General features: G+C 44.3%; 1 long non-coding RNA gene, 1 other non-coding gene and 1 pseudogene across 3 annotated transcripts; 2 read left to right on the forward strand and 1 right to left on the reverse strand.

The window, feature by feature from the left end:
* Nucleotides 1–29450: 29450 nt before the first annotated feature.
* On the forward strand, nucleotides 29451–88912 carry LOC115933102 (zinc finger protein 839-like; annotated as a pseudogene).
* On the forward strand, nucleotides 68413–68486 carry TRNAI-GAU (transfer RNA isoleucine (anticodon GAU)). The gene has a single exon. It is a non-coding gene; the product is annotated as a tRNA-Ile (tRNA).
* On the reverse strand, nucleotides 83885–99502 carry LOC134757902 (uncharacterized). 2 transcript variants are annotated; one of them, XR_010132501.1, is made up of 2 exons: nucleotides 99439–99502; nucleotides 83885–84356 (listed from the first exon to the last, which is right to left on the reverse strand). It is a non-coding gene; the product is annotated as an uncharacterized lncRNA (long non-coding RNA). The 2 variants fall into 2 exon arrangements; XR_010132500.1 differs by lacking the exon at nucleotides 99439–99502 and adding an exon at nucleotides 91131–91430.
* Nucleotides 99503–144179: the final 44677 nt, after the last annotated feature.

Genomic DNA, 144179 nt, shown 5'->3' on the forward strand with positions numbered 1-144179 from the left:
AGAGGAGTTTCACTACACTAAAAATCCTCTATACTCCGCCTATTCATTCCCACATCCTGGCAACCACTGATCTTTTTACTGTCTCATAGTTTTGCCTTTTCCAGAAAGTCCTATACTTAGAATCGCATGTAGCCCTTTTGGATTGTCTTCTTTCAATTAGTAATATGTCCGGCTTATAGCTCATTTCTTTTCTCTTTTCTTCTTTTTCCTTTCATTTTTTTCTTTTTACTTTTTTTTTTTTTTTTCAGACAGGGTCTCGCTCCATTACCCAGGCTGGAGTGCAGTGGTGCAATCATAGCTCACTGCAGCCTTGACCTCCTACGCTTAAGCAATCCTCTCACCTCAGCCTCCTGAGTAGCTGGGACTACAGGTGCACACCACCACATTTTAAAATGTTTTATAAAAACAGGTTCTCACTACGTTGCCCAGGCTGGTCTCGAGCGCCTGGGCTCAAGGGATTCTCCCTTGGCCTCCCAAAGTGCTGGGACTACAGGCACAAGCCACCACATCTGACCCTTATTTCTTTATATATATTATTATTATTATTATTATTATTATTATTATTATTATTTTTTGACATGGAATCTCGTTCTGTCACCCAGGCTAGAGTGCAGTGGCATGATCTTGGCTCACTGCAACCTCCGCCTCCTGGGTTCAAGCGATTCTCCTGCCTCAGCCTCCTGAGTAGCTGGGACCACAGGTGCCCACCACCATGGCTGGCTAATTTTTGTATTTTTAGCAGAGACGGGGTTTCACCACATTGGCCAGGCTGGTCTCAAACTCCTGACCTTGTGATCCGCCCACCTCAGCCTCCCAAAGTGTTGGGATTACAGGCGTGAGCCACCATGCCTGGCCTGTTTTTTGTTTGTTTTTGTTTTTGTTTTTTGAGACAGAGTCTCACTCTGTCAGCCAGGCTGGGGTGCAGTGGTGCGATCTAGGCTCACTGCAACCTCCGCCTCCCTGGTTCCAGCGATTCTCCTGCCTCAGCCTCCTGAATAGCTGGGATTACAGGCACACGCCACCATGCTGGCTAATTTTTGTATTTTTAGTAGAGATGGGGTTTTGCCATGTTGTCCAGGCTGGTCTCGAATTCCTGACATCAGGTGATCTGCCTGCCTCGGCCTCCCAAAGTGCTGGGATTACAGGCGTGAGCCACTGCGCCCAGCCTCTTCTTTCTTTTTAACGCTGAATGATATCCCATTATCTGGATGCAACATGGTCTATTTGTCTATTCACCTACTGAAAGACGTCTTCCTTGCCTCCAAGTTTTGACAATTATAAATAAGGCTGTTGTAAACATCCATGTGCAGGTTTTCGCGTGGACACAAGTTTTCAACTCTTTTGGGTAACCATTGAGAGTGATTGCTGGATCATATGCCAGGACATATTTAGTTTTGTAAGAAACAGCCAAACTGTCTTCCAAAGTGACTGCACCATTTTGCATTCCCACCAGCCATGAATGGTCATTCCTGTTGCTCCACGACCTCATCAGCTTTTGGTGATGTCAGTGTTCTGGCTTTTGGCCGTTCTCACAGACGTGTATTGGTATCTCATTGTTGTTTTAATTTGCATTTCCCCACTTTGCTTGTTTTCAATCTCTATATAATCATAATGACATTGCATGGAGTTTTTTTCAAGCTATCTATTTCCTTCAGCATTGTTTCGAGAATTACACCACTGAAGTAGGTAGCTGTATTTCTGTTATTCTTTGCTGCATATTGTTCCATGATCTGAATATCCCACATTTTTTTAAACATCATGAACATTTGGATTGTTTCTCATTGATATGGTTTGGCTGTGTGTCCACTCAAATCTCATCTTGAATTGTAGCTCCCATAATTCCCATGTGTTGTGGGAGGGACCCGATGGCAGATAATTGAATCATGGAGGCAGTTTCCCCCATACCGCTCTCATCGTAATGAATAAGTCTCAAGAGATCTCATGGTTTTATAAGGAAAAAGCCTTTCACTTGGCTCTCATTTTCTCTTGCTTGCCACCATATATGATGTGGCTTTTGCCTTCTGCCAAGATTGTGAGGCCTCCCCAACCATGTGGAACTGTGAGTCCATTAAACCTCTTTTTCTTTATAAATTACCCAGTCTTAGGTACGTCTTTATCTGCAATGTGGAAATGGACTAATACACCCATCTTGTAATACTATAAGCAATGACATCATACGCAATTTAATTTCATGTATATTTCCTATTACACACTTGTACAAGATTTTCTATGGTAAGAAACCAGAGTGGAACTGCTGTGTCATTGGCACATCCTCATCTTTACTAAGTAATTCTACATGGTTTTTCAAAGCAGCAGTAATATTTTCCACATCTACCAGCAGAGTATACATATTCCAGTGCATCTCTGTCTGCTCAGCTTTGGTACTGGGAGATAGCAACTGTGGTTTTAACTTTCCTTCCCTGACTACTACTGAAGCTGAGCAGCTTTCATTTGTTTATTTGTAATTTAGATTTCCTCTTCTGAATGTTCTTCCTTGACTTGTTCTTGATTTTTTTTTTTTTTTTTTTTTTGAGACAGGTCTCACTCTCTCACCCAGGCTAGAGTGCAGTGGTGTGATCATAGCTCACTGTAGCCTCGACCTCCCAAGTTCAAGCAATCCTCCCACCTCAGCCTTTCAAGTAGCTGGGACTTCAGGTACACGCCACCACACCCAGCTAATTTTTGTATTTTTTGTAGAGATGGGGCCTCACTATGTTGCCCAGGTTGGTCTCAAACCCCTAGGCTCAAGCAACCCACCCACCTCAGCCTCCCAAAGTGCTGGGATTACAAGTGTGAGCCACCACACCCAACTTGTTCTTGACTTTAAGGAGACCACTTTTAATATACCACTCTTTAGTATGACATACATTTTTCCATAGAAAGCTTTTATCAGATTAAAGAAGTTTGTATTTATTCCTAGTTTGTTAATTCCTGAATGGGTGTTCAATTTTATCACAGCTACTTTCTGTATCAATTGATACAAGAAATATTTTGTTTCCATTTTGTTTTCTTTTCTCCTTTAATCTGTAAATATTTAAAGTACAATCATAGGTTGTCTATTGTTGAAACTTGCCCAACATTTGTACCTCACAAAGAGTGAGATTGGTCTATCATTTCTTTTCCCATGCTTTCTTCGTTGAGTTTGCTGAGTTTGAATATCAAAATATTCTTGGCCTCAAAATAGTTTGCATATGTTGCTTCTTTTTGTTTTGTCTGCTGGAGCTTAAATAATACTTGAATTTACTGCTGCCTGATAATACCAGCTAGATCTAGCATTTTCTTAGTGAGAAGCTTTTTAACCACTCATTCAATGTATTAAATTTCTACAATACCATTTGGATATTCTGTATCTACTTGAGTCAGTTTGGTTAAATATATTATTCTATGAATGTGTCCATTGTGTACGAAGTTTTTAAACACATTGCGATAGTTATTCCTAATATCATCTTATTTTTTTATAAACTCTGCTACATCTGGAGTTATATTTCTTTTTTCTTCATAATGTTATTCATTGGCATATTCTGTTTTTTTTTTTTTTTTGATGGAGTTTTGCTCTTGTTGCCCAGGCTAGAGTGCAATGGCGCGACCTCTGCTCACTGCAACCTCCACCTCCTGGGTTCAAGCGATTCTCCTGCCTCAGCCTCCTGAGAAGCTGGGATTAGGTGCCTGCCACCACGCCTGGCTAATTTTTTTCTATTTTTATTAGAGACAGGGTTTCACCATTTTGGCCAGACTGGTCTTTTTATCTGCAATCTTACCAGATTTTATTCATTCTACTCTTTTTATTGTAGTTTATTTTTAACTTGATTATAAATTAAAATTTGATTTAAAGTAAAATGAAGTTTATTAAAATTAAATGTTAATAAAAAATAAAAAGCTAATTGTATTTAAAATACATAAAATAAAAAAACTAGTTAATGTACTACAAATAAGTAATTAAATATAATTCAACTAATTTTATTTAAATGAACATTTAAAAGAAGCAATTAAATGCTTAAATGCTTTTTAACACTTAAAAGAGGCGATTCTACTAAAATTAATTTCACTAAAATTAAAAAGATTTCTAACTTCAGCTACTTCCATCTTCTCTCATTTTCTTCTCTAATTTGTGAATTCTACTGGTTTTCACTTATTTCCTTCTACTGTTCTGTGTAATTCTGCTGTTCCTTTTCTAACTTCTTGAGTGGGACGCTTAGCATACTTTTCTGTGCCATTTCTTCTCCTTTAGGATAAGCGTGTTACTGAAGTTTTCAAGTACCTCTAGTGACGCACCCGCTGCATCCCGCGGCTTCTGAGCTGCGCATTTGAGTTTCAAGGAGTCACGAAGGCAGCTTGAAAACGTTTTCTTGGGAAACCGAAACTGTCTGTGTCAATGCAATGGGCGCTGGGCGTAAAAAAGAAAACTCCATGTGGGAAAGCTACTCTATTCTCCTCCATTCTCTGTAGTGAATTTGGAAAGAACTGACATTTTGTCTACTTTCAGGAAAGTATCCATGCACTGGAGAGCTGGAAGCAAGAGCGAGATGCTCCCAGATCCTAAACAGGGAATCCAACCATTTGCTGAAGACAAAAACAGGCACGTGGAAGTGAGTGCCTTTGACCTTGTACTCAAAGTATCTCCAACCACATGGGTAAAAGACCAAACATGGCACAAACAGTCCCATGTGGGAAGACCGCCCCAAGGGGCAGAAGTCACCAGGCCTGAATTTTTGAATGTGGTTTATTCTCTGACTGTTCCCCCTGCATCCCAGGCTCTTCTGCGCAGAGGACGGAGTGCATGGCCTGTGCTGGCTTGGAGGAGGAGGGGGCTGGGGCAGAGAGCCCTGGGGAAGGGCTATAGGCAGAGAACATCAACTCAAAGGTGGTAGGTACCCAGGTCTGCTCTCCCCGAGGGAGAAGAGTGGGAGGGTCTTGCCAGCCTGAGAACACACCGGCTTTGTCTTTTTGGCAGAACAAAGACTTCTTTCGGAGAAGACTGACTGACTGGCCTAATTCCTTCTCATCTGTGTGTGCAGCTGGCCCTCAATATCCTCAGGGAGTTGGTTCTCAGACTTCCACTGATATCAAAATCCAAGGATGCTCAAGCCCCTTGTAGCAAACGATGCAGTATCTGCATATCACCCAGGCATATCCTCCCATACACTTTAAGCCATCTCTACTTATAATACCTAATACAGTGTAACTGTTTTGTCAATTGTTGAGACACAGTATCATTTTTCTGTTTGTTTATTTAGAGGCAGGGTCTCACTGTCACCCAGGCTGGAGTGCAGTGACACCATCATAGCTCACTGCAGCCTCCAACTCGTGGACTTAAATGATCCTCCCCACTCAGCCTCCTGAGTAGCTGGGACTACAGCCACACATCACTACTTGTAGCTAATTTTTTTAAATTTAATTTTCGTACAGACAGGGTCTCACTATGTTCTCATGCCTCAGCTTCCCAAGCACCTGGGATTGCAGGTGTGTGCCACCATGCCTGGCTAATTTTTTTTGTGCGTGTATATTTTTAGTAGAGATGGGGTTTTGCTATGTTGGCCAGGCTGGCCTCGAACTCATAACCTCAAGTGATCTGCCCACCCCGGCCTCCCAAAGAGCTGGGATTACAGGCATGAGCCACCCCGCCTGGCCAACTTCAGGATTTTAAAGAATAGCATCATGGATTTCTACTTCCCCTTGACACAGCCCTACATTCACTTCTCATCCTCAACTCTCCAGCCCTCCGCTCCGTGAAGGCCAATCCTGGTGGTCTGCTGGGACTGAAGCCTTTTCCCATCACATGGCTGAGATGACCTAGAATGTAAAATTGCCAAACGTGCCCTCAGCCATCTCCATGGGATCTGCAGCTTGCCCGATAGCTGGCCTCCAGCAACTCCATGGAGGACCTGGGACTCCAGTTCCCACTATATTCTGAATCTCTGCTGTATGCAGTGGTGCACACCTGTAATCCCAGCACTTTGGGAGGCTGAGGCAGGGGGATTGCTTGAGCACAGGTATTCGAGGCTGCAGTGAGCTGTGATCGCATCACTGCACTCCAGCCTGGGAGACAGAGGGAGACCCTATTTCAAAAAAAAAAAATCTGAGTCTGACTCTTTTGTGGAAAATGAACTCTTATCATCCTTTGCCTTTTTAACTTCCTCATGTCTTGTGAGTAGTTTGTCTCTGCAACTGTCTTCCTTAGTATCTGTCCTTAGCATCACTCACAAAGACACCCGCAAATGCCCTCTCTCCTTTCTACACCTCTAACTTTCACAAGCAGTTCCACCTGGAGGAAGCCCCATCTCCAGTTCTACAAATGATTCAAACTCTCTGCCTTTTGTGCAAATGAGCTGTATGCATTTCTCACGGCTGCCTTCACCAAGTACCACAGGCTGGGTGAACTCCACCTCAGAAACTTACTGTTCTTACAGTTCTGGAGGCCAGAAGAAGTCTGAGATCAAAGTGTCGGTGGGGTTGGTTCCTTCTGAAGGTTTGGCCCAGCACAGTAAGGCCAAACATCTACACCAAGGTTTGCAGCGTGAGAAAGGAGGGCATGTATTTGTAGGGTGCCAAGCAAGGAGAATCATGCAGCTCATGCTTAAGACCTGACCTCCTAGCTGGGCAAGGCAGCTCATGCCTGTAATTCCAGCACTTTGGGAGGCCAAGGTGGGTGGATCACTTGAGCCGAGGAGTTTAAGACTAGCCTGGGCAAAATACTAAGACCCTGTCTCTACAAATCATTAAAGAATTAGCTGAGCGTGGTGGTACACTCCTGTAGTCCCAGGTCCTCAGTAGGGTGAAGCAAGAGGACCACTTGAGCCTGGGAGGTTGGGGCTGTGGTGAGCTGTGATGGCACCACTGCACTCCAGCCTGGGCAACACAGCAAGACTCTGTCTCAAAAAACAAAAAACAAAAAGGCCGGGCACGGTGACTCACGCCTGTAATCCCAGCACTTTGGGAGGCTGAGGCGGGTGGATCACGAGGTCAGGAGATCGAGACCATCCTGGCTAACAAGGTGAAACCCTGTCTCTACTAATCTACTAAAAATACAAAAACAAAGTAGCCGGGCGTGGTGACGGGCGCCTGTAGTCCCAGCTACTCGGGAGGCCGAGGCAGGAGAATGGCGTGAACCCGGGAGACGGAGCTTGCAGTGAGCCAAGACCGCGCCACTGCACTCCAGCCTGGGGGAGAGAGTGAGACTCCATCTCAAAAAAAAAACAAAAAAAAAAACAGCCCCACCCTCCCCCAGTGGATTACAGGTGAGGGTTTTTCAAGGTGGGAGGCAGAGGTTACAGGCAAAGTTATAAAGCAATATAGGGAGGTTATATAGTGGTTTGACCTAAAAAGGCAGAACATCTCGAAGCAAGGGGGACCCGCAGGACATAGGTAGATTCAAAGATTCTCTGATTTGTGATGGGTTAAGGAAGGGGAGCTTTGTTTAAAAGTCTAGAGACAAAAGAAAAAAACTGTTAGCTCTGGTCTGTGGGCATGACCTCCTCCAGGCCCCTCAGGAAGGAATTTAGAACAAAGTACATTGGTCAGAGTTCAGTCCTCAGTTCCCCTTACCTGAGGTCCGTGCCAGCAGATCCGATTGGTGGGGTCTGGGTTCCTGAAAAACAGCTCGGGGACGTATGCTAAGATGCTATCTTTCGTTCCCATAGAAAGCCAAGCATCTCATGACTCTAGCTTCCTTGGCTGTTGTTTTAAGCTACTATTACCTTTTTACTTACCGAGTTGCTCATTGACTTCTTGTGGCCATCCAGGTGCCTGGAATTTTCTTTGAAGGAACTCAAGATTTGTCTTTACTTCCATGCTTCATGGGCCCTCAGGCCCTTACAAAGGGAGAACCTGCTCCATCCCACTGTCAGAGGCATTTGAACCAGAGCAACTCCATCTTGAGTAGCCGCTGGGTAAAATAAGGCTGAGACCTACTGGGTGGCATTCCCAGGAGGCTAGGCATTCTTAGTCACAGGATGAGACAGGAGGTCGGCACAAGATACAGGTTATAAAGACCTTGCGGATAAAATGGCATGCAGTAAAGAAGCCGGCCAAATCCCACCGAAACCAAGATGGTGACAAGAGTGACCTCTGGTCATCCTCATGGCTCATTATACACTAATAATAATACATTAGCACACTAAAAGACACTCCCACCAGCAGCACGACAGTTGACAAATGCCATGGCAATGAGACAGTCAAGTATAAAGCGGTCCCCGGAGAAACTCCAACCACTGTGCGGGCACTGGGAAAATGGGCTGGAGCCACGGAGTTCACGCCCTTTGCAGCGGGGAGGAGACTGGCCTCTTCTGTTTCAGGTGGAATCCGGGATTCAATCTGTGAGGGGGAGACCAGCTAGCAGGGACTCTCGCTTTGCTGAGAGTCCCTGTTTCTCTTTTTTTCCTTTTTGCCCAATAAATTCCATTTTTCTCACTCTTCAAAATGTCTGCCAGCCTAATCATGGCCATGTGGCAAGAACCTGGCTTTTATCTGAACTAAGGAGAAAGTCCTGTAACAGCAATACCTGGAAGTTACCTTATATGGTCTAAAAAGGGGAGGAACCCTCAGTTCTGGGAATTGCCCATCCCTTTCCTGGAAAACTCATGAATAATCCACCCCTTGTTTAGCATATAATCAAGAAATAACTGTAAGGACCTAGCTACTCAGGAGGCTGAGGTGGGAGAATCTCTTGAGCCTGGGAGGCAGAGGTTGTAGCGAGCCAAGATCGTGCCACTGCACCCCAGCCAGAGCAAGAAAGACCCTGTTTCAAAAAAAAAAAATCAAAAAAAACAAATACACAGGTGCTTACGCCGGGCATGGTAGCCCATGCCTGCAATCCCAGTACTTTGGGAGGCCGAGGCGGGCGGATCAGCTGAGGTCAGGAGTTCAAGACCAGCCTGGCCAATATGAAGAAATCCCGTCTCTACTAAAAATACAAAAATTAGCTGGGCATGCTGGCGAGCACCTGCAGTCCCAGCTACTAGGGAGGCTGAGGCAGGAGAATCGCTTGAATCCAGGAGGCGGAGGTTGCAGTGAGCTGAGAGCTCACCATTGCACTCCAGCCTGGGTGACAGAGTGAGACTCCGTCTCAAAATAATAATAATAAGAAGAAGAAATAAGAAATAACTATAAGTATACTCAGTCGGGTAGCCCACACTGCTGGTCTGCCTATGGAGTAGCCATTCTTTATTCCTTTACTTTCTTTATAAACTTGCTTTCACTTTACCCTATGGACTTTCCCAGAATTCTTTCTTGTGCAAGATACAAGAACCCTCTCTTGGGTTCTGGATCAGGACCCCTTTCTGGTAACAACAGATGACAGACTCTAGGACAGAATGTATTCTATGCCTCTCTCTGAGCCTCTGATGGTTGCTGGAGATCCTTGGAGTTCCTTGTAGCTGCGCCACTGCAATTTCTGCCTCCATCTTCACATGGTATTCTGCCCATGTGTGTGTCTCTGGGTCCAATTTTCCTCTTTTTATAAAGACATCAGTCATGTTGAATTAGAGCCCACCATCATGACCTCACCTTAATGGATTACAACTTCAATGACTGCTGCCAAATAAGGTCACAATCTGAGGTCCTAGCATCAGAGGTGTTTGAACCAGAGCAACTCCATCTTGAATAGGGGCTGGGTAAAATAAGGCTGAAACCTACTGGGCTGCATTCCCAGGAGGTTAGGCATTCTGAGACACAGGATGAGATAGGAGGTCAGCACAAGACACAGGTCACAAAGACCTTGCTGATAAAACAGGTAGCAGTAAGGAAGACAGCCAAATCCCACCAAAATCAAGATGGCAATGAGAGTGACCTCTAGTAGTCCCCCAGCTATACTCCCATCAGTGCCGTGACAGTTTACAAATGCCATGGCAATGGCCCTAACCCTAACCCTAACCCTAACCTAAAAAAGGGAGGAACCCTCAGTTCTCAGGATTGCCCACCCCTTTCCCAGAAAACTCATGAATAATCTCATCCCTCGTCTATCACATAAAAAAGAAAGAACCATAAAAATGCGCACCCAGCAGCCCATGCTGCTGCTCTGTCTGTGGAGTAGCCATTCTTTTATTTCTTTGTTAATAAACTTGCTTTCACTTTATTGACTCACCCTGAATTTTTTCTTGTGCAAGATCCAAGAACACTCTCTTGGCGTCTAGATCTGGACCCCTTTCTGGTAACATTAGGAATTACAACTTTAACATATGCATTTGCGGGAGCAGGACAGGATTCAGCCTGTAACACAGGCTTAATATATACAGCCTTGATACCCAAACAAAGCCGGTTTTGGGGACTCATAACAAAGCATGTTTCAGGAGCCCTTTCCATGGTAAAAGTATTCCAAACTGAAACCCAAAGCGACTGAATGGATAGCCCTAATTTGGCAGGCTTTACACTTGGTGCACAATACAATCACCCAGGGAGCTTGTTAAACTGGTAGACCTAGGCCCCACCCCAAATGTATGGAATTGGAATCTCCTAGGTTATGGCTATCTTTAACAAGCCCCCAGGTGATTGCCTTCAGCGGGGATGACTGGAAACACCGAGTACTCACAGTTGTGTTGAGTTCGCTGTTCTAAGCATCCATGGTCTGCCTTGATGCAAACATGTTATCAACCTGGTGAATGCTTTGGAGCTTGGATATACCTGGGCCATGGTATCCGGCACAAGACACATGGGACACATTTACTTCTTACTTAGGCTAATTGGTTTTTTCTTTTCTTTTCTTTTCTTTTTATTGAGACACGGGGTCACTCTGTTGCCCAGGCTGGAGTGCAGTGGCACAATCTTGGCTCACTGCAACCTCCGCCTCCTGGGTTCAAGTGATTCTCCTGCTTCAGCTTCCTGCGTAGCTGGGATTACAGGTGCACACCACAATGCCCGGCTAATTTTTGTATTTTTAGTAGAGATGAGGTTTCGCCATATTGGCCAGGCAGTTCTTGAACTCCTGACCTCAAGTTATCTGCCCGCCTCGGCCTCCCAAAAGGCTGGGATTACAGGTGTAAGCCACCATACCTGGCCACTAATTGGGTTTTAATTACCAGCTGCTCTGTAGACCAGAAACCAATATCAGATCAGCATGAGTGCATCCAAAATAAGTAAAAAAGAGTTAAATATTTGAATTAAGCATTGCATGGGTTGCTGGGCATGATGGCTTACTCCTACAATCCCAGCACTTTGGGAGGCCGTGGTGGGAGGATCCCTTGAAACCAGGAGTTTGAGACCAGCCTGGGTAACATAATGAGACCCTGTCTTTATAAAAAAAAATTAAAAATAATCCAAGTGTGGTTGCAGGCACCGGTAGTCCCAGCTGCTCAGGAGGCTGAGGTGAAAGGATCACTTGAGCCCAGGAGTTGGAGGCTGCAGTGAGCTATAATCATCCCACCGCACTCCAGCCTAGGCAATAGAGCAAAACCCTGACTGTAAAAAAAATAAGTAAATAAAGGAAAAATTGCACAGGCTTAAAACCTCCCTGTTTGCATGATGTGGTGTTATAATCTGCTTTTGAGCCCAGGCGTGGTGGCTCATACCTGTAATCGCAGCACTTTGGGAGGCCGATGTGGGAGGATGGCTTGAGGCCAAGAGTTTGAGGCCGGCCTGGGCAACATATCAAGAACTTGTCTCTATTAGAATAATAATAATGATAATAACCTGCTTCTGATTGTTTGTTGTTTTGGAGTTGAAAAGATTGATCTCTGGCTGGGCACGATGGCTCATGCCTATAATGTCAGCACTTTGAAAGGCCAAGGCAGGAGGATCGCTTGAGCCCAGGAATTCGAAACCAGCCTGGGCAACATAGTGAAGCCCCATTTCTACAAAAAAAAAAAAAAAAAAAAAAAAATTACAAAAATTAGCTGGGCATAGTGGTACTCCTATAGTCTCAGCTACTTGGGAGGCTGAGGTAGGAGGATTAGCTGAGCCCAGGAGATTAAGGCTGCATGAGCTGAGGTTGTGCCACTGCACTCTAGCCTGGGTGACAAAAGGAGACCCTGTCTCAAAAAATAAAAATAAAAAATAAAGAAAGAAAACATTGGTCTCCGTGTGACCTACACCTTTCTCTGGGTGTGAGATCGACAAGTTGTGTGAGTGTTATTTTCCCACGTTATCAATAACATGATAATAATGGTCCCTGATTTGAGGGAGGTTGAATCCTCAAAAGCACAACCTTCCTTTAAAGCACTGAAGGCTTTGTGAACAGCGGATTGCTTCCTAATCTTTGGTTCTTTCCCCACGCATCCTGCAGCCCTTCTCCATCTGAGAAAATCACTGAGATTACCGCTTCTGAGGAGAGGGACAAATCTTGAGTCTCTGTAATGCAATGCAGGATGCACCCCAGGTCACGTCCCACTGCCAGCTCTTACTAAGACCCAACTCTCTCTTTCAGAGTCTGAGAAAAGGCAAACGGACAATCGTTGATGTACAGACACAGCAATGGAAACACAGACATGCTGAAGGTTTTGCCCACATGGATAGCTCTGGCTCTCCAAGTTGTATTTTGCCTTAGCATCAGCCAATGCCTCCTGCTCCAGCAGCACTGCACATGACAAAAGCCACCTTGAGGCAGAGAGCAGGTAGGAACGCCCTCCTGCCCGTCACAGAATCAAGCTCGCTGCTTGAGGCTGGTGCCCAGGTCTTTTTCGCTATTCTGTGCTTGACCCAAATTCCCTTGCATCTTTCTGCTCTATCTCTCATTACTGACTGAGTCTGACCCCTGAAATTGGTGCCTGCTGTTCATCTAATCTTTTTGTAAAAATAGGTCAGGTGCGGTGGCTCATGTCTGTAATTCCACTTTGGGAAGCCAAGGCAGGTGTGTCTCTTGAGCTTAGGAGTTCGAAACCAGCCTGAGCAACATGGCGAAACCCCATCCCTACCCAAAATACAAAAATTAGCCAGGCATGGTGGTGTGTGTCTGTGGTCCCAGCTACTCAGGAGGCTGAGGTTTGAGGATCGTTTGAGCCAGGGGGGCAGAGATTGCAATGAGCTGTACTGCACTACGGCACTCCAGCCTGGGTGACAGAGTGAGACCCTGTGTCAAAAAAAATTTATTTTTATGAATTTAGGGGGCGTAGAAGTACAGTTTCGTTATATGGATATATTGCATATATATGCAATGTGATGAAGCCTGGGCTACTAAAAACCCAGATGGATACACTAAATCATCCATCACCCAAACAGCAATCATTGTACCCATTAGGTAATTTCTCATCCCTCACTCTTCTCCCACACTTCCAAGTCTCCAGTGTATGTTATTTGTGTGTGTGTGTGTGTGTGTATGTGTGTGTGTGTTTGAAGCAGGGTCTTGCTATGTTGCCCAGGCTGGAGTACAGTGCCGTGATCATAGTTCACTATAGCTTTGACCTCCTGGGCTCAAGGCATACTCCCACCTCAGCCTCCTGAGTAGCTGGGACTACAGGCACACACCACCATGCCCAGATAATTGTTTAATTGTTATAGAGATGGGGTCTCAGTGTGTTGCCCAGGCTGTTCTCAAACTCCTGGCCTCAAGCTATCATCCACCTTAGCCTCTCAAAGTGCTGGGATTATAGGCCTGAGCCACAGTACCCAGTTCTATTTTTAGTTATTTGAGAAATCTCCATAGAGGCTGCACTCATCTACACTCCCACAAATAGTGTAGAAGCATTTCCTTTCCTCCACATCCACACCAACCAACATCTACTATTTAAAAACTCTTTAATAATAGCCATTCGGACTAGTGTGAGATGGTATCTTATTGGGGCTTTTTCATTTCTCTAATGATTAGTGATGTTGAATGATGTTGAGCATTTTTTTTTTCACATGACTGTTAGACATTTCTATGTCTCCATTTGAAAAATGTTCACCTGGGCTGGACGCCGTGGCTCATGCCTGTAATTCCAGCACTTTGGGAGGCTGAAGGGGGTGGATCACCTGAGGTTAGGAGTTTGAGACCAGCCTGACTAATATGGTGAAACCCCGCTTCTACTAAAAATACAAAAATTAGCCAGGCATGGTGACGTGCGCCTGTACTCCCAGCTACTCGGGAGGCTGAGACAGGAGAATCGCTTGAACTCGGGAGGTGGAGGTTGCGGTGAGTCAAGATCGCACCACTGCACTCCAGCCTGGGCGACAAAGTGAGACTTCGTCTAAAAAAAAAAATGTTCACCTAATCTTTTACAGACCATGCCCCTCTTTGTGAACTGTACCTGCCCTTGGGCCTTCTGCATCTCTTAGGCTTGTTAAACACCGGACATGCTGTTTATATCCCCCGTGACGTAAGGCTTAGCACAAAATGAAAGGAACCATTTTTGTGGGCACCATTTCTTAGGTGCCTCATGTGAATAGAATCCTGCAGTATTTGTCTCTCTGTGCCTGGCTTCCTTCTCTCAGCACAAGGTTCTCATGGTTCAGTCGTGTGGTTGCATTTCTTAGGATTTCCTCTTATTTATTTATTTTTGAGCCAGAGTTTCACTTTTGCCCAGGCTGGAGTGAAGTGGCGTGATCTTGGCTCACTGCACCCTCCGCCCCCCAGGTTCAAGTAATTCTCCTGCCTCAGCCTCCTGAGTACCTGGGATTAAAGGCGCACGCCACCTCGCCCAGCTAATTTTTTTGTATTTTTAGTAGAGATGGGGTTTCACCATGTTGGCCAGGCTGGTCTCAAACTCCTGACCTCAGGTGATCCACCCACCTCGGCCTCCCAAAGTGCTGGGATTACAGGTGTGAGCCACAGTGCCTGGCCAATTTCCTTTCATTTTAAATGCTGAATAAGATGCTATTACATGTATACATCATATTTCCATTGTCTTAATTAATAGCTGTTTGTCAGAATTTACGATTTTCAGATAGATTGAACATTATTCTCATTTATTTGGATTAGAGCAATTATTCACAACTGGGGGTGATTTTGCCCCAGGGGGCCTCTGTCGGTGTCTGGAGACATTTGGTTGTCACAACTATGGAAGGGGGGGCGCGGCTACCTGAATCTGGTGGGTAGATCTCAGGGATGTTGGTCAAGAGAATAACAAGGGGGCTACTGTGCCCAGGATCGCCGCGCCACAGAGACCCCCCAACAACCCCAAATGTCCACAGTGCTGAGGTTGTGAGATCCTGGATTACGAGATAGTGATTTCACAGGCGGGGAAGTTAGTGCCACAGGTAAGGAGGCGAGCTGTCCGAAATTCCTCTGTTTTCACTTCTCTTGGCTAAATGTTGTATTTTAGATCTTCTTGTCCAAAGATAAAAATGTTTGTGTAATTTTCTCTATCACTTGCCAGAGAATGTAGACAACAGTTGAATCAGAAAATGCCTTTTTAAAGATTTTGTTTTCGAGAAACAATCTCGCTCTGTCACCCAGGCTGGAATGCAGTGGCGTGGTCTCGGCTCTCTGCAACCTTCGCCTCCCGGGTTCAAGTGATTCTCCTGCCTCAGCCTCCCGAGTAGCTGGGATTACAGCCTCGCCACCATGCCTGGCTAATTTTTTGTATTTTTAGTAGAGACAGGGTTTTGCCATGTTGGCCAGGCTGGTCTCCAACTCCTGGACTCAAGTGATCCACTCACCTAGGCCTCCCAGTGCTGAGATTACAGGCATGAGCCACCGCGCCCAGCCAGAAAATGCCTTTTAAATGGAAAATACAAAACACTTAAAGCTTTAATTTTTTTGTGTGTGTGTGTGTGTGTCGGGGAGACTTAAGAATTTGAATTCTTAAGCTCATACAATTTATATATGTGTGTATGCATATATATATATACATACATATATTTTGCTTGATTTTGAAGAATTTTATGTGACTCAGCTATCCAGGATATACTTTAGGGAACACATTCGGGTTTTCAAATATGTCTTGTAATATTGATAAGTGTGTCTGGAGTAAATCTCATGAATGTATTTCCGTATGTAAAAATAAATGACCATGCTCCCTTAAAGAAATCACAGAATGACTAGGTGCGGTGGCTCATGCCTGTAATCCTAGCACTTTGGGAGGCTGAGGCAGGCGGATCCACCTGAGGTCAGGAGTTTGAGACCATCCTGGCCAACATGCTGAAACCCCGTCTCCACTAAAATACAAAACTTAGCCGGGCGTGGTGGCGGGCGCCTGTAGTCCCAGCTACTCGGGAGGCTGAGGCAGGAGAATCACTTGAACCCAGGAGGCAGAGGTTGCAGTGAGCTAAGATCACGCTGCTGCACTCCAGCCTGGGCGACAGAGTGAGACTCTGTCTCAAAAAAAAAAAAAAAAGCAATCACAGAATATCTGGGAAATGATTGAGTGACTGCTGGAGGACCAGCCATTTCAGGAAAATGAGGAGGATAACGACGAACCCCTGGGTTAAATTGATAATAAATTTCAATTCCACCTTTCTTTTTGAGAGAGAGTCCCCCTCTGTTGCCCAGGCTGGAGTGCAGTCGCACAATCTCAGCTCACTGCAACCTCTGCCTCCCGGATTCAAGCGATTCTCCTGCCTCAGCCTCCCGGGTAGCTGGGATTACAGGCGTGCACCATTACGCCTGGCTAATTTTTGTAGTTTTAGTAGAGACAGGATTTCACCATGTTGGCCAGACTGGTCTTGAACTCCTGACCTCAAGTAATCTGCCCGCCACGGCCTCCCAAAGTGCTGGGATTACAGGCATGAGCCACCGCGCCCGGCCTCAATTCCATCTTATGAAATCAAAGAGGGAGTATTCACTGTGGCTGTTAATTCCATATTTATGATACCACTTGCCTCATTTACTCCTGTCTTAGGGCCAGGTGCAGTGGCTCATGCCTGTGATCTTAACACTCTGGGAGGCCGAGGCGGGAGGGTTGCTTGAGCCCAAGAATTCAAATCCATCCAGGACAACACAGCGAGATTCCAATTCTATGAAGTTTTTGTTTGTTTGTTTTGTTGTTGTTGTTGTTGTTTTTATTAGCCAGGCATGGTGGCAAGTGCCCATAGTCCTATCTACTTGGGAGGCTGAGCCTGGGAGGTCAAGGCTTCAGTGAGCCATGATTGCACCACTGCACTCCAGCCTGGGCAACACAGTGAGACCTTATCTCTTAAAAAAAAAAATTAAATTACTCTTGCTTTAATAAAAGTTGGCTTATGAAGTACAGATGATAATTATACATTGTTTCAACATTTGAATTACTTTATTAACATTATCCACATAATGACCACAATTCATTTCTGAACTTGTAAGCCTTCTTTTTTTTCTTTTCAAGACTATGCTTAAATCGGGTATTAATTTAATGCAGAGAGCAATGTTGTTTTATTCACAGCATTTGTGGATGCTTCTCAATTGGCTTTACGTCAGTATGTTGAAAGAATTTTCAGGTCAATGAAAATCAGACGAGTCAGAGGAGAGATCCTAAATTGTTCCAACGGCATCTCTCCAAGATAAGAAATGGCATGAGTAATAGTAAGAGCCAGTGACGTTCACTGAACCTCAGCACCCAGCTGGGTGGAACCGGACAAATTACTCACAATCAGGTCTGGTTGTTCTGACAAGATCAGAGGTCCGTGCAACGAATATTGTTTCTCCCCTCACTGCAATCTTCATTGCTCAGTTAAAGCACATGCAAGCACACACTTATGAAAGAGAATATTGACGTGACTAAATGCTAAGGGGTGAATCAGCTCAAATATCTTTAAACATTAAGCAAAACAATTCAGCAGCATGGTCTACGTATTTTGAGAAACAATCTTATCTTGCTTTGCCTAATGTTAAACTGTTTATTTATACAAAGTAATTTTCTCATTGAGGCAAGATTACTTTGGAGAGAACTGTTATATTAGAGAGAGGATTTTGGGAGTTTAGAAGCTGCTGCTCCTGGAGAAAAGCTGTGTTTGCTGATTCCTTCCCCAAGAAACTAAGATCTTCTTAGTTATTCTGGTAACATTTTAAAGATGTATTGAAATGAGCTTAAGAAGGCTTTAGAAGAATCAAGCCTACTGTTTGTCTTCCTGGATTTGTCTAAGAACGCCTTGCAAAAGCCAGCAACCCCAACATTTGTAAAATTGTTGTAACGTTACCTAAACATGCGCAAACAAAAATAGGTGAAAACTCCTTAGATTTATACAGCCTTTACAACTTAAAAAACCCCACAAACACAGCATTCTTTTTTCTCCACTGTGGTTTCAACAATGGATTTCTTGCTATACTATTTTCCATGCAAATATCATTTCAGTTTCCCTCAGTGGAGTCTCTTTCCTGGGGTAAAAAGAAAACTAGAGACAAGTTTTATAAAACATGCTGGTTTGTGGTCTCTAGCATTATAGATTATAGATTGTTACAGAATCCACATTTTATTACAAAACTTACCGCTCTAAAAATAATATTGGGTCCTTTCTCGGGAACAAGAATTACTGTATCTCTCACCCTCATAAAAATTTATATATGGCTCTATTTGCATTTTAATTGATCTCTTTTATTTATCTATTTATTTTTATTTTTTAGAGATGAAGTCTTGTTCTGTTGCCCAACCTGGAGTGCAGTGGTGCCATCATAGCTTACTGCAGCCTGGAACTCTTGGGCTCAAGCAATCCTCCCACCTTCACCTCCCCAGTAGCTGTGACTACAGGTGCACCATCATGCCAGCCAATTTTTCTATTTTTTGTAGAGATGGGGTCTTGTTATGTTGCCTGGGCTGGTCTTGAACTGCTGACTTCAGGCAATTCTCCGTCTAGAAGCGCTGGGACTATAGGTTCATGCCACCATGCCTGGCTAATTTGATCTTTTCAGACTTGTTTTTCTTCCAAAGATCTGTGCCAAGCTCATCAGTAAGGATGTAGCTCATTTATAGCAGGCGTGAGTCTCTCAGAAGGAAAAGCTTGCAATTTGTCGACTCTCTTATTTTTCTTTCAAAATAGAAGGCGATCCAGCTCTCATCACAGTTAATGAAAAATGTTGGGCCTGGCGCGGTGGCTCAAGCCTGTTATCCCAGCACTTTGGGAGGCTGAGGTGGGTGGATCACCTGAGGTCAGGAGTTTGAGACCAGCCTGGCCAACATGGTGAAACCCCGTCTCTACTAAAAATACAAAAATTAGCTGGGCATGGTGGTGCGTGCCTGTAATCCCAGCTACTCAGGAGGCTGAGGCAGGAGAATCACTTGAATCTGGGAGGTGGAAGTTGCAGTGAGACAAGATGGTGCCACTGCACTCCAGCCTAGGTGACAGACTAAGACACTTTTTTTTTTTTTTTTTGAGACGGAGTTTCGTTCTTGTTGCCCAGGCGACAGAGCAAGACTCCATCTCAAATAAAATAAAATAAAATAAAACTATCTTCAAAACTCTGGCTTTGTCAGGAAAAAGGCTAGTTCCCATCTGATGACAAGTATTTTTTTTTTTTTCAAAATTTTACGATTCTGTGTCTCATATTGATTCTCCCAGATAAACTTTAACTTCACTTGGCCAAGTTCCCACATTCACTTTGACGGGGAGGATGCCACATGGAATCAGCCGGAAAGAATGAGCTGAAGTACATGTTTTCCTCCAAGGTCAGGGTATTTGTTTTTCCTATGCCCTTCAGCAGTTTTCAGGTTTCCTTCGTATTAGTCTCGTACCGATAAGTATTGATGACTAGCTGGACAGGACCTGTGAAACACTGTGATTCATGGATGAGACACAGTACACATCCTCTTATCGCTCCCCTAGAAAATGAGATAAATTACAGAATCACAGCAATTTAGCAAGTCCTAAGATAACTCTAATCCCATCCATCACTTTACACACACTGGTTTCCAAATCTCTCAATTGGTATCTTTTATGAAATCATCTATCTTGTGTTCTGAAGTCTGTTTCATCATTACAAGAAAATTATTCATGCTTGTAGAAGAAGGAGAATCACATTAAAAATGAAGATTCTAGTAACTCCGTCTGCCACACTTTTTACATTTTCTCATCATTTTACGTTATATTTTTATATCTGTAAGATCGGAGTGTATTATAAAATTTGGATTGCTGCCTATATGTCTTAAAATGTAACCATAGTTTTCTCACTCTGTTCACTGTTTATGAAGAGTTTGAAGATTTCCTCACATAAACAAACCAGCGTAAATGCACGCCTTCTCGTATTTTAAGGTGCTGAAGGTATCGCGTTGTCCCACTGCTAAATTCGACTGGCTTTAAAAAACAAACAAACAAACAAATACACTGTGTTGAATAATGGGTAACTAGGCTGGGCACGGTGGCTCATACCTGTCATCTGAACACTTCGTGAGGTATAGGTGGGAGGATCACTTGAGTCCAGGAGTTCTAGAGCAGCCTGGGCAACATGGCAAGATCTCATCTCTACTAAAAATTTTTCAAAGTTAGCCAGGCATGGTGGTGCATGTTTGTAGTCCCACTTACTCAGGAGGCTGAGGTGGAAGGATTGCTTGAGCCCAGGAGTCAGAGGCTGTAGTGAGCTATAACTGCGGCACTGCACTCAAGCCTGGGCAATAGAGTGAGACCCTGTCTCTAAATAAATAAACAGGGAATTATAACCATGAAGCTTTTGCTGCACTGTGGAATTTAGTTTTGAAAAACAAATTCCTAGCTATAGAACGAGTGGAGCAACACACATAATCATTTCTAACACCCTAAGGCTTTGCCCTAATTAACATTACAACCAAAAGTATATAAGAATTCTGTCATCAGTATGGAACACTTTATCTTCCTAGTATTCGGTAGATTAAAAATAAACAAACAGCTGCCACATTTGTTCTTAGTTGCATTTCTTTGACGGTTCTCTCTCTGCCTCTTTCCCTCCCTCCCTCCCTCCCTTCCTTCCTTTTTTTCTTTCACAGGGTCTTGCTCTGTCTCCCAGGCTGGAGTGCAGTGGTGCAATCATGGCTCACCACAGTCTTGACCTCCTGGGCCCAAGTGATCCTCCTACCTCAACCTCCCGAGTAGGTGATACTATAGGCACACACCACCACACCCAGCTAATTCTTTTCATTTTTATTTTTTGTAGAAATGGGATCTTGCTATGTCACTGAGGCTGGTCTCAAATTCCAAGGCTCAGGCGATCCTCCCACTTTGACCTCCTAAAATGTTGAGATCATAAGCGTGAGCCGCTATGCCTGGCCCAGTCTGGCCTTTCATCTCATGCACTATGTAAGCTTGCTGTAAACGTATTTTCATTTTGTTTTATATTTCAACAACTGTCTTGACATTTTTAGGTAGTCATATCTATTAATCTTTACCCCTGTAGTTCGATCTCTATGAAGCTTAGAAAGTTCTTTGGAGCCCACCAGGGACTGGGCTTGTTTCAAGTTTGATTTATGTCCCCAATTTCAATTTAATACTTCTGGTATTTATTTCAGTTTCTTTTCTTGTGATGTCTTTGTGGTATTTTTAATTATGGTCCAAGGTGAGAATCAAAATCAGCTTTTTTTCCCAAAAATAGTGAGTGATTGAAACTCCTTTGTTACTTATTATGCTTAGAGACATAATGTGACTTGATGTGTTATAATTTTTCTCACGTTACTGTGTTGCACTTTGTGTTACCTGCAAGCTTCAGGGAATAGCCCAAAGCCCATCAGCAGAAAGAGAAGTAAAAGGATCTAATTCAGGCCGGGCATGGTGGCTTATGCCTATAATCCCAGCACTTTGGGAGGCCAAGGCAGGAGAATCGCTTGAGTTCACAAGTTTGAGACCAGCCTGGGAAACATAGCGAGAGCCCATCTCTGTAAAAAACTAGCCAGGCATGGTGGCGTGCACCTGTAATCCCAACCTACTTGGGAGGTCGAGATGGGAGAGTCGCTTGAGCCTAGGAGTTTGAGGCTGCAGTGGGCCATGATCACACCACTGCCCTTTAGCCTGGGTGACAGAACAAGACTCCGTCTCTTCCAAATAATAAATAAATAAAAAAGGATCCGACCCAAGTGAATTCCAAATAACAAGGCCAGTGTCGTATATTATAGGATACAGGAGAGTTGGTTAAGAGTTTTCACACACGTTTTTGCTTTCCCACATTGACATTATAGGGATCTAAATATTTAAAGGAAACCTCATTAACATATTACAGAACACAGCGATGGGTGTCCATGGTTATCTTACTCTCTTTTTCTTTTTAAATGGAGATGGGTCTCACTATGTTGCCCAGGCTGGTCTCAAACTCTTGGCCTCAAGTGATCCTCCCATCTCAGTTTCCCAAATCGCTGGGATTATAGGCAAGCGCAACCACATCCAGCTAATTAAAAAAAAATTTTTTTGTAGAGATGGGGTCTTGGTATGTTGCCAAGGCTAGTCTCAAACTCCTAGGCTCAAGCAATCCTCTCGCCTCGGCCTCCCAAAGTGCTGGGATTACAGGTGTGAGCCACTGCAACAACCTCTGATGAATTCACTCTGAAGTCATCTTGCTTACTGACTTGCTTCCATACACATCATTTCTATTATTCTTCGAGTGAAATGTTACCTGTGACGTTCAAATCTGGAAATCCAGTTAAACAATAACATGAACACATACCATTAGCTTCCCTTTTGAAGGAAGGATTTTTCTTTCTGGTGCTTTTGTTTACCGCTTTGGAAACATTATTGACCTGCATTCCTTCAATACCATAGTTTGCATTTTCCATAAACTTTACCAGTATCCCAGAAATAAAAACTGTCATGTGTCTCTTGGATGAGGAGTAAACGCAGCCCATTCTAATTACAGGCTCATCTAGGCGTTTCCTAATGAATGGTTACCAGCGAAGACAACGATGACATCCTCAATGCTTTCTATTGGATTTTCTTTGGAATCGCTCAAGAAAAGCCTCCAAATAAACAGGCATGTTTAGAAACATTATTTTTAGAAGTCGGCGCTTGATACACGAACAAAATCGCTTTGATTGCATTCTACGTTTGCAGATTTTTAAAACTTAGTTTGTAGAAAGAGTGGCTTAGGGTTTTATGTTATGAATTTTAACTAAATGACGTTGTGTCTAACTATAATATTTGGCCACCAGGGATGAATTAATCCCTATAAACCCATTGAGAATTCAAGACCCTCTAACTTGGGAACTGAGTATAATACACATGTGGAAAATTTCATTTCACTCAGAAGTCCTATAATTTTTCATTTTTTCAAAAGTTGGTTTTGGTTTGTTTTGTCTTGTTTTCTTTTAGCTTTTAAGTTCAGAGGTACATGTGCAGGTTTGTCACATAAGTACACTTGTGTCACGGAGGTTTGTTGTACAGATAATTTCACCATCCAGGTATTAAACCTAGCGACCCTTAGTTATCATTCCTGATCCTCTCCCTCCTCCCACCCTTCACTCTCCAAAATGCCCCAGTATGTGTTGTTCCCCTCTGTGTGTCCACGTGTTCTCATCATTTAGCTCCCACTGATAAGTGAGAACATGCTGTATTTGTTTTTCTCTTCCTGTGTTAGTTTGCTAAGGATAACGGCCTCTAGCTCCACCCATGTCCCTGCAAAGGACATGATCTTGTTTGTTTGTTTGTTTTTGCGACAGAGTCTCACTCTGTTGCCCAGGCTAGTAGCACAATCATAGCTCACGCAACCTCTACCTCCTGGGCCCAAGTGATCCTCCCATCTCAGCCTCCCAAGTAGCTGGGACTACAGGCATGCACCACCAGGCTGGGCTAATGTTTAATTTTTTTTTGTAGAGACAGAGTCTCATCATGTCTGCCAGGCTAGTCTCAAACTCTCAGCCTCAAGAAATCCAAGAGGACATTTCTTTTTTTTTTTTTTGAGACGGAGTCTTGCACTGTGGCCCAGGCTAGAGTGCAGTGATGCAATCTCAGCTCACTGCAACCTCCGCCTCCCGGGTTCAAGCGAATCTCCTGCCTCAGCCCCCTGAGTAGCTGGAATTATAGGCACCCGCCACCATGCCTGGCTAATTTCTTTGTATTTTTAGTACAGACGGGGTTTCACCGTGTTAGCTAGGATGGTCTCGATCTCCTGACCGTGTGATCCGCCTGCCTTGATCTCCCAAAGTGCTGGGATTACAGGCATGAGCCACCGCGCCCGGCCAAGTTTCAGCTATTTTTAAAAGGTGTCCCTTTGGACATTATTATTATTGTTATTATTATTATTGTTTTTTAGACAGAGTTTTGCTCTTGTTGCCCAGGCTGGAGTGCAATGGCGTCATCTCAGCTCACTGCAACATGATCTCATTCACTCGCCTGCCTCCCAGGTTCAAGCAATTCTCCTGCCTCAGCCTCCCAAGTACCTGGGATTGCAGGCATGCACTACCACGCCTGGCTAATTTTGTCTTTTTAATACAGATGAGGTTTCATCATGTTGATCAGGCTGGGTCTCGAACTCCTGACCTCAAGTGATCCACCCACCTCGGCCTCCCAAAGTGCTGGGATTACAGGCATAAGCCACCGTGCCCAACCCCATTGGACATTATGTCTCTAGAGAATCAGGCCCTGAAAAATGGCAAAAAGGTGACTTCTAAGACTGGGAATGATGGTGATTCAGCTGGGCTAAGACCACAGCAGATCTCTGATAACCGTGGTTATACATACATTTATAAAATCAATTTCATCATCCTCGATTAGTCACAATGGGCCCGGCCCATCAGCAGAGGCAGAAGTACTGAGGATTGTACTGGGATGTAGCCAACTCCTAGGCTATAGTGAAGTCCTAACATGTAAAGCCAAAACTAACCCATGATGGTACCGTCCTGTGACAAGGAAAAAATGAGAAGAGAAGATTGCAAAGCTACCAACAGTGAATCAGTCCTTGTAAGGAACATGCTAGGCATTGGGGATGACTCAATAATGCATGAAAATACTCAAGCCCCAATAAATGGTTCATCTGAGAAAACGAGAATGAACTATGTTGAGCATGAGAAAAGACGGATTCTATTCCTGGGACACAGTAGGCACGCAACCAAGGGCATTACCGTAATTATGGTGATATCTGAGTACTAAAATTTGAAACTGTCTTGCTGTAACTAAACGTTTATCAGAATTCCCTTCTTGCCTTCTAAGACCAAATCATAGGTGGATATATCCTCAGGAAATGATAGAGTTTCCACTCCTGGCGCGGTCTAAATAGGAACTGATCACTGTATTGCTTGGAGGAGCCCTTTCCAGATGCCCTGGGAAGATCTCTTACAGTTGGTCAAATAACAAAGTATGGAGGCACTGTGTGTTTCTGAAGCTATGGTTTTTGTTGTTGTTGTTGTTTGTTTGTTTTTAGTTCATGTCTTTTATTAACTCACACACAGTTAGTTGTCTTCTGGTTTGTTGAAGCAGTAAGTCAGACAACATTTGCCACAATAATGCCTGTCAAAGTGGCTTGCCAGAAACACTCCAGCTCCACATTCGTCGGAAGGGCACTAATTTTGTCATTCTCATCCACCTTATAACATTTCAGGACATCCAGCTTCACCTTCTTTCTCTTGTGCTTATTCTTCTTGGGAGTGGGGTAAGACTCCTTCCTTTTCTTAGCAACACCACAAAGTCTCAACACAAGATGAAGAGTAGGCTCCTTTTGAATGTTGCAGTCAGACAAAGTACGTCCATCTTCCAGTTGCTTGCCAGCAAAGATCAGTCTTTGCTGATCAGGAGGAATTCCTTCCTTATCCTGGATCTTGGCCTTTACATTTTCTTTTTTTTTTTTTTTTTTTTGGAGACGGAGTCTCGCTCTGTTGCCCAGGCTGGAGTGCAGTGGCACGATCTCAGCTCACTGCAAGCTCCACCTCCCGGGTTCACGCCATTCTCCTGCCTCAGCCTCCCATGTGGCTGGGACTACAGGCGCCTGCCACAACGCCCGGCTAATTTTTTTTGTGTGTGTTTTTTAGTAGACACGGGGTTTCACCGTGTTAGCCAGGATGGTCTCGATCTCCTGACCTCGTGATCCACCCACCTCGGCCTCCCAAAGTGCTGGGATTACAGGCGTGAGCCACCACGCCCGGCCGGCCTTTACATTTTCTATCGCATCTGAGGGTTCAACCTCAAGGGTGATGGTCTTCCCCCTTAGGGTTTTCACGAAAATCTGCAGTTTGGTGGCAGCTTCACCGCAGACGGCAGATCAAAAGGGAAGCTGAAGCATATGTTTAGGTCAATAAGTTGCAACATAAATATATATATACACACACACATATATACACACAAACACATATACACATACATATACACACACACATATACATACGTATATTTTATATATTATATATGTTTAACTCAGAATATATATATGTGTGTGTGTATATGTCTGCGAAGGTGGCTAAACACTTCACGTATATACACACACACTAGAATACATATTATATAAAATATACTAGAATATATATTTATATAAGTTATATATATACAAATTATATATATAAATTGTAAAGTTGGCCGGGTGCGGTGGCTCAAGCCCATAATCCCAGCACTTTGGGAGGCCGAGGCGGACAGATCACGAGGTCAGGAGTTTGAGACCAGCCTGACCAACATAGTGAAACCCCGTCTCTACAAAAAATACAAAAATTAGCCAGGCGTGGTGGCGGGCACCTGTAATCCCACACACATACACAAACATATATATACACACACCATGGAATACTATGATTCCATAAAAAAGAATGAAATAATATCTTTTGCAGCAACGTGGAAGGAAATGGAGGCCATTATCTTAAGCAAAATTACTGAAAAACAGAAAATCTGCATTTGTACCTACTCAATATATAAAAATGAAAAAATAAAAAATAAAATTAGAAAAAAGATTTTATATCACCATATATAGAAATATATATTTTATATATCATTTATGCAAAATATATTATATATCATACATTATATATGCATACTTATGTACACATACATATACACAAATATATAACATATTTAATTCAGTATATATAATATACGGAATGGCTATATATACATTATATATACACACATACATACACACACACACACACATACAGTATACATGCTTAAAGAGTGTTCAGCTCCCTTCAGAGATTGTATGATTTTTTTTTTTTTAGTCAGGATCTCACTCTGTTGCCCAGGCTGGAGGGCAGTGGTGCAGTCATAGCTCACTGCAGCCTTGACCTCCTGGGCTCAAGGCATCCTCGTGCCTTTGCCTCTGTGCTGGGATTATAAGTGTGCACCACCACACCTGGCTAGTTTAAAAAATTATTTTTGGTAGAGATGGGGGGGTGGGTTCCAATGTTGCCCAGGCTGGTCTGGAACCCCCGTGCCTCCCAAAGTGCTGAGATCACAGGTGTGAGCCTCTGTGCTAAGCCAGATGGTACAATTTTGATTCTGCTCATATTTAACAACACCTGCACCTATCATTGTATTGAATGTATAGCTCATTCTGGTTTAGGGTCGGGGACTTATTCCTTCGGAATGGCAGAGTTCAGCATTTCCTGACTCCACCGCAAATTAATGCCACTTCATTAAGGCGGTAATGACCCTTCCATGCCTAACTCCCAGGGATTTTCCTTTTTTGTCTCTCAAGTAATAGGCTGTGGTTTCTCAAGGATTTTTATGATCCTTCCAGATGAAAGCTGTTTTGTCAAGCAAGGTGTTGTGAAACGTGCAGGGTCTATTTATAAGAGGTAGCTATGCGGTCAAGTTCAGGGTGGGTTCGGTGGAAGCAGACCAACCAGCAGCTCAAGCAGAGTTTAACGCTGCAAATCTGTGCCACGTTCTTCTTCCTGCGTGCAATTTGCAGGCAAGGACATCTGCTTAATTGGGTGTGAAACCCGGGCCTTGATTAAAAGGACTTTATGAGGCCGCAGCCTTGCATTTCCAAGGTCAGGCCCTAGTGGAGAGGGCGCGCGTTCCGCGGGGAGACACGAACTTATTCCTGAGTGCGCGTTCCTTGCTGGCCCTGAACCCCTCGGCCAGGCAGGGCTTGGCAGGGCCGTTTCCTGTCCTAACCAGGATCAAGGGATTGCGCGGCTTGCTGGTGAAGCTTGGCAGGGCCGCGACCTGTCCTAACCAGGCTCAGGGGATGGCGGGGGCCTGCTGGTGTCGCATATGTTTTGCATTCCAGCTCAGGATTTTGCAGAGCATAGGGAGCGGGTGTCACCCCCGGGGGGAAATGCCACCCACAAAATGCAGGTGGAGGCTGGGCGAGGCTGGCAGCCAGGGGCCAGAAATCCAAAGCCTGAGCCAGGTTCAGACTTCCTGACTCCCCCTCCCCGTTAGCTGTGGAAGGATGGCTCGGCCTGGTCCCCCTAAAAATGTGTCCGTTCTGACTTAGAGGCCGCTTTGGCTCTCGGAAAGCCCCCCTGACCTGCGGACTGAGGGACTGGAGACCCCCTCCAGTCGCAGAATCGCTGAGATCCCTCAAAACAAAGGCGTTTGCAGTTTGACCCCTTGCTGCTCAAACTGTGGTCGGCGAACCGGCAGCCTGGGCCGCCCTGGTCGCGGGTCAGGGGCGCAGCGTCCAGGCCGTGCCAGGCCCGCAAGTTAAGCACTGTCTGCATTTCCCTGGGGAAAGGGGTGACCAAATATCTAGCTATATTTGCATTTCAAATCCACACGGATATGGGTTTTAAATATAAGTATGTCCAACTATTGCCTGAGCCACACTTAAGCCAGGAAAAAAAAATCTTTGCGTTTCTGAAATTGAAATGCGTCTGCACAATTCTTTATCGGGTTGTCGCCGGGGTGTTTGAAACAGTGACCAATCAAGTTTCACGCACTACATTTGGTCGGGCGATCTCTCAAATCTGTCTTTCCCTAGTTTTTTAAAGAAATGTTTATTTGGAAAGAATTCTAGATCCACAGGAAGCTGCAAAGAAACGCACAGGGTCGAGCCCGCCCTTCCCCGCCCCTTCCAAGTAGAAATCTAGAATCACCAGAGTCCTACAGCAAAACCAGGACGCTGAAGTCATCCCGAAGACCCGGCAGCCCCTCTTGGGGATCCGCCCTCATTCCAAATTCTCTCAGGTCCCAAACAAGCACCCGCAGGAGTACTGAACTTTTTGGGGGGTGGGCAGAGGGGATCTGTATGCAGATTGCCAGCTGAGCAATCCTATTTTCTATGACTTAAAGCCAATCACAGGCTGGGCGTGGTGGCTTATACCTGTAGTCCCAGCACTTTGGGAGAACGAGGCAGGCGGATCACTTGTGCTCAGGAGTTCCAGACCAGCCTGGCCAACGTGGTGAAACCCTGTCTCTACCGAGAAAATACAAAAATTAGCCGGGCTAATCCGAGCCCCTCTCTTCCCCAAACGCCAATTTCACTTTTTAGTTTTGAACTTCACTTCTGCTGAGCTACGCGCTCCCTGTCCCCGGGCCCCCTCGCCTCCCCATCTTCCGGGCTTGGGTGCAGCGACGCGGGTGGCCCGCCAGTGCGTCCCCGAGGAGAAGTCAGCCTGGGTCCCACCCCAGGGGTGCCCCGGGCGCGGAGGGGGCGTGGGCACCTCCCCAGCGCCGCACGCCCGGGTCTCCGGCTCCTGGGCTGGGTCGGGGCGGGGGCGGAGCGCGCGCGAAGGCGACGCCCCCAGCCCCGCGGCCGGGTTAGGGCGGGGAGAGGCGCGGTCACGCCCAGGCGGCTTCCGCCCGCCCCAACAGCGCGCACGCGGCTACCGAGCTGGAGGAGGCGGCGGGCGCGAGACCGGGAATGCGCAGGGCCCCCGCCTCGCCCCCCCAGCCCGGGCCGCGGCCCCCGCCTTCCCCGCAGCCGTCCCGCACTCGGTGCCCGCCCCCCGAGGCCGGCGGCCGCTCCCACTCGGGGCCGTTGCTGCTTGTGCCGTGAGCGCCGCCCAGCCATTGTCCCCGTCGCTCCGTCAGCCGCGCCGGACCGCGCACCAGGAGGCGAGAGCGCGCATGGGGAGCCTCTGTTGATGCCGCCGCCGCGCCGCCCTCCGAGGCTGCGTCCCGGGAGGCCCGGCTCCCCGAGCCCTCCGGCCTGGCCCGGTGCCCCGGACCTGAGTGCGTCCCCATGGAGGCGCCCGGGCTGGCCCAGGCGGCCGCGGCGGAGAGCGACTCCCGCAAGGTGGCGGAGGAGACCCCCGACGGGGCGCCCGCGCTCTGCCCCAGCCCTGAGGCGCTGTCGCCGGAGCCGCCTGCGTACAGCCTGCAGGACTTTGACACGCTGGCCACCGTGGGTGAGTGAGTGCGAGCGGGGACTGGGCCCACAGGGGCGCGCGGCGTGGCCGGGACGTTGTAGTAGGACAAAGGGCCCTGGGTGCCGACCTCCTGGGGAGGGCCCTGACCCGCTACTTCGGCTCGGAGTCCCCGTGCGGGGCTGCACCTGCGCCCCGGGTCTTCCCGGGTGGAGCGCACCCCCCAGTCCCCCAGCCCAGGCAAGTACCCCCGACCGGCCGGGTGCCTAACCTGAAATGCCGACGGCTCCTCTCGGAGACCACCCTCCACCCCCAGCACAGACAGCACTCGGGGGCCTGGGCCGTCCGACGTCACAAAACCTCCTGCGGGTCACCTCGCCTGGGGGACCTCGTGCTCCCTCCCTGGCAGCGGCCCCAGGGACACTGGCGCGGGGTGCGAAGACCCCTGCAGGCCTCCCCTAGGCCAGCCTCCCCGTGTGCCCAGCGGCAGGGAATGTACAGATTTCTCCAGGGGCTGCAGGAGCAGCTGGGCTGTGGGGGACAGGTGTCCCGTGGCGCTGTGGGGACGAGGACGGCAGCGCTGGGGACGGATCCTAACATGTCCTGACCCCTCCTGTGCTCTTCGTCTTGTGCCTCTGAAATGGGTAATTCTTGTATCGGACGCTTTATCCGTTTCCTTTGTCCTCTGTCTTTGCACTTAACCCCGAATGGGCAGCTTGACAGAGAGGTTTCGAGTTCTCGGTGCGCTTGCATCCGGACACGCGCTGCTTTATGGAGCAGCCCTGAGTGGGTCAGAATATCCCAGCTGAACGTGGGCGCTGGATTTAAACAGTTGTCATCGGCCCGCCTGTGCCTCTTAGGGACTCCGTATGGCTAAGTGGGGTGTTGGCTGTCAAGAAAATAAATGGGAGAGTAGAGGGGGCTGTCCTGGGTGTGTTGGTGAGGCGTCGGCTCTCAGGCCCTCTAACTCCTGTTTGTCCTCATTTTGGAAAGGAGGAAGCTGGGCTGGGAAGCCCAAGGGCTCGAGGCCATAGCTTATGGCTTAGGAAGACCAGCGGGCATAGCCAAGGGGCCTTTAGAACCGCTGAGGAAGAGGGGACTTAGCTTCCTTCAGTGACCTCTTTGCCACTTAGACCTTGAAGAAGGGCCCACGAGGAAAGCCTGAATTTGGAAGGACAGAGTGGGAGGAGCCCCTCAAAAATGCAGTAGATAATTAATGTAGTTAATTATTGATATTAATCTAACAAAATAAGAAAATTTCATTGATAATGATTTCAGATTCCATATGGCAATCTAAAATTTCTTTAAAAAACTGCCATTCGTTGGGTTTTGGTGTAGTATCAAACGCTCTTCATTTTCTTCTTTGCTGCCTACTCTTGAATTGATTGAGTTAAAATCTATTTCTATACTCCCCCTCTCCTTATATGAAAGTTACATGCTGTATTTTATTTCACTCTTTTCCCTTAAAAACGTGAGTGTGCATTATTAAAGGGCTAGAGTTAAGTGATACTTTAGTGACACATCTCTATGGCTCTCAGTTAAAGGGCTTCTGTTTGACAATCCCTACTATCTGTTCCTGGATTTAAATACTTTATATAATGAATAATGGAAGCGCACCATTAAAAAAGCTATACTGTGCTTTGTTTGTTAATTTCCAAGTTAATCCAATAGTTTAATTTTTTGGTATCATCATAATCAATATGAAAGCCTAAAAATCTAGCTATAAGGTCTTTTCTAGAGAGATTTCAACACTACTCTTAGATTGTTTATTTTTTTAGATGAAATATAATATACTTTTAGAGAGCTCAACAATAGTATGTTTTACTATTTGTGGTTCATTGCAAACAGGCCACCTGCCATAGCCCCTCCCTGTCCACACCCTATGTAAGACGACTTTGTCACTCCTCCCGTTAACAAGTGAAGTGCATTAGCCCTCCCCGTGAATCTGCATTGTCTTTTCTTTAGTCAACAGCATGCAGTGGAAGGGATAGCATGATAGTTTTAAACCTGGGCTTCACAAGGTCTTTCATGTTTCAGCTCTTTGGACCTCGGCCCAAGTCCCACATATACAAATCAGAGCCAAACTACTGGAGTTCATTCAAATCACTAGGAGATGAAATGAGTTGTCACCTTGTCTGAGTCTGTCCTAGACCCTCCAGCCCCCAGCCAACCTGTGAACTGACCACAGATACATGAGGGAGCCCAGGCAAGAAAAGAAGAGCCACCCAGCTGAGCCCAGTCCAAATTACAAAACCAGAGACACTCTTGTGCTAAACAATGAGTAGTTGTTTTTTTTAGCCACTAAGTTTCGGGGCAGTGTGTCACGTCCTCATGCTTGCTTGCTTTCATCATTGTGGCCTGAATTTTAAAAATTCATAAATGTGAAATAATCCCCATATCTCTTCCATTTAAATAACAAAAGATACACATGCAGAAAATCACACTTGTCTGTATTAGAAATTGCAATGCATTTCTCCATAATGAAGTATTATCCTAGAAAGTTGACAAAGCCCTCATCCATCCCATCTCAATTACAAATTTGTCCCCTTTCCTTCAAATAAATTGTTTTGGACCATAAAAATGGAAACTGCATTCTGCAAATGTATTTTGAATCATACTATGTTCATAGCCAGTTTTTGAGAGTCTAGCTGAGAAATTTTGTGACGTTGCAAATCAATATCAAAAAAGGTCCAGAAATAACAAATTCTATGACTCTGAATTATGAAAGATGATCCGATTATTACTATAAGTTGAAAAACAGATGGAAAAGAAATGTAAAAGACCCCAAAGTGATACATCATTGGTTTCATAGGAAAAAAAAAAAAAAATATATATATATATATATATATATATTCTCAGTGTTTTGGTGTTTCAATTTTTTTGGTTGGGTTTGGGGTTTTTTTGTTTTGTTCGTTTGTTTGTTTGTTTAGATAGAGTCTTGTTCTGTTGCCCAGGCTGGAGTGCAGTAGTGTGATCTCAGTTCACTGCAATCTCTGCCTCCTGGGTTCAAATGATTCTCCTGCCTCAGCCTCCCGAGTAGCTAGGATTACAGGTGTCTGCCACCACCTCCAGCTAATTTTTGTATTTTTAGTAGAGATGGGGTTTTACCATGTTGGCCAGGCTGGTCTTGAACTTCTGACCTCAAATGATCCTTCAACCTTGGCCTCCCAAAATGCTGGGATTACAGGCAAGAGCCACATTGTATGGATTTCAAATTTCCAGAAATTTACAATGTAGAACATTTGTTATCTATGTAACCACCTCTGATTTTTTTTTTCCCTGCTTACAGCATGTTTTTAAACAAAATGTACCTTACATCATTAATTTCAATGTATTTAAAGAGCTTAATGAAGTGGCATGTGAACACCACATTTCAAATCTGAACTTGGGCTGACAGGGTCTGGACTCACTCAATTTCATAATTTCCACTTCCTAAGAAATTGTCCTGTCCCCACTCTTTCTATAAGCACTTGCACACACAATTCCAGCAGCCGCATTAAAATATTACAACCTCATGTTTCCTTCAGAAAAGAGAATTGGCTTTAGTTTTGATGTCTTTTAAAACACCATCGTTTTGGCTGTTCTGTAAGTCTATTTATCATTTAAGCAATGAAATTTCCATCTCAGGAAAAGAAAGTGTCTATATTTTTTTCTGTCTCTCTGACTCATAGTTTCTCATGCTGAACTCTTTATGAACCAGAAAAGGGGACGCATGGCCAGTGTCTTTCCATGAAACATTCTCTGCTGATAGATGTTATTGCCAAGGCAGCTTTCAGAAGGCTAGGACTCATTGTCAATGCCAAGTGTGCAGTCATCCATCATTTGGAACCATTTCTACCTTGCTAGCGCACCCGCTTCTCTTCGGGGAAGTTCTATTGTTGGTAGAATGAGAAAACCCTCTTTGTTCTCCTGAAAAACTGGGATGTTTTTCAGAAAGGCCCAGGCGGGCGGGGCATGGTGGCTCATGCCTGGTATCCCAGCACTTTGGGAGGCTGAGGCAGGAGGATCACTTGAGCCCAGAAGTTCAAGAGCAGCCTGGGTAACATAGCAAGACTCTATCTCTACAAAAAAAAAAAAAAAAAAAAAAAAATTAAATTAGCCGGGTGTGGTGGTGCATGCCTGTGGTCACAGCTACTTGAGAGGCTAAGGCAGAAGGATCAATTCAGCCCAGAAGGTTGAGGCTGCAGTGAGCCATACTCATGCCACTGCATTCAAGCCTGGGTGACAAAGAGAGGACCTGTCTCAAAAAAAAAAAAAAAAAAATTGCTCAGGTGCATTGATGTTTAATAATGGAAGAAAAAGATTAACTCTTTTTTTTGTTTGTTTTGTTTTGAGACGGAGTCTCGCTCTGTCGCCCAGGCTGGAGTGCAGTGGGGCGATCTCGGCTCACTGCAAGCTCCGCCTCCCGGGTTCACGCCATTCTCCCGCCTCAGCCTCCGGAGTAGCTGGGACTACAGGCGCCTGCCACCATGCCCGGCTAATTTTTTGTATTTTTAGTAGAGATGGGGTTTCACCATGTTAGCCAGGATGATCTCCATCTCCTGACGTCGTGATCCACCCACCTCGGCCTCCCAAAGTGCTGGGATTACAGGCGTGAGCCACTGCGCCCGGCCATTGACTCTTAAAAGATTAAGCATATGTGGATTTTAAGTTTGCTGTGAGAAATAATTTACAACGTTAGACTTTCTCCCTTTAACAATAAATCATGTGTTAACTGCTCAAATTATGGTTTTTGACTTCTTTTCATGTCAAGATTAAACACCAGTGAATGAATACATTTGTTTCTCATAGCAAATAGTTGGAGTCTAATTATTGCCATATATTGTTATATGTCTGGTAAAGTATTCTGAGGGACAAACAGAAGAATCAGGTAATCAAAAGGCGAAATGATGTGTTAATTTTTTTAATACATGGCTCTGGAATGAGGGAAAACAGAACTTTAAAATGAAGAAGGATTCCTCCCTGAAGGAACTCTGGATCTAACTTCTTCCAGGCAGGGCACGGTGACTCACGCCTGTAATCCCAGCACTGGGAGGCTGAGGTTGGAGAAGCACTTAAGCCTGGGAGTTTGAGACCAGTCTGGACAACATAGAAAGACCCCACCTCTACAAAAAATAAAATAAAATAAAATAAGATAAGATAAAATAAAATAAAATAAATTAGCCAGGCATGGTAGCACAGTCTGCAGGCCCAGCTACTCAGGAGGCTAAGGCAGGAGGATCATTTGAGCCCAGGAGGTGGAGGCTGCAGTGAGCTGTGATTGCCCTGCTGCTCTCCAGCCTGAGCAACAGAGCAAGACCCTGTCTAAAAAAACACAAAAAAACTTCTCCCTCATAAGGGGCACATCTTTAAAGGTCAATATAGTGCAAGTATTTAACAAGTTGTTCTCAAGAAGTAGGAAAATGAGAAAATATCAAGGCCTTCTATTCATGCACTCTATCTAAATTTCTTTGAATGTCTTTTAAATTCAAAGAGAAAAATTATTGATCTATGAGTATACACTCATTCTATTTGGCAAAACAACCAAAATATTGTTGGAGATAATATTGTATTGCCTAGTTATGCTTCTCACCCAGTTATTTATGTACTACAGATATACAGTTGCTCAAATTTGTGGAATGAGAAAGCAAGCCAGGTGTACAGGCTAAAAAATGAAAATTTAATCATCAATTAAACATTCATAATTGGCTTTTTTCACTTAGTGACTTTTGATACTTTATAGATACAGCTTAATTTTGTCTTGTGTTGACTTCTTGTGCTATTTTCTCTGTAGAAAGTTTATGTGATCCTTGAACCTGAGTTATTATTTATTTATAAGTATATAACTTTATCTTCCCCAGGAGATCACCAATTCCAAAGGGCATTCATGTTATTTTCATAATAAAGAAAAAATAAAAATATTCTTAAAACTTTTGAATTTTTAGGGGGCCAGAAAAAAATTATACTACGCAGCTTAGACCTATGATCAACATATTTGTACATAAAAAAAGCAAGTCATTAATTCAGAATAATTCAAGCAAATTCAATACATAAAATACTCTTGGGCAATGAAAATAAAGAATGCTTTATTTATCCCCCAAATAAAAACCAACGACAAACACAAAGGCATCTGATTCTCCAGCATATTTTTATTGAAGGATTGAGTAAAGAAAATGAAGTGTCTTCATTTGCCATTTGGTAGTATGAGATGAAAAAAAGAATGCAGAAATATATTTGTTTAAACTTCCTTTTTTTGAGACAGGGTCTTGCTCTATCGCTCTGTCTGGGGGGCAGTGGTACGATCATGGCTCACTTCAGCCTCAACCTCCTGGACTCAAGCAATCCTCCCATCTCAGCCTCCATGTAGTTGTAGCTGAGACTACAGGTGTGCACCACCACATGCAGCTAATTTTTTAAATGTTTTTTGTAGAGACAGGATCTCCCTATATTGCCCAGGCTGCTCTCGAGCTCCTGGGCTCAAGTCATCCTGCTGCTTCAGCCTCCCAGAGTGCTGGGATTAAGGGTGTGAGCCACTGCACCTGGCCCCAAAACTTTCATTTTAAAGACCTGTGTTTTCTGCACATAGAGCCGCAGAAACTATTAGTACTGGGGAGTACCAAGCATGATATTTAAGGGCAACACTGACTATTCTAAAATGCACGTGTTTTATTTAAGTCTGTGAAAGTACACAGATAAAGAATCTTACTCTTTCAAAGTAATCTCCTTAGAGCTATCCGTATACTCATAGGTGCTCTTCTTGATCGAACACAATTGTGACTTCTGGAAACACTTTCAGAACCTAGAGTGTGTTCTTTCATGCCTGAGCTTCTTTCCACGAGACTGTTGCTTCACTAAATGCATTACTGAACATCTCCACAGATACAAATCGTCACCCTTTCCAAACTGATTTGGATTTTGGCAACATTTTGAGTGAGTTTTGTTTGTTTGTTTGGTTTGGTTTTTTAGGTACGGGGTCTCACACTGTCACCCAGGCTGGAGTGCAGCAGTGCAATCTTAGCTCACTGCAGCCCTGGACTCCCAGGCTCAAGGGATCCTCCCACCTCAGCCTCCTGAGTAGCTGGGACTACAGGCACACACCACCATATCTGGCTAATTTTAAAAAATTTTTTTGTAGAGATAGGATCTCACTATGTGGCCCAGGCTGGTCTTGAGCTCCTGGCCTAAAGCCATCCTCCTGCCTCAGCCTCCCAAAGTGCTGGGAGTACAGGCATGAGTCACCATGCCTGGACATGAGTGGCTGTTATACAAGATACAGTAAGTAAGATTTACGATGCTGTTAGGGAATTGAAAAATGATTTTCAAAAGATAATTTTTAACCAATGGATCAGAAAGAATAAGAAAATGAAGCTTTGACATTGTCCTTTTATATTCTTCCTCATAGCAACAGAAACTTCAGTTGACTATTTTCAAACTCCATCTGCATACTCTAAAAAGATATTCTCAAAAGGCAATGGAAAGGGTCAGTTGAATGACTTATATTTACACTTCACTAATCGATTGTTTGAGAAGACACTTGGCTAGGGCCAGCCAGGAAAGAAGAAATAGAGAAGACACTTAACCAGTTAACCCAATTGACAGGTGGCTTTGGGATGGTATACGGAGAGCCTTCTGTGTTTTAGAAAATTTGAGTTGTTCCAAGAACAGAATAACGGCTGATCTCTCAAATGATAAATGCGGATCCCCTGGCTAGTGGCAGAGGAGTGATTTGCCCATTAAATTGCTGAGGGCTATTGTTTGATTTAATACTGGCCAGGCAGAAAGAGGAAGTTTTCCTTGGAGTGGAGCAGGTCACCCCGTCTAAGGCTTGAAATCATTGGCTGTTGTTGCTGGTCAAAAAGCATAGGCCAAGCTGGGCAGTGGCTCACGCCTATAATCTCAGTAGTTTGGGAGGCTGAGGCAGGTGGATCACCTGAAGTCAGGAGTTTGAGACCAGTCTGGTCAACATGGTGAAACCCCATCTCTACTAAAAATACAAAACTAGCCAGGTATGGTGGCTCATGCCTGTAGTCCCAGCTATTCTGGAGACTGAGGCAGGAGGATTGCTTGAACCCAGGAGGTAGAGGTTGCAGTGAGCCGAGATCGTGCCACTGCACTCCAGCCTGGGCAACAGAATGAGACTTCATATCCAACAAAAATAATAATAATAAAATAAAATAAATAAAATAAATCTATAAGAATAAAAAAATTGAAAAAGAAAATGTGGTATATCTACACAGTGGACTACTATTCAGCCATAAAAATAAATGAAACCATGACTTTTGCAATAACATGGATGGAACTGAAGGCTATTATCTTAAGTAAAATAACTTAGAAAGTGAAATGCCAGACGTGCTCATTTGTAAGTGGGAGCTAAAGAATGCACACTCATGGATATAGAGAGTGGAAAAACAGACATTGGAGACTCCAAAGGGTGGGAGAGTGGGAGGGGGTGAGGGATGAGAATTTCTGTCATGAGTACAATGTGCATTATTCAGGTGATGGATACATTGAAAGCCCAGAAGGCAGTAGGTAATATATCTATAACAAAATTGCACCTGTACCTCTTAAACTTATACAAATTATTAAAAAGCATAATGATATATCTCTTGACCACTTAAGGAAGCGGAAATGTTAAAAAGTATCTGTATGAGTTATAAATTGCTTTGTCATAACATCCACAAACTTGAACACACCCACTTATTGAGAGACTGAATAAACAGTGGCCAGACTATCTATAAAACAATGCTTAACCTCAATAATAATGAGAAAAATGCAAATTTTTTAAAAAATTGCTTGCCAACAGATGGCAAAAATTAATAGTCTGGCTGCACCAAGTATTGGTATGAATAGAAAGCAGTCAAGTTCTCATATACATTTTTTTGGTGAGAATAAAATAGTCCCGCAACCACCTTGGAATCAGTGAGAATTTTCTAGTAAACTCGAACATGCTCATTCTCTAGGGCCTTGCAATTAAAAAAAAAAAAATGCCAAAGCCCATGAGCAAATATTCATACCCACAATGTCCATGACCAGAGAATACTGAAAACAACCTATGCACTCATCAACATTGGACTCGATGAATAAAATAGGGTAGATTCACACAATAAAACTGCAGTGAATATGAATAACCTCCGTGTACATGTATCGACATGAATGCATTTCAAAATCATAATAGTGAGAGAACCAAGTCAGACAAAACTATATGCCCTATGATACCATTTACATGAAGTTCAAAAACAGGCAAAACTAAACAATGTATTGTTGAGGGATATTTACATAGACAATAAAACAATACAAAAGATAGAATGACTGGACATCTCATTATTGGGTTGGCGTTTTTTGTTTTGTTTTTCAACCTGGGTAATGGATATTAATTTTATAAAGTATTCTTTAAACTCAATCCATTATATGTTTTATGCATGCTTCCCTATGTGTATGTACAAAGATAGACAAGGGGTGGGGGAGAGAGAGAGAGAGAAAGGCGTGGAGGGAGCAAGGAGGGGAGGGAGGGAGGAAGGAATGAAAAGGAGAGAGTGCAATAAGCAAAATCATGAAGGAGAGAGTATTGGAAATACCAAAGAAATAAATAACACGTAAAAAATAAAGAAAACGCGTGACTCCATTTCACAGGTCCTTTTATTTCTATGGGCTTTCTGGGTATTGCATGCAAATCTCCATGGTCTGCAAGCAATCACACATCACATGTGTGCTTTACACACATCACCATTCAGCCATTGCTGACTTTTCATTTGTCTGTCTGCCTGCTGTGTTCTTTAGTTTCGAAATCTCGTAATGGAAGACTCTATTCAATTTTGCATCCTCGGCACCTCGCATGGTGCCTGGCAAACAGAAGAATAAATATAATTAAATTTAAAAATGCATAAAAACTTTAAAAATGGACCAAAATAATGGGAGGAAATGTTGCCTTATTTTTAAACTCTAAATTAGTCCATGGGGAGTGTCCCACCCCACACCACCCACCGCACTCCCCACACACACTTATAATAGCCTCTCTTCAAGACACAATCTTAATTTATACATAACCAAACTAAAAGAAAACACAACTCTGAAAACGTGAAAAAACTATGCCCCCTCTTCTAGGTCTTATTATGTTCTTTTCAATGTTCAAACACAAATTGATTTGGCAACCCACGTTTTCTTAAAATTCCTAAGGGCGTTTATTTAACCGAACCACAATAGCATGCCACTTGCATATATTTGTATATTTGGATTCAGATAATGTTTTCCATTTACTTTTAAATGATCCCATATAATGTGCATTATTCAACTGTACCCCCACTGAATATAAATAATTTAATGTTCACATTTCTAATGCTTGCCAGCGGAAGCAATTTTTTCCCTCAAAATGTGTAAGACAGAGTAGGTTCTCATGCTTAATGCAAACAAAAATGGCCTGAAACTATTTATTTTTCATTTTAGAAATATTATTTCAACATAGACAGAACATAAACTCAGTACTTAACAGAAAATTAATATAATTTTAATGTCCTGTTATGATGATTTCTATTCTCCATTGCTTTTGCACTTACGAAGAGTTTGGAATAGACTTTCCATAAAATGTAAGTTCTCAATTTGATCCTAAAAACTATTCAAAGAATCGACCAGCATTATATAATAGCACAGATGTGACAGTCCAATTTTTTAAAGTTACAAAAAGAGACCAGAAATCACTGAAAAGAGGCAAAAATAATACTATTTTAGTTTTAAATTGCTGATTTTTCTTTTCCTTTTTTGATTTAGACAAAGTTTCCCATTCCATAAATAGTTGATTTTTACTACAATTCAGGAAGAAAGCTAGTTCCAAAATTCCTGATCCTTAAAATAGCTATATTTTATGCTTAAACATTAACATACATTACTAAAAGTTACAAAGAGCTGGTTAACATATGAAATTCACAAATATAACCTTTCTGATTTTCTTCTTCTTTACCAAGAAATCCTCTTATGTCACCAAGTCAGCCCCATTGCTAAATGGAAACAGTGTAAGTATTTTTACATCTTCACCCACTATTCCTAGCTGACTCAAGACCTTGTTACTAAAATGCTTATTTAAGAGAAATATTTCTGGTTAGAAATGGTGTAATAAAGTCCATCTTGAACTCTCCTCTACTTGGAAATCATTTCAAAAAACACAATAAAGGTGAAAAACAGAAACACTGCCTTCCTCTTTATGAGAATAAGAGATAGAAGATATTCAGAATCACAAGCAGTAGAAGCCACACAAGGCTGTGGAAAGAGACAGAGAAAATAACCCTGGCTGCAAATTCTAATATCCAGGAAAAATCAGTTCTCCATGGAAGGAGAAACCAGAAGTCCAAGACAAATATTTCTTGTTGGCAATAATGAGGAAAGTGTGCTATAGACTCATGGTAAGAGCTCCTCTGCAACCAGTCTAAATTCAACATTTAGAGAAAATGGTGTTGAATGAGAAATCACAGAGACAGCCATATTTGTAGGAAGCACCTCATGACTGAGGCAAACCAAGGATGAAACACGAATGCAGGGTGCAGCTGCCTAGCTTTTTGGGCAAAACAAAAAGGTTAAAGATAGTACTGGGAATCCTATTCAGTGGAAGGAAGGAAGGAAGGAAAGAAAGAAAGGAGAGAGGAAGGGACGGAGGCAGGGAGGGAGGGAAGGAAAGGCATATATTGGAATGAAGTAAAATAGTTTTTATTCATAATGACATGATCTTGCATGTAGAAAATTCTCTAGCATCTGCAGAAAAGCTACCAGAATAATAAATGGATTTAGAAGGTCACAGAATACATGGCTTATTTTAAAAATTAAATTAGGCTGGGCTCGATGGCTCAAGCCTGTAATTCCAGCACTTTGGGAGGCCAAGGTGGGCAGATAATGAGGTCAGGAGATCAAGACCATCCTGGCTAACACGGTGAAACCCCATCTCTACTGAAAATACAAAATAATTAGCCGGGCATGGTGGTGGGCACCTGCAGTCCCAGCTACTCAGGATGCTGAGGCAGGAGAATGGCGTGAACCCGGGAAGCAGAGCTTGCAGTGAGCCGAGATTGCGCCACTGCACTCCAGCCTGGGCAACAGAGCAAGACTCCATCTCAAAAAAAAAAAAAAAAAATTAAATTATACCAGTAACAAAAAGTTGGAAAACAAATTATTTTAAATGTCATTTACAATAGCAAGTAGTACTGAGAGACAGATTTAGCAAATTTATGCAACACCTGAACACTGAAAGTTTTTAAATATATATGTTGATGAGAGAAATTTATGAAGACCAATACACAGAGAGATATATCATTTCTATTATTTGAAAGTATTGGCATTGTTAAGCTGATAATTTCCTCTTACTTGATCTACTGATTCAATGAAATGCCAATCAATGTTTCATTAGGATTTTTTTTATATTGACAAGCTAACTCCAAAATTTACCTGCAAATGCCAAGGACCTAGAATAGCAAAGTAATTTAGATAAAGAACAACAAAATTAGAGCACATATGCTTCTTAAGTTCAAGATTTACTAGAAGGCAACAGTATCAATGTCATGTGTCACAGGCAGTAGGACAGACAGGGAAAACAATGATATAAGATAGAACCACACATCCATGGTCAATTGACTCAATGTGGAAATAATAAGCTTTTCAAGAAATGGTGTAAGAATAACTGAGTATTCTTTTAGGAATTTAAAAAAAACCCTTTTTTCACTATTTAGAAGGTTTTATCAAAATGTATCATAGACGTAAATGAAAAAGCTGAACTATTAAGCATCTAGGTGAAAACACATGAACAACTCTTCTTGAACTTGGTATAGAAAAGATTTTTCAGGGCTGGGCATGGTGGCTCATGCTTGTAATCCCAGCAATCTGGGAGGCCGAGGCAGGCAGATTACTTGAGGTCAGGAGTTTGAGAACAGCCTGGCCAACAATGATGAAACCCCATCTCTACAAAAAAATGCAAAAAAAAAAAAAAAATTAGCCTGGCCTGGTGGCATGCACCTGTAATCCCAGCTCCTTGGGAGGCTGAGGCAGGAGAATTGCTTGAACCCAGGAGGTGGAGGTTGCAAAAAAAAAAAAAAAAAAGAAAAGAAAAGAAAAGGTTGTTTAGATAGGACACAAAAAGCATGAATCATAATATTTTTAAAAATGGATGAAGTGGACTTTATCAAAATTCAAAATTATCTTTAAACAACATCATTAATAAAAGAAAAGATAAGCTGCATACTGGGAAAAAACATTACATAAAATATATATTCAGAATATATAAACAACTCAATTACAAAAGACAAGCAACTCAACAGACTACTGACAAAATATATGAACAAATACTTCACAGAAAAATAATACACACACACTCACACACACGGAGCCAATATGTATATAAACAAAAATACCATCATTATTAGTGATCAGAGCACTGCAAATTAAAGACACAATGAGATATCCCTACATGACCACGAGCATAAATAACATTTTCAAGCTTGACAATAACAAGCACTAAATATAAAGCAACTACAACCCTCCTACATTCTCAGGTGCAAAGTGAAACGACAACTTTTGAAAAACAGTGCAGCATATGAACCTAAACATGTAACCAAGAAAAAAAAAAATAGAAATAGCCTATAGACAAAGACGTGTCCACTGACACCATGCATTTTTATTCATAATAGCTCAGACAGGTAAATACCTCCATTGTAAAAATAAATAAATAAATAAGCTATTCCACTGGGATTATGAAATTTTTTAAAAATTTGCACAGTCTCATTATCCCTGTGCATTTGATTTTCTCCTCTGGGAGCCTGCAGCATTTACCTTGGAAGTGCCCCAAGCAGGTGACTAAGCCAGTTTCACTCACCTTTGGTTGACCTCACCTGGAAATGAAGGGGAAATTGTATTTTTCTCACATTCTAAGCACACCTGGTTGACCTATGATGCAATAATAATTACATAGTTGGGTTCTCTGCACCAGATAGCTCCTTCCATTGCAAAAACATTGCCATTCATGCATTTTCACCCCTCAGCTAGACCTCACATGAAGGTCTAAGAAAGAACAGTAGATTGTGTCAAAAATCATTGATTTCTGAGTTGTTGGTTTTTTTTTTTTAAATGCTAGTGTTTGGTGCCATCTAGTGGGTTCAATTTACTATTTAAGCCACACAAAAAAATCACCATAACAGAGGGAAGAGAGAGGATCCTTTTAAAATAAATGAAATCAAGAATTGCTTTTCAAAAATAAGTGTGGGCCGGGCGTGGTGGCTCATGCCTGTAATCTTAGCACTTTGGGAGGCCGAGGCGGGTGGGTCCCTTCAGGTCAGGAGTTCAAGAACAGCCTGGCCAACATGGTAAAACCCCGTATCTACTGAAAATACAAAAATTAGCCGGGATGTTGGCGGGCGCCTGTAGTCCCAGCTACTCAGGAGGCTGAGGCACGAGAATCGCTTGAACCCGGGAGGCGGAGGTTGGAGGGAGCCGAGATCACGCCACTGCACCCCAGCCTGGATGAGAGAGCGACACTCTGTCTCAAAAAATAAAAAACAAAAAACAAACAAAACAAAAAGTGTGGACTAGGGCTCAAAATTCTGATGCCTTTTTTTTTTTAATAATTAACTTTTGCTTGATGAATATGGGGGTGATATTCTTTTTTGAGGGTGATAAAAATGTTCAGGGAGATGGAGATGATGGTTGTACAATATTATGCATGCTGTGTACTAAATGCCACCGAATTCTATGCTTTGAAATAGTTAAATATATGTTAGAATAATAACATTCTAAGAAAACATGAATTTAAAGTGGGAGGCATGGTAGATAACATGACTGCCCACACATAATCTTTAAATCTGCCCAATATAGTCCAACATTGTTTCTTCAGATGGCTATACTTTATTTTACCTTGTATTTTATCTACTATGTCACTTTTTCCCCCACTTTCTCACCTCAGCTATTCAAACAGCCCCCTGCCCAGCCTTCTAGCACTCAATCCTGTCTCCCGGGATAAACGGCATCCCTCCTAAGCCATCCAAGACATGGTGTCACTGCACTTCTGAATGTTCCTGGATTTTCCCCAACTTTTCCCAATGGAAAAGCCCTGTAAGGGTCTCTATGGAAGTTTAGTAGGGTTAGGGGCTAGCACCAGCTGTCCCCACTGTTGTAAACCCTCTCATCCCTCTGGGTGGCAATTGGGGGGTGGGTGATGGTCTGTGGACCAGCTGTGGGGAGCTACCCCTGGAGTGCAGAACCTACGGATGCAGAGAAGAGGTACCTCCTTCTTGTACAGAACGGGTGTGCAGGGATGCCTGAAATGGGGAGAGGGCAGAGTGCCGGGAAGGAAACCCAGCACTCTTATGGGTTACACCGTAGGGATGGCAGGGAAGGAGGTGGGAAAGATGATTTCAGCAGGGGACAGGAGTTAGTGGGGGAGGCTTGCACCCTTCCACGATTCTGAGAGTGCACTCACACAGGCACATGCACTCACTCCCATGCACACACTCCCACTCATTCATGTACACACACTTGCATTCTCATGCCCTTTACACTTGCCCTTGCACACTAGCACACTCAGGTCCACACCCAATACACATACACAGTCATATACTGAAAAACACAGCCACACTCACACTCGTGCATCACAACCCTACACTTACACCATCACACGCACACTCATACACTTACATGTATGCACCCACATACACATGCATACTTTCACATGCTGTCATTCATAAACACTGACACAGCCACACAATGTCACAGTACACACACACTGTCACACTACACACACACTTTTACATGCTCTCACACTCATACCCACTGGCACACACTCATAAACACACCCACAAGCAGTCACACTCACACGCTCACCCTCCCACACACATGCACTGCACACTCACATACTGACATACTACATGCCTTCATAGTTTACACACACACTTCCATGCACATTCACTCCATACCTTTTTGCACACTCATACGCTCATTCATATTTCCATCATCACAACACTGACACACTTCTGCCTGTCCTCACACACCTACACACTTGCCACACACACACTGACAGTGTTCCATACACACTCATACATCCTGCGCATTCAGTCACTAACTTACCCTCATGACCCCCCCCCCCACACACACACACACACGCAGGCTTTCAAATGCACTCATCCACAGACACATATTCTCATATGCGTACGCACTTGCACACACACCCTCGCACGCTTGTTCACACTCCCTCACATGCAGTCACACTAGCCATCACACTCGTGCTCACACACATACACACAGCCCCTTTGCACACACACTTCCCCCACCCGCTCACCCCAAGCCCACCTGACAGGTGACACACTTTACCTGCGGGCTGGGATGGCTGGTCCTCTGCCTGGGCTTCGAGGTTCCTTGGGGGCAGCGGCTCATGCTGGTTTTCCCACTACGGTGTCTTCTGTGGCTTCAGCGTTGCCTAGTGCAGGCTGCCATTCAACAAACGCATTGTCAACAGTCAACCAAAAGAAACCCATTGGCCACCATACGCTGAGGACTAACCCTGACGCAGATGCCCTCAATAGTCTAACTGATTCCATCGCCCCAGCCTTGGGGGAGAAGCACTGCTGCCTATACACTCCATTTACAGATGAGACTGGGAGAGGTTTAGGGAGTGGCCAAGTCCCCTGCCTACACAGCTGCCTCCCAATCTGTCTTCTCACCCTCCCCCTTCTCAGGCTAAAATCACACTCGATGTTTTTATGGGATCATTTGATCTGGACATTGTCAAAGAAAAAATTGCACCAGACAAGTTAAACCTTCAAGGAAGGACTCAGTCAGGACTACTGCGATACGGAAGAGAGGAGCTTAACTTTGTTGAAACAAAAGGCTGGAGAGTTTTTAAGTGCCGGGGTGAGATGCTGAGAAGGAACTGGAGACATCAGAAAGAGGTTAGGAAATGCTGTAAAGCTATCTGCGTTGGCTCATTGGAATTTTTCAAAACTAGGAATCTGCCCTTCTACAAAAACTGAGACACAGATGTATCATCTCCTTCAATAATTGCATTTTAAAGGGATGGCTCTGAAGTCTTGAGAAAGGCATTCCTGGGTTGCAAAACTAGGAAGAGGCTAGAAGAAAATTTGGGAGAAGATTTGCCTCTCAAAGAGGTAGAGAAAGAACTCACAATTGCAAGTTTCCTAAAATAAATCCTCCGTGAAAAAAGGAGGCCTGATGGATGGAACTGGAGGTCATTATGTTAAGTGAAATAAGCCAGGCACAGAAGAAAAATACTGCGTGTTCTCACTCACATGTGGGAGCTTAAAACCTGGATCTCATGGAGACAGAGAGTAGATTGGTGGCTACCAGAGGCTGGGAAGGGAGCAGAGAAGGGAGATAAAACTAGTTTGATTAATGGATGCAAATATCTTAAGTTTTTTTGGTTTTTTGTTTTGTTTTTTTGGAGACAGGATTCTGCTCTGTTGCCAGACTGAAGTACAGTGGTGCGATCATAGCTCACAGTAACCTTGAACTCCTGGGCTCAAGCAATCCTCCTACCTCAGCCTCCCCAGTAGCTAGGACCACAGGTGCATGCCACCATGCCAGGCTGGCTTTTGTGTTTTTTTTGTAGAGACAGGGTCTCACTAGGTTGCCCAGGCAGGTCTCGAGCTCCTGAGCTCAAGAAATCCTCCCGCTTTGCAAATATACACTTCGATAAGAGAAAAAAGACATAGTGTTCAATAGATCAGCAAGTGACTGTAGTTTACAATAATCTATTGTACATTTCTTTTCTTCTTCTTTTTTTTTTTATTTTTATTTTTGAGGCAGAGTCTCGCTCAGTCACCCAGGCTGGAGTGCAGTGGCATGATCTCCACTCACTGCAGCCTTGACTTCCCAAGCTCCAGAGATCCACCCACCTTAGCCTCTTGAGTATGGGACTACAGGTACACAACACAACACCTGGCTAATTTTTGTATTTTTGTAGAGACAGGGTTTCACCATGTTGGCCAGGCTAGTCTCAAACTCCTGGACTCAAGTGATCCACCCACCTTGTAGCAGGATGAGCCGCAGACAAAACCTCTCAGACCCCGAGTTGTAGAAGGAAGGGCTTTATTCAGCTGGGAGCATCGGCAAGCTACTGCCTTAAAATCCGAGCTCCCCGAGTGCACAATTTCTGTCCCTTTTAAGGACTCACAACATTGAAGATTTCACATGAAAGGGTCGTGATTGATTTGAGCAAGCGGGGGGTACGTGACAGGGGCTGCATGCACCGGTGGTCAGAGAGAAACAGAACAGGGCAGGGAGTTTCACAATGTTCTTCTATACAATGTCTGGAATCTATGAATAACATCGGTTTCTAAGTCATGAGTTGATTTTTAACTACTGGGTGTAGGCCAGGCAGGCCCAGGCCTGGTTTCAGGCCTGGCGCCGAGCTGCCTGTCTTTGGTTTTACTTCCTTGCTGTTTTTGCTTAAAACAGGTACTGAATATAAAACAATATAAAATAATATGAGAGGGTCTTTCTCTTCCTTCAACCTCGGCCTCCCAAAGTGCTGGGATTACAGGCCTGAGCCACCGCACCCAGCTATCTTGGTGTTTTCGACCTTAATAACGACCAAGTGCATCCTCGATATGGTCTCATCCCCCTTGCTGTAAGCACGTTAAAATGCTGTTATGACGTGCATTCAAGTGATCAAATGGTGCTAACATCAATGCCTTTGCCTGCAGAATTAATTCAGGGGTTTATTTGAAACTCAATAAAAAAGGCCTAATGTGCAACATTCGGCAGACAAGAAGCCATATGCAGACACTTTCTTTTAAAATAACAGGTCATTATTTGGTTCTTTCTCATGTGAGAGTCAGATGACTCAGAGCCAACATAAATTCCAAGTGGTATGCAGAAAACCAGTGCATAGCTGGAGAGGGGAATGAAGGTTAGTATCTGCAGTAAGGCTGAGTCGATGCGAACGGCCACACGGTCATGGATTCACAATGATCTGGGTCTCCATCATCCTGCAAACCAACACCTTGCACAGCCTTCAAACACCAGCTGGGAAACCAAAAGTAGCATGTGCAGTAGCAGGAGATCTGTTCACCCTCTTATTTCCTCTCGTCTCCATGCAGCAATCTGTGAACAGAGAGAGAAGCCTTTAAGCTCTGGGGTCTGCTGCTCTGCAGAGACAATTTGCATTTCTCTCACCACCCCTGGAATTCTTACTGGGAAACCCAGGGTACCTGGGAGCTCAGGCCATCCTGTGTCCTTTGGGATGTTAGGAGGAAGCAGAATAGCCAGCTCCCAAATGGAATACTGCAAAATGCTCACTTCTCAAGGGTCTGTTTTGGGTTTTGTTTTGTTTTTTTTTTTTTTGAGACAGGGTATCTGTCACACAATCTGGAGTGCAGTGGCGTGATCCCGGCTCACTGTAACCTCCACCTCCCAGGTTCAAGGGATTCTCCCACCTCAACCTCCCAAGTAGCTGGGACTACAGGCACACACCACCACACTCAGTTAATTTTTGTATTTTCATTTTTGGGGGTTTTTTGATAGAGACAGAGTTTCACCATGTTGGCCAGGCTGGTCTCAAACGCCTGACCTCAAGTGATCCGCCCACCTCAGCCTCCCAAAGTGCTGGGATTACAGGCATGAGCCACCGCGCCCGGCCTCCTTCAAGGGTCTGAATCCAGCCAGTGAGCTTGCCCTACATCATGCCTGCTTCATCCTATGCAATGGAGAGAGGCCGAGATTTTATTTTAATGAGAAAATCTATTGAATTGCATTACATTAAACTAAAATGGAGAGACACAAACATAAAAAATGAAATAAAAATCCAGAAATTGCAATAGTAGGTAACCCTCCAAAATGTGGCAAAGCTCTGTGTATATTAAAAGTGTACTGAGGTCGGGCGTGGTGGCTCACACCTGTAATCTCAGCACTTTGGGAGGCCAAGGCAGGTGGATTGCCTGAGCTCAGGGGTTCAAGACTAGCCTGGGCAAAACAGTGAAACCCCATCTTTACTGAAGTACAAAAAATTAGCCAGGCATGGCGGCATGCACCTGTAATCTCAGCTACTCGGGAGGCTGAGACAGGAGAATTGCTTGAACCCAGGAGGCGGAGGTTGCAGTGAGCTGAGACCTCTCCATTGCACTCCAGCCTGGGCAACACAGCGAGAGTCCATCTCAAAAACAAAACAAAACAAAAAATATACTGAAACATGCAACATCCACCTTTTCATAATAGTTCCCATGGCCTACACAAGTGAGTATGAAATACTTAATATTTTGCTTGCCCTACATTCTCTTTTGCTGGAAGGGTGTTTCTGAATAAAAACTTTTTATTTTCCCGTTCTTTGCTTTTTCATTAATGCTATTTTCTTTGCCCCAAAGTTATAGAGTGGAAAAACTCCCAATCTCTTTTCCTTCTCTCTTGTATTTTCAGGTAGATGCATTCTATTACTATATTCTATCTATCCGTTCATTCCATCTGTAATCTATCATCTATTCCATATATCTATCCACCATCTATCTATCTATTCCATCTATCATCTATCTACCTACCTATTATTGTCTATCTGTCTTTCTATCATCTATTCATTATCTATCTATTCTATCTACCTATCATTAATCTGTCATCTATTCCATCTAACATCTGTCTACCTATTGTCTATCTTTCTATCATCTATCGTCTATCTACATTTACCTATATTGTTCTCTCTGTCAATCATCTATCTATCCATCTATGTATATATGTATTTATGAATGTATGTGTGTAATTTTCTATCTTCTAGTTATCCATCTGTCTATCTATCCATCCGTCCATCTATTTCTCTTATGTATACAGATAAATATATAATCTACATATCTTACATCTGTAACATGTTCTTTTTACTTTTATACATCAGTGACATTAACTAAATCCCACCTAATAAAAATTGTATTCTAAAATTTGGTGTAGTAGGAGGCTAAATAACCTGACCCTAGATCAAGTTACACATTGTGTGGCTGAAAATCACCTGGCTTTGTTAGACTTCATCTTTCTCCTACATAGGACTTGGTAGCCAGCCTAGAAAATCTCAAAGGTGCCTTACAACCTTTGAATGCATTGGTTCCATGGAAGCAGGAGGCTTAAGCTCTAGACCCATGGCTGTTGTAATTACACATAACTCAGGCATTGCCATAAGGGACCCTTAGGATGGCAGTACGACACTTGTTCCTCAGAATACCCTACATGCAAATTTGCTCTCCCAAGAGCCATATTTGACAAAGTGATAATCTTGGGAACATGGTCCACCCAAATGCCTCTGCCTGCAGTGGATTTCTGCAGACTTCAGACAATCTGGGCACCATCAAAGCCAAGCACTCCCTGGTGTAGTGTCTAATAGGGACCATGTAATTAGGGCATGTTTTACGTGAGATTCTGTTCAAGAGATGTAAGTACAAGAAAAAGACAGCTTTTCACGGCAGAGATAAGATAATTGAGCTGTCTGCCATAGTGACTCAAAACCATTGAAGGTTCTAGTCAAATTATTCCTCTGGTTTTGACTTTTTAAATGGCTCTTTCACTGTTATTGCCTCTGGCAACTACCATTACAATTGGAGGAAATTTTGTTCCGCCAAGAGGCTACTCCATTTACAGACTCAAGCCACACCAAAATAATGAAGCTCTCTTATAATCCCGGTATGTTTCCTGATCATTCCCATTTCCCTCTCTGGCTGTCCAGAAAGAGAATCTCTTCCAAGGTATCACTTTTATTTATAGCCAATATGAAGGTCTTGTAGAAAAACACTGACTTCCAAAAACAACAGACGCATGTTGGCAAGAGTACAGAGAGAAGGGAATGCTTATACACTGTTGGTGAGAAGTAAATTGTACAACCTCTATAGGAAACAGTATGTAGATTTCCCAAAGGACTAAAAATAGATCTACCCTTTGACCCAGCAACTCCACTAATGATTATCTATGCAAAGGAAAAGAAATTATCGAAAAAGATGCCTATGCTTACATTTTTATTGCACCTCAATTCACAATAGCAAAATTGTGGAATGAACCTAAGTGTTCATTGGATGAAGAAAATGTGGTATACACACACCAAGGAATACTATGCATCTATAAAAAAGAATGAAACTATATCTTTTGCAGCAACATAAATGGAGCTGCAGGTCAATATCCTAAGTGAGATAACTCACACAGAAAATCAAATACCACATGTCCTCGCTTATAAGTGGGAGCTAAAAATGGGTACACATGGACCTATAGAATGGAATAACAGGCACTGGACACCTTTAAAAGGGGGAAGGTGGGAGGGGATGAGGGTTGAAAAATTACCTATCTGGTATTATGTTCACTGTTTAGGGGACAGAAGGCCAATCCCCACCACTAGGCAACATATCCATGTAACAAACCTGCACCCTTATGCCCTGAATCTATTTGTTTTTTCGACATTGACTTCCATGGTCACTATTTGTGAAATCACTCCTCATGAACCAGGACTTGCATGTTTTTTTGTTTCTCAGGTGAACTGTCACCCCTACAACTCAGCTTGCAACCAGCCCTGGCCACCACCGGTTTCCCCACACTGAGCTGAATATTGGACATGCCCATCTTAGACATTCCAGCCCATTCTGAAATTCCACATCGATTCACCCGACAAAGTCTGAAGTTCCAGGGCAATTTATCTGGAAAAGCTCACCTGGAATCATGTGTCATTTCAACCAACAACTGTTGAAGAGGACGTGGCATCAAAACCAAGGTTATCAATTATTTATAAGGGCTGTGTGCTGGTTGGTCCAAGCATCTCTCCTTCATGCCATCACTCCTTTCAAGAGCTGCCTCTATTTTCTAATTTAGCACAGGAATTTAGATGCCCCTAAATAAGTAGGCATCCAGTATCTGCCCACACCAGTTTTTGTGAGAGTACATATGGAGACACTACCACCACCCCTGCTCTCCTACTGCATACCCCACCATGCCAAAGCATGGTGGCTCACACCTGTAATCCCAGTGCTTTGGGAGGCCAAAGAGGAGGAACACTTGAGGCCAGAAGTATGAGACCAGCCTGGGCAACATAGTGAGACCTCATTTCTATAAATAAGTAAAAAAAAAAACAAAAAAATAGGGGATAGTGGTGCACATGTGTGGTCCCAGTTACTCAGCAGGCTGAGGCTGGAAGATCACTTGAGCCCAGGAGTTTGAGGCTGCAGTGAGCTAGGATTATGCCACTGCACTCTAGCCTGGGCAACAGAGAGAGACCCCATCTCTAAAAAGAGGGAGAAGAAGGAAGGAGGAGGAAGAAGAGGAAGAGGAGGAGGAGGAGAAATACTGCTCTTTCTCAGGCCCAAGGTAAAAAGGTTTTTGGTCTCATGTTGACCAGAAAGACATTGATATTTAATTAAGCAATATAAAAAGGCTCATTGTTAGGATTAAAGAGTAAGTAAAATCAATATTGAGATAGGAGGATGGAGGACACCAACTGAGTTCCGATCCCAATGAAGAGGAGAAAAAGCTACAACTATCTAGGTGAAATATCTAATTATCCTAGAAGAAGCCTTTTGACAGCAACATAAAATTCATACCTATAGGTTTTTAATTCCTATGGATGCCGTAGCAAATAACAAAAACTCGGATGGCGTAAAGTAACAGATGTTTATTCTTTTCCAGTATTGGAGACCAGGAATCTGAGATCAAGGTGTGGGCAGGGGTGCGCTCCCCCTGGAGGTTCTAGGAGAGGATCCTTCCTGCCTCTTCCAGCTCCTGGTGGCTCCAGGTGTCCCTGGGCTTGTGGCCACATCACTACATTCTCTGCCTCCATCTCCACGTGACCTCTTCCTCTGTGTCTGTGTCTCCTCTTCTGTCTCTTAGAAGGACACTGGTCATTGGATTTAAAGGCCACCTGGGTAATTTATAGTGATCTAATCTCAAGAATCTTTCCTTAATTACATGCAAATACTCTTTATCCAAATTAGTTTGCATTCACAAATTCTGGAGCTTAGTACTTGGACATATATTTTGGGGGGTTGATGGTTGGAGGGGCTTTTATTCAACTCAGTACATCTTAATAAGGAATTAATGCCCCCCAACTTGCCTTACAAGTCATATATTAAAAACAATGTTGGCCTGGCGCAGTGGCTCATGCCTGTAATCTCAACACTTTGGGAAGCCAAGGGAGGAGGATCACTTGAGCCCAGGAGTTGGAGACCAGCCTGGATAACATAGGGAGACCCAGTTTCTACAAAATATTTAAAAATTAGCCAGGCATGATGGTGCATGCCTGTGGTCCTAGCTATTCAGGAAACTGAATGCCTCAGACATTATAACCAAATAATGCCTGGCAAATCGACAGGAATTTATGTGAAGCATAAGCCTTTAATTTTTTTAAAGAAAAGTAGATTGCTGTTTTTCCACATCATTTCAGAGTTGTTCTCTAGTTTTGCATGCCCTTTACTGCAGAACCATACAGATTTTGTTCTCCATTTCATACATCATTTGTTGAAATGCCCTTTAAAATGTAATGGAATATAGAGCTTTATGGGAAAAAATGCTGTAGAAAATAAATTATCTTCTCTCTTTGTATTGGGAACCAAAAGGTCTCACCTTATTAATGACCACAGAGACTCTCCTAAAGCAATTCTGGAAGTCAAAACAGCTGGAGTCTAGTTTAATGGGAACCCTCATTAATTAGACAAGAACACCAAGGCTATGACCACAGCAGCTGGTAGCAGCAGCCCTGCAGTGAAGTAGACTCTCAGAGGACACAAGGAAAGAGTGTATTGATAAGAAATCTACAGCAAAGGTGTAGCACATCATCATTTGATCTTGATACACTTGACTGTGGGCAAAGTACCTGTTATGTAAACCATGCTTTGTTAGTTAGGGCCATGATAAGCTGCTTAAGCTGGTGAATGAACACCAAATCTCAATGGTTTTTTTTGGTTTTTTCTTTTGAGACAGAGTCTCACTCTGTCGCCCAGGCTGGAGTGCAGTGGGGTGATCTCAGCTCACTGCAAGCTCCGCCTCCCAGGTTCATGCCATTCTCCTGCCTCAGCCTCCCGAGTAGCTGGGACTACAGGCGCCCGCCACCATGCCCAGCTAATTTTTTTGTATTTTTAGTAGAGACGAGGTTTCACCATGTTAGCCAGGATGGTCTCAATCTCCTGACCTCATGATCCGCCCGCCTCAGCCTCCCAAAGTGCTGGGATTACAGGCGTGAGCCACCGCACCCAGCCCGTATTTTTTTTTCTAACAAATACCTGGTGTTAAGCCCAAAGTGTGTGTTTCTGGTTGGCTGGTGATGCTCTTTCAAGTCCTGAATCAGGGACCCAATAACTTTCAACATTGTGGCTCAGCTCTCTTCAACAGCTGCCTCCAAGTTCTCTTGAGATATTGGTATTTATCAGAGGAGAGGGGATGGAGAAGGTATATGCCTTTGCTAGAGCTGCCATAACAAAGGACTGTAGACTGAGGGGCTTAAACAACAGAAATTTATTTCCTTACAATCCTGGAGGTTGGAAGTCTGAGATCAAGGTGTGGGCAGGGCTGGTTCCTCCTGAGGCCTCTCTCCTTGGCTTGTAGACTCTGTGTTCTCCCTTTGTCCTCACACAGTCGTCTCTCTGTGTGTGTCTGTGTCCTCATCTCTTCTTATGAGGTGTCTTAGTCCATTTCAAGCTGCTATAACAGAACACCATAGACTGCAGGGCTTAAACAACAGACATTTATTCTCCCATTGTCCTGGAGGCTATCTATCTACCTATGTAGCATCTATCTACCCATCTATCTATCATCTGTGTATAATCTACCTATTATCTATCTATCTACTTATCATCTACCTATCATCTATCTATTTTTCTATCATCTATCTACCATCTATGTATCTACCTATCATCTAGCCATCTGTCACCTATCTATCATCTATCACCTATCATCTATCTGTCTCACCTATCATTTATCTATGTATTTATGTATCATCATCACCCAGCTGTGAACTATCTATCATGTATGATCTATCTATCATCTATGTATCTACCTATCTGTTATTTTGGTGAAATATACATAATATAAAACTCACCATTTTAACCATTTTTAAGTGCACGGTTCAGTGGCATTAAGTGGATTCACACTGTTGTGCAACCATCACCACCACCTATCTCCAGAACTTTTTCAATATCCTCAGTGAGATTCTGTCCCCATTAAACACTAACTCCTCATGTTCCCTTCCCCCAGTGCCCAGTGCCCACCATTGTCTCTATGCATTGGATGACTCTAGAGACCTCATATGAATGGACTCATAGAGTATTCGTCTTTTTGAGCCTGGCTTATTTTACTTAGCATAATGTCCTCAAGGTTGATCTACATTGTAACACGTGTCAGAATTTCCTTCTTTGTTAGGGCTGAACAATGTCTCATTGTATGGATGGACCACACTTCGTTTATCCATTCCTCTGCTGATAGACACTTGGGTTGCTTCCACCTCTTGGCTACAGTGAATAACAATGTTACGGACATAGGTTTACAAGTATCTCTTTGAGACCCTGCTTTCAATTCTTTGGAGTATATACCCAGAAGTGGAATTGCTGGATCCTATGCTAACTCTGTGTTTAATTATTGGAGAAACCACCACACTGTTTTGCACAGGGGCTGCAGCATTGAGCATTTTCACCAACAATGCACAAAGATTCCCATTTCTCTACATCCTGGCTGACACCTGCTATTTTCTGGGTTTTGTGAATCGTAGCCATCCTAGTGGGTGTGAAGTGGTACAGCTTTTATTTAACACTGAAGGACACAGCACAGCAAGAGAGAGAAAAAGTGTGTGCGCAGGCCAGCATTGGGATACAGAGACACCCTTGTGCAAGATCCCAGGGTTCGTATTGATGCATGAATTGAACCACCTAAATATAGTGAAGCCATACTGACTTCACAAGTGGTTAGGCCAGTTGCAAGCCATCAGTAAAGAAATTGACCCTCAAGGGATTTCTTTCTTTTTGAGATGAAGTTTCCCAGGCTGTAGTGGCGTGGCATGATCTCGGCTCACTGCAACCTCTGCCTCCTGGGTTCAAGCAATTCTGCTGCCTCAGCCTCCTGAGTAGCTGGCACAACAAGTGCGTGCAACAACACCTGACTACTTTTTTTGTATTTTTAGTAGAGACGAGGTTTCACCATGTTGGCCAGGATGGTCTTGAACTCCTGACCTCAGGTGATCTGCTAGCCTTGGCCTCCCAAAGTGCTTGGATTACAGACGTGAGCCCCTGAGCCTGACCAAGGGATTTCTTAATTGTACATTTTAAAAGAACTTAAAGAATGTCATTGGATTGTTTGTAGCTGAAAGGATAAATGCTTCAGGGGATGGATATCCCATTCCCCATGATGTGCTTCTTTCACATTGCATGCCTGTATCGAAACATCTCATGTAAGGCTGGGCACGGTGGCTCATGCATGTAATTCTAGCACTTTGGGAGGCCAAGGCCAGCGGATCACTTGAGGCCAGGAGTTCGAGACCAGCCTGGCCAACATGGTGAAACCCCATTTCTACTAAAAATACAAGAATTAGCTTTACATGGTGGTGCACACCTGTAGTCCCAGCTACTCAGGAGGCTGAGGCAGGAGAATTGCTTGAACCCAGGAGTCAGTGGTTGTAGTGAGCTAAGACCACATTACTGCAGTCCAGCCTCGGTGACGGAGCCAGACTCTGTTTCATAAAAAACAAAAACAACTCAAGTACCCCATAAATACATACACCTACTATGTATCTACAAAGATTAAAAATTAAAATTAAAAATTTTAAAAAAGAAATCTTATCCCACCATGCAAAGCAAAGAACCACTCTATTCTACAATTACCAAGCCCAGTATGAGACTTTAAGCAACATCTCATAAAACCCACTGACCATGGGTCAAAGACCAGACCTCTAGTAGTTGCAAGAGATAGATAGAGCTTGTCCAGTTCAGCTATAAATCAATTTTATTTCCACAGAGGGTCACACAGCCCTTTCAAAAACAACCATATTGGATCAAACACAAAATTCGTAAAAAATATTCCTCCTGTTCCCCCAACCTCAAAATATATGTTGAAGGTCATATGGCCAGGGGCAATGCAGATTCAAAGCCACTATTGTGAGCTGCATTGACTATACCACCATGTAATTCATAATGTGTTGAAAATCAAATGCTCATGATAAGTGATCATTGATTAGGGCCCCTAGTTGTGAGTGTACCTATATTTTTTCATTCTATAAAAGCAAATATTAAATCAACATGAAGAGTAAATAATTACCCATGTTATATTGACAGGCTGAAATTGGTTTATATTCCATATGGAGTTCAGTTGATCCTTATTTTCATCCTTGACACTTGGGTTTATCCATTCTCCAAACCACCACTTTGGAAGAGCAAGTTAATATACAATTACTGCTAAAAAAGGTACATACCTCCAATTCTGTGTTGTGTTGACAATTCTACTTGTTTGTTCTGTCCTTCTGATTGGGAGTATTATTTTCCTAGGTCTGTTTTAACAAAGCACCGTAAACTGAGACACTGAGTGAGTCTGAATAAATGTGCATTCTCACATTTCTAGAGACCAGAAGTCTGAAATCAAGGTGCGGTCCGAGCCACACTCCCTCTGAAGGCTCAGCCTGGCCAACATGGTGAAACCCCATCTCTACTAAACATACAAAATTTATCTGGGCATGGTGGTGCGCACCTGTAGTCCAAGCTACTTGGGAGACTGAGACAGGAGAATCGCTTGAACCCAGGAGGCAGAGGTTGCAGGGAACAGATATCGTGCCACTGCACTCCAGCCTGGATGACTGAGCAAGACTCCATCTCAAAAACAAAAACAAAAACAAATACAAAAACAAAAACAAAAACAGAGACTGATGCTCGCAGATTGTGTATTCCAGACCACCAAGTTAATTCAGCATTGGCAGTGACATCATGTTCTTCCAAACAGCATCCCCTTTCTGCTTCTGGGTACTGAATTTTTGTAAATGGCAAATGAATTCCTTCATTAAGCCACAAACAGTGACATGACAGCTGCAAATTCAGCCATCTATAAGGTTTCCAGATAAAAGACACAACACCAATTAAATGTGAATTTCAGATAAATACTGAATAATTTTTTAGTATCCATATGCCCCCAGTATGACATGGGGCATACTGATACTCAAAAATCTGTTACTTGGCCAAGTGCAGTGGCTCACACCTGGAATCCTAGGACATTGGGAGGCTGAGGTGGGGGGATTGTTGGTCCCAGGAGTACAAGACCAGCCTAGGCAACATGGTGAAACCCTGTCTCTACAAAAATACAAAAATTAGCTGAGCGAAATGGTGCACACCTGTAGTCCAACTACTCAGGAGGCCGAGGTGTGGGGATCGCCTGAGCCCGAAGAGGTAGAGGCTGCAGTGAGCCGTAATCACACCACTGTACTCCAGCCTGGGCCACAGAGTGAGACCCTGTCTCAAAAAATAAAAATAAAAAAGTAGAATAAATATAATTAAAATTTAAAACATTTTAAAATGTGTTATCTGAAATTTAAATTTATTACAATTTTTATTTGCTAAATGTGGCCACTCCAAGTGTATGGAGTATTTATTCTACCATGCAGTTTTTAACACCTGCATCTCTGCATCTGCTTCTGTTCCAGGACAGAGAAAAACTAACACATTTCTGCTGTATCTAAGAATAGGTAGATATACCTGTGTTTTGATTCTTTCTGATTTCAGTACTAAACATCCCTCATTATCATTCTCAGGGAAAAGATGAATGTAGAATCTCTGCTGAGCTAATATTTCCTGACACCCTGTTTATGTGCCTTGTGAATTGTGGGCATTGCCATGTGGGTTGTTTCATTTCATCTTCACAATCACCCTCCAAAAGTAAAAAACAAAGACTGCCTCACTCAAATGTCCACTGCCATCAGTGCCCCATGAGTATATATATGGTGCCAAGCTCTGCCATGATCTCTCCAGAGAAGAGGAGTAAAACCAAAGAAGTGAAGACGTGTCTGCCTGGAAGGGAACATCTGTGACACCTTCTTTTCCAAATGTTCTTAAAGTTTAAGCAGATTATTGTAAAGGAAATATGAAAAAGTTAGTACTTAAAAAAAACCTCCTTGTATCAAAATGTCCCATTCCCAGCCTCTATTCAATTTCAATCCTTTAAATGTTTGTTTTCATATTTACAATCATGGTGCTATGTAATATTCTTACACTACAGTTTCAAGATTTGTCAATTTTGTGCCTTATGGTTATTGAGGATTTGGTCTTGAAACTGAGATTGCAGAATTATAAGAAATGTGAGAAATCTTGGCTGGGCGCGGTGGCTCATGCCTGTAATCCTAGCACTTTGTGAGGCTGAGGTAGGCAGATCGCTTGAGGTCAGGAGTTCAAAACCAGCCAGCCAACATGGTGCAACTCCGTCTCTATTAAAAAAAAAAAAAATTAGCCGGGCATGGTGGCGGGTGCCTGTAATCCCAGCTACTCGGGAGGCTGAGGCAGGACACTCACTTGAACCCAGGAGGCAGAGGTTGCAGTGAGCTGAGATCGCGCCATTGCACTCCAGCCTGGGCAACAACAGCAAAACTCCATCAAAAAAAAAAAAAGGAAAAGAAAAACAAATATGAGAAGTCTAACGTGACTGACTCCATCTTCCATCAGACCTCACAGGCTAAATTGTTTTGTTTTGTTTTGTTTTGTTTTTGCTTATTCTAGTGTGGCAGCCAAGATAACTGCGTGAGGAAGTTAGTTTATAGTTAAAATTTGAAGCCAGGTGTGGTGCCACCCAGCACCTTGGGAGACCGAGGCAGGAGGATTGCTTGAGCCCAGGAGTTGGAGAACAGCCTCAGGAACATAGTGAAACCCCTTCTCAAAAAAAAATTTACAAAAATTAGCCAGGCATGGTGGTGTGCACCTGTAGTCCCAGCTACTCAGGAGGCTGAGGTGAGAGGATCGCTTGAGCCCAGGAAGTTGAGGCTGCAGTGAGCCAAGATCACACCACTGCACTCCAACCTGGACAACAGCAAGATTGTGTCTCAAAAAATAATAAATAAATAAATAAATAATAAATAATTGTGTATATATATTTATACACACACACAGAGAGTGAGAGAGAGAGAGTTAAACTCTGAGGCAAGGAAACTGACCCCACTCCTTGACTGCAGATTAAAGCCACATTCAGAAAACAAGGTTAGAATTACTGTAGGGGCTTGAACTTTGCTAAAGAATAGGCATAGTTAATCAATGACCTGCCATCACTTAGTGTGTTTTCATGTAAGTTGTTCACTGCACCAGAGTCATGTAACCAGGGATCGCAAGATGTATAACTTCCCAAACTACTCTTGTAGATAACATTACTATTGTAAAACCTAAACAATGGTCTTTGAAATATTTTTCAGATTTAGCATTTTGGCAGACCAAGAGATGCCACCTGGTCCTGAGATACCCTCTCCTGGGAACTAACTCACCTGCAGAAAGACAGTTTTAGACACCCCTGAGATTTCATCCATAGTCAATCAATTGTTGCAGTTCCCCAGCCTTCTGCCCACACAAGTACCATGAAAAACCATAGTTTCCAACTTTTTAGGGAGACAGATTTGAGAAACCTCTCCTATTCTCCTCAATTAGCTGTCCCTGCAATTATTAACCTCCCTCTTTGCTGCAACATCTGCTGTTCTCAGTGCATTGGGTTTTTGGGGGGCAGCAGGAAAGAAGAACCCCTCAGACTGTGACACTCTCCTGCCTGCCTTTCCATCCAATCACAAATGTCCTTTCCCTCCTACCACATTCTTGTAAACATTTAGGTCGCAATATTTGGTTTAAGAAATCATCAGTGTTTCCATTATAATGACCGTTGCAATGATATTCAAAGATGAACCAGTGACTACAATGATTATGTTTTCTTTCTTTCCTTTTTCCTGGAGTTAGTAATTGCCTTTTTATTTTTTGGAGGCAGGGTCTGTCACCCAAGCTAGAAGGCTGGAGTGCAGTGGTGCAATTATAGCTCACTGCAGCCTCAAACTCCTGAGCTCAAGTGATCCTCCCAGCTCAGCCTCTGGAGTTGCTGAGATGACAGGCATGAGCCACTGCACTGGGCTGCCTTCTTTTTATATAAAATTTACTTAGTGCCTGAAACTATTTTATCCCAGTGCTCCAAAAGGCCTACCATGTGCCCCTAAATTCATCAGTTTTTCTAACTCCCATACTTTTTGTCCATTCATTCCTGCTCTTTCTTCCTGGATGGCTCCGTCTAGCATCTCTTGAACCCCATCTCCAACATGAACTGTTTGCCTATGGAACCTGGTGAATGGCTGTCACCCTGGCCACCAACTGCACTTCTCTCCTCCACCGGATCTCCTAACTTTCTGAATCCACGTCTTACTTGTTCTCAGTTTGCACCATCCTTTTTCTGAAGAACATCTTGTAGTAGCTGTCTAAGAAAAGGTGTCAACAAAAAGAGTCAAACTCTGTAAAATATTTGAAGAAATTTATTCTGAGCCAAATACGACTGATCATGGCCCATTACACAGCCCTCAGGAGGTCCTGAGAACATGTGCCCAAGGTGGTTGGGGTGCAGTTTGGTTTTATACATTTTAGGAAGGCATGAGACAGCAATCAAATACATTTGAGAAATACATTGGTTTGGTCCAGAAAAGAGACAAGTAGAAGTGGTGGGCGGGGGCGGGGGCGGGGGGGTGGAGGAAAGGGGGTTCCAGGCTGTGGGTGAATTTAAACATTTTCTGGTTGACAGCTGGTTGAGTTTATCTGAAGACCTGGGATCACAGAAAGGAATGTCTGGGTTGTGATAAGAGGTGGTGGAGACCAAAGTTTTACTATGCAGATGAAGCTTTTAGCTAGCAGGCTTCAAAGACAAGAGAGAATAGGTTGTAAAATGTTTCCTCCCTCCTGAGTAGCCGGGTCTGGACCTGTGCGCCTCTGCGCCTAAGAGGGTCGGGGCGGTAGGTCGCGGTGAGAGGTCGTCCTGGGTGCCACCCGAGGGGCGCCTCGGGCGCGGAGGGGGTGTGAGCACCTCCCCAGGGCCGCGCCTGCCCACGGTGGCGGGGCACGCCCAAGTCTCTGGCTCCTGGGCTGGGTCGCGGCAGGGGCGGAGCGCGTGCGAAGGCGACGCCCCCAGCCCCTAGGCCTCGCCCAGGCGGCTTCCGCCCGCCTCTTCAACGCGCACGCTGCTACCGAGCTGCAGGAGGCAGCGGGCGCGAGACTGGGAATACGCAGGGCCCCCGCTTGGCTCTACAAGCCCGGGCCGCGGCCCCCGCCTTCCCCGCCGCCTCCCGGCGCTCCGTGCCCGACCCCCGAGGCCGGCGGCTGCTGCTACCTGGGGCCGTTGCTGCTCGTGCCGTGAGCGACGCCCAGCCATTGTCCCCGCCGCTCCGTCAGCCGCGCCGGGCCGCGCGCGCACCGGAAGGCTCATTGGCGTCTTGCGGGCTCCGGGCCGGGTGGGCAGGATGGCCTCCACAAGCCGCATGGCGCGCATGGGGAGCCTCCGTCGATGCCGCCGCGCCGCCCTCCGAGGCTGCGTCGCCGGAAGCCCGGCTCCCCGAGCGCTCCGGCCCGGCCCGGCGCCCCGGACCTGAGTGCGTCCCCATGGAGGCGCCCGGGCTGGCCCAGGCGGCCGTGGCAGAGGAGACCCCGGACTGGGCGCCCGAGCTCTGCCCCAGCTCCGAGGCGCGGTCGCCGGAGCCGCCTGCCAACCGCCTTCAGGACTTCGACACGCTGGTCACCGTGGGTGAGTGAGTGCGCGCGGGGACTCGGCCCACAGCGGCGCGCGGCGCGGCCGGGACGCTGTCGTAGGACAAAGGGCCCCGGGTGCCGGCCTCCTGGGGAGGGCCCTGCCCCGCCGCTGCGGCTCGGGATCCCAGCGCGGGGCTGCCCCTGCGCCCTGGGTCTCCCTGGGGGGCGCTCGGAGAAGTAGAGCGCACCCCCCAGCCCCGGCGAGTCCCCCGACCGACCGGGTGCCTTCCCTGGAACGCCGACAGCTCCTGTCGGGGACCACCCTCCACCCCTAGCACACACAGCACTCTGGGGCCTGGGCCATCCGACGTCACCAAACTTCCTGTGGGTCACCTCGCCTGGGGTAACTCGTGCGCTCTCCCAGGCAGCGGCCCCAGGGACACGGGCGCGGGGTCCCTCGGGCCAGCCTCCCAGTGTGCCCAGCGGCAGGGTCCTCGGCGGGGAATGTACAGATTTCTCCAGGGGCTGCAGGAGCAGCTGGGCTCCGGGGTACAGGTGTTCCGTGGCTTTGTGGGGATGAAGACGGCGGAGTTGGGGACGGATCCTAACATGTCCTGACACCGCCTGTGCGCTTCGTCTTGTGCGTCTGAAATGGGTAATTCTTGTATTGGACGCTTTATCTCGTTTCCTTTGTCCTCTTTGAACTTAACTCCCAATGGGCAGCTTGACAGAGAGGTTTCGAGTTCTCGGTGCGCTTGGATCCGGACCACGCGCTGGTTTATGGGGCAGCCCTGAGTGGGTCAGAATATCCCAGCCCAACGTGGGCGCTGGATTTAAACAGTTGTCAGTGGTCAGCCTGTGCTTTCTTAGGGGGGTGTGTTGCTGGGACAGGACTTCTCAGGCTCTCTAACTCCTGTTTGTCCTCTCATTTTGGACAGGAGGAAGCTAGGCTGGGAAGCCCAATGGCTCAGGGTTATAGCTTCTGGCTTAGGAAGACCAGCAGCCATAGCCCAGGAGCCTTCAGGCCTGCTGAGGAAGAGGGGACTTTGCTTCCTTCAGTGACCTTTTTGGCACCTAGGCCTTGAGGAAGGGGTCATGAGGAAACCCTGATTTTGGAAGGATAGTGGGAAGAGGGCCCTCTCTTTTTCTCCTGTCCCTCCCTTTCTCCTATCCCATTCTCTCTCTCTCTCTTTCTCTTTTTGTCTCTCTCCCTCTTTCTGTGTCTTTATGCATTACTCTCTGTATTAGTCGTTTTTACGCTGCTGATAAAGACATACCCTAGACTTGGAAGAAAAGGAGGTTGAATTTCTTTTTTTTCTGAGACGGAGTCTTGCTCCTGTCGCCCAGGCTGAAGTGCAGTGGCGCGATCTAGGCTCACTGCAACCTCTGCCTCCCGGGTTGAAGCAATTCTCCTGCCTCAGCCTCCTGAGTAGCTGGGATTACAGGTGCGTGCCCCAACTCCTGGCTAATTTTTGTACTGTTAGTGGAGACGGGGCTTCACCATGTTGGCCAGGCTGGTCTGGAACTCCTGACCTCAGGTGATCCACCCACCTCAGCCTCCCAAAGTGTTGAGATTACAGGTGTAAGCCACCACGCCCGGCCAGGAGGTTTAATTTGACTTACAGTTCCACATGGCTGGGTAGGTCCCATAATCATGGCAGAGGGCAAAAGGTACTTCTTACATGGTGGCAGCAAGAGAGAATGAGGAGGAAGCAACAGCAGAAACCCCTGAAAACCCATCAGATCTCGTGAGACTTATTCACTATCATGAGAATAGCACGGGAAAGACCCGCCCCTATGATTGCAGTTACCTCGCCCTGAGTCCCTCCCGCAACACGTGGGTATTCTGGGAGATACAATTCAAGTTGACATTTCAGTGGGGACACAGTCAAACCGTATAATTCCACCCCGGCCCCTCCAAATCTCATGTCCTCACATTTCAAAACTAACTGTGCCTTCCCAACAGTTCCCCCAAAGTCTTAACTCATTTCAGCATTAACCTAAACGTCCACAGTCAGACAAGGCAAGTCCCTTCCACCTATGAGCCTGTAAAATCAAAAGCAAGCTAGTTACTTCTTAGATACAATGGGGATACAGGTATTGGGTAAATACAGCCATTCCAAATGGGAGAAATAGGCCAAAACAAAGGGGTTATAGGGCCCGTGCAAGTCCAAAATCCAGTGGGGCAGTCAGATCTTTAAGCTCCAAAATGATCTCCTTTGACTACAGGTCTCACATCAGGTGCAAGAGGTGGATTCCTATGGTCTTGGGCAGCTCTGTGCCTGTGGCTTTGCAGGGTACAACATCCCTCCCTGCTGCTTTCACAGGCTGACGTTGAGTGTCTGTTGTGTTTCCAGGCCTATGGTGCATGCTGTTGGTGGAGCTACCTTTCTGGGGTTTGGACGACAGTGGCTCTCTTCTCACAGCTCTACTAGGCAGTGCCCCAGTAGGGACTCTGTGTGGGGGCTCCAACCCCACATTTCCCTTCTGCACTGCCCTAGCAGAGGTTCTCCATGGGGGCCTCACCCCTGCCACAGACTTTTGCCTGGACATCCAGGCATTTCCATACATCTTCTGAAATCTAGGCGGAGGTGCTCAAACCTCAATTCTTGACTTCTGTGCATCTGCAGGCTCAACACCACATGGAAGCTGCCCAGGCTTGGGGCTTCCACCCTCTGAAGCCACAGCCTGAGCTCTGCGTTGGCTCCTTTCAGTCACAGATGGAGCAGCTGGAACCCAGGGTACCAAGTCCCTAGGCTGCACACAGCACAGAGACCCTGGGCCCAGCCCACAAAACCACTTTTTTCTCCTGGGCCTGTGATGGGAGGGGCTGCTGTGAAGGTCTGTGACATGGCCTGGAGACATTAGACTCCTTCCTACTTATGCAAATTTCTGCAGCTGGCTTGAATTTATCCCCCCAAAAATGGATTTTGCTTTTCTACTGGATCATCGGGCTGCAGATTTTCAAACTTTTATGCTCTGTATCCCTTTTAAAACAGAATGCTTTCAACAGCACCCAAGTCACATTTTGAATGATTTGCTGCTTAGAAATTTCTTCCGCTACATATTCTAAGTCATCTCTCTCAAGTTCAAAGTTCCACAAATCTCTCGGGCAGAGGCAAAATGCCGCCAGTCTCTTTGCTAAAACGTAATAAGAGTCACCTTTGCTCCAGTTCCCAAGAAGTTGCTCATCTCTATCTGAGACCACCTCAGCCTAGACCTTATTGTCATGTCACTATCAGCGTTTTGGCCAAAGCCGTTCAACAAGTCTCTAGGAAGTTGCAAGCATTCCCACATTTTCCTGCCTTCTTCTAAGGCCTCCAAACTGTTCCAACCTCTGCCTATTACCCAATTCCAAAGTCGCTGTGACATTGTTGGGTATCTTTTCAGCAATGCCCCACTCCCGGTACCAATTTACTGTATTAGTCTGTTTTTACGCTGCTGATACAGACATACCCAAGACTGGGAAGAAAAGGAGCTTTAATTTGACTGACAGTTCCACAGGCTGAGGAAGTCTCGTAATTATGGCGGAGGGCGAAAGGCACTTCATACATGGTGGCAGCAAGAGAAAATGAGGAGGAAGCAAAAGCAGAAACCCTGATAAACCCATGAGATCTCATGAGACTTATTCACTATCACCAGAATAGCACAGGAAAGACCAGCCACCATGATTCAGGTACTTCCCCTGGGTCCCTCTCACAGCATGAGGGAATTCTGGGAGATAAAATTCAAGTTGAGATTTCAGTGGGGACATGGCCAAACAATATCATTTTCTGTTTCTCTATTTCTGTCTTTCCCCGTCTCATTTTTTTTCTTTTCTTTTTTTTTGAATGAATCATTGAAAATGACATTTGCAATTATTTTGGGATATACTTAATGACACACTATTAAATGCAAAAAGGAAGACAAAATACACTTTTTCAAGCAAGGCTTTCCATTCCATTCATTTATTTATTCATCCCGGAGTGCTGGGATTAAAGGCACGAGCCACCACTCCTGGCGCAAGGATTCCGTGTATATATATAGAAATACACGTGTACAGTGAAAGGAAAAAAAAATGGACAAGAAGGAAGTCGAGACCCCTGCAGCCGTTATTTTTTGGGCAATAGGGAATTCGGTGGTTCTTTTGGCCTTTGGTTTTCTGGGTTTTCTGAGCTAGATTTAACCATGCTGAAAGGCTCTTGATACACGAAGTTGCCAGGCCGCAGGATTCTCAGAGTTAAAACCAGCATTGAATGGGAATGTTTGAAAGCCTCACTGCAGAGCCAAGCCTCCCATGTGCAATTTGCATTTTCCCTGTGGAAGCCTGCGGTTCCCTGTAGGAAGCCGCCTCCCTTCTCCTTGAAGTCTCCTAGGTCTCAGTTTCTGCATCCACCCAATGGGGATGACAGCGAGGCGGTCAGAAGTCGCAGCTGGGGCCAAGCGGGGAGGCAGCCAGTGGCGCGGGCTCTGCAAGGAATCAGTCGCGGGCCGGCGCGAACGTGGAGCCCTTTCAGACGCTCGGGCAGCACTAGACGGTCGGGCGGTGGGTTATCTCAGTTGGTGAGCGCGTGGTGCTGATACCGCCATGGTCACGGGCTTGATCCCCACACCGGCCCTAGTCCCAGTATTTGTTGGTTTGTTTCTTTGTTTTTTCCCCATGAACTGTTTCTGCAACTCTTTTTCAAAATGCGCCTTTCAGGTTCTGTAAGCCCCGTGCGGGCAGGAGCGACTTGCGGGATCTCTTGGACTCGGCCCAGAGGTTGTCGAGGACAGCCTGGCAGGGAGGAGCGGGAGAAACCCGGCCAGCGCTGGGGCGGTGGCTCCTCCCCGGAGTCCCCGCGGCTGGGGCAAAGCGGAAGGCAGCCAGAGGCGCGCGGGCTTGGCGAGGAATCGCTCGTGGACGGGCGCAAACGTGGAGCCCTTTTATACGCTCCAGGGGCACCATGGCGTCAGGCGGCCGGTTAGCTCAGTTGGTTAGAGCGTGGTGCTGATAACACTGAGGTCGCGGGCTCGACTCCCGCACCAGCCACGGCGTTAGCTTTTTTTTTTTTTTTTTTCCCCGCCGCCACCCCGCCATGAACTCTTTCTACAACGGTTTGTGAAAAATGCGCCTTTCGGGTACTGTGAGCGGCGTGCGGGTAGGAGCGAATTGCAGGACCTCTTGGTCTCCCCACCCAGAGGTTGTCGAGGGCAGCCTGCTGGGGAGAGCGGGAGGTACCAGGCATGCGCTGGGGCGGTGTCTCCGCACCCGAGTCCCTGCACCCTCCGCCACCTGCAGGGCACTCAGGACATCCAAAGCGATCCACATCTCCGGCCCTCAGCCCCCACCCCTGCCGCCCCCGCGCTTCCTGAGGCTGTGGCTCCCCTGGAGGAATCGCCCAGTGAAGACGGGTGCTCCCAGATGTCACCGCCTCGTGTTCCCTTGGCCGCCTTGCGGGGAAGTCTTAGGGTTGAAAATCCAGGTCTGCAATGAATGCATTCCACAGATGGTATGTAGGGCTACTGCATGCCCAGCACCGTTCTAGGCGGGGAGCAAAACGGTAAGTGAGACACAAATCCCAAGCCACGTGGAGAAAGTGACCAGCCAGTAGATGCCTGCCATGTTTTTAGAGAGGCGTTCTGGTTGTGGAAGCCTCTGGAAACCTTCTCTTGCTCTTCCCCCCCACCCCCCGTTTCTTCTCAGAGACATCTTAGGCTTCACATTTCTTCCTCTTGGTTCTGCATTTTGCAGCCAGAGCAAGTGGATGAGTTTCTCGCTGGTGGTTCAAGTTTCCGGGGTGGTGAGGTGTGCTCCGTTGAACGAAGCCAGTTGTGTAGGGTCAGTGTCATCTTCTGTCACGATCCAGCAGGGGCTCCACCTGCTTTTGAAAACTCTCCAGTGGAAACATCTACTAACTCTGACCTAAATCAGTAGCTGCTCAAAATCTACGGACTACTGGCTTAAAACCTTGGTAAGTGCCCAGGGTGTAGTAAAAGTTCTCAATAAACGCCAGCTGATGGCGCTGCTGCTACTATCAGCAACGTTAGGAGAGCCTGGGTCGGCTGACACCTGAGATAGAAACCTGTACGCAACAAGTTGGATGTCACATCTTGCAGTAGTCGTGCCGGGTTAGATGCAGGGACAGAGCACGGAGGAGTCGGTGGAGGTTGCTGCCCTCAAGTTTCCTGAACTTGAAGGGGTTTAGAATGTGCCACGGTGGCGTGAAAATTATTTTGAGCAGAAGGCATTTGAATTCCTGAAATTTCTTGTCTGCTGAAAAGCAGAGCTTCCCAAAAGATCTCAAAAGAACTCAGTTGTCATAAATCCCTTCTTGGGAAGGAACTAGGAAAGATTGACTCGGGCCAGGCGCAGTGGTTCACGCCTGTAATTCCAGCACTTTGGGAGGCCTAGGCAAGTGGATCATCTGAGCCCAGGAGTTGGAGACCAGCCCGGGCAACATGGTGAGATCCTCTCTCTATTAAAAAAAAAAAAAAAAAAAAAAAAAACGAAAACTAGCTGGGCATGGTAGCGCATGCCTGTAGTCCGAGCTACTCCAGAGGCTGAGGTGGAAGGATCACCTGAGCCCGGGAAGTCGAGGTTGTAGCGAGCTGAGATGGCGCCACTGCACTCCAGCCTGGGCAACAGAGTGAGACCCTGTCTAAAAATTAAAAAAAAAAAATGTGGTAAGATACCCATCGTATGAAATTCACCATTAAAAAATAGCAGGGAGCATCGTGAATGCGACGTATTGATGAGGATGATGGTGATGTTCCAGAACCTTCTCTGACACCAGCCTGCCCCCCCCCCCCCCCCCCCAGCCTTACCTTTCCTGGCTTCGTGGTGCTCTCCATATTGTGCTGCAAATGCCGGTTTCCTCCTTCTCGCCAGCTAGACCCGTGGTACCCCACAGGGAGGGGATGGCGACTCACCCACCAGGCGCTTAATAAGTGTTTGTTGGCCAGTGGACCTCCTACGCTCCCTGGGGAGGGGGACTGGGACTGGGACGTGTGTACACACCTGCAGCTACAAGACTCGGTGGGGAGGGTGCACAGAGCCTCGACCCTGTAAGAGAGGCGATCGGGCTGAGGAAGACGGGGCACTGGGGCTGGATGGATGGGACGGACATGTGGAGAGGGTGGGTTCGTTGATTTGTTCACCCGTTCATTTATTGGTTTCTATGCATCCATCCATCTTTCACGCCTTGAGCGTGCGTTCTGGGCAGGGCCTGTAATGGGCACCGAATGAGTAACATATCGTCTCTCCCTTCAAGGTACACGCAGCCTGGGTGGGTGAGGGGAGAGACGGTAGGGTGACACGGGAACAGTTTGGGGGTTGGGAAGCGCTCTTGTTAAAAATGCAAACTTTGGGTCCCCTCTCAGATTTATAAACCTAAACGTTTGCTGGTGGACCTAGGACTCCGCGTATCCAGGCAGGATCCTCCGCCGATTGGGGTGCACGATGACGTCAGAACACGTGGATAACGTGATAACTTGTGGGCCAGGGGCTTTGGAACCTCAAAGAATGTGATAACTTTTGGGTCAGGGGCTTTGGAACCTCAAAGACCTCCGCCTGGGAGATCGGGGACAGCTCCCGGAGGAGGTGACATGTGAGTGTTAAACACATCCGTGACAGGCAATGAGAAAATAAGGTGGGTCCGCTGTGCTGATCGGCCCTAGGGGCCGCGGCGGCTGTCCCGGCCGGGCAGCGTCGCCTTCCGAGGTGTCTTGGCCTGCGGGGCGCTCGTAGCCCGCCGCTTTCCCAGGTGAGGCACGTCGTCGCCCAGCGACCCAGGTTGGAGTCCCCGCTTCAGCCGCCGTGGCGGATGCGGCGGCCAGGCTTCTCCGGGCCAGGGCAGCGTTGCACGTGTGGCCCCGCTGGGCCCCGAGCAGCTGCGGCAGGTCCTGAAGCGGGTGACGAAGGCGCAGCTGCTGCCGCCGCGGCCCATCAGGCCGCCCTCCAGCGGGACCCTGGCGCCGAGCCCCCCGTGCCCGCCACGCCTGCTGCCGCCCCAGGTGAGGCTCCGGGAGGGACGTGGGGAAACTGAGGCCCGGAGGGGGCCGAGGCCCCGCGGCGGGGTCAGCTGCTTGGCCGGGGTGGCCAGTATCCGGCCCCAGTCAAGACTCAGGGTGTCCCGAAGCCGAGCCCCTTAGGGACGGCGTTCGGCCCCCACCTGCCACCACCCTGGCGTTTTCACCCCAGGAGCCTCACTTGAGGAGCCGATGCTCACGCTGGGCCCTCTGCCTGGGACGCCGTCGTGCCCTCTCTGCCTCCACAGCCCTGCCCGGGGCTCCCCTGTGCTGCCTAGCTCTTCTTACACGCCTTTGACCACTCGTTCAGCCTCTGTGGGGCACCCAGAGACGGGGTTGCCCGCACTCCCACCTAAGTGCAGGAGGTGCGGCCTTCAACACACTCGAAGAACGAACATCAGGCAGGTTCTGGGAGGGACAGGGGGCCGCTTTAGAGTGGGTGGTCCCGTAGGCCAGACGCTGCCCCTGAGACCTGAATGAATCAAAAGGAACCAACTGAGCTTTTCAGGTCTCAGGCACAGCAAGTGCCACGGCCCAGCATTTTCTTCTCTTCATTGCTGCTTCTCAGCATTTTCTCTCTCTCTCTCTCTGTCTCTGTTTTTGCATACAGATACTATGCTTTTGGGTTGGGTACTCTCATTGTCCTTCCAGGGGTCCTACACCGCGTCTGTAAAATTCCATCTCATTTCATTGCTGGCGCTGTAAATAAAATTAGTCTTATCCCAAAATTGCCAAAAGAAGAGGGCTTTTTCCACTAGAAGAGATGCGTTAGCGAATAGAATCAGCGATCTTCACTCCTGAGTTTTTTCGACTTCACTCGTGATTTTAGCTGCCTGGGGTTGTTGTATCCAGTTGATCATCAAGAGTGGAGAGTTGTCTTGCTAAGGTTTAGGAAGGCAAGTATGATTCTGCCCAAATGCCACACTGTCTAGAGGTGTGACCTGCGGTAACTCGACCTTTTTGGACTGTGGTCTGGGTCCGAAGGCTGCAAGACGCCATCCCGGGATAGCCATCTGCAGAGCCTCTGCTCTGTGCCGGGCAGTGTTCTGGGTTGCTTACCTCGCAGTAGTGTTTTTGTACCAGCATTTTGCAGGGAAGTTGAGTGGCTTTGTCCAAGATCCCTCAGGTGTGGCTGCTCTCCAGAGCCCTCATTCTCCCCAGCACACCCTGCTGAATGTGGCCACAGCTTTTTGGGTTTGGAATGGAGTCAAAAAATGACATACTTTTCATAAAGTAAAAGCAAACTTAGTCTAGATCAGGCAGCATGATGGGACTTATTCTGTAGCTAATCTGATGGAGATGTATAAATTCTACCTCCAATAATGTACCTTTGTAGCACATTCTGCTAATACTTTTTCAGCCCCAGCTGTGTCGTGGAAGCCACGAAGTCAAACCGGATGTGTACTTTGCCCCTCAGTAGCTGATGAACTAACAGGAGATAAAACATGACCCAGATACCTTCTAATCAAGGCCTGAAAGCTAGTGATGAAGAACTAAATGTAGTTAGAGAAAGGGAGATTGTTTCTGGCCGAGGAAATCACAAGCAGCTTTGTTGAAGAAGTGGTATCTGAACTAGATTGGAAAGGGTGAGTCTGAGTTGAAAATGCAGAAGAGGAGAGGCAGGTTCTGGAGCAGGTGGTGGGGTGCATTTCAACAACCACAGCCGACTGCCCAGTGGTTCGCTGTGGGGGATGGTGTGGATCAGAAGCACAGACCAGTGGACACACTTGGGTCAGATGGAGGCCCCTGTCTCTCCCCATCTTCCCTCTTCCCACCCCCCAGAAATGTCCAGTTCCATCCAACATGCCAACCCCTTTTCATGCATCCATGCATGTACACATTTTTCTTTGTACTCAGAATGCCCTACCTGGCAAAAATTCCCAGCCTTCAAAATGCCCCTCAGAGATCACTGCTTCTGGGCTGTTCTGCCTCTTTATTGCACCTGTTGTACCATGATGACATTTTTCCCGTCTGCCTCACCTGTCTGCATTCCTTAGGGAAACTTGTCTGCCTTCGAAATCGTCAGTGGAGCTTTTGAAAGGGCAGATCGGGGTCTCCGACCCAGGAGATCGATTCAGCAGGTCTGCGGGGACTAAGGCATGGCAGGGAAACTGCCCACCATCTCAAGGGTGAGGCTAGGAGTTGGCTAGTGTGTATGTATTCCATCCAGAAATATTTAGTAAATGTTCGCCGAATGAAATAAACACACACAAGAAAGCATGAAGCGTAATACCCACGGGGTAAGCCAGTCAGGATAGAGGATGAATACATTATTAGGCCGGTTTTGCTGCTGTGGTTATCCTGAAACAATAGGGTTTAGGTTGTGTGTCTGTGTGTATATGTATTTTGTTGTTGTTTTGGGGTTTTGTTGAGACAAGGTGTTGCATTCTCACCCAGGCTGGACTGATCACGGCTCACTACAGCCTCAAACTCCCAGATTCAAACGATCCTTCCCCCTCAGCCTCCCGAGTATCTGGGGCTACAGGCATGTACCATCAAGCCTAATTTTAAAATGTTTTGTAGGTGGGGCTCGGTGGCTCACCCCTGGAATCCCAGCACTTTGGGAGGCGGAGGCGGGTGGATCACCTGAGATCAGGAGTTTGAGGCCAGTCTGGCCAATGTGATGAAACCCCGTCTCTACTAAAAATACAAAAATTAGCCAGTCACGGTGGCGCATGCCTGCAATCCTAGCTACTAGCGAGGCCAAGTCCGGAAAATCGCTTGAACTCGGGAAGCAGAGGTTTCGGGGAGCCAAGAATGCACCACTGCAGTCCAGCCTAGGCAACAGTGAGACTCTTTTTGTTTTGGGTTTTTGTTTGTTTTTTAATGTTTTGTAGGGACAGGGTCTTGCTCTGTTGCCCAGGCTGGCCCTGAACTCCTGGCCTCAAGCAATCCTCCCGCCTCAGCATCCCAAAGCACTGCTACTACAGGTGTGATTTGTGTTTGGCCCTTAGAGAGGTATTCTATGTGATTGGTAGTAAAATGAAACAGACATCGTTCTTGAAGGATATGCACAGTCAATCTAGTTGTCATTTGATTTGCAAGTAGCCCAGGAATGGGGACTCCCAGGGTTGTGGTGCCACCTCGGTACACTTGACCTCTGTTATTTGTACTAGTGTATGACAAGAGACAGACGAGAGACACACTCCAGCGTGATCTCAGTGAGGGTCTTTATTCTGTCCTGTTTGACATTTTTATTGACTTTCTACTGTTTGAGGGTCACACCAGAAGGTTGAGTCCAAAGAGGGCCAGTTGGTGGTCCCAAATAAGTGGTTCTCAACCGAGGGCAGTTTTGCCCCACAAGGGGCACTTGGCAATATCTTGTCAGTACTTGGGATCACTACTGGCATCTAGTGGGTAGAGGCAGAGATGCTGCTGGGCATCCTCCAGCCACCCATGTCAAAGGATTATGTTCTGAAATGTTGGTTGTGAAATCGTGCTCTGGATGACGAGGTTTGCCTCTTTTTCTCCCTGGAGGAAAATGCTCATTATTTCTGCTCTGTGAGGGCAGGAGCCTTGTTTCTTTTGCTTCCTGACCTTCTCCCCTAAGCTGTATGAGAACTGTTTCTCTGACACCTGTAGCAGTGTCTCATGCACATGGTCAGTGCTCAATAAATATTTGTGGGATGTTGTCGAAGGTAGTTCTCCCCTTTGGTAGGTGTTTTGCTATTACAGACAGTGTTGCCTTGAACCTCATAGAACGTAACATCTTTATGGCCATCTAAGTTTTTTTAATTTTGGAATCCAGGAAGTAGAATTACTGGGTCAAAAAGCACATGTATTTGAAATTTTGTTAGATATATTTGTAAAAAGTTGTTGAGGATATTCAGTCCGGCCGGGCACGGTGGCTCACGCCTGTAATTCCAGCACTTCGGGAGGCTGAGTGGGGCAGATCACTTGAGGTCAGGAGTTTGAGACCAGCCTGGACAACATGGTGAAACCCTATCTCTACTAAAAATACAAAAATTAACCAGGCGTAGTAGCACGTGTCTGTAATCCCAGCTACCCGGGAGGCTGAGGCAGGAGAATCACTTGTACCTGGGAAGCGCAGGTTGCAGTGAGCTGAGATCATGCCATTGCACTCCAGCCTGGACAACAGAGCAAGACCTTCTCTCAAAAAAAAAAAAAAAAGAAAAAGATATTCAGCCCTACTCCTAGATACATGCCCCTGGAGAAACTCACACATGTACACACATACATCCGTGGAGATTCAGAGCAGACCTTAGAGCAGAAGGTTGGAAAGTACCCATCCATCAATAGGAGATTGGTAAACTCATACTGCAGAGAAAATCAACCCCTGAGAGCTACACATGTCAATGAGGGTAAAATTCACAAAGCAAAATGGAGTAAAGAAACCTGAAAAAAGCCCTATCAAGTTGCAGGAGACGATATCATTTCCATAAAGTTTTAAAGCATTTCAGAACTGAACTGTATATTTTTAGAAATATCTGCATATGCCATGTAAATATTTAAAAAGCATAAGAATGCTGAACAGCACATTCAGGACAGGGTGAAGAAACGGGCATGCAGGTTGGGCAGGAGGATCCTGGGTAACATTGTTCTTTATGGCTTTTTTGTGGCTTCTAGAATTTCATTAGAAACTTTTTTAAAAACATGGTCCCACATTATGAATTACATCTGACTTTAGAGTACTAAAAACTCCAAGCAAAAACACATGGGTGAAACTGTTAAGAAGGCTCTTATTATCTCTTAATTCATCATGAAATCAACTTAGTGGATTATGACTAGTATTTTTTTTAAAGTGATGTAGATTAGGGTCAGTGCGGTAGCTCACACCTGTAATCCCAGCACTTTGGGAGGTCGAGGCGGGCGGGTCACTTGAGGTCAGGAGTTTGACACCAGCCTGTCCAACATGGTGAAACCCCGTCTCTACAGAAAATACAAAAATTAGCCAGGCATGGTGGCGTGTGCCTGTAATCCCAGCTATACAGGAGGCAGAAGCAGGAAAATCACTCGAACCTGGGAGGCGGAGGTTGCCGTGAGCTGAGATCGCGCCACTGCACTCCAGCCTGGGCGACAGAGTGAGACCGTCTCCAAAAAACAAAAAAAAAAGGTGATGTAGAAATGAAGAATAGATACAATCAGCAGGCATTTACATAGGAATGCTAAGTAGTTCCATCAACTTTTCATTTATGTATGCAAATATTTATATACATGCATACTAGGTCATAATGTAAAATGTGTCACCGTGGTCTGTTTTTGTTTTTTGTTTGTTTTTGAGACTGAGTCTAGCTCTGTCACCCAGGCTGGAGTGCAGTGGCAGGATCTCGGCTCACTGCAGCCTCTCCGCCTCCCAGGCTCAAACAATTCTCCTGCCTCAGCCTCCCAAGTAGCTGGGAGTACAGGAATGTGCCACCACACCTGGCTAACTTTTGTATTTTTAGTATAGATGGGGTTTCACCATGTTGACCAAGCTGGTCTGGAACTCCTGGCCTTAAGTGATTCGGCCTCCCACAGTGCTGGGATTACAGGCGTGAGCCACCGTGCCCGGCCATTTTGTTTGTTTTTTGAGATGGAGTCTCGCTCTGTCACCCAGGCTGGAGTGCAGTGGCGCGATCTTGGCTCACTGCATCCTCGTCCTCCCAGGTTCAAGCGATTCTCATGCCTCAGCCTCCAAAGTAGCTGAGATTACAGGTGTGCACCACCACACCCTGCTAAGTTTTGTATCCTTAGTAGAGAAGGGGTTTCACCATGTTGGCCTGGCTGGTCTTGAACTCCTGACCTCAAGTGATCTGCCCACCTTGGCCTCCCGAAGTGCTGGGATTACAGGTGTGAGCCACCGCGCCCGGCCTGTATCACTGTGGTTTCTGGTCAGAAAGGTCTGAAAAACAGTTAATACAAACACGTTACATAAATTGTATATGTAAGACGTAATTTAGAAAAAATGTCAGTAGTGGATTTACTATGAGAGCAAAATTGCAGACATGTTGATAAGCACAATGCTTCTTTTCCCTTTCTTGTCTTTCTGTAGGAAAGCAACTAGAAGCCATTTGTGTCAAGGTAACGCCTGGAGAAACAAAAGGTCAGGAACGGCCAACGTCCCTACTGGCCACAGTCCAGCCCCAATCTGCAAGACAGAGCCAGCCGCCCCGGGGGAATTCCCGCCTGGTGGGACTCCACGTCACCAGCCCCCAGCTGCTCAGGGTACAGCCCCTCGTGAGAACCGAGCCACAGTCATGTTTCCTACATCGGCCTCCTGCTCAGGGGTTTGTACAGAGACCACTGCCAGCCCTCTAGGTGGTCCCTGCAAAGAGAGTCCCAGCCCCCAAGGCTCCAAATGGACAGGGCACCATGTTGACCCCTTTGTCGGCCTCCAGTTCGCCGACTGTAACATGTTTCATCCAGTTCAGGACGTTTATTTATTTCCAACTTGCATACAAAACATACAGAGAAACTAAAACCATCGTTAAAAGTGAAGACACGTTGAGACAGGTATCTCGACCTGCCAAGTATAAAGCTAAAGCTAAGTTCATAAAAAGGGATGATTTGGCCGACGGCCATCTGCCAGATTCTGATGATTATTCAGAACTCAGTGTGGAAGAAGATCAGAGGGAGAGGCAGGTGCTCTTTGACTTATCAAGCTGCTCCCTGAGGCCCAAAAGCTTCAAGTGTCAGACTTGTAAAAAGTCATATATAGGGAAGTGGGGACTGGCCCAGCATTTTAAACTTAATCCAGGCCATGGCCAGCTGGACCCTGAGATGGTGCTGTCTGAGAAAGCCAATGGGAGCACCCTCCGGGGGTGCGCAGAGGAAAGGACGCTCAGCCTGACCTTCCCGGGGCTGTCCATGCCAGCGGCTCCGCGTGAGGGAGGGGCCCGCTCCTGCTTGGTGAGAGAGTCAGCACGCGGTGGCCTGCAGGTAATGTTTGCATCTGGGTGTCGTTTTCGGCCATTCTCACACTGTTATAAAGAAATACTTGAGACCAGGTATTTTATAAAGAAAAGAGGTTTAGTTGGCTCACAGTTCCACAGGCTGTACAGGAAGCATGGTGCTGGCATCTGCTCAGCTTCTGGGGATGCTTCAGAATCAGTCACGGTGAAGGCAGAGTGGGAGCAGGCATGTCACATGGCCACAGCAGGGACAAGGGGCCGGGGTAGGTGCTGCACACTTTTTTTTTTCTTTTTTTTTTTTTTTTGAGACGGAGTCTCGCTCTGTAGCCCAGGCTGGAGTACAGTGGCGTGATCTCGGCTCACTGCAAGCTCCGCCTCCTGGTTTCACGCCATTCTCCTGCCTCAGCCTCCCGAGTAGCTGGGACTACAGGCGCCCGCCACCACGCCTGGCAATTTTTTCTATTTTTAGTAGATACGGGGTTTCATCGTGTTAGCCAGGATGGTCTCGATCTCCTGACCTCATGATCCACCCACCTCAGCCTTCCAAAGTGCTGGGATTACAGGCGTGAGCCACCGTGCCCGGCAGGTGCCACACACTTTTAAACAACCAGCTATCATGAGAACAGCACCAAGGGGATGGTGCTAAACCAATGAGAGATTGGGTGGGGACAGATTCAAACCATATCAGTCCTTATTCCTGCCTCTGCCTGCCCATCATCCTTCAGTTGACCTTTACAATGTCTGATGGGGACTCAGGCGAAGGCTCAGGCAGAACCAGAATCATTCTAGTGGAGGATCTGAGACCCCTCATGTTGTCTGCACTGCTGCCGAACAGGCTGGAAGATGCATGTCTGTGTGTCGGCATGATTTAGTGAGCAAATCTGATGGGAACGCAGCCATTTCTTTAGGTTTGGTCAGTAAAACCAATGGCAGTGCACTCTTGGCTGACGCTGCCATTACAGAGGGTGATGTTGAGAAAGGCAGTCCCTGGGGATGCTTCTGGTGCGTCAATAGCCTCTGGCTGCTTAGCGTGTCCTCTCCCTCCTGCCCTTCTGAAACTCCCGATAAAGCAGGTGTGAGTCACTGTAAGTTTGCATTATCACATCAAAAATTTTTTTCCAACATATTTTATTGTAGTAAAATATACATAGCATAACATTTACCATCTTAGCCATATGTAAGTGTGTGGTTCAGGGGCGCTAAATACATTCACGATGTGGTACAGCCATCACCCCCACACATCTCCAGGACTCTTTTCATCTTGTACAACTAAAACTCTGAGCTTCAAGTTGGGGTAAGCGGGGTGGGGTGGGGGGGACTAAAACTGTCCCCATGAACACCAACTCTCCATTCCCTTTTTCCCCAACCCTGGCAGCCACTGTTCTACTTTCTCTCTCTATGATTTTGACTACGCTACTTTCTTCACAGAAGTGGAATCACAGAATATTTGTCTTTCTGTGACTGGCTTATTTCACCTAGCACAGCATCCTCAAGGTTCATGTTGTAGAAAGCGTCTGAATGTCCTTTAAGGCGGAGTAAAATTTCACTGTGCATACCACATTTTGCTTATTCATTCATCTCTCAGTGGACACTTGGTTTTAGCTATTATGAATAATGCTGCTGTGAACACGGGTGTTCAATTACCTCCTTGAGACCCTCCTTTCAATTTTTTGGGGTATATATCCAGAAGTAGGATTGCTAGATTTTAAGTGGAATTTTCATTTTCTTTAGTTCCTTTTCAGACTGTTCATTGTTTGTTAGTATTTAGAAATGCAGCTGATTTTTGTGTGTTGACTTTTTTTTTTTTTTTTTTCAGTCTCACTCTGTCGCCCAGGCTGGAGTACAGTGGCGCAGTCTGAGTTCACTACAACCTCCACCTCCCAGGTTCAAGTGATTCTCCTGCCTCAACCTCCTGAGTAGCTGGGACTACAGTCACGTACCACCAGTAATTTTCTATATTTTTAGCGGAAACGGGGTTTCACCACGTTGGCCAGGCTGGTCTTGAACTCTTGACCTCAAGTGATCCATTCACCTTGGCCTCCCAAAGTGCTGGGATTACAGGTGTGAGCCACCACACCTGGCCTGTGTATTTACCTTGTATGCTACTACATTGCTGATTTCATTTATTAGTTTTTTTTTTTTTTTAATTCTTTTTTAAAAAAGAAAAAAGAGAGTCTCGCTCTCTTGCTCTGTCGCCCAGGCTGGAGTGCAGTGGCACAATCTTGGCTCACTGCAACCTCTGCCTTCAGGGTTCAAGTGATTCTTGTGCCTCAGCCTCCCAAGTAGCTGGGACCACAGGTGCCCACCACCATGCCTGGTTAATTTTTGTATTTTTTTATAGAGATGGGGTTTTGCCAGGTTTTGCCATGTTGGTGAGGCTGGTCTCGAACTCCTGACCTCAAGTGATCTGCACACCTCTGCCTCCCAAAGTGCTGGGATTATAGGCACAAGCCACCATGCCTGGCCTCATTTATTAGTTCTAACGTGTGTGTGTGCACACACGCTCTTTAGGCATTTCTACTTATAAGATCCTATCTGCAAATAGAGATAATTTTACTTCTTTCTTTTCAATTTTGATGCCTTTTATTTCTTTTTCTTGCCTAAGTGTGCCGGTTAGAACTTCTAGCACTGTGTTGTATAGAAGTAATGAATGCAGACATCCTTGTCTCGTTCCTAATTTTAGAGGAAAAGCTTTCAGTTTTCACCATTGAGTGTGATGTGGCTTTTTATTATGTTGAGGTAGTTTTCTCTATTCTTAGTTTGCTGAGTGTTTTTAATCATGAAAGCGTGTTGAATTTTGTCCGTGCTTTTTCTCCATTAACTGAAAAAATCATACATTTTTGGAAATGGAAATGCAGCCACAAATAATGGCCAGCCTGGGCTCTCCTGGTGCCCACTTGCCCCAGCCGGCCTCTTACACCCCGGGCTCTGCTCCGCTCTGAGGCTGCAGCCCAGACTGCCTGTGCCCCACACTTCCCATGGATGCAGGGTCAGTGCGCCCCTCTGGAGCTGACAGCCCAGCCCAGCCTGTGCCCAGGGCCTTTCTGCCTTCCCTTCCCGCCCTGTCCTGAGAGCTCACCATGCCCTCTGTGGCCCCGACCCCAAGGCTTGTTTGTTTCTTGGCCTGCTCCTCCCTGCCCTGCGCCATACGGAACACACAGTAGGTGCTCACTGGGGAGTGAAGGAAACACCCACCACTGAGTGGCTGCTCAGGGGCTGAGAACCGAAACTTTGTTTAGGTTTTCTTCTGTATTTTCCTTGCCTCAGGGTTAAACTTTTTTCTTAATCTTTATCTTCACAAAGGTTGAAAAAGATCATCTAGCAAAGCCTTTTTTCCCAGCTACATATAAGGAATTTGAAAGTCGCATAAAATGGTTAAGAAAATGTGCCAAGATTACCTCAGTAATTCTGGTCTGTGTTCTCAGGAGACCCTGGAAATAAACAATGGTAAGGTACAATCTCCCATGGCAGAAAGAGTTTCACTCAGAGTTAGCCAAAACAAGGGCCAGGCGCAGTGGCTTACACTTGTAATCCCAGCACTCTGGGAGGCTGAGGCAGGTGTATCACTTGAGGTCAGGGGTTCAAGACCAGCCTGGCCAACATGACAAAACCCTAATACAAAAATTAGCCGGGCATGGTGGTACATGCCTCTAATTCCAGTTATTCAGGAGGCTGAGGCACAAGAATTCATTTGAACCTGGGAGGCGAAGGTTGCAGTGAGCTGAGATTGTACCACTGCACTCCAGCATATGCGACAGAAGGAGACTCTGTCTCAAAAAAAAAGTCCATGAATGAAGGAGAATGTTTTTAGTAATGATATTTTCCTAGTCAGCCTCATTTTAGCTTTTTCCCATCGAGTGAAATTTTTTTTTCTTAAAGCAATAAATGCGACCGGACACGGTGGCTCATGTCTGTAATCGCAGCACTTTGGGAGGCCAAGGCGGGTGGATCACAAGGTCAGGAGATCAAGACCATCCTCCTGGCTAACAAGGTGAAACTCTGTCTCTACTAAAAAAAATACAAAAAATTAGCCGGGCATGGTGGCATGTACCTGTAGTCCCAGCTACTCAGGAGGCTGAGGCAGGAAAATCGCTTGAACCCAGGAAGTGGAGGTTGCAGTGAGCCAAGATCATACCACTGCACTCCAGCCTGGGCGACAGAGGGAGACTCCGTCTCAAAAAGAAAAAAAAGCAATAAATGCTCTTCCAGAAAACTCAAAAATGAAGATAAGCTAAAAGAAAATGGAAAGCACCAGAATACCAGAATCTTTCCACTCACTGATGATCAGAGTTAATACCTCAGGTACCCTTTTCGTCTTTCTGCTTTTGAGACAAGGTTTCACTCTGACTCTCAGGCTGAAGTACAGCGGTGCAAATACAGCTCACTGTGGCCTCAATTTCCCAGGCTCAAGCAATCCTCCCTTCTGGGCCTCCCAAAGTGCTGGAATTATCAATAGGCATGAACCACTACACCCAGCCCTGTTTTCTTCTTTACGTGGGTTTTTGGGGATGGGTTATATAGGAGCCATTTCATTATTGTTTGTGGTTTTTCTGACACAATTCTCATTTCATTGTCACTGTTATCATCAAACTGCTTTTAGCTACATTGGATTTTTTGGGGTTTTTTGCATAGAGTCTCGCTCTGTCGCCCAGGCTGGAGTGCAGTGGTGCAATCTCGGCTCACTGCAACCTCGGCCTCCCGAGTTCAAGCGATTCTCCCACCTCAGCCTCCCCAGTAGCTGGGATTACAGGCACCCGCTACCATGCCTGGCTAATTTTTCGCTACCATGCCTGGCTAATTTTTGTATTTTTAGTAGAGATGGGGTTTCACCATGTTGTCCAGGCTGGTCTTGAACTCCTGATCTCAACTGATCCACTTGCCTTGGCCTCCCAAAGTGCTGGGAAAACAGGTGTGAGCCACTGCGCCCAGCCCCTGCTGCGCTTTAAGCAGAGAGAAAAACACTGTAGTCATAAGAGCTATTAAATACAGTACATAATTTTAAAACATTTTTGAAACACAGAAAACACATACTTTTTTGATCTCAGGAAGGAGCAGGAGTTAGTAGGGGAGGCTTGCACCCATCCATGCTTCTGAGCGTGCACTCACACATGCATGCACACTGCCACTCATTCACATACACTCACACACACTTGCACTCATGCCTTTTACACTGTGCACATTCAGATCCACACCATGTACACTCATACACTGGCACACCCACACATGCATCACACGCCTACACTTGCACTGTCACATGCACATACACTTAAGCACGTTCACACCCTCATGGTTACACTCACACGCACAGCCTCACATATGCACACTCACTTATACACTCATTCAACACTCATACATACACATTTACATGCTCTCATTTATACACACTGATACATCCACACACCATCACACTACACACACTTTTACATGCTTTCACACATACCCATTGGATATGGACACACCCACAAGCACTCATTCCCACACACGCTTGCACTGCACACACTGACACACTACATGCCTTCATAGTTGACACACACTTCCATGCACATTCACTCCACACCTTTTTGCACACTCATTCACACTCCCATCACAACACTGACACACTTCTGCCTGTCCTCACACGCCTACACACTTGCCACACACAGTGTTCCATGCACACTCACACATCCTGCGCATTCAGTCACTAACTTGCCCTCATGACCACACACACACACACACAGGCTTTCAAATGCACTCATCCACAGACACATATTCTCATATGCGTACGCACTTGCACACACACCCTCGCACGCTTGTTCACACTCCCTCACATGCAGTCACACTAGCCATCACACTCGTGCTCACACACATACACACTCACAGCCCCTTTGCACACACACTTCCCCCACCCGCTCACCCCAAGCCCACCTGACAGGTGACACACTTTACCTGCGGGCTGGGATGGCTGGTCCTCTGCCTGGGCTTCGAGGTTCCTTGGGGGCAGCGGCTCATGCTGGTTTTCCCACTACGGTGTCTTCTGTGGCTTCAGCGTTGCCTAGTGCAGGCTGCCATTCAACAAACGCATTGTCAACAGTCAACCAAAAGAAACCCATTGGCCACCATACCCTGAGGACTAACCCTGACGCAGATGCCCTCAATAGTCTAACTGATTCCATCGCCCCAGCCTTGGGGGAGAAGCACTGCTGCCTATACACTCCATTTACAGATGAGACTGGGAGAGGTTTAGGGAGTGGCCAAGTCTCCTGCCTACACAGCTGCCTCCCAATCTGTCTTCTCACCCTCCCCCTTCTCAGGCTAAAATCACACTCGATGTTTTTATGGGATCATTTGATCTGGACATTGTCAAAGAAAAAATTGCACCAGACAAGTTAAACCTTCAAGGAAGGACTCAGTCAGGACTACTGCAATACGGAAGAGAGGAGCTTAACTTTGTTGAAACAAAAGGCTGGAGAGTTTTTAAGTGCCGGGGTGAGATGCTGAGAAGGAACTGGAGACATCAGAAAGAGGTTAGGAAATGCTGTAAAGCTATCTGCGTTGGCTCATTGGAATTTTTCAAAACTAGGAATCTGCCCTTCTACAAAAACTGAGACACAGATGTATCATCTCCTTCAATAATTGCATTTTAAAGGGATGGCTCTGAAGTCTTGAGAAAGGCATTCCTGGGTTGCAAAACTAGGAAGAGGCTAGAAGAAAATTTGGGAGAAGATTTGCCTCTCAAAGAGGTAGAGAAAGAACTCACAATTGCAAGTTTCCTAAAATAAATCCTCCGTGAAAAAAGGAGGCCTGATGGATGGAACTGGAGGTCATTATGTAAAGTGAAATAAGCCAGGCACAGAAGAAAAATACTGCATGTTCTCACTCACATGTGGGAGCTTAAAACCTGGATCTCATGGAGATAGAGAGTAGATTGGTAGCTACCAGAGGCTGGGAAGGGACATAAAAATAGTTTGATTAATGGGTACAAATAAGTAGGGGTTTTTGTTTTTTTGGAGACAGAATTCTGCTCTGTTGCCCAGACTGGAGTACAGTGATACAATCGTACCTCAGAGTAACCTGGAACTCCTGAGCTCAAGTGATCCTACCACCTCAGCCTCCCCAGTAGCTGGGACTACAGGTGCGTGCCACCATGCCAGGCCGATTTTTGTATTTTTTGTAGAGACAGGGTCTCACTAGATTGCCCAGGCTGGTCTCGAACTCCTGGGCTCAAGCAATCCTCCCGCCTTGCAAATACAGAGTTTGATAAAAGAAATAAGACCCACTGTTCAGTAAATTAGCAGGGTGACTGTAGTTTACAGTTATCTATTGTACATTTCAAAATAGCTAAAGATAAGAATTTAAATGTTTCTAGCTTAACGAAAAGGCAAATATGTAGGGTGATGAATATCTTGATCACAATGATGTGATCTTTACAAATTGTGAGTGTATTGAGTAATCACATGTACCCCCAACATATGTGCATCAATTATGTATCAAAAAAATTAAAACTAAAAAATAGACAAGGAGGTCGGGAGGAAAACTGTGTAACACTCAGTCAAGCTGAGGGAAACGTGAAGGCCGTCTTAGTCAACAGATTTGCCCTTTTCCCTTTAATCTGCTAATTATCAATTGATATGGTTTGGCTCTGTGTCTCCACCCAGATCTCACCTTGAATTGTAATAATCCTCACATGTGGTGGAAGGGAACTGGTGGGAGCTAATTGAATTATGGGGGTGGGTTTTCCCCATGCTGTTCTTGTGATAAGTGAATGAGTCTCAGAAGATGGTTCTATAAAGGGCAGTTCCCCTGCACATATTCTCCTGCCTACCACCATGTAAGACGTGACTTTGCTCCCCCTTTGCCTTCTGCCGTGATTGTGAGGCCTCCCCAGCCATGTGGAACTGTGGATCCATTCAACCTCTTTCCTTTATAAATTACCCAGTATTAGGTATGTGTTTATTAGCAGCATTGAGAACAGACTAATACATCAGTAACTCCCTTTGAGGACATTTTAGCTGTTTGGAAATGTCTGCTCCTATCTTGTTTTTTTTTGTTTTTGTTTTTGTTTTTGTTTTTTTGGGACAAGGTATCGCTCTGTCACCCAGGCTGGAGTGCAGTGGCACGATCTTGAAACTCTCAATATAAATGCCTAAGGTGCAACACTTGGCAGATAAGAAGCCATATGCAGACACATTCTTTTAAAATAACACATCATTATTTGGTTCTTTCTCATGTGAGAGTCGGATGACTCAGAGCCAACATAAATTCCAAGTGGTACGCAGAAAACCAGTGCATAGCTGGAGAGGGTAATGAAGGTTAGTATCTGCAGTAAGGCTGAGTCGATGCAAACGGCCACACGGTCATGGATTCACAATGATCTGGGTCTCCATCATCCTGCAATCCAACACCTTGCACAGCCTTCAAACACCAGCTGGGAATTCAAAAGTGGCATGTGCGGTAGCAGGAGATCTGTTCACCCTCTATTTCCTCTCATCCCCATGGAGCAATCTGGTGCAATCACAGCTCACAGCAACCTCAAACTCCTGGACTCAAGTGATCCTACCTCCTCAGCCTCCCTAGTAACTGGGACTACAGGTGTGTGCCACCCTGCCAGGCTGATTTTTGTAGAAACAGAGTCTCACTAGGTTGCCCAGGCTAGTCTCGAACTCCTGGGCTCAAGCAATCCTCCCGCCTTGCAAATACAGAGTTTGATAAAAGACCTCCTGAGGTCCTACAGAGAGAAGTCTTTAAGCTCCAGGGCAGAGACAATTTGCATTTTTCTCACCACCCAGGGAATGCTAACTGGGCAGCCCAGGGTACCCAGGAGCTCAGGCCATCCAGTGTCCTTTGAGATGTTAGGAGGAAGCAGAACAGCCAGCTGCCAAATGAAACACGGCAAAATGCTCACCCTTCAAGGGTCTGCTTTTGTTTTGTTTTTGTTTTTTGAGACAGTCTCACTCTGTCGCCCAGGCTGGAGTGCGGTGGTGCGATTTTGGCTCACTGCCACCACGACCTACTGGGTTCAAGCAGTTCTCCTACCTCAGCCTTCCAAGTAGCTGGGACTACAGGCACGCACCACCACAGTCGGTTAATTTTTGTTTTTCGTTTTTTTGGTAGAGACGGGGTTTCACCATGTTGGCCAGGCTGGTCTCAAACTCCTGACCTCAAGTGATCTGCCTGCCTCAGCCTCCTAAAGTGCTGGGATTACAGGCATGAGCCACCGCGCCCGGCCTCCTTCAAGGGTCTGAATCCAGCCAGTGTCCTACGTCATACCTGCTTCAGCCTATGCAATGGAGAGAGCCTGAGATTTTATTTCAATAAGAAAATCTACCGAGTTGCATTACATCAAACTAAAAGGGAGAAACACAAATATAAAAAATAAAAATCCAGAAATTCCAATACTAGGCAACCCTCCAAAATGTGGCAAAGCTCTGTGTATATTAAAAATGTATTGAGTCCGGGCACGGCGGCTCACACCTGTAATCTCTGCACTTTGGGAGGTTGAGGCAGGTGATCACTTGAGGTTAGGAGTTCAAGACCAGCCTGGACAACATGGTGAAACCCCATCTCTATTAAAAAGAAAAAAAAAATTAGCCGGGCATGGCGGCAGGAGACTATAATCCCAGCTATTTGGGAGATTGAACCCAGAAAGCGGAGGTTGCAGTGAGCCAAGATCACTTCACTGCACTCCACCCTGGGCGACAGAGTGAGACTCTGTCTCAAAAAAAAAAAAAAAGAGAAAAAGAAAAAAAAGCATTGAAACATGCGACATCCCCCTTTTTGTAATAGTTCCCATAGCCTACACAAATGCATATGAAATGCTTAATATTTTGCTTGCACTATTCTTTTCTGCTGGAAGGGTGGTTCTGACTAAAAAATTTTACTTTCCCATTCTTTGCTTTTTCATTAATGCTATTTTCTTTGCCCCAGGGTTATAGAGTGGAAAGTCCCACAATCTTTTTCTTCTCTATTTTCAGGTAGATGCATTTTATTACTATATTCTATCTATCCATTTATTCCATCTATCTATTCCATTTATCATCTACCTACCTATTATTATCTATCATCTATGTATTCCATCTACCTGTCATTGATCTATCTATCATCTACCAATCTACATTTTTGTCTTGTAGAAAAACGTTGACCTCTTGGCGAGAATGCAAAGAAGGGAACGCTTGCTTATACACTGTTGGTGAGAATGTAAAATTGTACAATCTCTATAGAAAACAGTATGTAGATTTCTCAGAGAACTAAAAATAGATCTACCCTTTGACCCAGCAACTCCAGTAATGGTTATCTACCCAAAGGAAAGAAATTATCAGAATAGACACCTACACTTATATTTTTATTACAGCACAATTCACAATAGCAAAATCATGGAATGAACCTGAGTGTTCACTGGATGAAGAAAATGTGGTATACACACACCAAGGAATACTATGCATCTATAAAAAAGAATGAAACTATATCTTTTGCAGCAACATAAATGGAGCTGCAGGTCAATATCCTAAGTGAAATAACTCACAATTTATCTGGAAAAGCTCACTTGGAATCACGTGTCATTTCAACCAACAACTGTTGAAGAGGACGTGGCATTAAAACCAAGGGTATCAATTATTTATAAGGGCTGTGTGCTGGTTGGTCCAAGCATCTCTCCTTCATGCCATCACTCCTTTCAAGAGCTGCCTCTGTTTTCTAATTTAGCACAGGAATTTAGATGCCCCTAAATAAGTAGGCATCCAGTATCCGCCCACACCAGTTTTTGTGAGAGTACATATGGAGACACTGCCACCACCCCTGCTCTCCTACTGCATACCCCACCATGCCAAAGCATGGTGGCTCACACCTGTAATCCCAGTGCTTTGGGAGGCCAAAGAGGAGGAACACTTGAGATCAGAGGTCTGAGACGAGCCTGGGCAACATAGTGAGACCTCATTTCTACAAATAAGTTAAAATATATATATGTAGGGCATAGTGGCACACACCTGTGGTTTCAGCTTTTCAGCAAGCTGAGGCCGGAAGATCACTTGAGCCCAGGAGTTTGAGGATGCAGTGAGCTAGGATTATGCCACTGCACTGTAGCCTGGGCAGCAGAGAGACCCCATCTCTAAAAAGACGAGGAGGAGGGAAAATACTGCTCCTTCTCAGACCCAAAGTAAAAAGGTTTCTGGTCTCACACTGACCAGAAAAACATTGATATTTACTTAAGCAATACTAAAAGGGTCACTGCTTTAGAACAGGATTAAAGAGAAAGTAAAATCAACATTGAGATAGGACGACGGAGGACATCAACTGAGTTCCGATCCCAATGAAGACGAGAAAAGGCTACAACTATCTAGGTTAAATATCTACTTGTCCTAGAAAAAGCCTTTGGCAACAACATAAAATTCATACCTCTTAGTTTTTAAATTCCTATGGATGCTGAAGCAAATAACCACAATTTGGGTTGCTGAAAGTAACAGAAGTTTATTCTTTTCCAGTATTGGAAAGCAGGAATCTGAGATCAAGTTGTGGGCAGGGCTGGACTCCCCCTGGAGGCTCTAGGGGGGATTCCTTCCTGCCTCTTCCAGTTCTTGGTGGTTCCAGGTGACGCTGTCATAGGACAAAGGGCCCCGGGTGCCGACCTCCTTAGCCGCAGCGGGGCAGGGCCCTCCACAGGAGGTCGGCACCCGGGGCCCTTTGTCCTATGACAGCGTCACCTGGAGCCACCAAGGACTCCGCGCAGGGCTACCCCTGCGTCCTGGGTCTCCCCGGGGGGCGCTCGAGGAGGTGGAGCTTCCCCCGCAGCCCCCGGGAGTCTCCCCGACCGGCCAGGTGCCTTCCCTGGAAGGCTGACGGCTCCTCTAGGAGGCCGCCCTCCTCCACTAGCACACACCACCCCCAGGCCTGGGCCGCCCAATGTCACAAAACCTCCTGTGGGTCACCTCGCCTGGGGAACCTCGTGCGCCCTCCCAGGCAGCGACCGCAGGGACACGGGCCTCCATTTGCCCAGCGGCAGGGTCCTAGGCATGGAATGTACACATTGCTCCCAGTTCGCCCGCCCCCTCCGGCTCGGAGCCCGAGAGCCGCCTGCTCTCATTTCAAATCGGATAATAGGGACGCTGAGAATAACTACGACCAGCACCGCGAAGGCGCCCCTCTCGTGGGATAGAGGTCGGCGCCCCCGCTCCGCAAGCCCCCAGCACCTGCCCGGGGACCCCCGGTGGCCTCAGGCCTCCAGGCCCGCCCCGGAGCCCCCTATTGGCCCCTAGGCCCACCCCGAGGCCTGCGGCGCAGCTCTGCCGACGGGGAGGGCCTGCAGGCCCCAAGGCTGCACGAATGCCCCCGCCCGCCGCCCCGACCACCGTCCTGAGGCCAGTGGGGCCTCTCATCCGACTACGAGGGCTGCGCGGCTCCGCGGCTGCGTTTCCCGGCCCCAGCGGGAAGGCAACGGCGGAGCGGACTCCGAGCCCAGCCGAGCTGTGAGGGCCGATGGGAGGCGAGCCCGCCCCTCGGGCGCGCCCATGGCTTAGGCGAGAGCCGCGGCACCCGATGCGGGCGCTACTGAGGGGTGTCTGGCTGCGGGTTCGGCGGTGGCGCCTCTCCAGCAAGAGCCCTTGGTCCATTGTGCGCTTCTCTCTTTTTTTTGGAGACGGAGTCTTGCTGTGTCGCCCAGGCTGGAGTGCAGTGGCGCGATCTCGGCTCACTGCAAGCTCTGCCTCCCGGGTTCATGCCATTCTCCTGCCTCAACCTCCCGAGTAGCTGGGACCATAGGCGCCCGCCACCATGCCCGGCTAATTTTTTGTAGTTTTAGTAGAGACAGGGTTTCACCGTGTTAGCCAGGATGGTCTCGATCTCCTGACCTTGTGATCCGCCCGCCTCAGCCTCCCAAAGTGCTGGGATTACAGGCGTGAGCCACTGCGCCCTGCCTATCGTGCGCTTCTCAGGGCGGCTTCTGCCTCCAGGACCCAGCGGCAGCTGCGGCGGACGTCAGCCGCATAACACGTTCCCGCACAATGGCCCGCCGTTTCCGCCACCGCCATTGGCCCGCCCCGGCCTGGTGCTGTGCATGTCATGGCGTCGGAAGGAAGTACGCCAATGGGGTAAAGGGGTCAGGCGGCATTGACAGCCTCTGCGATGGCCCTGAGGCGGGACTAGGAGGACGTTCCCGGTAGCGATTGGACAGGATCTTGCGTAAGGGCGCCTGCGACACTGGAAGTAACGAGCAACTGGATTGGCTGCCTCCACCGCAAAGTGGGTGGGTCTTGCATCCTCGGGCCTAACGATTGGTCTTTCCAAGTGCGGGAAGCGGCAAGCATATGGTCTGGAAACATTTGGTATCGAGACGCTGCCAGCCATAACGTCCGTCTCCCGGGCCGGAGAAGCCCGTGACCGCCGCATACCCATGGTCTCTTGCTTCTCCTCGGGCATCTCTGGCCACGTCCGCCCCAGCCCCCGAAAGGCCCGGCTCTTGGCCGCGCTGCCCTGGTGCGGCGGTGAGGGGAGGGGACCGGGGCCTCGGGGCGGGTGGCGGCCGTAGCGCGAGAGCCCTGTGCCTTGCGCTCTGACAGGCTGAGCTGCGTGAGGGAGGCCAAGCCCCCGCGAGCCGCAGCCCCTGCCTTGCTAGTTCTCCAACACGCGAGAAAGGTAGATGAGAACTGGTGCGGGGATAGGTTTGGGTGGGGTTCACTTGGCACCACCCAATTTCTAAATCGTCATATTTTCTGAGTAGTTCTACCAACAAAGGTCAAGCTGGAGCCAAGTGCTGTAATCCCAGCACTTTGGGAGGCCCAGGCGAGAGGATACATTGAGGCCAAGAGTTCGAGACCAGCCTGGGCAACATAGCAAGACTGTCTCTACAAAAAGTTTTTGATTTTTTTTTTTTTTTTTTTTTTTTTTTTGAGACGGAGTCTCCCTCTGTCACCCAGGCTGGAGTGCAGTGGCACAATCTCGGCTCACTGCAACCTCCGCCTCCCGGGTTCAAGCGATTCTCCTGCCTCAGCCTCCGGAGTACCTGGGACTACAGGCGCCCTCCACCACGCCTGGTTAATTTTTGTATATATAGCAGAGACGGGGTTTCACCATGTTGGCCAGGCTGGTCTTTAACTCCTGACCTCAAGTGATCCGCCTGCCTCGGCCTCCCAAAGTGCTGGGATTACAGGCATGAGCCACCGCACCCAGCCACAAAAAGTTTTAAAATTACCTGGGCATGGTGGTGCGTGCTGGTAGAACCGACTACTTGGGAGACTGAGACGGGAGGATTGCTTGAGGCCAGGAATGTGAGACCAGCCTGGGCAACATAAGGAGACTCTGTATCTAGAAAACATATATATATTAGCTAGGTGTAGTGGTGTACGCCTGTGGTCCCAGCCACTCAGGAGGCTGAGGTAGGAGGCTCGCTTGAGCCCAGGAGGTCAAGGCTGCAGTGAGCTATGATCGCACCACTGCACTCTTTGCTGGGCCAGAGCGAGACCCTGTCTTCAAGAAAATAAAAGGACACAGCCAGACACAGAGGGATGACCATGTGAGGACACAGGGAGGATCGCTTCAGCCTGGGAAGTGGAGGCTGCAGTGAGCTATGATCACGCCACTGCACTTCCCAGGCTCAAGCGATCCTCCCGCCTCAGCCTCCCGAGTAGGCGGGGCCACAGGTTTGTGCCACCATTCCGGGCTAATTATTTGTAGAAATGAAGACTTCCTATGGTGCTCAGGCTGGTCTTAAACTCCTGAGCTCCCATGATCCTCCTGCCTTGGCCTCCCAAAGTGCTGGTATTATAGGCATGAGCAACTATGCCTGGACCAATTCTTAACTGGTGACTTGACTTGTTTATTAGTTAATCTGTCTCACTCAGCTTCCTTCAAATGCTGAGCCTCCGTCCTCTTGCTAAGCTCTTGTAAGAAGGTTGTGTACCATGTCAACCTGTTCTAAATATTTGATGAAAGTTCTAGAATTCACATCCCCACCAACTTTCTTTTATTCTTTAAAAAAATTTTTTAAGAGACACGGTCTTGCTCTGTTGCCTGGGCTGGAGTGTGGTGATGCAGTCATAGCTCACTGTAGCCTTGACCTCCTGGGCTCAGGTGATCCTCCTACCTCAGTCTCCCAAGTAGCTGGGACCACAAGTGTGCATAACCACACCCAGCCAATTTTTGTTTGTTTACTTTTTGTAGCAGAGAGGTCTCGATCTCCTGGCTTCACATGATCCTCCCGCCTCAGCTTCCCAAAGCACTAGTATTACAGGCATGAGCCACCGTGTGTGGCCACCACTGACTTTCTGAACCCCAAGTGTATTAGCCACCATAACAGACACCTTTTGTCTGATACATCCTGTGGATCATATTCCTTTTTTATATATAATTTTACCTTTTATTTTAGATTTGAGTGGTACCGGTACAGGTTTGTTTCATGGGTATATCATGTGACACTGAGGTTTGGAATACAGATGATCCCATCACCCAGGTACTGAGCATAGCACCCCACAGGTAGTGTTTCAGCCCTGGCCCCTCCATCTCTCCACCCTCTAGTATTTCCCAGTATCTACTGTTCCCAACTTTATATCCATGTATAGATTATGTTTCTTAGAGTTCTCTAAATAATGGGGCAGGGAAGGTAGTGTGAATGACGCAAAGGTGTGGCAAATTGATTCTGCAAAATTAACCTTTTTTGAATAAAATATTCAATTTTCTGAAGCGAGCAGGCTACTTTCTCAAGCAAAATTTCATTTGAATCCTCCACCCCCAGCCTGCAGAGAGAGAGGGAGGGAGGGAGACCTCTTAAGAGTTTTATTTGTTCTCTTGCAGTCTTATGACTTACTTCTTAATGAAAACCGTTATTGTTTTCTAAGAGAAAAAAAAAAAGAGAATGAATGCAATGTTCGAAATGGGATTATGTAGAATTTTCAGGAGCATAAAGAGAAATTGAAGAATTATGAAAACAAAGGCCAGAAAAGCAAACAGTGTTCTTCCTCTACGTAGCAGCCAGATGGCGTTTTAGGCAAATACACCGCAAACTGCACAGCCAGGTCCCCATCTCAAAGGGCTTTCCACGGAGCAAAAGCAGTTTCGATCGTATCGTCATCACCACCATCAACTTTTTTTTTCCACTCACATGATGTATGCCAATATCATTATTCTCGTTATTTGTATAACCATCATCATCAATGTCTCGTGAATTTTTGCGTGTTATTTTTAACATAGCATGTAAACAGCACCTCCCCACAAAAAAACTAGCTCAGGATAAACATCTCTAAGAGTATTTCATAGGAGCTGATAGTTTGACCAACAAAAAAATGTTTTCTTTTCCCAAAATAAAGTTCTGTGGTTTGTCTCAGGGAAAGTTTTTTGTTTGTTTATTTGTTGGATTTTTGGTTTGGTTTGGTTTTGTCTCATTTGTGGGTTTGGTGGTTGGTGGTTGAGTTTGTTTCTGGCTTAAAGGGCACCCTTGATGAAGAAGTGTTTATGTTTTCAGATATGTAGGCTTTAGTAAACTAGCTCACTCTGAGAAATCTAAAGTTTCAATTGCTCTGTGAACACCACTGAAAGAATCCACCTCCCTTCTCAAACCACATTCTCAAGGGCAGACTTGGGGATGCTAGAACTCTCCTCCCCTCTCCCCTCTCCCCTCCCCCTCTCGCCTCCCCTCCTCCCCTCCCGAGGCTCTGTTGCCCAACCTCCGCCTCCCGGGTTCAAGCCATTCTCCCTGCCTCAGCGTCCCCAGTAGCTGGGATTACAGGCGCCCACCACAATGCCCAGCTAATTTTTGTATTTTTAGTAGAGATGCAGTTTTGCCATGTTGGCCAGGCTGGTCTCAAACTCCTGACCTTAGGTGATCCACCCACCTCGGCCTCCCAAAGTGCTGGGATTATAGGCGTGAGCCACTGTGCCCAGCCTAGAACCATTTTCAACAACAAAAGAGTCAACACATTCGGCCTCCCAAAGTGCTGGGATCATAGGTGTGAGCCACTGTGCCCAGCCTAGAACCATTTTCAACAACAAAAGAGTCAACACATTCATGCTTCCATGCAACATGGCAAGTCCACTTCGAGATGGTGCCTTTATTTACCTTTGATTATTCTTCACCATACACCCATCTTACTTTGTGGAGTCTTCGCAATAATGAACCACCCAAGACTCATGGCCAGAACCGAAACCTGAGACTGTCAACGAGAACAAATTGTCCCGATACTTATTTCTGCTTGGACTGTTATTCAAGATATTCAATATATTCAATAAATATTCAATATTCAACAAAATATTCAATGCTGTTCAAAATACTCAATAACAGTTACAGGAATTGTCCAAGGAGAAGGACCCTGGTCTCAATGGCAAGATAATGTCCTGGGTCAGGCATTGCCAGCGTGAACCATGAGATTGGGAGTCCCAGTCTGGGGTGTGGCATCCAGAGAGCTTAGGTCTGGGACAGAGGCTGTTTGACCTACCACTGCAGAGGTGTGGCCATATTTTAAGCCCAAGAATGTCCCAAGAAATATTGTAAAGCCAAGAATTGTGTACATACCGGCTGATCAGCCTTGTTTCTGCTCAAAGCCATCTTATGAGTGTTTGGTAGTAGAATCCTCCATTCAAACAATCTAACCCAAAACAAATGGAGACATTGAATGATTCCAAGTCAACAACTGGCTCTCGATTTCAGGGGAAAGAAATGGCCATATTTCAACTCATTCTGAGCATATCCTTTTAAGGTAGAGAAAGAGGCAGAAAAAAATAGTATGTACTTCCTGACACAGCAATGCTCTCTCATTCCATAGAATGTTGTAGCAGCCCACTCAAGACTGATAATGGCCTGCAGAATGAATACCAAGGACACTCACAGGATATAGGGGGTCTTCTTGAAGCTTTACAGTTCTAACCTACCGTTCCTCTGGCACATTGCCCCAGTGGGAACAGGCTTTTTCGTGGAATAAAAAAGTAACCAGGAATTCCCCAATTATACTAGGTTGGTGCAAAAGTGATTGCGGTTGTGTGTGTGTGTGTGTGTGTGTGTGTGTAAAATGGAGTCCCGCTCTGTTGCCCAGGCTGGAGTGCAGTGCCATAATTTCGGCTCACTGCAGCCTCTGCCTCCTGGGCTCAAGCGATTCTCATGCCTCAGCCCCCCAAGTAGCTGGCACCACAGGCACGCACCACCGTGCCCAGCTATTTTTTTGTATTTTTAGTACAGATGAGGTTTCACCATGTTGACCAGGCTGGTCTCGAACTCCTGACCCCAAGTGATCCGCCCACCTTGGCTTCCCAAATCTCTGAGATTACAGGCATGAGCCACTGCGGCCAGTCTGGCCATTACTTTTAATGGCAAAAACTGCAATTATGTTTGCACCAAGCCTACATTTCGGTCTACGCAAATCCTCCAGCAACTATACTTCAGAACCACATGGAAAAAATACACAGCTTTTCAGGGAAGTAGAACCATTGGTGCCTGTAACTATCTGTAAAAGCCACTTCCTCCTCAGCCGTGGGATGCAGGAGGCATGTTCTTCCTGCTGGGTCATGGGAATGTAGCCTCTGCCACATTCTGAGATCAAATTCCAAGATTCATCTGGGGGTCCTCAGTCATCACTGCCTAGTGTAAAACTCCAGCTCCAATGAACAACTTGAAAGTGGAAGAATCCGATACCTGCGCCACTACTCCCAGGGTAGAATCAAATCCAACATCTGGCAAACTCAAAGCATGGATGCTAAACACAGAAATACACTCCTGATGGGAATGTTTTCACACACGTCTGTGTGAGGAGACCACCAAACAGGCTTTGTGTGAGCAGTAAAGCTTTTTAATCACCTGGGTGCAGGCAGGCTGAGTCTGAAAAGAGTCAGCGAAGGGAGACAGGGGTGGGGCTGTTTTATAGGATTTGGGTAGGTAGTGGAAAATCACAGTCAAAGGGGGTTGTTCTCTGGCTGGCAGGGGTGGGGGTCACAAGGTGCTCAGTGGGGGATCTTTTGAGCCAGGATGAGCCAGGAGAAGGAATTTCACAAGGTAATGTCATCAGTTAAGGCAGGAACATTTTCACTTCTTGTGTGATTCTTCAGTTACTTCAGGCCATCTGGATGTATAAGTGCAGGTCACAGGGGATATGATGGCTTAGCTTGGGCTCAGAGGCCTGACAGATGTAAATTAACTCTGCTGCAGTGAAAAGCAGTTTGGAGAGTTCTCAAGGAACTCAGAACTACCATTCAACCCAGCAATCCCATTACTGTTTATATACCCAAGGACAAATACATTCTTCTAACATAAAGACACCTGCACGCACATGTTCATTGCAGCTCTATTCACAATAGCAAAGACACGGAATCAACCCCGGTGCCCATCCATGTGGAGTGGATAAGGAAAATGTGGTACATATACACCATGGAATACTACACGGCCATAAGAAGAATAAAATCATGTCCTTTGTAGCAACAAAGATGCAGCTGGAGGCCATTATTCTAAGCAAATTAATTCAGGAACCAAATATGGGGCATATTCTCACTTATAAAGTGGGAAGTAAACATTGGGTACTCATGGACATAAAGATGGGAACCATAGACACTGGGGACTACTAGAGGGGAGAGGAAGGAAGGGGACAGGGCTGGAAAAGTGCCTCTTGGGTACTATGCTCACTACCTGAATGATGGGATTCATACAGGAGCTAGAAAGAAATTATTCAGGCAGATAGTGAGGGTAAGAGTCCTTGGCGGAATTTCTCTTTTAACAAAAAGCAGCTCCAAAATCATTTCTAACAAAGAGCAGCCTGAAAAACCATGCTGCAGACATAGATAAGCAAGCTGGAAGCTTGCACAGGTGAATACCGGCAGCTGTGCCAATAGAAAAGGGCTACCTGGGAGCCAGGCACGTTCAACATGGGGGCTCCATCTTCCCTTTTGTCACCGCATGTACCTTAAAGGAACAGGCAACATAGTGCCAACCAGGTAGAGAATCCATCTGCATAATAAAAGATTAGGGTGAAGGTGGCCAGGTTTTGGTGCCCTATGCAAAATGGCATGCCTAGCCCTAACCAGTTTTTTTGTGCCCTATGCAAATGACACACCTGGTCCAACCAATCTCTTGCACCCTATGTAAATCAGACACCACCTCATCAAGCTCATCTATAAAACCCATTGCATTTTGTTGCAGACCAGAAAACCCACTCGGAACCTCCTCTCTGCAGGAGAGAGCTCTTCTTGTTCCTTCACCTATTAAACCTCCGCCCTTAACCTCACTTCTTGTACGTCCACATCCTTGATTTCCTCAGCTGGAGACAACAAACCTCAGGTATCACCCTAGATGAACAACCTGCTTCAGAATCGTTCATACACCAAACCTCAGCATCACGCATTATATCCATGTAACAAACCCACACATGTGCCCCCTGAATCTATAATAAAAGTTGACATTTTTTTAAGAAAAGAAATACTCTCTAAAGGACATATATTGTATGATTTCACGTATATCAGTACCTCTAGAGTAGGCAAATTCATGGAGTCAGAAAGTAGAATGGTGGTTACTAGGGGCTGGGGGAGTAGAGAATGGGGAGTTAATGTTTAACGGGGACAGAGTTTCAGGTGGGAAGATGAAGAATTTCCAGAGGTGGATGGTGGTGACAGATGCACAATATGAGTGCACTTAATGCCACTCAACTGTACACTTGCAAATAGCTAAAATGGTCAGTTTTGTCTTATGTATACTTTGCCACACAATTTTTTTTTGAGATGGTGTCTTTCTATGTGGGCCAGGCAGGTCTTGAACTCCTGGGCTCAAACAATCTTCCCACCTTAGCCTCCCAAAGTGTTGAGATTACAGGCGTGAGCCACAATTTCTAAAACGACACACAGCGTTTGCCACAATTTCTAAAACGACACACAGCGTTTGCCACAATTTCTAAAACGACACACAGTGTTTGCCACAATTTCTAAAATGACGTATAGAGACTTGTTATCTTTATAAAGGAAGAGCAGTGAAGGGCATGCAGACTAGAAAGAGAGCCATTTCAGAGGCTCATCTTTGACCCCTGGTTTCCAGGCACCTGTCCCTGTGACCCATCGCAGCCCATGTGCTGCACACCTCTCCCAGGATTGCATTATTTGTCCTTTTTCTCCAAAACTGCCAAAGTTAATATTTTGTCATAAGCAGCCCTATTTGTGAACCACGCAGCAATGCTCTGGAGGAAAAACATACAAACTTACTTTCTCTGGTGACTGGAAGAAGCCCTTTCATCAGAAACTCGGTTGAGTGTTGGATGAAAACGAAAACCCCGATCTCACTGGAGCTGGTGCGTGGCAGCTCGAGCCTGTGGTTAGTGAAGCCCCAGGGCTCCCTCCTCCGCAGGCTGATAGCGCATCAGCGGCTGGGGCTGATAATGAACCCTCCGGGTACTGTATCTCTCCCAGGAACTCTCTCACTGCGAGTGAGAAAGCAGAAACAGGTGTGGTTTTCCTTAATAATGCCTCAGGATGAGAAAGCAGAAACAGGTGTGGTTTTCCTTAATAATGCCTCAGGATGAGAAAGCAGAAACAGGTGTGGTTTTCCTTAATAATGCCTCAGGATGAGAAAGCAGAAACAGGTGTGGTTTTCCTTAATAATGCCTCAGGATGAGAAAGCAGAAACAGGTGTGGTTTTCCTTAATAATTCCTCAGGAAGAGAAAGCAGAAACGTGTGGTTTTCCTTAATAATTCCTCAGGACTCGCAGGCAGACCAAACAATTAGCCTACATGTGAAATAAACATGAAGTTTCCCTATCAGGAACCAATCTAAATGCCCGGATATTTACATGATGCCAGCCCAATACAGCCCAAGGGTGATCAGAAACCCATCCCATTCCAGGGAGCTTCAGAACATGACAAACCAGTACTTCAAGGGTGAACGATTAAAAGGTTTGAGAATGTACCGAAGTTGGTGTAAGAAAAAAAAAAGGGAGAGACAGAGACAGGGTCTGGCTCTGTCATCCAGGTTGGGGTGCAGTGGTGCAATCGCAGCTCACTGCAGCCTCAAACTCCTGAGCTCAAGCAATTCACCTGCCTCAGCCTCTCTAATAGCTGGGGCTACAGGTGCGTGCCACCACGCTCAGCTAATTTTTAATATTTTGTAGAGATGGGGGTCTCACAATGTTGCCCAGGCTGGTCCTGAACTCCTCAGCCTCCTGAGTAGCTGAGACTACAGGCGTGTGCCACCATATGCAGCTATTTTTTAAAATTTTCGTAGACATGGGGTTTCAATGTGTTACCCAGTCTGGTCTCAAACTCCTGGGCTCAAGCAGTTGCCTCACCTCAGCCTCCCAAGTATCTGAGACTATAGGTGTGTGCAAACACACTCAGCTAATTTTTTATTTTTTGTAGACACGGAGTCTCGCTGTGTTGCCTAGGCTGGTATCAAACTCCTAGGCTCAAGCGCTCCTCCTGCATCAGCTTCTCAAAGTCCTGGGATTACAGGCATGAGCTACCGCACTCAGCCTCATTTTCTTTCTCTGCTTTTTGCAGAAAAAAGACAATTAGAATTACGTTAGGAAAAAAGCCAAGGAAACCTGATCCATGTTTAACACGGGAGACACTTTTTTTTTTCTTTTCTTTTTTTTTTTTTTTTTTTTTGAGATGGAGTCTCACTCTGTCGTCCAGGCTGGAGTGCAGTGGCGTGATCTTGGCTCACTGTAACCTCCACCTCCCAGGTCCAAGCGATTCTCCTGCCTAAGCCTCTCAAGTAGCTGGGATTAAGGCACATGCCATCGCGCCTGGCTAATTTTTGTATTTTTAGTAGAGATGGGGTTTCACCATGTTGGCTGGTCTCGAACCCCTGACCTCAGGTGATCCGCCTGCCTCAGCCTCCCAAAGTGTTGGGATTACAGGCATGAGCCACCGCACCCAACCAACACTTTTATTTCAAAGACAAATAAAATTTGAGTTAGGAGGAATAAGTTCAAGGGATCCATTGTATAACATGGGGACTATAGTTCACAACAATGTATTGCATACTTGAAAATCACTGAGAGCAGATTTTAAATATTCTCATCACACACATAAAAGATAAATATATAAGGTGATACATGTTAATTAGTTCAATTTAGCCACTCTGCAATGTGCACGTATTTCAAAACATCATATTGCACATCATAAATATATGCAATTTTTGTCAATTTTTAAAAATATAAAAAGAGGCCGGGCATGGTGGCTCACACCTGTAATCCCGGCACTTTGGGAGGCCGAGGTGGGTGGATCATCTGAGGTCAGGGGTTTGAGACCAGTCTGGCCAACATGGTGAAACCCCATCTCTACTAAAAATACAAAAATCAGCCAGGTGTGGTGGCACGTGCCTGTAATCCCAGCTACTTGGGAGGCTGAGGCAGGAGAATTGCTTGAACCTGGGAGGTGGAGGTTGCAGTGAGCCGAGATGGTGCCACTGCACTCCAGCCTTGGTGACAGAGTGAGACTCCATCTCAATAAATAAATAAATAAAAATCCATCCTGCCAAATCCTTTTTTAAGAATTCTGTTGTTTCCATTGACATACAATAACTGTCCATATTCCTGGTATACACAGTGATATTTCAATATATATAATGTATAGTGGTCACAGCAGGGTAATTGGCATATTCATCATCTCACACCTGTACCATTTCTTTGTGTTGGCAACATTTAATATCCTCTCGGCTACTTGAAACTGTATATTATTGTTGCCTAGAGTCATCCTACAGTGCTATAGAACACTAGAACTTATTCCCACTCTCTACCTGTAACTTTGTATCCTTTAACAAATCTTACTTTTAAGTAGGCAGTTGGGTTCACAGTTTCATGCAAAACTCATGCCTGCAAATGATGTACAACAGTCTCCCATGTGAAAAGGCAGCTAAAAATGATAAAGTTCAGGCTTTGCTTCTGGTACTTAGTGATTTGTATTTTGTAGCTTGCCCACTTCCCAAAACTCATGATCCATGAGTCGACCAAGAGTATTTTCAGACCAGTAGTTACCATTTTAGGGAGACCAAAAAAAAAAAAAAATGCTTTTTTGAGAAGAAGAATATTACCTTAGTTGTACAACATTGGGGCAAAGTGATTTTGATGAAATCTGTAGTCAAACAATGACTTGCATTGATAGAGCTTGCTACAGACAGGATTTATGTTACCCCCAAATCAAAATTGAACCCCCCAGGTGATGGTGTTAGGAGGTGAGGCCTTTGGAACGTGATGAAGTCAGGAGCCTCATGAATGGCACTAGTGCCCTTATAAAAGGGACCTCAGAGAGCTCTCTCACCCTTTCCACCATGTGAGGACACGGCGAGAAGGTGCCAAGTCTATGAACCAGGAAGCCCTCACCAGACAATGAACCTGCCACACCTTGATCCTGGACTCCAGAGCTGTGAGCAGTAAATGTCTTTTGTTTAACCCCTTTCCCATTTGCCCCGAGAATACTCTTGTCTCTAATCCCAATGCAACAGAAATGTATATGATTTACATTAGGATTAGACACAAGTTCTGTTTAGAAATAACTCCAAGAACAATTTTTGTATTTTATTTTCACATTGAAAATCAATTAGATTTCCTTCAGCCTCAAAGAGCGAGCGTGTTTATGTAAAATTAAATGAGTGCAGGCAGCAAGCTGTACCTTTTTTTTTCTAAACGGGAAATGGGTTAAAAGCCATTCACTGTATGGTATTTTGTCATAGCAGTCCAAATGAACTAAGTCAGAGCTCCAATGGGGTACCCCAGAGGACAGGAAACATTGGTGTCATCTTGCTACTGTTCTGATGTTCTTTTTGTAAAGGAGGACGGAAGGAAACACTCCATGAATTCTATCTGGGCCAGACCTTTTATCTTTTTTTTTATTTTTATTTTTTTTAAGACGGAGTTTTGCTCTTGTTGCCCAGGCTGGAGTGCAGTGGTGCAATCTTGGCTCATTGCAACCTCCGCCTCCGGGGCTCAAGAGATTCTCCTGCCTCAGTCTCCCAAGTAGCTCGCATTACAGGTGTGCACTACCACACCCAGCTAGTTTTTGTATTATTAGTAGAGACGGGGTTTCGCCATATTGGCCAGGCTGGTCTCGAACTCCAGGCCAGGCTGGCCTCAAGTGATCCATCCACCTCGGCCTCCCAAAGTGCTGGGATTACAGGTGTGAGACACTGCACCCAGCCCCAGATAATTTTTCTTATTATTTATTTATTTATTTATTTACTTGAGACAGAGTCTCCTTCTGTCGCCCAGGCTGGAATGTGGAGTGCAGTGGCGCGATCTCGACTCACTGCAACCTTCACCTCCTGGGTTGAAGCGATTCTCCCACTTCAGCCTTCTGAGTAGCTGGGATTACAGGCGTGTACCACCACACCCCGCTACTTTTAGTATTTTTAGTAGAGATGGGGTTTCACCATGTTGTCCAGGCTGGTCTCGAACTCCTGACCTCAGGTGATCTGCCCACTTCGGTCTCCCAAAGTGCTGGGATTACAGGCGTAAGCCACTGCGCCCAACCCCAGCTAATTTTTTTATTTTTTGTAGAGACGGGGTCTCACTCTGTTGCCCAGGATGGTCTCAAACTCCTGGGCTAAAGAAATGCTCCCACTTCAGCTTCCCAAAGTGCTGGAATTATGGGTGTGAGCCACTGCGCCCAGCAGGAAGCACTTCTTGGGTGTCAAATGTGTTTACCCCAAGTGACTTTCCTGAGGCTGCCGTAATACAGTACCACAACCTGAGTAGCTTAAAACAACCGGAATTGATCGTCTCCTGGTCCTGGAGGCCAGGAGTCTGAAATCAAGGAATGTCGGGGCTGCGCTCCCTCCGAAGGCTCTAGGGGAGGCTCTAGGGGAGTCTCTGGGGGAAGCTCTAGGGGAGTCTCTGGGGGAAGCTCTAGGGGAGGCTCTAGGGGAGTCTCTGGGGGAAGCTCTAGGGGAGGGTCTGGGGGAGGCTCTAGGGGAGGCTCTGGGGCAGTCTCTGGGGGAAGCTCTAGGGGAGGGTCTGGGGGAGGCTCTAGGGGAGGGTCTAGGGGAGGCTCTAGGGGAGGCTCTGGGGGAGGCTCCGGGGGAGGCTCTGGGGGAGGCTCCAGGGGAGGTTCCTTCCTGCCTCTCCCAGCTCCTGGGGGCTCCAGGCATCCCTGGGCTTATGACCGCATCGCTCCAGTCTCTGCCTCCATCTGTACGTGGCCTTCTCCTCTGTGTCTGTGTCTCTTTCATCTGTTAGAAGGACACCTGTCATTGGATGCAGGACTCTCCCTAACCCAGGATAAGCTCCTTTTGGAATCCTTAACGAATAGTATCTGTAAAGACTCTATTTCCAAATCAGATCCCATTCACAGGTTCTGTGAATTTAAAGCGGTTAGGATCCTCAAGTGGAGGATCCTTCCTGCCTCTCCAGCTCCTGGGGGCTCCCGGTGTCCCTGGGCTTGCTGCCTCGTCATTCCAGTCCCTGCCTTCTCATGTGGCCTCCTTCTCTGTGCCTGTCTCCTCTTCTGTCTCTTAAAAGGATACTTGTCAGGGGACTCAGGGCCCACCCTAATCCAGGATGAGCTCATCTTGAGATCCTTAACCTACATCTGCATCACTTACTTCACACACATCCTTCAGTACATCTGTGAAGACCGGATTTCCAAATAAGGTCCCATTCACAGGTACTGGGGGTTCAGCTTTCAACATATGTTAGTTGGGCATATGATTCAACCCTCAACAAAGGAATGTGAATCCATGGTAAACTCTTCTGTGCTTTCAAACATTTATCTAGCCCCTTCACTATACAGGCTTTCCCTTTCTGCAAATTTATTTTTACAAATAATAGCCATAGCTGTGATTGTTGAAGCACTCATGATGTGCCATCCACTTCTTAAGTTCTTTGCAAACTACAATCATATAATTGCCACCCAAATCCTACCAGGAAAGTACTACTGTATTTTATAAACGTGGAAACAAAAGTTTGGAGACATTAAGACAAGTCTAATATTTCACAGCTAAAACATGGTGGGTTTCCACTCCAAAGTATATCTCCAAGAGAAATGAAAACATGTGCTCACGTGTGCTCACGTAAACTCTCAAACACACATTCACAGCAGCAGTATTCATGGTAGCCTAAAGGTGGTAAGAACCTCAAATGGCCTGTCAGCAAATGAATGTGTAAACTAAATGTGGTCCATCCATATCACGGAATATTCTTCAGCCCTAAAAAGGACTGAAGCTCTGACACAGGCCACCACATGAGTGAACCTTGAAGGCAATTTGCTAAGTGATGGAAGCCAGTCATAAAACGCTGCGTTCTGTATGATCCCATGTAAAGGATAATTCAAAACAAGGAAGTCTATAAAGATGGAAAGTAGATTTGTGGTTGCTTAGGGATGGGGGCAGGGGGTGTTAAGGTGGTTATAGCTAAAGGGTACAAAGTGTCTTACCAAAGAAATCAAATGCTCGGCCGGGAGCGGTGGCTCACGCCTGTAATCCCAGCACTTCGGGAGGCCTAGGCAGGTGATCACCTGAGGTCAGGAGTTCGAGACCAGCCTGGGCAACATGGTGAAATCCTGTCTCTACTAAAAATACAAAAATTAGCTGGGTGTGGTGACGCGTGCCTTAATCTCAGCTACCCAGGAGACTGAGGCAGGAGAATCGCTGGAACCCTGGAGGCAGAGACTGCAGTGAGCTGATATCACGCCACTGCGGTCCAGCCTGGCAACAGAGCGAGACTCTGTCTCAAAAAAAAAAAAAAAAAAAAAAGAAATCAAATGCTCTAAAACTGATAGTGGTGATGGTTGCACAACTCTGAATATACTACGAAACACTGAATTGCATGCATTAAGTGGGTAAATGATATCATATGTAAGCTGTATCTCAATAAAGTTGTTAAAAAAATAGTTTCTACCCAAAGGAAAATAAATCATTCTACCAAAAACACACACGGACACATATGTTCATCACAGCACTATTCACAATAGCAAAGACATGGAATCAATCCAGGTGCCCATCCACGGCAGACTGGATAAAGAAAATATGGTACCTCTACACCAAGGAATACTACACAGCCATAAAAAGAACAAAATCATGTCCTTTGCAGTAACATGGATGGAGCTGGAGGCCATCATCCTAAGGAAATTAAGGCGGGAACAGAAAGTCAAATAGCACATCTTCTCATTTACAAGTGGGAGCTAAACATTGAGTACCCATGGACATAAAGATGGGAACAATAGACTCTGGGGACTGCTAGAGGGGAGAGGAAGGAAGGGGGACAAGGGCTGGAAAGGTACTTATCAGGTACTAGGCTCACTACCTGGGTGACAGGTCCATTAGGAGCCCAAACCTCAGCATCATGCAATATACCCAGGTCAGAAACCTGCACATGTACCCCTGAGTCTAAAATAAACATGTAAAAAATTAAAAATTAAATAATTTTAATTTAACTTAAATTTTTAAAAACTTGGCCAGGCACAGTGGCTTATGCCTGTAATCCCAGCACTTTGGGAGGCCGAGGTGGGCAGATCACTTGAAGCCAGGATTTCGAGACCAACCTGGCTAACATGGTAAAACCCTGTCTCTATGAAAAATGCAAAAATTAGCCTAACTTGGTGGTACACGCCTATAATCCCAGCTACTCAGGTGGCTGAAGGAGGAGAATCTCTTGACCCCAAGAAGTGGAGGTTGCAGTGAGCCAAGATTGCAGCACTGCACTCCAGCCTGGGCAACAGAGTGAGACTCTATCTCAAAAAGTAAAAATAAAAATAAAAAATTAGCTGGACATGGTGGTGTGTGCTTTTCATCCCAGCTACTTGAGACCATGCCACTGCACTCCAGCCTGGGTGACACAGAGAGACCCTGTCTCAAATAAATAAATAAATAAATAAATAAAATTAGGAAGACCCATAAGAGCATTACTCCACCAAAAACCAAAAATACTTCAAATGAAAAATAGCATGTAATTTTACCTAATGTGGAAAAGACAATGATTTGAAATGCATTGAAGTTTTGTTTTAATAAAATAATGATGAAGTAGTGGGTTGAAGATTCAAGGCCAGACTCACACCTGCGTACCTTCTCATCCTCTGAACACAATAAAGACACATTCTCTCCGTTGTATAGCGCCTTTTATAATCCATTGCACACCAAAAACTTTATCATCATTTCCCTGTTGCAGTTTCAATTTCTTCCCAGGTACTTTTCACAGCCCGTCTGTATCTTCTCTTCGTTAAACTTCTTCTTCCTATCTATAGATCTGTTTCACACAGAACTAACATCTGTGACCCAAATGGCACACTGCTATTTATTTAAATCTAAGATCGCAGATGTGGAAGAAATCATGAATAATAATCTAGTCCAGGTGTCCTGAGTCGTAGGTTAAAAAACATCTCAAGTGGAATCAACCCAAATGACCATCAGTGCATGAAGAAAAACACAACGTGGTCCATCCACACAAGGGAACATGATGCAACCCTAGAGAGGAATGCGGCTCGGATACAGGTTACAGTGTGGGTGCACCTGAATAACACCACACTCAGCGAAACAAGTCAGACACAAAAGACCACGTGCTATATGATGCCATTTATATAAAGTGTCCCAAATAGGCAAATCCACAAAGACAGAAAATACATGGTCATTAGAGGCTGGGGAGGCGGAATGGGAAGTGACTGCTAGTGGGGACAGGGTCCCGTTTTGGAAGGATGAAAATGTTCTGGAACTAGATAGAGACGTGGTTGTGAACATACTAAATCTCACTGAGCTGTACACTTGAAAATGGTGAATTTCGCCAGGTGCAGCGGCTCTCGCCTGTCATCCCAGCACTTTGGGAGTCCAAGGTGGGTGGATTACCTGAGGTCAGGAGTTCGAGACCAGCTTGACCAACGTGGTGAAACCCCGTCTCTACTGAAAATACAAAAACTAGCCGGACATGGTGGTGGGCGCCTGTAATTCCAGGTACTTGGGAAGCTGAGGCAGGAGAATTGCTTGAACCCAGGAGGCAGAGGTTGCAGTGAGCTGAGATTGCACCACTGCACTCCAGTCTGGACAACAGAGTGAGACTCTGTCTCAAAAATAAATAAATAATAAAAATAACAAAATGTTGAGTTTTATGTTCTATAAATTTCTTCTCCATAGAGAAAAAAATAGTCTTCTCCTAAGTCTCAAAACCTACGGTGGGCATCACTTCAGTTACCCCAAAAGTTAAGAGCCAGGGCCAGGCACAGTGGCTCATGCCTGTAATCCCAGCATTTTGGGAGGCCAAGGGAAAAGGATCACTAGAGCCCAGGGGCTCAAGACAAGTGGGGCAACACAGCATGACCCCAACCTTACAAAAAATAAAAAACTAAGTGGGTATGGTGGAGCACACCTGCGGTCCCAGGAACTCAGGAGGCTAAGCTGGGAGGATCGCTTCAGCCCAGGAAGCCAAGGCTGCAGTGAACCACGATTGCACAACTGCACTCCAGCCTGGGCAACAGAGCAAGACCTCATCTCCAAAAAAACTTTAATTTAAAAAGAAAGTTAAGAGCAGAGACAATCCTGTCCTCCCCATCCCCGCATTGTCCAACACTCAACAGACAAACAGATACCAGTCTTCCTTTATATTTTTTTCTTTTTTGAGACAGAGTCTCACTCTGTTTCCCAGGCTGGAGTGCAGTGGTGCAATCTCAGCTCACTGCAACCGCCGCCTCCTGGGTTCAAGCAATTCTCCTGCTTCACCCTCCCAAGTAGATGGGATTACAGGCATGTGCCACCACACCCGGCTAATTTTTGTATTTTTAGTAGAGATGGGGTTTCACCATGTTGGCCAGGCTGGTCTCAAGCTCCTGACCTCAAGTGATGCGCCCACCTTGGCCTCTCAAAGTGCTGGGATGACAGGCCTGAGCCACCGTGCCCAGCCCTTCCTTTATATTTTCGCATGGCTTCATCTTAAAAGATTTATCTGTGCACCTCTTTGGGGAAATGTTTGCAAACAAATATTTCTGTCTGGCCATTGGGAATTTGAAAGATGTTTAAATCTTATTGACTTTACAATCTTTCGTGGGTTTCCTAGAAGACAACACAGAAACCTGATGGACGTAGAAGGGAAGGGTAATATAGAATTAGCAGAAAGTTTATCAATTAAGATCCATACTTATTTATAAGATAATAACATTGGCGTCATCATGAAAAAAGTGCAGGTAAGTGGCACACCAATTATATCCCAGCTAGAAGTAACAATCAATGGTGTGAAAAGATAATTCTACTTATCATGTGGTCAGAAACATCTGGAAGTACCTCAAGCATATAGAGCTTCCAGTGCTGGGTGACCAGGGGAGAAAACCATGAGTTTTCAAACCTGTCCCAGCACATCCCTGAAGTTTTCACTTACTTTTTTTTTTTTCTTTTAAGACGAAGTCTAGCTCTGTTGCCCAGGCTGGAGTGCAGAGGCGCTATCTCAGCTCACTGCAAGCTCTGCCTCCCGGGTTCAGGCCATTCTCCTGCCTCAGCTTCCCGAGTAGCTGGGACTACAGGCGCCCATCACCACGCCCGGCTAATTTTTTTGGATTTTTAGTAGAGACGGGGTTTCATCGTGTTAGCCAGGATGGTCTCGATCTCCTGACCTTGTGATCCACCTGCCTCGGCCTTCCAAAGTGCTGGGATTACAGGCATGAGCCACTGCACCCAGCCTACCTACTGGACTTTTTTTCGGAGACACACTGTAGTTTCTCAAGAAAGAATGCCTGTTCCTGGTCCCAGCTGCACACTCACTTTACAGTGTGTGCTGTACTTGGTCAAGTGTATTGATATTGAAACACAAGCCAGAGTGGATGGACCTTGATCATAAATCATGGGGCAGCTCTCCTTCACTGTCAGATAAAATCCAAATTCTCTATTACTACCTCCAAGGTCCCAGCATTGACGATCTGTTCTTTTCTTCCTGAAGGGACATCACCCCCGGTTCTCAGGGTGTCTCCTCTCAGGCTTCTTACAAATGCCTTTCCTCAGGAATGTGGCTCCACAATGACTTTTTTTTATTAAAAAATTTGCAGCCTACAATCAGCCTCCTCTATTATTATTATTATTATTATTAATTGTTATTATCATTACTTGAAATAGGGGGAGAGTCTCACTGTGTGGTCCAGACTGGTTTCAAACTCCTTGTCTCAAACCATCCTCTTGCCTTGACCTCCCACAGTGCTGGGATGACAGGTGTGAGCCCCCGCACCTAAGTGTCCTCTTAAAACCCATGAAGTCTTTTAGGGCTGTCTACTTTTCTCTATGGAATTCAAATCGCTAAGCATTCATGAAAGTTTAGATAAGGTGGAAATAAATCCAACCTTTAGGATGGATGCATGAAACTGCTCTCTCTTTTTTTTTTTTTTGGTAGAGTTTTGCTGTTGTTGCCCAGGCTGGAGTGCAACGGCACGATCTCGGCTCACTGCAATCTCCACCTCCCAGGTTCAAGCGATTCTCCTGCCTCAGCCTCCCGAGTAGCTAGGATTACAGGCATGTGCCACTACGCCTGGCTAATATTTTTTGTATTTAGTAGAGACAGGGTTTCACCATATTGGTCGGGCTGGTCTTGAACTCCTGACCTCAGGCGATCTACCCACTTCAGCCTCCCAAAAGTGCTGGGATTACAGGCATGAGCCACCACATCCAGCCAAAACTGCACTTAAAATCCAATCTTTGGCCGGGCGCAGTGACTCATGCCTGTAATCCCAGCACTTTGGGAGGCCAAGACGGGCAGATCATCTGAGGTCAGGAGTTCGAGACCAGCCTGACCAACATGGAGAAACCCCGTCTCTACTAAAAATACATAATTAGCCGAGCATGGTGCCACATGCCTGTAATCCCAGCTACTCGGAAGGCTGAGGCAAGAGTATCACTTGAACCTGGGAGGCGGAGGTTGCAGTGAGCCCAGATCGCACCACTGCACTCCAGCCTGGGCAACAAGAGCAAAACTCCGTTTCAAAAAAAAAAAAAAAAATCTAATATTGTCCCCAGTTCCTACTTTTGGGAGTAAACTATGCCTATTTCAAACTATTGCTGGACAAGATTGCCTGGTTTCTGCTTCCCCTTATCCCTCTTGTTCAAGTCAACCAGTCAGGAAATATAAAGAATGATCAAGGAAACCTCCAAGTTAACACAGAAATACGTATATATGGTGAATGCTGTCTGCAGACAGCTTATGGCCCCATGGTACTAGCCGTCATAGCACATGGCAAAGTTGTCCTATTGACTCTGCTGTCAGCCCCTGCATGGAAGACCAAATAAAGGTGCTGGGACAGAAGGATGAAAAGGAATCCTAGGATAAATATCTCATCTTCATCGTCCCTGGGTTGGATAATTCTGAGGGTCTGTCGTTGAATCTCAGTGTTTCTGCACAGGACTCAGCTTCAATAGCCCAGTGGCAAGCTGCTTCATAAGTACAACCTCTACTGACTTCCTGCCTTTCCCTGTCTCTCTCCCTCTTTCCCTGACCAATGCTCCCTCAATTACCTCCCTAATCACTTACTTGGATTTAAGGTTTGAAAAAGAAATACGGCATCATTCTTTTTGTCTTAAATTTTTAATTAAAAAAATTTTTTTTCGAGATGGGATCTTGCTCTGTTGCCCGGGCTGTAGAACAGTGGTGGAATTACGATACGGCTCATTGCAGCCTCAAACCCTTTGGCTGAAGTAATCCTCCCACCTCAGCCTCCTGAGTAACTGGGACCACAGGTGTGTGCCACCATGCCTGGATAATTTTTGTAAAATATTTTTTGTAGAGACAGGGTCTCACTAGTTGCCCAGGCTGGTCTCAAACTCCCAGGCTCAATCAATCTGCCTGTCTCCACCTCCCAAGGTGTTGGGATTACAGGCGTGAGCCACTGCGCCGGGTCGCACCATCATTCCTATTTTTTTTTTTTTTTGGAAATGAAGTTCCCTCTGTCACCCAGGCTGGAGCACAGTGGCGCTATCTCGGCTCACTGCAACCTCTGCCTCCCAGGTTCAAGTGATTCTCCTGTCTCAGCCTCCTGAGTAGTTGGGATTACAGTCATGTGCCACCACACCTGGCTAATTTTTATATTTTTAGTAGAGACGGGGTTTCGCCCTGTTGGCCAGGCTGGTCTCGAACTCCTGGGCTCAAGCCGTCTGCTTGCCTCAACTCCCAAAGTGGTGAGATTCCAGGCGTGAGCCACCACTCCTGGACGAAGCATCATTCTTAATTTCAATGTCTAGTCTAGACATTTAAAAGAATTGAACATATTGGATCGTATCAAAACAACATCTTGTTGAAGAGAATGACCCTCTCCACCCAACCTGAAACAGATGGAGGCAGTGCTGACTTTATCTCAAATCTTAAACAAAATCTGCTTCACTCAATTTTCTTGTAGACAGGCCGACTGCTTTATTAGAAAACGGGAGAACATTGACCTTTTTCTATGATTCTCTTCCGATCACCCTAGGTAGAATTCCTTTCACTTTCTAACCTGTGTCTGTTTCAACCCAGGATACATTAAGCTTGTTGTCTGTGACACTTTATTGAACTTTTTAATAGCCACGACTGACACTGATCCTCTCTGCTGAGAGAGGAGCTATTCTGATTCCATTCATTGTCACTCCTAAGTCTACCCTGGAAGTCAGATGCTCAGGTGGGATTTTATAAATATTCCATGAACAAATGAACTTTGGCTTTGGGGTAAAAGAGTGGGTTGCCCATCATTTGATAGATCCCTGGATATTTTTTCATAAAAAACACCCTAGCAGGTTGCTTATTGCAAAATGACATGTGTCATATCTTCTCTGGAGCTGAATATTGTTAAGCAAAATTTATATTAATGAGAAGCAAAAAAAAGTTTGTTTGTTTTGCTTTGCTTCAGCAAGAATTATCTGTTGCATCAGAAATGCAGGGAGCACTTTTGTTCTTTATTAGCGTTTTTTTCCCCAGAAACTCTGACATTACTAGGACACTTGGTCATCTGTGATCTGCTTAAAAGCTCCCTTCAGCTCCTGGAAGAGTGGGTGGTTCTGATTCTCTTTTGGTGAGATGGTTTATGGAGCCCTCTTCATCCCATAATTCTGAAGAGTAACAGGCAGAACGTCTTATTAGGGGGCAGCTGAAATCGTCTAGGGAATGTGGCTAGGGAGTGTCGTCATCTTTACATCAAAGCCTATGCACAGATAACACGCCAATCCTGATTTCACCCATGAGAAAAGTGAACTCCAAGAATTTCAGGAATGTAGACGTGTCGATGATAAACATTGCATTTATTACAATTTCACTTTATTTCCTAGAAGAGGGGACATTATATTTCCTGGCCAGATGCTACCCTTTGAAAGAAATGCAAACTTTGATAAAGTAGACATGCTATCAATTTCCTTAGGGGAGCTTTATCTTCACTGGGTCACTATACCCAGCATGACAATAAAGTCTGCCATGTGTTTCTTGTCCTACTGGAAAAAAATACATAGAAAAGCTATGTACAAGGACTGTATTAAGATTCATCTATGTCTTTCAGAGATGGCAGGCAAGTGCCATTTCTGAACAATTTGGGTGAAGTCAGACACATGCACCTTACCCCGACAACCACTCAATGGACAGCAGAACATTGCAAATCATGACCTGTAATAGGACTGTCTTTGACTTACACAGCTCAGGAAACAACACTTGGTTTGGTCAAAGGTTTGTTCCTTTTCATTTTGTGTTCTAGTGTTTTCTTTTCCTGCCCTTATGACAGTTGTGTGCAATGGCATTATTGCATTAAATAGACACGACTGATTAGGTAGCATGAACCATAGTTTAGAATTTGGCTAAGTGTGGCTATGTTACTGTTTGTTTTTTCTTTTTCTTTTTTTAGGAGATAGGGTCTTGCTGTGTTGCCCAGGCTGGAGTACAGTGGCTATTCAGACATGTGATTCCACCACTGATCAGCACGAGAGTTTTGACCTGCTGCATTTGTGACTTAGGGTGGTTCACCAGGCCTTAGGCAGCCTGGTGGTCTTCTGCTCCTGGGAGGTCACCATGCTGGTGCTGAATGTAGTGCAGATACTTGATCAGCCTAGCGCACCATAGCCCAGAACTTCTGGGCCCAAGCGATCCCCCACCTCAGTCTCCTGAGTAGCCGGGACCACAGGCAGGCTACCTGCTGTTTTTGTCAACATAAAAGGGAGTCAGAAAAGGCAGAACATATCAAGATCAGTAAATCTAGGCTGGGCATGATGGCTCACACCTATAATCACAGTGCTTCATGAGGCCAAGGCAGGAGGATTCTTTGAGGCCAGGAGTTCAAAACCAGCCTGGGCAATATAGGGAGACCTTGTCTCTACAAAAAAATAGAAAATAAAGAAATTACCCAGGTGCAGTGGTGCATGCCTGTAGTTCCAGCCACTCCAGAGGCTGAGACTGGAGGATCTTTCGAGCTTAGGAGGCTGAGGCTGCAGCGAGCTCTTATCACACCAGTGCACTCCAGCTTGGGTGACAGAATGAGACCCTGTCTCTAAAAGAAAAAGAAAAAAAGAGATTAGTAAATTGTTTAGAAACCAAGATTTTACCATGAGCAGTTGCACGAAGGTGGAAAACCTTTCTGTGATTATAAGTAGGGATTCTGAAAGAAGTCCTCAAAGTGAATACTTATTCCATGGAGAAACAGAATGAATTGAGAGAGTCCTGGAAGCTGGGAGGAGAGGAATCTGTAGAAAGCAGAGTCACTTAACTAATTCACCAATGAGACTGCAAACCGATGGTCATGGAGCTGCCATGGGAATCTGAATTACAGTCACTTTTATTCTTTGTATTTTATTGTTTGGGTTGAAAATGCGGCCAGGCATGGTGGCTCATGCTTGTAATCCCAGCACTTTGGGAGGCTGGGGTGGGTGGATCACCTGAGATCAGGAGTTTGAGACCAGCCTGACCAACATGGTGAAACCCCGTCTCTACTAAAAATACAAAAATTGGGATTCCATTCCAAGATGGCCAAATAGAAACAGCTCCGGTCTACAGCTCCCAGTGTGATCAACACAGAAAATGGGTGATTTCTGCATTTCCAACTGAGGTATCTTGTTCATCTAATTGGGACTGGTTGGACAGTGGGTGCAGCCCACAGAGGGCAAGCCAAAACAGGGCAGGGCATTGCCTCACCTGGGAAGTGTCAGAGGATTTCCCTTTCCTAGCCAAGGAAGCTGTGACAGACTGTACCTGGAAAATTGGGACACTCTCGCCCACATACTGCACTTTTCCAATGGTCTTAGCAAAGAGCACACCAGGAGATTATATCCTGCACCTGGCTCGGCAGGTCCCACGCCCACAGAGCCTTGCTCACTGCTAGCACAGCAGTCTAAGATCGAACTGTGAGGCAGCAGCCTGGCTGGGGGGGTGGGCATCCAACATTGCTGAGGCTTGAGTAGGTAAACAAAGCGGCCAGGGAAGCTCGAACTGGGCAGAGCCCACTGCAGCTCAGCAAGGCCTATTGCCTCTGTAGATTCCACCTCTGAGGGCAGGGTATAGCTGAACAAAAGGCAGCAGAAACTTCTGCAGACTTAAACGTCCCTGTCTGACAGCTCTGAAGAGAGCAGTGGTGCTCCCAGCATGGTGTTTGAGCTCTGAGAATGGACAGACTGCTTCCTCAAGTGGGTCCCTGACCCCCTTGTAGCCTAACTGGGAGACACCTCCCAGTAGGGGCCAACTGACAACTCATACAGGTGGTGCCCCTCTGGGACAAAGCTTCCAGAGGAAGGATCAGGCAGCAATATTTGCTGTTCTGCAATATTTGCTGTTCTGCAGCCTCCACTGGTGATATCCAGGCAAACAGGGTCTGGAGTGGACCTCCAGCAAACTCCAACAGACCTGCAGCTGAGGGACCTGACCGTTAGAAGGAAAACTAACAAACAGAAAGGAATAGCATCAACACCAACAAAAACGACATCCACAGCAAAACTCCATCTGTAGGTCACCAGCATCAAAGACAAAAGGTAGATAAAATCACAAAGATGGAGAGAAACCAGAGCAGAAAAGCTGAAAATTCTAAAAACCAGAGTGCCTCTTCTCCAAAGGGTTGCAGCTCCTCGCCAGCAACGGAACAAAGCTGGATGGAGAGTGACTTTGACGAGCTGACAGAAGTAGGCTTCAGAAGGTCGGTAATAACAAACTTCTCCGAGCTAAAGGAAACATTCAAACCCATCACAAGGACACTAAAAACCTTGAAAAAAGATTAGACGAACAGCTAACTAGAATAAACAGTGTAGAGAAGACCTTAAATGACCTGACAGAGCTGAAAACCACGGCATAAGAGCTACGTGATGCATGCACAAGCTTCAATAGCCGATTCGATCAAGTGCAAGAAAGGGTATCAGTGATTGAAGATCAAATGAATGAAATAAAGTGATAAGAGAAGTTTAGAGAAAAAAGAGTAAAAAGAAATGAACAAAGCCTCCAAGAAATATGGGACTATGTGAAAAGACCAAATCTACGTCTGATTGGTGTACCTGAAAGTGACAGGGAGAATGGAACCAAGTTGGAAAACACTCATCAGGATATTATCCAGGAGAACTTCCCCAACCTAGCAAGGCAGGCCAACATTCAAATTCAGGAAATACAGAGAACGCCACAAAGATACTCCTCGAGAAGACACATAATTGTCAGATTCACCAAAGTTGAAATGAAGGAAAAAATGTCTGCTCTTTCAATGTTTTTCCTACACTGTCTCGGGATTTCTGAAATGTCTGATCATCTCAGGGTGGCTTATTCACATTTAAGATTAAATCAGGCTGGGTGTGGTGGCTCATGCCTGTAATCCTAGCACTTTGGGAGGCCCAGGTGGGTGGATCATGAGGTCTGGAGTTCAAGACCAGCCTGGCCAATATGTTGAAACCCTGTCTCTACTAAAAATATGAAAATTAGCTGGTCCTGGTGGTGCAAGCCTGTAATCCCAGCTGCTCGGGAGGCTGAGGTAGGATAACTGCTTGAACCCCAGAGGCGGAGGTTGCAGTGAGCTGAGATTGAGCCACTGCACTGCAGCCTGGGTGACAGAGCGAGACTCCGTCTCAAAAAAAAAAAAGGAAAAAGATTACATCAAACACATACTCGTTGAGAGCTCTGTTTGACTCTTCTTATTGAGGGACCACTGAATGTCAGTATCTGGAAATAATTTTTATGAGGTCAGTCAGTTTCTCAATAGAAAAATCCACCAATGTCATCTCAGGGTGCCATAACCTAGTGTTCTGGGAAGAAGAAATTGATAGACACATAGGAATCTCAGTATGCACGTCTTCACTTCATCCTTTTTTTTTTAATCCACTCTGGATCTTGCCACTGCCAGCCAATGTTAGGTGTCTCAAAGTCTAGAACTTCACAAGTTCAACTTTCAGAAAGAAAACATTTAGTCTCTTATCTGAGAGGAGCAGAAAGTGGAGGGTAGCAGAGGGAGACCTGGAACTCTATCACCTATAAACACAGACTTTCAACAACTCTCTCTGTTTTAATTCCAGCTTTCCATAGCTGTCTTCTGCAGTATCTGATGCCTCAAGACCTGACCTATCCTGGCTTCGGTGTGGCAAATTGTCTCACCTCCTTTTATGTCTGCCCCATGTTGACATTTTTAACTTCCTCTACTTTGCTAAATCAATCGCTATCCTTCCATCACTTTCAGGCTTCTTTTGAAAATGTGTTCTGGCCGCTAGAACATTGGATACATGATGGCAGGAATTTTTGTCTGTTCAGCTTACTGATTTGTTGTCAGCGTTGAGAAGAGTACCTGGCGCATAGCAAGGCATTCCGGACATAGTTGCAGAAATGAATGAATGTTGAAATCTCTTTTGGGCCAGTGACTTCTCTTATTTTCTTTATCCTTGGGTTTTATACAATTTTTATTCCTTTACAACCATTTAAACAATGTTTTTGAAGAGAGATGGCAAACATGAGAAGTTAATCCACCATATGAATAAGAAATAGAACTTTTCTTTTTCACGGTCACTAAATCAGACCTTCTGAGTATCCTCTTGAAAGACGTCAAAGGAGTTCATTTTCCTGACTCCTTAGGAGTTACATCCTTAGCCCAATCTGGCCCTTGCTGCTTTCCAGCCATTCTAACTTCTATTCTTAATACTGTATTCATTCATTTATTTATTAACGTATCCATTCATTTACTCATTCCTTTACAGTTAGTTACTCATCTATTTTAGAAACACTTACTGAGCACCTACCTTGTCAAATATCTTTGCCCGGTGCCAGGTATGTAATGATGGGTCCAGTACAGGCCACACCATTGAAGTGTTCAAACTTCCAGAAAGGAAACCAGCAAAGGGTTGAGAGGCCCTCCAACTCTGTATTTTTAGTGAGCCTGTGCTCTAAGGATAAAATTGAGATTGTGTCCAGGTCCTTGTTCGCAAGAGGACTCTCGGTGGTTAAATGGAAAGGATCTCTTCTAAATAAATGCATACACACACACACACACACACACACACACACACACACAACCAAAACAACCTTCTTCCACCAGTATCGTTGACATACACTATTTTTAGACCAAGAACATACTGTTCCTCAAGTTACTATACATTCTGATGGAAAAAGAGCAAACAGAGACCATGCCAAGAAAACCAATTTGGTACAAAATAATGGATTGAAATTCTGGCAATTTACTTGAGGGAAAGAAAATAATAATGAGTGGTTCTTCCTAGTCATACACCCAAATAATCTCCTGCCTGTTCCCATCAGGAGCCCATGAAGTTGAAATTTCCAGCAAAGTGCCAAAACTAACAGACTGTTTGGAAAACATCCTTGCTGCTGGAAGAATTAGAGAATAATGTGCAGACAAATGAAAAAGGAAATGAAAGCAATGCCTCTACAACAGTAGCTTTGTTTAAGGTATCTGTCTATTTGCAAGGCTGCTCGAAAAGACTCACAACCACAACAAATCACAGATTTTCTAGACCTTGTGCTGAGTATAGAATAGGTTCAGTGGAGAGAAGATGTTTAATGTGAGAACAAAACCTGCTTAGGTAGCTCCACCCTAAATCTTGCACCATACAAATAAGAAGAACATCCAACAAAGTCACTAACACTGAAGCCAAAAACTCTGAGTACTCGTATTATCAATTATTTATTAATTTATTCATTAACAAACCTTTATGTTTCATTTTAGTGAGACAGCGTGGAAAAATGAAAAAAGAAGGAATTTGGAGTCAAACAGAGTCAAATGGTCTTCCACCACTTGATGGTGTGTGATTTGTAGCTAATTATTTGAACTCTTTGAACCTTGATTCTTCCTTATGTTAAAATGGAGATTATAGTAGCTTTGCTGTTTTTCTGGTTTGTTATGAAGTTTACATGTGATAATGCATGTAAAAGTGGGCCAGTAGTAAATATATTTGTAACTGACATTTTATATACACGGCTAGTACAATCAATCTGCAATAATAGTTCCCAAATGATTAAAATCCTAATAACTTAGGCCCTGCATTTGTCAGAGTTCTCCAGAAAAACAAAACAAATAAAAAACATATATAATAATATAAGATTCTTATATATGTAATATATTTGTAATATATTTATATATCAGCCTCCAAAATCAAATGAGTCAGTTCCATATTTTATTGTGAGAAGTCTCACAATCTGCTCTCTGCAAGCTAGAAAACAAGGAGAACCAATGGTGTAAATTCGAGTCCATGTTTAAGATCTGAGAACCAGGAGTGCTGACTATGTAAGTCCCAGTACAAGGGCAGGAGAAGACCGATGCCCCAGCCCAATCAGTAAGGTGGAGAAACAATTCTCTTACTCTGTCTTTTTGTTTTATTCAGGCCCTCAATTGATTGGATGATGCCCATCCACATCAGGGAGGGCAATCTGCTTTACTCAGTCTACCCACTCAAATCCATCCCAAAACACCTTCACAGACAAACCAGCATAATATTTAACTAAATATATGGACACCCAGTGGCCCAGTCAAGTTGGCAATTAAAATGGACTATCATAAACCCCATCTAAGCTTCAGGTATAAACCTCAAGAATGGAATTGCTGTCTTTATAGTGTAGGTGCTTTGCAGGATGTATTAATTTGGAAAAGATGATCATTACTTTCTTATTACATCATTTATCGCATTAGTGTTATAGGTCTGCTTAGCATTCACCTTGGCTCTGAACTCTGCTCATTGCTACTCATAGGAACTCCTCAGACTTCCTGTCATTGATGTCTTATGTCCTCCAGGCTCCCAAGCTTTATCTCTTCATTAGGGCTTTATTCCATGCTTTTTTTTTCCAACTGGTAGAATTCATGCAGTAAATTGAGCTTAGCAGTCAGTGAAAGTAGAAAGCTAAGGAAAGTAGCACTGACTAAGGAATGAGGTCAAAGATATGAAGGTAAAAAGAGATGTTTGTTACTTTGTAATAAAGTGAATCAAAATAAAGAACAGAGAGTCAATAAAATAAGGTAAATGATCAGTACTAGGATGTGCAAGGAGATTATAGAATATGTGTTAGGTGTAAGGAATGTGAGAGGCATTTACAGCCACTATCTAACTTAAAACTCACAATTGACCTATGAGGGATGTACTGGCATTATGTAGCTGCAGTCTTCCTACTTAGGAAATAACCTTCCATAACACAGTGTCAGTCTCTAGATAACTCAAAGGCAGGGCACAGACAGAGGCAGTGTAATAAAATGGAACAATGAACTTGCCTTGAGACCTGAGTTTTATTCCCAGGTGCATCATATTTGCTGCTAAGGGGTTATTTTGGACAATTTCCTAACCTCTCTGAATTTTCGGTTCCTCATGTGGAGAACCTGGATGCTATGTCATGCTTACCTTACACGGCTGCTGTCGATCTCACATGAGGTGACACGCTGCTATCATGGTTAAAGCTGTGAGCTCTATGGAATAGGGCTTGGCTTCCAACCTGGAGAACTAATTGTGTGACTTTGAGCAAATGTCAGCCACCTACATCTTTCAGTCCCCTTTTCTCTAATATTACGATAATAATGGAAACTTCCACTAGATTGTGGAGAATTAAATTAGATAATTTATGTAAAAGTGCTTCTGACAGGGCCTAGTTAACACTTTTCTATGAGTTCTTTTTTTTTTTTTTTTTTTTTGAGACAGAGTCTTGCTCTGTCACCCAGGCTGGAGTGCAGTGGCTCGATCTCAGCTCTCTGCATCCTCCACCTCTCGGGTTCAAGTGGTTCTCATGCCTCAGCCTCCCAAGCAGCTGGGATTACAGGTGCCTGCCATGACACCTGGCTAATTTTTTTTTTTTTTTGTATTTTTACTAGAGACGGGGGGTTACTAGAGACAAGACCAGGCTGGTCTTGAACTCCTGACCTCAGGTGATCCACCCACCTCAGCTTCCCAAAGTGCTGGGATTACAGGCGTCAGTCACCACACCCAGCCCAGTCTTCCTGTAATAACTCATTTAGCTAGTAGAGAAAGAACATTTTAAACAGGACACTATCCACTATACAAGTGTAAGAAATTATTCTTACTAAAACAATCTAACTTTTATGTATTTCGTTAATGGGTTGTCTTCTTTACAGTAATAGCTTATAAAGAAGGTTTATATACACAATGTTAATTAATTGGTTTACTAAGTGACCTAGCTTCCAAATTTCTATTGATGAGAAACCACTCACACAAATATGAATTTATTTAAATGTGTCATTACATAGATGTAGTTGACACTATCCCAAAGTCATTTCTGCCAAGCTGAATCTTGCCCATTATTTGGGACTGAATGGTGTACTGGTTAGCAGGGCAATTGAAAAAGACTAATCAAGGCCTCAAAACCTTCTCTAGAACTTCTGAGAAAGGAAGTGGCATAACTGCACACCAACAATGCTTCCTCTCTAACAGCCACCAAAACAAACAAAATAAATATACCTCCACAAAGACCAGGAAACGTCACAAGGACATACTAGAATCTCCAGATAATATTACTGGTCAAGAACAATACAGTTAGACCAAAAGGAGAGTGGATACAACAATTCAGACTCTGCAGGTTTTGAATGCCATATATTATAACTGATTTTCTTCAGTAAGTAAGTGGAAGAAGTTATTAATATTTCCAGTGATAGGTCTCAGCTTAGAAGGCTGGGGACAGGAAGCAAAAGCAAATCATAAGAAATAGCACACCCCGCTTGCTTTGTACTCCTTGTCCTCAGCTCTCTACAGGGAAGGGAGGGCTAGAGGAACAGCCACATGACTAAATGCATCACCATGTTTTTCCTGGCCCAGCTTCCTAAACAGAGTCTTGAGGCAACTCTTTTAGAGCTACGAGTCAGGGGTTACTGTGTAGAAAACAATGTACTGACCCATAAAGCAATTGATGATTATAGAATATATGTACACACACACACACACACACACCCTTGAAAAATGAGCAAAATAGTTTATAAATAATTACAATGTAATATGTTATAAATAATTACAGCATAATGGGGCCAATATCCCCAAAATTTCAGATAGAAAATGAGGAGACTGGGTATGAACACAGAGGAACAACTATGAATATCTGTGTAAGGGCAGCTATTCTTTCATCTTTTCTTCAGGTTATAATAGAAAAAACGGCCTTTCTTAAGCATGCACCGAATTCCTTTCATCTTTCATCTTCTAAGGGAATTAACTTTTTAAACATTCACCCTTTTTTATCTCCAGTTATGTCATTGATCTGTCACATCTCCATATAAATATGCTAACATATTTTTCATCTTAACCTTTGCTTCTCTCCAAATCCCACCAGCTACTGCCCTATATCTTTCCTCTGTCTTAGCTGAAAATTGCTTCACAGACAACTTCCCACTGTAATTGGAATTCTGTTCCTTCCAGTCCTCTGAAACTATTCTCATAAGTTCATTAATAATATTTCTATATTTCTCAGTCTTTTGACCTATGGCCACTTCTCATTGGGCTATGAGCAAACTCAGCCACTCCAATGGATTCAGTTACCATTGATGAAATGTTCCAATAAAAGCCCATAGAGTAATTATCAAAGTATCTAGAAGTGCATGATAGGGGAGAATACGTAGTTTGAAAAACACTTATTACAAGTAGCAATCATTTTTAATATAGAATATTGAATATAAACAGTAAAAATATGAGATAGTAGATAAATAAAGTAGATTAAGGAAGAGTGCAAGAGTTACTTATTTAGAAAGGGTGAAAAACAATAATACTAATGAAAAGAAGTTCCAAATCCAAATTACCATTTGGACCAATTTCTTAATCTCCAACTCTTATACTGAACTGCCTCGCAGACATCCACTTGAAAATCTCACTAGCACTTCCAACTCAACTGTTAAACACGAATTTATCTTCTCCCATGGATCTGGTTTCTCCTCCTGTGTTCGTCAATATAGTGAATTTCAAGACTGTAATCCCTGTTACTCAATCCAGAGCCTTGGGTATTATGGCAAAGTGTTTTCATTCCCCATTCTGTCACATGAAATCACCAAATCTATCGTTTCTTAATATTACTTGCATAAACTGTTTTCTATACTTTCTTGACTTTAACAGCTTTACTGAGGAATAATTGACATACCATAAAGGTTATGAATTATAAATTATGCAATTTAACGATATTTAGTTCATTTATGCAGTTGTGCAATCATCATAAGAATCCAGTTACAGAACATTTTCATTGCCCAAAAAGAGCCCTAAATCAGTTGGGCTTAAGAGCCCTTAAGTCATGGCTGGGGAGACCTCACAATCACGGCAGAAGGCAAAAGACACGTCTTACATGGTGTCAGACAAGAGAGAATATGAGAACCAAGAGAAAGGGGTTTCCCCTTATAAAACCATCAGATCTCATGAGACTTATTCACTACCACAGGAACAGTATGGGGGAAACAACCCCTACATTTCAATTGTCTCCCACCAGGACCCTCCCACAAGACACGGGAATTATGGGGGCTACAATCCAAGATGAGATTTGGGTAGAGACACAGCCAAATCGTATCAATTATTATAACCATTTTATAAATGTAAAAACAAAGAGTAGGTAGAAGAGTAGGTAAATCCAGATTTTGAATCTTCGCCTCTCTCTCTCTCTCTCTCTCTCTCTCTCTCTCTCCCTCCCTCTCTCCCATTCTCTGGCTAGAGAGGTGATTCCTTTAACCAGTATAATTGCTACATATTTTAAACTGTTTCAGTGTGGAAGACAACAAAACTTTTCTAATTGTTTCATTAAAGAAGGATAATACTAATACCCAAATGAACCTAACGGCAATAATGAATGCAGAGAAATCTACTGAAAAATATATCTTAACACAAAAGTCTGAAATAAAGTATTTGAAAATATTTGTAAAAATAATCCAACAGTATATCAATAAAATAATATATAATGATGAAGTGGGAGACATTCTAAGAATGAAAAGCATTCAAAATCAGGAATCCTGTAAAGAATTACATAAATATAATTTACCATATTAATAAGCCAAAGGAGGGAAGAAATATGGTCATTCTGGTAGATGTCAATGAGGGAATTTATAAAGTTAAACCTTCATTTAAATATAAGTGCTTTCTTAAAATGTGTAACATATGACTCAAATTAAAAGCCTTATGTTTAATTGTAAAAATAATTGAAAAATTTAAAATTTATATATGAACAAAATTAGGATGTGGCTTTTGACAGTTATATAAAATTGCTTTAAAATTGATAGATTTTATGCTGTATATGTGTATCTTATAACATCACATTTTATACCTTGAATATATACAAAAAATACTTTTTAACAATTGCTACATAATACATTTAGAAAAGAAAAGAAAAAGCCCAGGCACAGTGGCTCGTGCCTGTAATCCCAGCACTTTGGGGGGCCGAGGTGGGTGGATCAGCTGAGGCCAGGGGTTCAAGACCTGCCTGGCCAACATAGTGAAATCCCGTCTCTACTAAAAATTACAAAAATTAGTTGGGCATGGTGATGTGTGCCTGTAATCCCAGCTACTGGGGAGGCTGAGGCACAAGGATCACTTGAACCTGGGAGGTAGAGGTTGCAGTGAGCTGAGATTACGCCACTGCACTCCAGCCTGGGCAACAGAGTGAGAGTGTGTCTCAAAAAAGAAAAAAAAAAAAAGAAAAGGGTAGAAAAATTTTACATGTTTGATATGAAAGTGACTGTAAAATTAATATATAATGTCTAATATCTTCCTTTCATACCAACAAAAAGCTAAAATGAAATGAAAAAGCCCATTCACACAAGCAGTCAAAAGTAAAATGAAAAAAAAAATAACAAGGAATAAATTAAATAAGGGATGCATGAGTACTAAATGAAGAAAACTACCATATAAAACTTTACTGGGAGAGATTAAAAGAAAAAGGCCTGAATCAAAGTAGAGAAACATAGAAAAGGCAGTGATTTAAAGATATCAGTTCTTCCTGTGTCTATAAAGAGACTAAAATGAGATATTTGACCTTTCAAATTGATAACAAAAACATTAGCAAAAAGGAAAGAACATAAGGAAATCTGCTGTCAGGGATGTCATGGAATGTGGGCATATTTATGCACACTGTTGCAAATGCAAATTTTTCTAGCTTTTTGGATGGGCAATTAGCACTGTGCTTTCTTAACAACTTAAATATGACTCAAACTAAAAACAGCATATTTAATCATAAAAAATAAAGAAAGTTCAAAATTAATTCCAGAAACAAGTGAAGGATGCTTACTGTTATTGAAAATTCTTTCGGTTGGGCGCGGTGGCTCACGTCTGTAATCCCAGCACTTTGGGAGGCCGAGGCGGGCGAATCACGAGGGCAGGAGATCGAGACCATCCTGGCTAACACGGTGAAACCCCATCTCTACAAAAAAATACAAAAAATTAGCTGTAGTCCCAGCTACTCAGGAGGCTGAGGCAGGAGAATCGCTTGAACCGGGGAGGCAGAGGTTGCAGTGAGCCAAGATCGCACCACAGCACTCCAGCCTGGGCGACAGAGCAAGACTCCAACTCAAAAAACAACAAAAAAAATATATTTTGAGAGTACTCTAATGTTTTTGGAAAAGACAACATCTTTTCTTTACACATCAGAAATGAATGCAACTGACAGCAAAATTAATATATAATTATAATATCGTTCTTTCATTTAAAAAACAAGTTAAAAATATTACTGAATGGGATTCTATATGTGTGTGAATCTCAACCCAATAGTTCCAAAGTGTACCTGGAGGGAAATAATATGGAAGAATATCTATACAAAGACCAAGTAAAGTAGAGTAATGGCAGGGACCTTGCCCACTAGACATTAAAAACTACCCTAAATGCTATTGTAATTGAAAAGACGTTACCCAGATGCACAGGCAGAACAATATAGCAGATTAGAGGGTTTAGACATTTAGACATATATCTAATCGTATATTGTAATTAAGTGTGTATTGAAGATAACATTTTCAATCTTTAGGTAAAAGGTAGACTAATCAATAAATCATTTGGGGAAAACTGTTTACTTACTTGGAATAGTAATAATAACAAGACAAAGTCCAGCTAACATTAATAATATGCTTAATATGTTCCAACATTTGCTCTAAATTCTGTGAACTATCATTTTCATCACAAACCTGTGAGTTAGGGAGTATGATTGTCCCTTTTCACAGATAAAAAAAAAAAAAAAACAGGCTTCAAAAGGTTAAGTGATTTTTTTCAAGGTCACTTGGCAATTAAGTGATGGAGCTCAGACCTTAATACAAGTCTTTCTTATTATATAGCCTAACCACTAGTTACTAAGCTTGATTACAGTACCTCACTCCAAAGCTCTCAAATCAATTCCAGATAGATCAAATATTTAAATGTTAAAAATTAAATTATAGTTGAAGGAGTTATGTATGAATGCTTTTTATAATCTTGATGTAGGTCATGCCTGTCTCAACCTCACTAGCATACCAAGAACTTCTAAAAAATGATAAATATGATGACATAAAAATGTAAGTTTCTTTTTAGCTAAAAAATACCATAATGAGAGTTAAAAGGCAATCTGGGAAACATATGTGTAATACATTTGACAGATTAATTTTCTTAATATTCAAAGAGCTTGTATAAATTAAAACTAAAAAGATGAGTAACATTTTTTAAAACTGAGCAACAAACATGAAAAGCCAATTAAGAATTGAAAATGCCAAAATAAGAATTGAATAAGCCAAAATAAGAATTGAAAATTGTTAGTAAAAATGAAAAGATGTTCACCTTCACTATTTATCAACAATTTAGATGAAAATGAAGGGTTTTTTTACCTTTCATAGTGATAATTAAGAAAATATTAACAAAGATGGAGGAGCCTGAGGTCTCCCGCTGTCAGGAAAGGTGTATGATGTGGGCATATCTGTGCACTGGTGGGAATGCAACTTGTCCCAGCCTTTCCAGAAGGGGAATTAGCATTGTGCTTCAAAACTGTTTAAATTAAATATTATTTGGCTTAACAGATCTTGCAGAAATATTTCTGAAGATGATAGCAAAAAATGCGTAAAGAGTTTGCACAAGCATGATCACTCCAGCATTGTTTTATCAGGGAACCTCTGTTAACAAACCACCTTAATTCCAATCAAGAAAAGCATAGCTTAGTAAAGAACTGTAAAGCCATGAACCATTCATCAGCTATGAAAATAGTGATGTAAGTGGAAATAAAAAGGCATTTACGAGACATTCATGAGTAAAAGTAGCAAAGTAGCAGATAACATATACATTAATCTGTGTAAAGGCGTGTGTGTGCACTCCTGTGCACATACATGAATGTATGGCTAAAATAATCTTGACCCTCATGTTCTCTCATTAAAGTCTATTTCCAGTGTTTCTCATTCAAAGAAACAACAGTCGGCTGGGCACAGTGGCTCACACCTGTAATCCCAGCAGTTTGGGAGGCTGAGGAAGGCGGATCACCTGAGGTCGGGAGTTCGAGACCAGCCTGACCAACATGGTGAAACCCCGTCTTTACTAAAAAATACAAAAATAAGCCGGGCATAGGAGACTGAGGCAGGAGAATCGCTAGAACCCGGGAGGCGGAGGTTGCGGTGAGCCGAGATGGCACCATTGCATTCCAGCCTGGGCAACAAGAGCGAAACTCCATCTCAAAAAAAAGAAAGAAAGAAAGAAAGAAAGAAAGAAAGACACAACAGTCTATCATTGCCAATATGCACAAAGCAACTTTATTTTTTATTTCCTACTTTTGAAAATGTGCCAGAGTGGAAAATACATTCATAATGCACAGAAGAGCTTATTACACAACTTCTTCCTCTTTTTGTTTATCTCTGTTTCCCTCTAGATCTTCAGTGCTTCTTCAATTCATGTAATCAAAAGTACGGCCTTAGAAATATCTGGTACATTGTGTATTATAGGTTTAGTCACCATAGGGAAAGAAAGAGAGAGTAGATTCTCACTCCCAAAGTCTTTCCCCAAATTTCCAGGGTCAAAGCTTATATTGAATTAACATGGCAGCTCCTCTATTACTCAAGTATGGGTAGCAAAGAAATGGAATAGAATGACTGACAGCAATTAATAGAAAAAAATGTTCTGTGCAGATATAACTACGAAGATAACTACAAACAAAAATATATATTCTTAAATCCTCCTGGTCATTTCTCAAGGAAAAATATATTAATTTGGGTGCATTGTAAGACTCTCTACTTTGCAATTTTCTTAATATAAGAGTAGATTGAATACCATCAGAAACAAAGCTTCTAGCACTTTCCTGTAACACTTTCCCGTAAAACTTTCCCATATGTACTGTAAGGACTTATGGCATGTTAAAGATTTGTGCTATGATATAGAATTGCTTGAATTATCTGTGTACATTTTTACATGCTTTTAGACCAGACCTGAATTTTTTAGACCTGGACACTATTGGTAACTTGAACTGGATATTTTTTTTTTCCTTTTTGGGGATGAGGGTCTGGACTGTGCATAGCAAGACTATTGGCAAAATCCCTGACACGTACCCATTAGATGCAACTAGTATCTCTCCCTGTCTCCTCTCACCCCAGGTTGTGAGAGCCACAAATGTCTCCAAACATTTCCAAATGTGTGACATGGGATAAAACTGCAACTCATTGAGAACCAGTGGAATTGACAGATTCTTTACACGGCACCAGGTTGTAATAACAAAATGGATCATGTCAAAAGTAAGCACAATAATGTTGAAGCTCATAAAATAAATACATATGTATTTATAAAATTCATGAAAGGTTGATCAGATAAAAAATCATGAGAAAAATGTCATTATCAGAAAAAAAACAAACACTGATAAAAATGTTATCCAGAACTGAAAAATGCAGCTCTCAGGGGTAAGGAACTGACAGAATTCAATTAAATCTAATTAGAAATATTCTACAGGGCAAATAGAAGACTACTCAAATTTATGTTTTAATCATTTTTGGTGTGTTTTTTTTTTCATTCTTCAAGGCAGAATATGCTTAAGCTCATACTGGGCTTATTTCTGTATAATTCTAGAATGATGAAATGAATCAGAGAATTGCATAAACTCCCTGGTGAATTCACCATCTGCCCATGCCCTCTGAATATTTTCTATGACTGAAGTCACTGAGCAAGTGAAGTTGAAGGTATAGCAGAACAGAAAGAAACAATGAGAATAGAAAATAAAGAGAACATGCAAATATCAAAACACTTGCTGATTTAGGAGCCCATACTGCAGTCTTGCTTTGGGGATATTTGTCAATGTGCCCAAAGCTTCCTCCAGCTTCAGAAGTACTTCTTGCTGTGATGAAAACCTTTGGTGATACACATTGCCATCAGATTCATCTTTAGCACAAAGAGCTAGCTGAACTAAACAAGAGCAAAAGAAAAAGAAAGTTCTAAAGTAATGCTACCATTGTTGAACTGGCCAAGCCATACATAAAGAAAAACTTAGAGTACAGAGACCTAAAGTTATATTAATGTTCAAATGCTGGCTTTGACAGTGATTTCCAAGTCACTTTCCTGTGATGGTTGCTTAACCTAATCAAATACCTTTAACAGGCCATTTGTCCATCTACCATCTTCAGAAATACATGAAAATTCTTAATTCCCCTCTGTTCCCCATCCTTTGTGAAACATTCTCTTATAGCTAAGAAGCCTCATTAAAGATCTCTGCATTTCATAAAAGCAATATGTTTGATAACTTAAAATGCAATCCAATGTGTATTTTGATTGGTGTCAATATACTGGCTAGGATGCTGTGATAATGTAATCACACATAAAAATTGGAACAAATAGGTGAGAGTAGGATCTTAAATCTATCCAAATTCATAACTATCATATAACTTTTATTCATTAATGTTTTCTTCATTTCTGTCATGTTCATATGTAGAACATGATAGTATTCATGTATGCTTAAGATAGCCAATGCTGTTCTTAATAAGCTACAGCCAAAAACCTGTCTATTTACTTCTCAAAATTCTCAGCTTAATTCTGACTGAAACAAAAAAGATTGAAGCACATAAGTAAACTCCACTTCAACAGAGAGACACCTTTAGGCGAGGCATGAACAAAATTAGTTCTGACTATATTGATCCAAACAGAAAAAGGAAGAGTGGAATTGGTCACACACAAAATTCTTCATTGCTCCATGGACCAGGGCTCATCAAACTAAGTTCTCTGGGCTAAATTCAGGCCACAATCTGTTTTGTAAGTAGAGTTTTACTCTAATGTAATCATGCCAATTAATTTACATATTATCTACAGCTGTCTTTGTTCTGTACAGATAGAGTTGAGTAGTTTTGACAGAGACATTATGGTCTGCAAAGCCTAAAATATTTACTATCTGGCCCTTTGTAGAAGATAGTTGCCAATTCCTGGCATAGAATATCAAAGGGAAGGGTTTGTAGAAATAATCCAATCCTCTCATTTTAAGAAGGCGGCAGAAAGTGAGCCCTAATGGGAGCACATAGCTTGTCTAAAGTCACACATCTTATCAACAACAAAGTAGTTACTAGATGCCAGGTTTCCTGATGTCCTTTGGGAGAAATGGATATTGCCTCCCAGAATTATAGCTAAGGTTCACAGTTATTCAGAGTTCATATTTCAGCCTCTTCTATTATTATAATTCACAAAAGTTTTTGGTTTTTTAGATAGAAGAGTGAAAAGACAAGTCTGTGCACTAATGGTGCTTTGCTTTTTTCTGGAGATTAGATGAGACAATGTACATACGTCTGTAGCCCAGCTCCCAACCCAAGTTAATTTCCTTTCTACATTCATTTTTCCAGATGAGGAAACAGGTTTGACAGGTGGAGTGACTTGTACTGAGGACATATATGCAATAAGAGTTAAAGGTAGAATTCACCTTCCATGTTTAAGATTCCAAGTTCAGTCTTCATTCTATAATGCTAAATAAACAATTTGAATACAGATTATTAGGATTTAGGAATAAGTTGGATTAATGGTTTTTCTTTTTGCTGCTTATGAATGGTTTCTTAACTAGGAATGTCAAAAGTCCTCTCTCTTGAACTATAATGTCCCGTGATGAGAACAGGAAGCAGAGAAGCACCCACATAACTGTAAGTTGGGGTGAGCATCTACATTCCTGTGCTTTGCACTTGTTGTAGTTTCTAAAAGTAAAGTATCCTGTCTGTAAGCAATAGCAAGAGTAAGTTAATGCATAATGAATGATCTAAATAAAACAAATCTCACATGGAAACAGGGGGTAAAAAACCAACTTCCTTCATGCTGGTGGCTCTCGCTAAAGCACCTCTCTTCTACTTCTACATACTCCCCTGTGTCATTGCATGCATTTTAGAATGATGGATCACTTTGCACAAATGTGGACGAAGGCTTAAGTGTAGAAGGCAAGAAAACTAGCAAAGATAATGCCACAAATATTCAGTGGAGAGAAAATGAGGTACTGAATTAAACGAAAATAAAGCTAGAAAAGATGAACTTTTTTGAAGATATTAACCCAGTAAGAACATTAAATCCTTTCTAATACAACACGGTGGTGAGGGAGTGATAAACCAACAAAAATTAAAGATAAAACCCACACAAATTTTCATTATGACTTTGATAGAAATGGTGGAGAGGTACAAAGAAAAGTTAACGATGACTATCAGTTTCCTAGTGTTGCTGTAACAAATTACCACAAACTTAGTGGCTTAAAATAGCAACAACGTATTATCATACAATTCTGGGAGTCAGAAGTATTAATGGATCCCATTGGACAAAAATCAAAGTACACAGAGCTATATTCCTTTTGAAGACTGTAGGGGAAAATCTGGATTATTTGCCTTTTCCAACTTCCAGAGGCCACCCACATTTCCTGGCTCATGGCCCCATTTTCCATCTTCAAGCCAGCAATGTCAGACCATGGCCTCTCACAGTGCCATCTCTTTAATTATCTTTTATTCTGCATGCTTATTTCACTTTTAAGAACCCTTCTGATTACTTTGGCCATACCCAGATAATTTTCTGATCTATTGATTAGCAACATTAATTCCATCTGTAACCCTAATTCCTCTTTGCCATGTAATGTAACAGATTTATAGATTACAGGGATTAGGACATAGATATCTGCAGGCAGGGTCCACTTTTCTGCCTACCAGAGTGACTTCTCAAATTCTTACTTGGGCAATTGAGATATCATTGTAGTATAAAATATACATTTCATGCTGAATCAAATCTAGAGTTCTGATAATGCTCTATATGGCTCTCTATGTAGTTAAGGACTATGACCCTGAATATAGACTGAATTTGAGTAATGTTACTGCCACTTAATAGTTTGGTAAATACAGATATATGTGTATACATATATATATATGTATACACATATATATACGTGTGTGTGTGTATATATATATATATATATCTATATATATATATCTCACAGCTTCGATTTCCTCATCTGTAAAATGTGAAAACCAGCTATCTCTAACAAATAAGAGTTATGGTGAAGATCAAATAAGATAATGATACAGTGCTTAGCCTAGTGTCCCACTCAAAGAATTTTGGATACTAATGAGCACTGAATAGTAATGCAGGTGAAGGAAAGTTGGGATTTAATTTTTAGTATATAGATTTCAGTTATGTGAAAGACATCCAATCCCATCTCCTGTATTATTCCATTCGCACACTGCTATGAATAACTACCTGAGACAGGGTGATTTATAAAGAAAAGAGATGTAATTGACTCACAGTTCCGCATGGCTGGGGAGGCCTCAGGAAACTTATAATCATGGTGGAAGGCAACTCTTCACAGGGAGGCAGGACAGAGAATGAGTACAAATAGGGGAAACGCCAGACACTGATAAAACCACAAGATCTTGTGAGACTTCCTCACTATCATGAGAGCAGTATGAGGGAAACCTCCCCCATGATCCTATTACCTCCACCTGGTCCTGCCCTTGACACATGTGGATTATGGAGATTACAATTCAAGATGAGATTTTGGGTGGGGACACAGCCAAACCATATCATCTCCCTAGAACATACTTTTCCACTCACCTAGAGGGCCATATTATACTTTCTTTTCTCTTTTCCATTTTTTAAAAGCTCTTTGCCTATGCTCATCCTCTGCAAAAGATAGAAACAGCCAGAATTTTCCAAAGCTCTTACTTCTTCATCTAGACACCCACCTGTGACTATGGCCATGTATTCTACCTTCTTTCTTGTTGCTATGTGTAATTGTCCATAATCATGACTAACTACAGAGCTCACTGCCATTTACACACTAGATTCCGTGCCTTATTGCCTATTCAAGCAATATCCCCTTTCTCGTCTGCATCATCAAATTCTTCCCTGCTATCATTTGAATGTGTTCCCAAAGTTCATACGTGGAAAACTTGGTTCCCAGTGCAATAGTGTTGGGCGGTGGGGTGTAATAAGAGGTGATTGAGTCAGGAGGGCTCTGCTTTTATGAATAAATTAATGTCATTATTACTGGAGTCAGTTAGTTATCATGAGAGTGGCTTAACCTCACCTTATCTTGCCTTTTTGCCTTTCACCAGGAGATGACACAGCATGAAGCTCATTGCCTAGATGCCAGGGCCATGGTCTTGGTCTTCCTAGCCTGCAGAACTGTAACACAAATACATTTTTATTATACATTTTCCAATCTATGGAAATTTATTATGGCAACATAAAACAGACCAAAAACAACACCTCTCTGCTAGATCATTGCCCTTAGCATACAAACATTTTAATATTGCTCTCATTGTGTTCACAAAAAAGCTCCAACTGTACCTCATTTTAACCTGCAACAAATGCCCCATTTTGTTTTTCTCTTTACAGAAAAACTCCTTGAAACAGCTGTCTGTATTCCTTGCCAGAATTGTATCTCTTCTTGTTTTCTGTTGAACTATCCAAATAAGCTTTTTACCACACCGCTCCACTGAAACTGCTCTTATCCCAGGTTGCCAAATAGTATTTCTATTGCTAGATGCAGTGATTATTTCTGTCTGCGTCTTATTTGAGCCATCAGCAGGATATGACACAGTTGATGACTCCTGATTTCTTAAAATACTCTTCTCACCTGGCTTCTAAGACATCACACTCATTTTGTTTTCCCTGCGTTTTTGACCAGTCTTGCATGTTTCTTTTCCTAGTTCTTCTTCATACTCTGCCCCCTACACATTAGAATATTTCAGTTCCAGTACTTGAATTATTTTGCTTTTCTGTCTAGTTTTACTCACAAGCTGATTTTATTCAGTCACATGACTTTAGACATTTATCTGTTGATGACTTCCAGATTTATGTCTATAGTCTAAACTGAAATGCACATTCTTATATCCAACTGCCTAATCACCACCACCACTTAAAGGTTTAACAAGCACCTTAAAACATCCAAAAATGAGTTTTTGACAATCTCCTCTAATCTGAGGATTAATGTAATGCAAGTATCAATCAAAATTTAGTCTGTTAGTCTTCCCTATCTACTCTTAGTCTTTTCTACAGTGGATGGTAATTCCAAATTTCCTGTTGCTTAGGCCGAAAACCTTGGACTATTTTTTTTTTTTTGAAATGGAGTCTCGCTCTGTTGCCCAAGCTGGAGTGCAGTGGCACGATCTCGGCTCACCACGACCTCCGCCTCCCTGGTTCAAGCGATTCTCCTGCCTCAGCCTCCCGAGTAGCTGGGACTACAGGTGTGCACCACCATGCCTGGCTACTTTTTTGTATTTTTAGTAGAGACGGGGTTTCACTATGTTGATCAGGCTGGTCTTGAACTCCTGACCTCATGATCCACCAACATCAGCCTCCCAAAGTGCTGGGATTACAGACTTGAGTCACAGTGCCCAGCCTGGACTAATTTTTAATTCCACTTTTCTTTTCAAAATGTACATTTAATCCCTCAACAATCCTGTGGATTCTAACTTCAAAATATATGCAAGAGCTGACAACTTCTCGCTATCCCTACTCATACTATCCTGGTTTCAGCCACTATAGTCTATGACCTGGAATATTGCCAGTAGCCTCCTAGGTATTCCTATGCCTACAATTGTGCTCTCAGTCTGTCCTTAGCATGCAAGCTATAGTGATCCTGTTACATCCTGTTAAATCATAAGTTAAATTATGTTATTTCCTCTCCTAAAAACCCCCTCCATGCCTTGCCTGTCTCATAATAATTAAAATCCAGAATGTCACATAGGTTCTATGTCAATAGTGCACCAGCAATTGCTTAACAGCCAGTTTTATATTAAAACAAAAATACTGCATATGGGTGTGAGTGGTGTGACACCCACCAGTATACATATGCACACATATTTATATTTAAGGTTTATTGTTTTAAAGAAGTACTAGCATACAATTTACAAATATTACTCAAATATACAACATTTTTTTGAAAATATCAAAGAACCTATTGATTCTTACAAAATGCTTTTATTGAATTTTGCCAAACTCTTGTTTCCATAACCAAACTATGGCTGCAGCTGATGAATGTGTTTAGTTTCTTTTCTTTTCTTTCTTTTTTTTTATTTTTTATTTTTGGAGATGGAATCTTCTCACTCTGTCACCCAGGCTGGAGTGCGGTGGTGGGATCTTGGCTCACTGCAACCTGTGCCTCCCGGGTTCAAGTGATTCTTCTGCCTCAGCCTCCCGATAAGCTGGGATTGGATTACAGGCATGCACCACCAAGCCCAGCTAACTTTTGTATTTTCAGTAGAGATGGGGTTTCACCATGTTGACCAGGCTGGTCTCGAACTCCTGGCCTCAAATGATCTGCCCGCTTTGGCCTCCCAAAGTGCTAGGATTACAGGCGTGAGCCACCACGCCCGGCCATGTGTTTAGTTTCCACATAAATGTTGGTTGATATTTGTATGTGTTTTAACGAGTAAGATGAAAGTGAAACAACAAAGATATATGTTGGAACATCACTGGTTCATCAATGACAGGAATAGCTTCTTCATTGAATCAGATAGTAGTTTTCAAATAGTGGAAGGATATTTTCTCAGTTTTTTACTATTCACAATGCAATGCCTACAGCCATGACACCCTTTTAGGTTTACTCTGCATTGTTAACATTTTCTCCATCATATTTTTAAGTGTAGATGATCAGCAAAACAATAAACTAGCCCTTATTTGCAGCATTTTTAAGTTTCCCTAGTGTAAATATTCCCACCATGGTTGATTTCAATGTGATGTCACTAAATGCAGAAATATTACTAGATTTTTTAAATGCTGCACTGCCATCACACAGATACAATAAATCTATACAAGCTGGAGTCATGGTTACCTGTTATAGGACACATGTTCAAGGTCATTCTTCTGTAGAGGAGTTGAACTGCTCCCTGAAAAATGGTAGCTGGATAATAGTAAGAGATTACAGATATAATTGCAAGGTGTCAGAATCAACCTAAGAACTTCCTGTGACTTTGATTGAAAGGTTTGAGGCTTAGGGGTATTAGAATATCTATAACTACAACACAATTTTACATATCTGGAATTTGAACCTTTTATGTTTTCTCCAAGCCTTTGTTAAAGTCTGGTTAAATTGTTTCAACACAGCCTCATCTTATGCTGTAGAGAACTGAAGAAAAGGCCTTTTTCTATCCTTGTGGAAAAACAGTAAAGGGAAGAATGGCAGCTGAGCAATGGAAGCAAGTTAGGAGCTGGCAGTAAGGAGATAACAAGCTGGAATCAGACAACTGGTTGAGATAAAAAATGAGAACAAGCTGGATGCGTGAAACATGGACAGATTCCTTTGGGATTTCCAGAGATACATGAGGAAAGGAACTTGGTAGAAGACAGAGCTAGTAAAATATTGATAAATATTAACTGTATCATCTTGTGATGATAATGGTGCAGAGAAATTGGTACCTTTGAATACTGCTGGTAAAAGTTCACAGGATTTTTTAAGAGAGGAAAATGATAATATTTATTAAAAGCTTAAGGAATTTATACCTCTGGACTCAGTAATTTCACTTATAAGAATTTATTTTAAGGAAATGTTCAGAGAGACACAGACTTCTGTACAATATTGTTGATAATAGCATTATTTATGAGCAAAAAAACATGAAAACAGCCAGGTGCGGTGGTGGCTCACGACTATAATCCCAGCACTTTGGGATGCCGAGGGGGGCGGATCACTTGAGGTCAGGAGTTCGAGACCAGCCTGGCCAACATGGTGAAACCCTGTCTCTACTAAAAATACAAAAAATAGTCGGGCATGGTGGTGCACATTTGTAATCCCAGCTACTTGAGAGGCTGAGGTGGCAGAATCGCTTGAACCCAGGAGGTGGAGGTTGCAGTGAGCCGAGATGGCGCCACTGCACTTCAGCCTGGGCGACAGAGCCAGACTCCGTCTCAAAAAAAAAACCACAAAACCATGAAAACAATTTAAATGCTATGCAGATGAGACTAGTAAAATAAGATATGGCGTATCCATATAACGCAATACTACATCGGTATTATAAATCAGATTTTCAAAACCTATTTCATGACATTCAGAATTTATGAAAAATAATATAAAGTATCAAAAGTAGGATACAATCCACATGTACCATGACTCTAGTTTTGTTTAAAAAGAGTAATAATAGCAGAATAATAAAATAAAATGTCAGCACTGGCTATAATTTGGAGATAGAATTTTGGGTAATTTTTAGTTCTCTTTCTTTTTTCAACTACTCTAAAAAATATGCAATTATAAATATAATGTTTTTGCCATGATCCTGTATTTAAAAGTTTGTATTTAATATAGTACATATACAGAGAATCAAACACATTAGGAGGATTTATCTTGCTGAATTTTCACAAATTGAATGAATCCCATGTAACTTGCACCATGATTAAGAATAAGATATCACCATCACTGGTCCTCTTCATGCACCCCAGAGGTTTTCACTCACTAACCCTCCCAACACATACACGAACGTGCACACACACACACACACACACGCACACATACACGCACACATACACAGCCTTTTCCACCTAGGGTCACAATTATTCTGACTCTAACAGATCATATTAGCTTTACCTGTTTATACAGTTTACACAAATACAATTATATAGCATGTAGTCTTCTTTTTCCCAACAATTTAAGTTGCACTTCTCTATCTATGTTTCAATACCTGCTATGATTTGAGTATGTCCCTTCCAAAATTTTGGGTTGCCAGTGTGATGGTTTTAAGAGGTGGAGTCTTTAAGACATAATTAGGCCTTGAGGGCGCCTCTCTCATGAATGGGATTAGGTGCCCTTTTAAAGGGGCTTGACAGAGGAAGTTCTTCCTCTCTTGCCCTTCTGCCTTCCACTATTGAGGACACAGCAAGAAGGTCCTCATCAGATGTCGGTGCCTTCATCTTGAATTTCCCAGCCTCCAGACCTGTGAGAAATAAATTTCTGTTCTTTATAAATTACCCTGTCTCAGGTATTCTGTTATAGTAGCCCAGACAAAGACAATGAACTAAAAGGAAAACATGAGGCTGGAAATAACAATGAACACTTCTCGTCTCATGCAGTGTCCTTTGTGAATGAGTAGCTCACAACATAGCTACTCTTTCTGAAATGTCAGGATTGTTTAGTTTCTGGACAATTCTCCAAATCATCATAAACCGATCAATTAAAATACTACTGCGGCACTATTCACAATAGCAAAGACTTGGAACCAACCCAAATGTCCATCAGTGATAGACTGTATTAAGAAAATGTGGCACATATACACCATGGAATACTATGCAGCCATAAAAAAGGACGAGTTCATGTCCTTTGTAGGGACATGGATGAAGCTGGCCACCATCATTCTCAGCAGACTATCGCAAGGACAAAAAACCAAACACCGCATGTTCTCACTCATAGGTGGGAATTGAACAACGAGAACACTTGGACACAGGAAGGGGAACATCACACACCGGGGCCTGTTGTGGGGTGGGGGGAGAGGGGAGGGATAGCATTAGGAGATATACCTAATGTAAATGACGAGTTAATGGGTGCAGCACACCAACATGGCACATGTATACATATGTAACAAACCTGCATGTTGTGCACATGTACCCTAGAACTTAAAGTATAATAAAAATAAATAAATTTAAAAAAGAAAAAAGAAATAATAATTGTGATAGTAAAAATAATAAAACGTAAATTCTCAAGAGGAAAAGACAATCTGTGGGAATTTATTTTAAATGTATAGATTAGATTCTACATGAAGATAAATTAGTTGAGAATAAGGCAAATCAATAGATTTTATATAGTAGCTACTATTTGCATGTACCTGTTATATGCTAGGCATTTTACATATATTGTCTCATTGTTTAACCTTTACAATAAACTAAAGAATTAGAAGATAATATTCCTATACTACAAATAAGTAAGTCTCTGAGAGGTTTTCTGCTCAAGATTGCTAAAATGCAGAGAACAGTATTATAATCCAGGTTTCTCTGATTTTAGAGCCTGGACTGTTTCCACTGTGATGCTTACTGGTAGTTATTTCAGGAAACTGTGTTTTTAGTTCACTTCCTTTTGAGTTCACATAGTAGCATCTGATTTTGATTCAGAGTGTGATTAACGCAGGGAACTTTGAGCAGTAACAAAGTGCCGATTGTCAGGAAGGCCTGTTTATACCTTGCCTGTTTTACTTTAATCAGCAATACACTTATAAATTATGTATCAATTTATACTGATAATAAAATTTGCATTTTTTAAACATCCTGGATTCCATAGAAACTGAATGCATTGTTGCTTTTCAGTTAGATGTGGCAAAAAAAATGCTCAGAATTATTGAAATGACTATTTCATCAGAAACCACCTTTCAATGTTCAATGAATAACACACCATTTCAGCTTTGTCATGCTCCCGGCATGCTGTGCAGGTCTGCTTGTTTCCTGAGGGCGTGGGGTAGCCATGCAGTTTTAGATGTCAAGGTCTCAGTCATTCAGTCTGGCCTAGGCTCTGGGCAGCTGGGGTCGTGATGCTGCAGGCAACCATATGCACCTGGTGCACGATGGTGGGACCTCTGAGATGAAGAGAGTCCGTTGCTACTGGTCCCCAGAGCAGGATGCACTGTATTAGTGGGTCCATTTCAAGATGGTGCTGAGTCATAGCAGTTTAGGTCGCTGGTGCGGAGGGTGCTCATGTTGAACTCCTACTCTGAGGCAATGCAGCTACACAAACTCCTAGCTACTCTCCAAACTGCATTCAGAGACTGTGAGGACTGGGGGACTCTCTTGTAGCAAGGATTGTTAATGTTTGTGGCATAAATGAGGACTACTGTGGCTCTCTAGCTTACCTTTTAACTGTAAGATTAATTTCCTCCTGACTCTGAGCTGATCCCCATGGGGGAGACGGTGTTGCAAAGGCAGGCTTCCTCATTCCCCTTGCTATGGTGCTGTCCTGGATTTCATTGCTCTGTGGGGTTTTCACCACTCCCCTGGTGCTCTCCAGAGTGCTTCCTCGGTCACTGTACTCAAAATATAGTTGTTTATTTGTTTTTTGTCCCTTTTTATGGAGAAGATGGGCACCAGGTAACTCTTGTTAGCCATCTTGGTGACGTCACTCTGTACCCTGGTCTTTTAAGTGGCCATAGTTTGCCCATTTCTATTATGGAGTGATAGAAATAACCCCAACTGTGTAACATTATTTATTCACATAATTATTTTGCTTTTCTTCCTAGATTAGCCAACTGTCTTTATGGCCACTGCTTGTTCTACCACCCAGGTCAGGCTGGCAGAACAAGCAGGAACATTTCTCAGCAGACTGCCTGCCTTCTGACTTCCTCATTCACCAGAAGCCAGGAGACTCGCTTGTCCTACAATTTCACTTTGCTTCCCTAATAACCATCTCATTGAATCCTTTAGACATCTAAGTCATAGGACCACTAGTTATCTTTCCTTGTCACCAGCAGTCTTAAATCAACACTGTTGAAACCTACCTTTAGTGACAAATAGCAAATTCAATGTGCTTTCCAGAGGTGAGCTGATAAAACCACTCATGTAGGTATATAAATGACTGGCAGAGTTTAATTTATAAGCTTTCATAAGGGTTTACTCCCCCAAAATGTGTATGTGGTGTGTGTGTGTGTGTGTGTGTGTGTGTGCGCGTGTTTCAGTGTTATTTTGGAGAATCATTTCATAGACGACTAACCCTGTCTCTGTTAGGTAATCATCCATTTTTAATACATTTTTTATATCGTGGAAGACTCGGACCTCTTCACCAATAGATATTCATTGTGCGAAATTAAGCTTTTAACATTATTTTTCTCATGAGGCCAAATGAGTGTGGTTTTAGAGTTAGGTTTACTGCACCTCCCGGGACAGATCAGGCACCTATGCACGGACTTCCCAGCGGACTGCATTTTAGCTTCCTGGTTAATCAGAAATCTGCAGCTTGTTTTGTCCTGCCACCGCACTTTCCCACCACGAGAAGATGACTGATGCCTTGATCTCAACAGATGTAAGACTGTATAAGTGATGAGACACTTTCATATTCACTTAACATTGAAACTATAACACAGACAGCACCAACTTGATTTTAGTAGAGAAGGAAGGGAAAAGGGACAAGTTAAAAAAATCCTGTTTCTCAGAGAGAAAGAAGTAAAAGAAAAAGAAACTTTAAGGCAGGTGCCATTAATTGCCTCTTTCCCGGAAGGAAGTGTTTAGAGAGCTTGAAGCTAACAGGAGAGAAGATAGCTAGATAATGGCTACACATCTGTGGCTTCTTATTTAAAAAAATAATTGTTATGATATGTTGTAATCATTTTCTCACCAGCAACATTTTCTCATTGGCTACTATTGCACCAGGTGACTATTCCTTCACATTTTGGCATCCTCTCTTTCCCTAGCAATAATGGAAAAGACAAGGGAAATGAATTCTGCTGAGTTCTTCTTCAGCCAATCACCTTCTGACTGTCCCGGCCTTTAACATCTTTCCAATAGCCCCAACTATTCCCATTCAGATTTCTGTGTGTCCTATAAGCTCTGAGGTAACCTGTCCTACCCCAATAGCCCAACCTAAACTAAGACAAGGAAGGCTTCATCCTACACCAGAGGTTTCATCGTCAGCACTATTGTTTTAAGCCTGATAATTCTTTGCACAGAGACTCTCCTGTGCATTGCAGGATATTCAGAAGCATCTCTGGCCTTCACCCACTGTCAGTAGCACTCACCTCCCACCAGTTATAGCAACCAAAAATGTCTCCAGACATTGACGAATGTTCCCAGAAACGGGGAGGTGGAAATCACTCCCAGTTTGATAATGACACTGATGGGAAAACATAATTGTAGGAGAGCTTGGTGTGAGACAGTGGGTCTTTTGTCCTCCCCTTACATGGCACCAGGACATGCTCTGTGTCCAGGTGTGAGTGTACACTATGGATACAGCATGCCCAGAGCACTCAGCAATGGCTGTAGCTCCTATGAGCTTCTGAGAAGAGGCTAAGCCAAGGCCTGAGCTTTCTTGAGTGGTTGGCCCCACAGAACACAGATAAAACATAAAGGAGCAGCTGCTGATAAACACAGGTTGACTGACCTCCTCTGATCACTCCATGTCTCTCAATTAATATCTGCTCACTCATCAAAACTATGAAATAATTCCCCAATGTGGCATTCCAGCAAACAACAAAATTTCCACATTAATTTCATTTTGGTTGACAAATTGTGTTATACCCTTTTAGGCAAAATAAGCACATGCCTATGTATGGATGAAATGGAAAGCCTATTTTTTTAAAAATATGGCTAATTAAGAAATTGTCTATTGACTATCTCTCTGTAGAACACTACTGGAGTTTGGGGGGGCTTCTAACATCCTGCACAGGGAAAAGAGTCAATGTTTGGGGTAGCAGGTCTCTCCCTGGGCCTCTTAGCACCACTCCTGCTCTTGGCTGCTGAGCTCACAAAAACACTGGCCTCCTTTATTCTCACGGATCCCAGACCCTGGCCCTAACATTCTTTCAAAGCATCCATCCATCATGCAGTACTTAAAATCATGAATTCTGTAGCTGCACTGTCTCGGTTTGAATCTTGGATCCACTATTTACTAGCTGCATGGCATGGGCTAAGCTAGTTAACCTCTCTGTGCCTCAATTGGTAAATATTGAGTACTCATATGTTCCAGGAATTATTTCTTCATTGTTTCTAAAAACTAAATTAGCTAATACTTATTTAAAAATTTACTAGTGTTGAATATGTATTAAGTGCAAATGCATTAGCTATTATTATTATTATGCTCAACTCCTCTCCTTTTTTTACCCCAAATCCAACTCATCAGCAAATCCTGTATGCTCTTTTAAAATACTTTTCAAGCTGGCCCACTTCTCACCATCTCTAACATTACAACTCTCAACCAAATCATCATTATCCCTCATCTGGATTACTGGAATAGACTCCTACTTGGTATTTCTGCGCCATCCTTATCAATCTATAGTTTATTCTGCACACAGCTTCTAGAAGGATCTTTTAAAAATTCATCACATCACTCCTTCACTGAAAACTGGCAATGGCTTTCCAGCTCACTCAAAGCAAAAAAAAAACAAAACACACTTTATGTCATTTGGAACCTGCTACCTCTGTGACTTTAGCCTCCATTATTGTGCCTGTTTCTTATTCTTCTTTGGTCAATATGACCTCCCCATGATTCTCTATATATGCCAAGCACATTTCTGCTTCAAGAATTCAGCCTTTGTTCTGAATGAAAAACAGTTCATTATTGTTTTGAACTGCTTTTCCTCAAATATCTACATTACTTGCTCCC

The sequence above is a fragment of the Gorilla gorilla genome, chromosome X (assembly GCF_029281585.2).
Source record: "Gorilla gorilla gorilla isolate KB3781 chromosome X, NHGRI_mGorGor1-v2.1_pri, whole genome shotgun sequence".
In the NCBI taxonomy this organism is placed as follows: Eukaryota; Metazoa; Chordata; class Mammalia; order Primates; family Hominidae; genus Gorilla; species Gorilla gorilla.